General features: G+C 32.7%; 13 protein-coding genes, 1 non-coding gene and 2 pseudogenes across 16 annotated transcripts; 3 read left to right on the top strand and 13 right to left on the bottom strand.

Annotated features, from left to right (window-relative positions):
* Nucleotides 1–3,277: 3,277 nt before the first annotated feature.
* Nucleotides 3,278–5,907, bottom strand: LOC118057827 (UDP-D-xylose:L-fucose alpha-1,3-D-xylosyltransferase MGP4). Its single transcript, XM_035070545.2, has 4 exons — nt 5,236–5,907; nt 4,876–5,037; nt 4,035–4,250; nt 3,278–3,736 (listed from the first exon to the last, which is right to left on the bottom strand). The coding sequence occupies exons 1-4, from the start codon at nt 5,713–5,715 to the stop codon at nt 3,527–3,529; spliced, it is 1,068 nt and encodes a 355-aa protein (XP_034926436.1). The 5' UTR covers nt 5,716–5,907; the 3' UTR covers nt 3,278–3,526.
* A 2,934-nt stretch (nt 5,908–8,841) lies between these two features.
* Nucleotides 8,842–13,348, bottom strand: LOC118057828 (protein ABIL1). Of its 2 annotated transcripts, XM_035070546.2 has the most exons (10): nt 13,204–13,348; nt 12,856–12,965; nt 12,561–12,643; nt 11,820–11,970; nt 11,629–11,728; nt 11,443–11,535; nt 11,243–11,327; nt 11,074–11,126; nt 10,886–10,992; nt 8,842–9,244 (listed from the first exon to the last, which is right to left on the bottom strand). In XM_035070546.2, the coding sequence occupies exons 2-10, from the start codon at nt 12,949–12,951 to the stop codon at nt 9,089–9,091; spliced, it is 924 nt and encodes a 307-aa protein (XP_034926437.1). In that variant the 5' UTR covers nt 12,952–12,965; nt 13,204–13,348; the 3' UTR covers nt 8,842–9,088. The 2 variants fall into 2 exon arrangements, with proteins under 2 accessions (XP_034926437.1, XP_073263495.1); XM_073407394.1 differs by having other exon boundaries at nt 12,856–13,348.
* A 10,750-nt stretch (nt 13,349–24,098) lies between these two features.
* LOC118057834 (delta(8)-fatty-acid desaturase 2) lies at nt 24,099–25,748 on the top strand. Its single transcript, XM_035070555.1, has one exon. The coding sequence runs from the start codon at nt 24,262–24,264 to the stop codon at nt 25,603–25,605; it is 1,344 nt and encodes a 447-aa protein (XP_034926446.1). The 5' UTR covers nt 24,099–24,261; the 3' UTR covers nt 25,606–25,748.
* Nucleotides 25,749–31,286: 5,538 nt separating this feature from the next.
* LOC118057821 (hevamine-A-like) lies at nt 31,287–42,510 on the bottom strand (annotated as a pseudogene).
* LOC118057823 (delta(8)-fatty-acid desaturase 2) lies at nt 36,251–38,111 on the top strand. The gene has a single exon (XM_035070541.2). It carries the CDS (start codon nt 36,498–36,500, stop codon nt 37,839–37,841), a length of 1,344 nt encoding a protein of 447 aa, XP_034926432.1. The 5' UTR covers nt 36,251–36,497; the 3' UTR covers nt 37,842–38,111.
* A 778-nt stretch (nt 42,511–43,288) lies between the features above and the next one.
* On the bottom strand, nt 43,289–48,270 carry LOC118057820 (acidic endochitinase-like; annotated as a pseudogene).
* On the bottom strand, nt 47,059–47,142 carry TRNAL-CAA (transfer RNA leucine (anticodon CAA)). The gene has a single exon. It is a non-coding gene; the product is annotated as a tRNA-Leu (tRNA).
* A 3,112-nt stretch (nt 48,271–51,382) lies between the features above and the next one.
* Nucleotides 51,383–61,046, top strand: LOC118057677 (golgin candidate 4). Its single transcript, XM_035070316.2, has 15 exons — nt 51,383–51,899; nt 52,438–52,536; nt 53,004–53,132; nt 53,980–54,156; nt 54,526–54,664; nt 54,805–54,869; nt 55,612–55,779; nt 55,889–55,963; nt 56,212–56,358; nt 57,148–57,444; nt 57,545–57,610; nt 58,686–58,888; nt 59,069–59,123; nt 59,542–59,724; nt 60,522–61,046. Exons 1-15 carry the CDS (start codon nt 51,684–51,686, stop codon nt 60,849–60,851), a joined length of 2,349 nt encoding a protein of 782 aa, XP_034926207.1. The 5' UTR covers nt 51,383–51,683; the 3' UTR covers nt 60,852–61,046.
* A 1,026-nt stretch (nt 61,047–62,072) lies between these two features.
* LOC118057678 (reticulon-like protein B5) lies at nt 62,073–63,998 on the bottom strand. The gene is made up of 5 exons (XM_035070317.2): nt 63,687–63,998; nt 63,252–63,432; nt 63,012–63,153; nt 62,619–62,688; nt 62,073–62,532 (listed from the first exon to the last, which is right to left on the bottom strand). Exons 1-5 carry the CDS (start codon nt 63,880–63,882, stop codon nt 62,366–62,368), a joined length of 756 nt encoding a protein of 251 aa, XP_034926208.1. The 5' UTR covers nt 63,883–63,998; the 3' UTR covers nt 62,073–62,365.
* A 3,008-nt stretch (nt 63,999–67,006) lies between these two features.
* On the bottom strand, nt 67,007–69,109 carry LOC118057830 (probable methyltransferase At1g29790). The gene has a single exon (XM_035070550.2). The coding sequence runs from the start codon at nt 68,620–68,622 to the stop codon at nt 67,204–67,206; it is 1,419 nt and encodes a 472-aa protein (XP_034926441.1). The 5' UTR covers nt 68,623–69,109; the 3' UTR covers nt 67,007–67,203.
* Nucleotides 69,110–69,978: 869 nt separating this feature from the next.
* On the bottom strand, nt 69,979–70,879 carry LOC118057831 (RING-H2 finger protein ATL67). The gene has a single exon (XM_035070551.2). The coding sequence runs from the start codon at nt 70,767–70,769 to the stop codon at nt 70,176–70,178; it is 594 nt and encodes a 197-aa protein (XP_034926442.1). The 5' UTR covers nt 70,770–70,879; the 3' UTR covers nt 69,979–70,175.
* Nucleotides 70,880–80,401: 9,522 nt separating this feature from the next.
* LOC118057824 (late embryogenesis abundant protein At1g64065) lies at nt 80,402–81,344 on the bottom strand. The gene has a single exon (XM_035070542.2). It carries the CDS (start codon nt 81,186–81,188, stop codon nt 80,535–80,537), a length of 654 nt encoding a protein of 217 aa, XP_034926433.1. The 5' UTR covers nt 81,189–81,344; the 3' UTR covers nt 80,402–80,534.
* A 5,179-nt stretch (nt 81,345–86,523) lies between these two features.
* Nucleotides 86,524–87,486, bottom strand: LOC118057833 (late embryogenesis abundant protein Lea14-A). The gene is made up of 2 exons (XM_035070554.2): nt 87,195–87,486; nt 86,524–86,851 (listed from the first exon to the last, which is right to left on the bottom strand). Exons 1-2 carry the CDS (start codon nt 87,398–87,400, stop codon nt 86,602–86,604), a joined length of 456 nt encoding a protein of 151 aa, XP_034926445.1. The 5' UTR covers nt 87,401–87,486; the 3' UTR covers nt 86,524–86,601.
* Nucleotides 87,487–92,431: 4,945 nt separating this feature from the next.
* Nucleotides 92,432–93,875, bottom strand: LOC118057816 (probable WRKY transcription factor 43). The gene is made up of 2 exons (XM_035070537.2): nt 93,299–93,875; nt 92,432–92,709 (listed from the first exon to the last, which is right to left on the bottom strand). The coding sequence occupies exons 1-2, from the start codon at nt 93,697–93,699 to the stop codon at nt 92,532–92,534; spliced, it is 579 nt and encodes a 192-aa protein (XP_034926428.1). The 5' UTR covers nt 93,700–93,875; the 3' UTR covers nt 92,432–92,531.
* A 2,133-nt stretch (nt 93,876–96,008) lies between these two features.
* On the bottom strand, nt 96,009–99,984 carry LOC118057815 (uncharacterized). Of its 2 annotated transcripts, XM_035070535.2 has the most exons (8): nt 99,826–99,984; nt 99,567–99,731; nt 99,276–99,341; nt 99,075–99,149; nt 98,002–98,131; nt 97,801–97,923; nt 96,795–96,954; nt 96,009–96,320 (listed from the first exon to the last, which is right to left on the bottom strand). In XM_035070535.2, the coding sequence occupies exons 2-7, from the start codon at nt 99,722–99,724 to the stop codon at nt 96,811–96,813; spliced, it is 696 nt and encodes a 231-aa protein (XP_034926426.1). In that variant the 5' UTR covers nt 99,725–99,731; nt 99,826–99,984; the 3' UTR covers nt 96,009–96,320; nt 96,795–96,810. The 2 variants fall into 2 exon arrangements, with proteins under 2 accessions (XP_034926426.1, XP_034926423.1); XM_035070532.2 differs by lacking the exon at nt 96,009–96,320 and having other exon boundaries at nt 96,567–96,954.
* A 3,856-nt stretch (nt 99,985–103,840) lies between these two features.
* LOC118057814 (uncharacterized) lies at nt 103,841–108,347 on the bottom strand. The gene is made up of 10 exons (XM_035070531.2): nt 107,775–108,347; nt 107,128–107,264; nt 106,865–107,038; nt 106,446–106,682; nt 106,240–106,340; nt 105,993–106,065; nt 105,835–105,903; nt 105,481–105,588; nt 104,437–104,562; nt 103,841–104,228 (listed from the first exon to the last, which is right to left on the bottom strand). Exons 1-10 carry the CDS (start codon nt 107,944–107,946, stop codon nt 104,034–104,036), a joined length of 1,392 nt encoding a protein of 463 aa, XP_034926422.1. The 5' UTR covers nt 107,947–108,347; the 3' UTR covers nt 103,841–104,033.
* Between the last annotated feature and the right edge of the window lie 846 nt (nt 108,348–109,193).

The raw sequence follows: 109,193 nt of genomic DNA, 5'->3' as shown, positions 1-109,193 counted from the left end.
TCTTATTATTACCAACTGCTTAAACTTTTCCCTCCCAAAATTATGTCTTTGCTCTCATCTTTTTGCATCATAATCCCAAAAAAATGTCAAACCTAATGGAAAGACACCAAAATCTTGGTTACAAAGAGGCCTTAACATGAACCCACCATTACCCTGTAACTTGTAAAGAGCATAACTTTATTTTATGAGAGAATCCTATAACAAGCAACCCAATAATCTTCATTCTCTTATCTTTCAAGACATTTTTATGCCTTCAAACTCCTTCATCAGTAAGTTTTTATGGGTTATTTCAATTCCTTGTTTACTTTTAATCCTTCTTTTTATTTTTTTGAATCGTTAAGAGGACCCGGTTACGTGGATGGGTTTGATTAAGCTCCTATTTGGTATTACGTTCCAAACAAAGGTTGGGAAAATTTTTAAAAAAAATTATTTAAAATTATTTTATTATGTTTTGAATCTTTTTGATGTACTGATTTTAAAAATAATTTTTAAAAATAAAAAAATATATATTATTTTAATACATTTCTAAATAAAAAATACTTTAAAAAGCAACCATTACACATTCTTAAACATCCTTTGAATCAATAATAAGTTAAAGATACTTGTTTCTCTTTATTATAATCAATCTCTCATTCAAGTTTTATAGCTATTGTAATTGGGATTAGATGGTTTGTTGAAAAATCAAGGAAATTACAGCAAAAGTGAAAGTGTAAACTTAGAGGTCTAGAAGAAATTGAGGTTGATTTTATATTGTAGATAAATATTTGATGAAATACCAAGTTCTAGTTCTTTTCTATTTTGGCAAAGTTATAATATTAATTTGATAATAAAGTTGTAATATTAATATTGCAATGGTTATTTAGTTACTAAATGGAAAATAATGCAATCATGTAAATAATTAGATATTTTTTGTTGATTTTTTTTTATGAAAATGTTAAGTGGTAACATGCATACAAAGTCTAGCATGTAAATAGTAATTTTTTATTTTAATATACTAATATAAAAATAAATTTATATATATGTGTATATATATATATATTTATTAAAAGTAATCATCATTATATTCTCAAATACGAATCTAATGCTGCCAATTAAAATAGTTGAATTTATAGACTTAGTTGCTTTTGTATGGTGTTTGACATCTATAGTAAATAATTCAACTTCTTGTGTGCACAATGATACAAATGTCTATTCAAATTAATGTCATATTCACCGTTGACAATTAAAAACCAGTAAATTTGCTGTGGCCAGGAATGAAAAGTGTTGGCAATGACATCAAGCATAGATTTTAGAACTAACTCGGTGGACAACATGATCTAAGATTTAAGTCTTGGGTTTTAATTTAATTATTTTTTAAAAAAATTAAAATAACGTTATTTTAGTAAAAAAAAAGTCAACAGGTCACATTAATTTTATTTTTTTTCAATCTGGCCCGGTTTCAGTCCCGTGTTGACTAGCCGGGCTAAATTTCAAAACTATAACACTGCACATAAAACATTTAATGTCAAAATCACCAATAACCGCAATAAAATTGTGTTTGTTTATTAAGGTTTTTAGTTATACACAAAACTTAACTATAAAAAGTTAATTTTTTTTGTATTTTTAATGAGCTGTAAACACAAACCTCAATTTTAACTGCAAAAACAAACAAAACCCGAACTGCAGTGATAGGTAATTTTGACATTAAATGTTTTATGCTCAATGTCATTGCCAATATGGGCTTTGTTGTTATATGATTTCAGAAAAGGAAGCGTGATGGAGATGAAGATCTCAATGATGTGCACAAGCACAAAAAAAGCAAGGTAATATATATTTGCTTAAAGTTACTGTGATTTTGCAGTATATTCAGTCTCATCCCTCTCATTTTTGGCTGCTTTCCGTTTCAGTGTGTTGCTTGATGTGCATATATAAACCGATTTTGTCCGATTTTAATTTCATTTGATTCTTCTTGTCGAAAAAAAGTACTAATAATTATTACTGCCGAAGAAGCTCACACTAGAAACCTCTCAATCAGAAGCAAATTATGTAGAAACCAAGTTTTTTTCTTTACATGCTAATCAATAATTAATATACATAAAATTAATATATATATATATATATATAACTAGTATCTACTTGTATTTATTTTTATTTTTATTAAATAGTTTTCTTCGCTACCACTTCACAATTTTTATTTTTATTTTAATGCCAAAGATCCATTTGCTTGCCCAAATCAAAATAAAAAATTTGTTTATGAGTTAAAAAAAAAATTTAAATAGAAAAAACTGAAATAAAAAATAATTGAAAAAATTAAATCATGAAAAAAAATTGATTATTTTTTTTAAAAAACTGACCGGTTCGGTTTCATAAACCTAAAATCAAAAAAAAATAAACCGAACAAAAAAAACCGAGTTAAACCAAAAAAAACCAAGTTAAATTAGTTTGAATTGATTTTTGTTTAAAAAACTAAATCAAACTAAAATTAATCAGTTTAAATTAATTTTAATTTTTAAAAAATTTAATTTAATAAATTTTTTTAATAAAAAATAAACCAAACTGAAAATCATCTTTTTCAAATTGCTCAGAATGCCTGCCTGATGTCAATCCAATGAGGGGCCACACCCAGGTTTCAATAATTGCACGCTTATTATACGCAGTGTATTCCTCGCCGACACTTCTTTGCTACTGCCTCCTCCTCTAAGCTGTAGCTAGTTTGACTCCAAATTTCTATGCAAAGAAAAAGAAAGAAATCAATTATTAGCAGTACGCTCTCGAGGGAGGAAACATTTTGCTACCACTTGTTTAACTCCTTGACACGTGGCAGCTCTCACCACTTAATACCCGATTAAGTTGTTAAGTAATGCGTCATCTACTCTATTAATGCAAGTTATTAGCTCGACTTCATTTGGCATTACCTTGTTGCGCAAGACAGTTAAAAACCTGAGAAAGTTGGTACATTAATGCCCTAAACCACTAATCGGAGCATCACCAATGCTTTCATTCACAGAAACGGGAGGGAGCACATGAGACTGCGAACTTCACAGATGATAACAATAATTTCATTGGTGAAGATTTCTGAAGACATGATTGATTTTGTAATGCAGGGAAAATTGTGTTTGCATAAAATTTTAAGCAAATAGTTCCTTGGCTTGACCACAAAATGGTGGGTCAAATATGAAACAGAAATCCAATTGATTCAACAGACTACTCGTGGGCTTCTGCACTTCCTGTGTGAAAGGAATTCCATCCATGGGAGAAAGGATATGAACAAAGCCATTTCCTTTGCTTTTGCACTGTCTATGTGAATTGAATTCAATCTGTTAGAAAGGATATCAAACAAGCCATTTCCAAAGCAATCCACCCTTGAGTTAATGCACTGCTATTGTCAGGAAATAAAGCACGAGGAAAAGAAAAGGAAAAAAACTAGAGTTTCTAATCATCCATATTCTATATGTGATTCCATGAACAATAGCTGACATTTCATCCAGGGTTCTTAAAGAATGTGATTAGCCACGCAGACGACAAAACTAACATGGTCTTTGATTCATTATAATTTACCAAGTGGGGATTCACTAGCATGACCATCCACCAACCAGAGACCATAATCATGGAAACGCTTTATCTTCTTCTCAAAACCTGTGATGTAATTGTTGTGAATGATAACATGCTTTCCCTTAGTTTCTTGCACCCATGTCTGATTCTTGAAGTATAACCCTCCTGTTGGGAATGCTGCCTGCGGCAGAAGATACAGATCCACCTGTGGACATGTCATGAATATACATACATCACAACTCAATTGATGCACCATGAAACGTATGGAAAACCTAGGGGGAATAAATCTACTATTTGTCTTCTGGGTACAAATTTGAACTCATTTTACATTTTTAGTTCATAAATTTAAAATGTTCTCCTTCAGACTCGAGCCTCAATAGCTAAAGCACTGTCCACATGTTTTCAATACCCTAAGCAGAATTAATTATATCAGAAAAAAGGAAAAGTGAAATCCAATAATCCAATTTGTGGAATGTGGATGCACTAAAAAGGTCAGCACAAACCTGTCCAGCTGTTTTGTTCAATGCCCAATTAAAAGCAGGCTGATCATTGGATTTCTTTGTTTTGGACCAAGGCTGAGCTTGAAGTTCCTCAATCCATTTCTTCAAAACTAGTTTTGCTCCATCAGTGGGGTGCATGAAAATCATGCAGCTACATATATAAGTGCGCCCCTTTTTTCCCGGGGGTGGTAAATCATGGGAATGGCCCAGCGGCTTCAACTGGTAAAGCAAACGAAAAGGGCATCACATATAGTATTTATTCCAAAGATTGCTGAAACCACCCCACCGCGTAAAAACAAGCTTACAGTCTAAGGACAGGTTTCATTTACTTGATTTTAGGTTTTCACTAACCATATAAATATCGAATTACTTATGATCGAGTGGATTGGTGCAAAGGGATGCATAAAGCTGACACCAAAATAGTAAAAAGAAAAATGACATCCGCCACCAATTTCACTAGAAATGGAGTTAAACTTAGTAGGGAAATGATCCATAGACAGCCAGTTCATGGCCACAAAAAGATATCGAATGGTGAAGTTTTAGCTTAAATACCAAGTATTAACAAGCTCTTGACGAGCCAAAATGCAAGAGATCGAGATATCAGGATTCGAGAGTTCTAAGGCAAGGTAAAATAAGGTTACTGCATGGTGTGATTTTCAGCCACGACACGCCAAACTCACTCGAAACAAAAACTAGAATTTGATATGAAAATCAAGACATTTGACACAAAACACAAGTTAATCAACAATGTTTCAAAGAGTGAGATGCAGCAATCATGTCCCAGAATAGGGTAGGAGTTCATTCATACCACACATCAAAGGTACAAGCAGGTTAGTATACATACCGCAGCCATGTCATCGGTGAAGTAGACATCGTGGTTTCCCTCCAAATACGGGAAAGGATCTTGCAACCAGACCATATCCACATCATTGTACATCACATTATATCCAAGTTCCAAAATGTGCAGCAAGTGCCTAGGCCTCCGGGATGTGAAATTGAAAAACCCCTATCCAACGAAACCAATCAGAATCGTCTTTTCAGATTATCAAAATAAAGTAAACTATTAGCAAGCAAAATCAATCAGAATCCTTAAAATAGCAGTTTCGTTTGCCGCAAACGATGATTGTCAATTCAACAACGGCGACAAAAAAAATAAGAATTAATTGAAGATAAAATGCATTAAAGAATTAAAAGTAGCAAGTACCTGAGAACCAAACTTATGTGCAGTCTGTGAATCAGGAGCAGGAGGTACGAGAACAGCATGACCAGGCCATTTCTCATTAACCTTATAAAGAGTAGCATAATCCTCAGCAATAACAAGAACCTTATCTTGATGCTTTTGTCTCGAAATACTAATCAACCAGTTACTTAAAAATGGCAAGTAAGGCTGGCTAACTGCACAAACAATCACTGTCTTGTTTTTCGCAACAAACGACACCGCTTGGGATAGAGTGTACTGTTGCCATTTTGTTAGTGAGGCAGGTTTTGTTGCTGAGAAAATTGAGGGCGTGCCTGTCCAGGGTAAAATTACGCCAAGAATCAGGAGGAGGGACAGTAAGGCTATTAGGCCTGTGCGGCTGAAGAGGGATATCTGTCTTTGGGAGGAGAAAGATTGGCGTGGTGATAGCGGGTCGGGATCTGAGAGCGGGCTGTAGAGAGGTCTTTGGTGCAAAAATGTTGACATTTTCTTAGCTTCTGTGTCATATAATTGTGATAAATTAATGGGATTGGGAGTTGATAGGGAAGAAAAGGCGAGGAGATGAGCTTGGGAGTTTGGTTTTGCTGGGTTTTTTGAGATTGGATCTGTGATTTTGGCGGTGACATGTGAGAAGCAGAGGATGATTGGGTTTTTTTTTTTTCCTCTTTTTGTTAAAAGGGTCGGGTTATTTTCGAGCACAAGGGTAAAAGAAACAGGTTCGGGTTTGACGGTATTGAACACGTTAAATCGTATGTTTGAAATTGTATTTTAAAAAAAAATTTATGAAAATTTTTTAAAAATATATATTTAAAAATATATTTTTATATTATTTTATTATGTTGATATAAAAAATAAATTTTAAAAATAAAAATAAAATTATTTTAATATATTTTTAAACAAAAATTACTTTAAAAAACAACACTCTCAAACACTTCTTGAATTTAAAAAATTTCAAACTCCTTACACTCAAGTGTTTATTAAAAGGAAAGAAGACTGTCCAGAACTATTGGAATTCTAGTTATAAGACCTGTTCAACCTATCTAGTTGATTAAAGTATGGTATAATCTAGGTCGAGTTAATAAAAAAATTTATTTTTTTAAAATAATATTATTTCATGTTACTTACAAAAGAAAAAAAGAAAAAAGAAATTGATTCTGGTAATCTTATAATTCATGATTCTAGTCTTGAAACGAGTGGAGCCAAACTGTTTCTATTCAGCATCCACAAATCAATCAATGAGACCTTTTTTCTCTTAATTAATGTATCTTGTCAAGTTTTTCGCAGCACTCCAAGTTCCAGTTGGTGATACACAGCTAGCAGCCTGCCATGTTGAAGAATTTGCAAAAATCGAGAAGTCTGATGTTTAATTTGAAGGTTGTTTAAGAGTATTGTTGTTTTTCAAAATTTAAAAATATATTAAAATTTTTTAATATTACTATATTATATTAAAACATCTGAAAACACAAATATAAAATTATAAAGGGCAATACAAACTTTTCTCTTAAAAATCAAAATATATTAAACAAAGCTGGGAAAGATTATTTTTAATTCGGTTTAGTTTTTATAAATAAAAAAATAATTAAATCAAAATTTATTTTTTAAAAAATCAAAATTGATTCAAACTGATCAGTTTTAGTTCAGTTTTTTAGAAAAAAAAAAACCTGGTTTAAATTGATTTAGTTTGATTTTTTTATTTGCCTTGGTTTTTTCAGTTTCGTGCTTATAAAATCGAACCGATCAGTTTTTTAAAAATTTTAATCAATTTTTTTTTATGATTGATTTTTTTAATTATTTTTTTAATTTAATTAATTTTTCAGTTTTTTTTCTAAGGCAAAGCTGTAGGCTACTAGGCTGTTGACCCTAGACAGTCGCGAAATTCACTAGGGCCAAGCCTTCTTGGGCCTCACAAGTCTCTATGGACTGCGAATTGCAAGTGCATGAGGTCCTTCCTGGCTTTGCAGTCCGAGTTCCTCGTGCCATGACGAGCCTCTATGCTTTATGACTTCTCACCGCACGGCGCGGAATTATCAGCAGATTCACAATGGCTGGCATACACGCATATCGTGGCAGTATATTTATCTTCGCTAGCATCCACTACTTGTGGCCACCAAATGCCTTCACACTTCACAGCCTCATTTTCTCACGTCACTAAACTAACAGATGACCCACAGTAATTTAAAAAATTTAGGAGAATAATACATTTTGAAAAAGTTTGGGAAATACTTACGGTCGAAAAACATAATATTTCAATAATATCATGTTTTATATCTATAACATTTTAATTGATATTATAATTAAAAAACATTTTAAAGTTTTAATTGATATTGCAGTTCACAATTATATTTTTGCTTTGAATTTTTCTGATGCGGTATCTTTGCTTTCTCATATAAATTCTCAACTTTATCTTCGTCCCCTGCAATATCTCTTTCTATTTCCTTTCATGTACAAATCCTCAACTTTAAATTTGCCTTCTCTCTCATTTCCGACCCATCCCTCATTATTCTAATTCCGAGTCTACTTTTTTTGGATGACGATGACGCTTATCACAACAATGACATCGATGATGATGATGGGTATCATTCTTATGGAGGTGAGGATGATATGTTAAAAGACAGTGATGGAATGGCAAAATATGAAGGGTAGATCAAGCCTAAAAAAGGCAAACCATGTGAAAGCAAAAGGAAAGCAAAGACCGAGTTCTCACGTTGCATCTCTAGTCGATGTTGCTTCATCATCAAGAAGCGTTCCACGCTTATCCTTGTAAATACACTCAACTTCTTCTTCCATGCTTTGCGAAGCCTCATCAACTTAAAAATATAGAGAAATGAAGTAAATGGAACCATTCAATAAAAAATCACGTTCAGATTTATGCTTTGCACGCTCTGGTTAGAAACACAAATAGCAGGGTCTAATATAAATTGACAGACAAAACAAACTAGTACTAAGCACAAATTTATGCATTGTCCAAAGTATACTATTTCCCTATATTATTAATTCAAACATGATTTTTAATAAATATTATGATTCTAAACCGCGATATCCAAAACTATACTATTTTCCTATATTCTTAATTCATCATTTCTTGCTAATTTGCTAATTGCACAATTTATCCGATATTCTCGGTATCTCTTTCTAAAATTTACGGTATCTTTTTCTAAAATTTAAGGTTTTCGACAATAACTGCTACAACCACAACTTTGATATACAAAAATGACAACCATGGCACTTGAGGTCTTGGCCCAGCGGTTGAAGGGACTTGTTCCCTTCCTCTGCATCCTGGGTTCAAACCTCACCGTGCACGCCTGTCACCCCCGCGGTGCCTTACATGCTCACTAGATTTGCAGGATCTTCAGTGAGCCGTGGGATTAGTCGTGGTGCGCGCAAGCTGGCCCGAACACCCACATAAATAAATAAATAAAAATGACAACTCGGCATAACTTGCTAAGTGACATTATCGAAAAGACAGCAGTAAATAAGTTAATCCTATGGACAAAACGCATACAAACTAACTCGCAATTTCAAATGACATGATTTTCCAAAAATCAGTGTTAGTACAACACCAATCTGACATCATGTAAATTTGTGTTATCAATATGCACTTTGAATCGACCATCATCAGAACCCAACTTTATTAACATAGGCCAGGGGCAAAAAATTCAGGCAGTAGACAATCTCGATTATATTCATCACTGGATCTTTATGCACAGCATGCCCGTTATCAGAGTCAAGCTAGGGGAATTATTGGAGTGGAAGAGAATATAATTTTGACAAATTGACTAAATAGTGAGCTGAGAAGAACTCATTATCAACAACAATTGGAGACATTTACTGGTACCATTCAATTTGCTCCACCTAGGATTCACGAAGCAGAGCCAGCCTTCAACTTCGGGGTTTTCTGTTTTACAAAGAAAGCTGATAGCATGCTTTTACTGCGAACAGGAGCACGCACAATCTCATGCCTTGGGTTGTCAAATGACCTGAATGCTGTCAAAGGCTTAGAAGCATCCAACAATTCCTGCAAATTGAAATTCTTATGTTAGCAATGTCTCGACTATCAGGGCAGGTTTCAAAACTGGAATAAGCATATGCTTAACAGTAAAGCATACTGTAAGCAAACACAACAGAATGCTCGGATGAGCCGACCAAACCTCGAGATTTGAAATCACATCCATTTGGAGAGGACATGCAGAAAATAAACTGATGACAATAATCCTCACCAAAATTTGTCAAGCAAAGAAAGTTATATGACTGGCCAGAAAGATAGGCAGTTTTCAATCTATGATATAGCCCAGAAGTGTCTTCGGTGATGATTAGAAAAATAAGTAGTCAATAATAAGCTAACAAGAACCCCTTCATCTAATATTTAACCATAGTTCACTCACCCACAAATGGACTCCTAAACCGGATGGTCCCAAAACATTTATTTGTCTACTTGTAAAACCCAATCTTTCGAAGAAAAAAAAATAAAATCAAACTAGCATATATGAAATATCCAATCGATAACTGGGTGATGATGCTTTGGTTTGCTTGATATAAATGAATTCTTAAAGTGAATCATAAGAACAACTAGTTCCCAGCTGCTAGGCCATTTTAGGTGAATTTTGATCTGTACTCAAAAGTTCAAAAGTCTGTACTGTTACATATTCCCACTTCTTTGAAAGGCAAAAGGAGAGTTCATATGGTGAACAGCTCTACTGTGCAAAATTTTATCCCTGCACCTTCTTTTCAAGGCATGTGGTGTCAACCAGAATTTCCAGACTTGAGAGAAGCAACTGCTTTCTTTGTTTCTTCATTAAAGCAAGCATAACAAGGTTGCAATAGACACTACTTTCACTCAAAATCAGTAGATTCTTTCTACAAAGAGAAAATTTGAGCGTTGACAGCCCATCAAGGTACATAAGGTGAACACCACAAGGCATGTTCAGTCTCATAACCACAATCATGACCATTTCTAGATTGCACCTAAGAACTTTCAATACAAGTCATTAAACTATTATGCAAACCCAAACAAAGCATAGCCTTTTCCTGCACTATCATTGAATATCAAAAGGACGGCACTAGAGCAAGGACAAGAAACCATCCACAATAATGCCTATGGATCCAAACAGCTTAAAAGCTTGAAGTATTTTGCAGCACTATTTAAATAATGCAGCAGCTTGTCATGATTTCCCAATAATAGCAATTGGAACCTCTAGACCTCAGAGAGTGGCACATCGATGTTCCTCAGGCAACTTACCTGGCATTAGATTAAGACTCATACCATTTATGTTTATGATTAATTTGAAAGATTTTTCGGAGCAGCCTATCACAAACCACTTTAAATTGCAGTACTTTCCCCCATCAAAGCCAAGAAGACACGCACTTTCAGAAGCAGCCAAAAAGAGGTGATGAGAAAAATATAATACAGAAAAATTAAGGGACTTAATAGCTGAGCATGAGCTCCTGAGGTATGGTTTTTCAGAAGAGATCATGGGAACATGAAATGAAAATATGATAGAAAAGCTTTCCAAACGAATTTGGCATGAATGTTTAAGAAATTATATGAATCTCATGCAAGGAGATGCTGAGAAAATTTAATATACTCTTTGTTAAATAATCAAGCATGCACTTGGAAGAATATCGGGCATATCTATGTTCTAGCTGATTTTGGCATTACCCTGCGTGGGACATCAGATGTTGGCATGATTGCACCAGCTGCAGGACCTCTGCTTGATAGTTGAGCAAGTCCTCCTGAGGATCTTGTTTTTCTACTCTCTTCTTCATCTGCATGCATAGAATCCAAAGCATAACATGTTACTATTTCTAGACTGATTTGGAGTTGCAACATTCTGCTTTTATACATACCCAAGAGTTGAAAAACTGCAGAAGATTTTCCAGAAGCTTTTGCATCTTCATTACTGGATGATAAGCACATGTAAAACGCCTCAATGTCATATTCAGCAAGAGAGATGCAAATAGAAAAGTTCTTGGCAGACATGGTTGAAAAACCAAGAAAGAGTTTTTATAGGGTAACCTTGTCATAGCATGCAGAGTCCCTTTCAGTGTAGACTTGGTCTCAGAAACTAAGTGCCAGGAAAGAGTTTTTGATGCTGGGGAACCTGACGCAATGTTTTAACAAGTAATTTGATCCTTCCCATCAACATTGAGAGAAACAAAGGCAAAAACAGTATCAAATCCACCAAGAGTAAATGTCTCACTGAGAAAACTTAATACCTGAAAGCTGAAGACGAGATCTAGCTTGAAAATGATTTTGTCTTGCATCAGTCTGTATTTGTGGGCTAAAATGTACCTTCTTATTGACAGAGTCTAGCACAAACAGGGGGAAACAGAAAGTAATGGAGTGAGAAATTGATAACATCGCCCTAAATAGACTAGCACTTCTAAAGAAATTAATATTACTTGGCAAAATGTAGTGCTTGTGATGTCTTGGGATGAATGCCAGCAGCTGCTGTTGTCGAAGACCTCCCTTAACTGTATATGTTTGGCATGTAAGAAATTGCTGATATCAAAAAACTAAATGGGTTAAAGTCCATCCATTTCATATGATTTCAAATGCTAAGACATCCAGTCAGACGAATGTTAAGAATTACCTGATTCAGACAAGAAACCTTAACCTCCATGGTTGAGACATCTAATGTTTGTTGCTCAAGAAGGTCAGTTAACTTGTAAGCCACAGTACCAAGGTGATCGACAGCATTAACAAGAGCTCGCACGGCATAATCTTTCAGGTTGTCCAGTACCCTATTCCATGGCAATAAGAGTATATGTGAACATGAGCAGAGAATGGATGCATTTGATTTTTTTAACTTTGACCTAATTCACACAGCATTAAATGTCAATGCCTTGACCATGCACTGTCAGACGCAATCAATGGTTAATTGCTCCAGAAATGCAGACCTATGTTACTTTCTGGTTGTTAATTCTGAAGAAACAATTCCATATTCCTTCAAAATATAAGGTTCACTAAATCCTTACGTTCTGTACCCTAAAAATGTGATTCGTGGCTGGCTACATAAATTCTTCACCTCACATTCAACAGCAAACGTAGTCTTCAAAACATTCTGCTCTAAAATAATTTATGCATCAAATTCTACAATTTCATAAACTCTGCAACATACACAACACAATCAAATCAAGCTTTCATACTCAATAGTCCACGCAGAACTAAAATCTAAATCTAGTAAAGAATAGATATCGACTGTCGTCTCTCCAAATAAATCTCAAGTCGGAAAAATTAGGTTTCATAATACCTTGCAGAAGGAGCTAAGTCATGCAACGAGTAGCGAGAACATCAATTAAATCAAGAAAGCACGAAATACATAAATCCTTACGTCTGTTTCTGCTCGCTATGAAGATAAGACTTCTCACAGTATTCGGCAGCAGAATACAATTGAGGCCTTAAGTTCTTCAGCTCCTGCAAAAATCACCCATCGTATAATTTTGCGCACTTCAAAAACACTCAATCCACCAAAAGCAATAGCGGACTTAAAAAAAAGTTCTACAGAAGAGAAACGCATCACCGGAGAACACAAACCAATGAAACAATATTAAAGAATTGGTAACAGATCTGGTAACAAAGATTCCTCACTTGTGGCACTTATTCTGATACAAGAAAGCAGTTAGTACCTGCAAGGCTTTGATGAAGCTCTTGCTACGCTCCATGGACACCTCATCGAAAGTCATGGCCGAGTTCTCCGGCCTCGTTTGGTCCAGTTCCATCATCTCTCTCTCTTCTCCTTCAAAAATTTCAGCTATAAGTTTCCTTTAAGTATTGAATGACTATAAGAAAATAAATGACTACTTAACGCGCAAACCCTGGACTATAATAAAATAAATGTTGAATGACTACTTTATTATTATTATAAGATTGTATATTAGTATATGCTTATAAATGGTTAGATTTGGGGTTAGGTTATGGTGGGCGAAAAGATGAAGGTTAGTAGAAAGAATGAGACAGAGAGAGAGATTATTAACAGAGTGAGTGAAGCAGAAGCGATTCCGAGCAGTGGGAATTTGTAATATTTGGAGTTCATGGCCAGCGAAAATGACTTGAGAGTTTTTTAGAACTGCTGCGTTTATTTTTTAGAATTGACAGGCTTTCACTTGACGGGGGGGGGGGGGGGGGGGGGGGGGGGGGGGGGACTCGTGCTCAGTTCCAGCAAAATATTTTTTAAAATTAATGGCAATGCTTGAAAAGACTGTATTGGCCCTGCATTAAAGGGCCTTGTCGTTCGATCCTGGTGACCTGGTCTGGTCTAGTCAGCTGGAGGGCCAAGTGAATCTGGTCACTCTCACGTGATCAGGCCCATTGCTAATCACGTTCATGGTGTGGTGGTTAAAAAAAGTTAAAACCGCACCAGAAAGGAAAATTCCTGCTTTGTAGCCTTGTCCGTGATTGTAAAAGCTGGAAGTCGTGGGGCTTTATCTAAAAAAATGTAAATGTGCCTGCTTGTTAATAAAGGATAATAATAAAAAGTTAAGAAAATAATAATAAAAAAAAAGATTAAGTGACTGTTTGGTAGTCAGAATGTGATATATATTATTTTTTAAAGTATTTTTTATTTGATTATATATTAAAAAATATATAATTTTTATTTTTTAAAATTTAATTTTAATATTAACATATGAAAACAATTCAAAAATAAAAATAAATAATTTAAAGTTAAAACTAAATAAAATTTAAAAATAGTTTGGCTTTACCTTACTTCCTATCTCTCCTTTAACATCAAAGATTTCAATGTAGTGATCTTTAAAATTTAAATTTAAATGAGATAGCAACAAAAATTAATCTCATCTCATGCGTGCAAAATTAATGCCCCTTTTCCCTCTCAGTTATGCATACAAGTGCTTTGTAAATTCAAGTCCCCATAAAACATCCGCGTAAAAATAAAGAATTTGAGATTTACATAGTAGGTCTCGAGCTCGAATCAAGACGTATATTTTTTTATAAAAATCTAGGATAATTAGAATTTTACTTGCTCATCTAAATCCAAGTATAATTTCTAGAAAATAAAGTTTTCTTGAATTAAAAAAAAAAAGAAAAAAAACTTTGTAAATTCAGGGTTAAAAGGATGATATCATTTTACATATGATTTACTTTGATCATCGGAAGCCCGAAAGAAAGGTTGTCATAGAGCGCAAGATCTTTGAAATCATAGAGCGCAGGATCTTTTTAATAACAGTAACATCAGTCATCGTTTCACTATTAAAGCGCATTTTATTTGCAATAGTGAGAATACGAGCAAAGTCGTCAGAGACAGTCTCAAGTCAACTCCCTTAAATAAGAAATTCCCTGTTCCTCTTCTTCGAACCCTTCCTGGTACACTTTAATTACTAATTCTACCTTTTTTTGAATTTTTTGGATTTGTTAAATTTCACTCAATTTCCTTTCCCCTCCCAAGCCCTAACAAGGCCGGCCAAAATAACCAATTCTTCACTCCCCAGTAGTTTAAATATTTACGAGTTTTTCTTCTTCTTCTTTTTTATTTAAGAACTGCCTTATTTTGTTTGAAACAATTAAGCCTAAGTTTGATTTATTTAATTTTATCCTTGTTCAACATTAATTTCTTTAGATAATAATTTCTACACTATCAATTACTACTACTACTATTATTATTTTAATCCTTTTTATATTTTTCCTCTTCTCTTTTTTTTTTTTAAAAAAAAATTAAACAAAAAATTAAAAAAATTACCGGAAAGTTACAAAGTATCTTATAATTCTTACTAGGGACATGCAGTTATGCACGTTTAAGCCTTGCATTTCCTTGAAACTTTTTCTTTAAAGAATCCCAGATTCCCTTCGAAGTCTTCTTATCCAAGATAGTTTCAAGAATTATGGCTTAAAAGAGATAATTATTTGCTCGTAAGTCTTTCAACCTCTGATTTGCCACTTTTTTTTTTTATCCGTTCGCGAGATCAGCATCCTTAATTGTAGTAGAAATTCTCCTTTCAACTACGTGTCGATATTCTTTGAAGCGAAGAAAACTCAAATGATGGTGGTGCCTAACATATCATTAAATTTCTGGTTGAACAAAACTTCCTTCAGTTGTCATCTTTAGTTGAGGCTACAAGATTTGAAAAAGTTGGGCACAGGTCCGGAAAGACTTTGATACCAAAAATCAAAGCTAGTTCTCTTTAGGAGAAAAGCTTATATTATTTAACGTGCAAGGTGACTTTATATATAAGCATACAGAAGGTAACAGAAAAATAAATACAATGTTATTCCATATAAATATGGATCATAACAAAAAAAAAAACATGTTTATTTTCTACCCAGTAGAATGTTTATTCACTTATGCATGTGATTGGAAGAGAGATTTCTTGCTTCTTCCTCTGAGGCCGAGCTATATAATTGCTCCAATCATCCTAGGTAGTTTTTTTGGCTAAGGTTTTACTGCAAGTGAGAATAAAAACCAGACACCTCGGCTAATAAAATGACGGCCCCATGGTTATTTTTTTCTAAGAGTAGGCTTTTTATTTTTAATTGAATTAAATGATATGCACTAAATCTTAATTAATACATAAATTAATCTAAAAATATTTTAATTTAATTTTTATAATAATACAAGTATAAAAATCTGACATAATTACATAGAAATAATAGGTATTAAATAGGACTTTCACATCCAAATATATTTGATAGAATTTGAAAGATTAATTTATGTTGGAGATAGAGCTTAGAATATTAGTAAATAGAACTAATTAAATGCATTTATATCATCTCTAAGAAGAAAAAAAACTATAGAGAAAAAAAAATCAACTTCGTTTTGTCTCTCCTTGGGATCGCAGAAAAGGCTCGTTGCATCGAATGAAGCCCATTGCCCAGAGTTTCGTATTTTCGTGGTTAGGCACCTTTAGCTCCCCTTTCCACTCATGAACTCCTTCGCGGAAAAAAAAATAAAATGAAACGCCATGTGATCCACGAGAATGTTGATGTTATTAGTACTAAATAAGTATCTGAAAGCTGTGGTGGGTTTGATATTATATTTTAAAAGGGTTTTTGAAAAAAAAAATTATTTTATAAATTTTATATTAGTATTTTTTTATGTTTTTAAAATCAATGTCAAAAATAATTTTTTAAAAATAAAAAAAAATTATTTTAATATATTTTAAAATAAAAAAAAACCACTACCACTCTCAAACATACTTTGGAGCCGTTTGGCTCTGCATTTCAACCAGCGTTTTCATGAATTTTAATTTTTTTTTTTTTGTTAAAATTGAGTGCGGTTTGTACCTGTTGGATCGTTTTGATGTGCTGATATCAAAAATGATTTTTAAAAAATAAAAAAAAATCATTGACATGTATTTCGGCACGAAAAGCTATTTGAAAAGCAACCGTTACAACACTGCCAAACATGCTCAAATTAACTGATTCTTCTACGTGAAGCTATTAATGTCTCGACATCAATACCGAGTAAAGACATGTAAATATTATCGTGTAATTTCATTAATTTGTGTGATTATTTTTTAATTCAAAGGTTCTTACATGAACTCATTTCAACTCAGGTAGAAATGGAGTTTCCATCATGGAAAAACAGGGGATTTAATTATGAATTGCTCTGGCACAATCAATTTGTTTCTTCCTGTTGATAATATCGTTAAATATCCACGAGTAATTAAGATTTGATTCATTAGAGTAGAAAGTTGTGAAATTCATTCAAGTTAGTAGGAACACATAACCGAGATTTTGATAAGCGATGAGGCAACATAGGCCGACCGATGACTGCCAGAACAGAACGAGATAGTTGTCTAATTAATAGCATCCCGTGGACATTTAAATTAAGGGAATATATAATAATTCAGATAAAAAAAAATAAAGGAGGCCTCCTGAAGTGAGCCATCAGCCACGAAATCGTTAATATATAACTGAGCTATCTTTTTACTGTATAAAAAAAAATAATTTTAGAATTCATGAGATTGATTGAAGCATGCATAAGTAACTACATTAATAAAAAAATAAAAATAAAATAAAAACTCAATAACCAAACCAGTCAAAACCAGTCAGAATATATATCAATGATGGCACCATCAACCAGCTAACTCATTCAAGAGAAAACAATTGTACCTCCTAAGGCCTCTAGAAGGGTCATTAAAGATATCCCCCACCTACTTTTATGATCCACTTACTTACTTAATGCTGAATATAGAATTTTAAGTTAATTTTTAATATAAAAATAAATATGTTAATATTATATATGTATTTCAAAATATTATGACTTTTTTTCTAATTTATAAACATAAATATTTACATTGCGACCATGATCACTAAGAAATATATGAACTCATAAAAAAAAAATTGTTAACATTAGTTAAATACTAAAGAGAAAAAATTTAATTTTCATAATAGAAATAAAAAATAGTTATACATACAATGATTATCCTTTTTATTTTCAATATTTTTATTTATTTTATCTTAGCGGCTAAATGTTATTGCTAATAACAAGTGATTTCTATTTTTATATATATAAAAAACTTCATACAAATATAATTAATTCATATAAAATATAAAAAGAAAAAAATTCAATACAAATCATATTATACTTTTGAAGTATCACGCAACTAATAAAATGTAAAAAGATTGATATTTAAATAGAAATAATTTATAAAAAACTCAAAATAATAATAAAAAAATACCAAGTGTTGATGGGTCAAGCCCACATACCCAACCTTAATGAAAAACCTAGGTGTGGCTAAGCCTAGAAACCTAGACTTGTGTCTTGGTCACTATAATTAAATTTTGTTTTCTTGACCTAAAATTCCAAAATTCAGCACATTTTTACTCCAAAACATCTTATAAACCTTAAAAAATCACTTAACAATCTTAAAACCACTATAAAAAAATAAAAATCAACTTAATCAAAATAACTCAAACAAGACTAGTTAATTTTTTACACTATGTTTAGAAATGAAACCATCTTCATTAAACTTCTTTCGAGAAAAAAAAAATTCATTGATACAAAGATCTTTCATTTGATGGCTGGAATTTGGCCAACTGATTACTTCTCTCTTATTTATTGTTTTTCAATGAGTTTTCATGTTCTTTCTTAAATTTATGGACTAAGAAATGAAAGAAACAAGCTTTTGAGCCAAAACTTTGAAATTGGCTATATATTTTCTTTGTGTTTTAAATTGCAATCACTTGTCTTTAATTTTGTCTCTCTTATATAATTTAAAACTTTACCTCGTAAAATTATACCACAAAAAGATCAAATAAAAAATTTTCAAGGAAATTTTTTTAGAAAAAAAGTTGTGAAAAGCATAATTTTTTAAAAGGTTGATAGGGGACAATTCAATATTTTTATCTCTTACATGCATAATGTAAGAACTATATTATTTTTTGACACAAAATTTGTTATAAGGTTGATACGGGGTAATTCAGTTTTCTTACATTTTAAAAGCATAGTGTAAAGACCATGTTATCCTTTTAAAAATCTATAAAGTTTGCATTTAGGTTTTTTTTTTTGTTTTGTATTTTCAATCCGTTCTTTTAGCTATTAATAAATTTACCGAGGGGCAAGTTGGTGATGCCAGGTCCCTTTAGGTGGTGCATGCGATGTCATTCCACATCCAAATGCTTTTTTTCAATGCAACATTGAAAACATGTCATCGCTATCTTTTTGTTGGTTACTCGTGTACATGGTGAAGTATGGTTGATTTCCGATGAGCTTTGTTTTCTCCTCCTTTTTTTTCTCGTTAGGTGGTGCATGCAATGTCATTCCACATCCAAATATTTTTTTTCAATGCAACATTGGAAACATACCGTGATGATCTTTTTGTTGGTTATGCTCATGTACATGGTGAAGTATGGTTGATTTCCAATTAGCTTTATTTTTCTCCTCCTTTTTTTTCTCTTTCTTCTCCTTGCCAAAATATAAAGATGTCATTTCATTTATTTTTTGTATTCAATTTGGTTCTCATTTTTTTTATAGTTATTATTTTTTTTTCTTTAATTTCATCACTCATCATTTGGTTTCATTAAATTCTTTTTATATATCACATTTGATCCTCATTTTTTTTTATTGTTTTTTGGTTTTTTCTTTTTTCTAATTGAATTTTATTTTTTATTTCATCTCTCAATATTTTATTTTAAATCAATTTTATATTAAATTTAGTCTCTATCTTTTTATTGTCATTTCTTATATATATATATATATATATATATATATATATATATATATTATATATTTTTTCAATTTCACTAATCAACATTTTATTGACTTGGAATTCTCCAGTGTTATATTTTAGGGTTTGTCTTTTACGGGGATGGTCTCAGGCGCATGACCAAGGTCATTAATTTCAAAAGTTAACACGAGATGGTTTTGATCTTTTTTAGTTTCTTTTGATTTATTGTTTTTAATTTTATCATTTAACATTTAATTTACTAGGGATTGATCTTCGTGTTTTTTTCTCTTTGCTTTCTATGGGGTTATTCTTATCTTAAGCCCAGTGTCACGGTGTTATTAGGTTAACCCAAGTTTATTCATATATTTTATATTATTTTTTTAGTTAATTATTAAACATTGAGTTGTTTAATAATTTAGCTTCATAATTTTATTCAATTTGCTTTTGAAGAACTTCATGAGTTTTTTTACATTGTCAATTTTTCTTGTTGTTATATTTATTATCATTGTATTTTTTTTATTTGTATTATTTAAATTAGTTGATTTTATTAAACTTAGTTAAGTCAATAACCCAAATCTTATTTAAAAAAAAAAAATACTTGCATTACCTTGATATTTTTTTATATTAAAAAAGTTTCAAGTCAGTCAAGAGCCTTTGTAGAGTAATAACAATAATAAATACTTAATATGTTTTTTTTTAACTTAGGTATCTGGGCTAGCTTGCGCGCACCTCCATTAATCCCACGGGCCCTAAAGTTAACAACCATATAAGCCTCTAAATTTTTTTGTTTTTTTCTTTAATTTCATCATTCATCATTTGGTTTCATTAATTTTTTTTTATATATCACATCTTATCCTTATTTTTTTTAATTGTTGTTTGGTTTTTTCTTTTTTCCAATTGAATTTTATTTTTTATTTCATCTCTCAATATTTTATTTTAAATCATTTTTATATCAAATTTAGTCTCTATTTTATTGTCATTTCTTATATATATTTTGTATTTTTTTTCAATTTCACTAATCAACATTTTATTGACTTGGAATTCTGCAGTGTTATTTTTCAGTGTTTGTCTTTTATGGAGATGGTCTCAGGCGCATGGCCAAGGTCATTGATTTCGAAAGTTAACACGAGATGATTTTGATCTTTTTTAGTTTCTTTTGATTTATTTTTTTAATTTTATCATTCAATAATTAATTTACTAGGGATTGATCTTTGTGTTTTTTCCTCTTTTTTTGTATGGGGTTATCCCAATCTCGACCTAGTGTCACGGTGTTATCAGGTTAACTCAAGTTGATTCAACTATTTTATATATTTTTTTAGTTAATTATTAAACATTGAGTTGTTTAATAATTTAGCTTCATAATTTTATTCAGTTTGCTTTTGAAGAACTTCATGAGTTTTTTTACATTGTCAATTTTTCTTGTTGTTATATTTATTATCATTGTATTTTTTTATTTGTATTATTTAAATTAGTTGATTTTATTAAACTTAGTTAAGTCAATAACTCAAATCTTATTTTAAAAAAATACTTGCATTACCTTGATATTTTTTTATATTAAAAAAGTTTCAAGTCAATTAAGAGCCTTTGTAGAGTAATAACAATAATAAATACTTAACATGTTTTTTTTTTTTTAACTTGAATGTCCGGGCCAACTTGCGCACATCTCGATTAATCCCACGAGCCCTAAAATTAACGACAATGTAAGTCTCTAAATGTTTTGGTTTTTTTCTTTAATGTCATCACTCATCATTTGGTTTCATTAAATTTATTTTATATATCACATTTGATCCTCATTTTTTTTTTATTGTTTGGTTTTTTCTTTTTTTTTTTCTAATTGAATTTTATTTTTTATTTCATCCCTTAATATTTTATTTTAAATCATTTTGATATCAAATTTAATCTCTATTTTTTTATTTTCATTTCTTATATATATATATATGTTTATTTTGTATTTTTTTTTAATTTCACTAATCAACATTTTATTGACTTGGAATTCTGCAGTGTTTTTTTTAGTGTTTGTCTTTTATGGGGATGGTCTCAGGCTAATGACCAAGGTCATCCATTTCGAAAGTTAACATGAGATGATTTTGATCTTTTTTAGTTTCTTTTGATTTATTTTTTTAATTTTATCATTCAACATTTAATTTACTAGGGGTTGATCTTCGTGTTTTTTTCTTTTTTTTTTCTACGAGGTTATTGCAATCTCAAGCCCAGTGTCACGATATTATCAGGTTAACTCGAGTTGATTCAGCTATTTTATATTATTTGTTTAGTTAATTATTAAACATTGAGTTGTTTAATAATTTAGCTTCATAATTTTATTCAGTTTGCTTTTGAAGAACTTCATGAGTTTTTTTACATTGTCAATTTTTCTTGTTGTTATATTTATTATCATTGTATTTTTTTATTTGTATTATTTAAATTAGTTGATTTTATTAAACTTAGTTAAGTCAATAACCCCAATCTTATTTTTTTTTTAAAAAATCTTGCATTACCTTGATATTTTTTTATATTAAGAAAGTTTCAAGTCAGTCAAGAGCCTTTGTAGAGTAATAACAATAATAAATACTCAGCATGTTTTTTTTTTAACTTGAATGTTCGGGTCAACTTGCGCGTACCTCAATTAATCCCACGGGCCTTGAAGTTAACGACCATGTAAGCCTCTAGTTGTCATCATATGAGCAATCACAGGGTTCGAACCTGAAACCATAGAAAGAGCAAAGCTCTTAGTTCCAATCTCTTACCATGTTGTGTGAGTATATGTTTGGCTTTAATAGTAATCCTGTCAAGGGTGATTTGTTTTTTATGCTATAATATTGTGCTCCTTTCGATACTATCAGGTTAACCCAAGTTGATTCATGTATTTTATATTATTTTTTTAGTTAATTATTAAACATTGAGTTGTTTAATAATTTATCTTTATAATTTTATTCAATTTGCTTTTGAAAAACTTCATGAGTTTTTTTACATTGTCAATTTTTCTTGTTGTTATATTTATTATTATTGTATTTTTTATTTGTATTATTTAAATTAGTTGATTTTATTAAACTTAGTTAAGTCAATAACCCAAATCTTATTTTTTTTTAAAAAATACTTGCATTACCTTGATATTTTTTTATATTAAAAAAGTTTCAAGTCAGTCAATATTAAAAACAGATTTGAAAATGAATAATACTATTTAATTGTCCAGGCTCGGTTTACCAATAAGATTATATTAGATTATTGTAGCGCATTTATATTATTAGTGTTTGGTTACAAGAAAAAAACCATCCTTGTGACTGGCCTTCACCTAACGGCGCTTGTATCACTCACTGTCTCTGCCCCTCCCATAACCCTCGATTGACGCAGTCACCGCTCCCCAAAATATCGTTGAGATAATAATTAAAAAGAAAACAATTAAATCTACCCTGTAAGGGCGTCCACGTAACATTCTCTCAGCCGTCGATTGCGATTACCAAACCCGAATTCTTCAAAACCAACGGTTGCTAGATATTTGATTATTCGTGTTTAGCAGATTTTTACCTGCTGAGCTAATTAAAGTTACCGTTTCACCGCTAGTTTCGTTGTAAGAAAAGAAAAGGAAAAAAAAAAAAAAAATCTAAACCTCTCCTCGTTGTTGCGCAGAAACTGATATAAAAACATCTCTAGAGGACTGTTTGTTTGTTGAAAAATAGTTTTTTTTGAAAAGTAAATTTCAAGAAAAGTAAATTTTGAGAAAGAATTTTTCGATGTTTAGTAGTGTAATGAAAAATAAGTTGAAAAACAATTTTCAGTGTTTGGTTATATCATGGAAAATGAGCTGGAAAATAACTTATTAATATTTTATTTTTTTCAAGTTTATTAAAATAACGAGGAACAAATCTTACAAATTAAAAGGTTGAATGAGAATGAAATTGAAAAAAAAATATAGTTTCATAAATTATCTCAAATAAAATAAATAATAATCAAAATAATAGAGATCAAATCTAAAAAATTAAAAAAAAATGAAAGATGAAGAAATTCAAATAATAATAATCAACATTTCATAAATTATTTCAAATAAAATAAGTAACAATCAAAATAATAAGGATCAAATTTGATAAATAAAAAATTTCAATAAAAAAATGATAAGAAAAAAGTAAATAACAATTATAAAAATAAAAACCAAAGTGAATATAAAAATAAAATTTTAAAAGATAAAATTGAAAAATAAATATTCAAAACAAAATATAAAAAGTAATCAAAAGTTTAAGAATCAAATTTGATATAATCAGCAAATAATGACATTTCTAAATTTTTCATAACTTCTGAAAAGTGTTTTCCTTCCAAATTTTTCAGGAAAACACTTTCCTGAGCTAAATTTTTCTTTTACTGAAAAGTGTTTTCCGTTGACCATCTTTCCTACTAGCAAACAAATACAAGAAAGTTTGGAAATTGATTTTTCAGAAACTACTTTTCGGAAAACAAACACAGCAAAGGGAAAACACTTTCCTGAAAAGCAAGCCAAATTTTTCTTTGTCTAAAAAGTGTTTTCCGTTGACCGGAAAATATTTTTAGTTGACCAGAAAATGTTTTCCGTTGACTGGAAAGTGTTTTTCGTTAATCAGAAAGTATTTTTTGTTAATCAACTTTTTTAATGGCAAATAAACATAAAAAAATTTTTAAAAATAATTTTTCATAAATTACTTTTCAAAAAACATACATGCATCGTGAAACCAGAAACTGATATAAAACCACCCCCAGAGGCCACATAGCTAAGAAGTAATTAAAGAAGAGAGCGGCAGCCCAAAAAAGAGAGAGATCAAATACAGATCGAATTCCCTGTTAACGGGATTGTTTCCCTAAACGGAAACAGGCATTCTTTGATTTGTTTTGGTTTCTTTTTATGCATCCATATCAAACTCCCTTTAAGCTTCTTGTTTCCTGAGCTCAATGGAGGGCGACGAAAAGTACATTACAGGCGTAGACCTGAAGCAACACAACAAGGAGGGAGACTTGTGGATCTCTATCCAGGGAAAGGTTTATAATGTCTCTGATTGGGCTCATGAGCATCCAGGTGGAGATGTACCTCTCCTGAATCAGGCAGGCCAAGACGTTACTGATGCATTTATTGCCTACCATCCTGGAACAGCATGGCAATATCTTGACAAGTTCTTTACAGGGTATTATCTCAAAGATTTAAAGGTGTCAGAGACGTCCAAGGATTACAGGAGGCTTGCTTCAGAGTTTGCGAAACTGGGTTTGTTTGAAAAGAAAGGACATATTACCATGTATGCCCTCGCATCTATTGCATTGATGTTTTGCGTTGTTCTTTATGGTGTTTTGTGTTGCCAGAGTGTTTGGGCTCATTTAGGATCTGCTTTGGTGTTGGGTTTTCTTTGGATTCAAAGTTCCTATATTGGTCATGATTCGGGGCATTACCAAGTAATGAAGAGTCGTGGTTATAACAAATTTGCTCAATTTGTTTCTGGGAATTGCCTCACAGGCATTAGCATGGCTTGGTGGAAATGGACCCACAATGCACACCATCTTGCCTGCAACAGCCTTGATTATGATCCTGATCTTCAACACATACCATTCTTTGCGGTAAATTCGACTTTTTTTAATTCGATAAAGTCTTGCTTTTATGGAACGTACTTGGATTTTGATCCTGTGGCAAGGTTTTTTGTGAGTTACCAACATTGGACTTTTTATCCAGTAATGTTTGTTGCCAGGGTCAATTTGTATTTACAAACATTCTTGCTACTGTTTTCAAAGAGAAAATTCCCAGACAGGGCTTCGAACATCTTGGGAATCCTCATCTTTTGGACTTGGTTCCCTCTACTTGTTTCTTGTCTCCCCAATTGGCCTGAGATGGTGATGTACGTGCTTGCAAGCTTTGCTGTTACCGCAATTCAACACGTTCAGTTGTGTTTGAGTCATTTTGCGGCCGATGTTTACACTGGACCTCCAAAAGGGAATGATTGGTTTGAGAAACAGACAGGGGGTACTTTGGATATTTCGTGCTCATCTTGGATGGATTGGTTTTACGGTGGTTTGCAGTTTCAGCTTGAGCATCACTTGTTTCCAAGGATGCCAAGAGGCCAACTGAGAAGGGTTTCACCGTTGGTACAGGATCTATGCAAGAAGCACAATTTGTCTTACCGGAGCTTGTCCTTCTGGGAAGCCAATGTGTGGACAATCAGGAGACTCAGGAACGTTGCCCAGCAGGCTAGGGATCTGTCCAACCCCGTCCCTAAAAATATGTTGTGGGAAGCTGTTAATACTCATGGATGAAAGTCTACATTTCTTGAAGGCTTGTCAAGATTCAATAATGATGAAAGCCCACCCATCTTGAAGGCTTATCATCAGCAATCATTTTATTTTCTTATTTAATTTTGATTGCTCTGGTCTTTTACTTATTTTGCTTCGTCGTTTAATTTGGACCTCCATTGACAGAGGTTGTATGTGGTATCGGCGTGTTTGATCACGCTTTTATAAAAGTCATTGCAATGGGATTATACGATGAGAGTATTTGTTTGCGTTGTCACGTCTATGTTTTATTTAAAACACAGATATAACAATGTTTGATAAAAAAAAAAAACATAAGTTATTATTTATGAGTCTCACCAAATTACATGTTTGACATGCTCGAAAACGAAAGCAGGTCCTACCTGCTTCTTGCGGCCGCACCATGCTGCACTGTTTGATGAACAGTGCATCATCCCTTCACAATAGCACTGTTCATTAAAGTGAACAATGCGAGTGAATTTTAATTCACTTAACGTGAACAATGTTTTTTTTTTAATGTCTTTTTTTTTGAAAAAATAGTTAACATATATATATTTTTTAAATTGTAATTTTTATTTAAAAAAAAATTAGTTTAAGGTAAATTAAATTTATTCATAGTATAATCTCAATTTTATTCCTGATAATATTTTATCTAATTTTTTTTATATATAAAGTATGATTTATTTCACGATGTAGTAACAATAGTTAAATTTACAATATTTAAATTAAAAACAGAAATATTAATATATATTTTTTAAAATTATTTTATAACCTCAATTTCAAAAGCATTCTTAACCAAACACATTAAATTATTTTTTATTTAACCTCAATTTCAATCACAGTTTTAATCAAATACTTATTTTTTTTTCAAACCAATCTCAACTAAAAGTATTTTTTATAAAATAATTTTTTTCAAATCACAACTATAATAACTAAAACTGATGCAAACGATATATATATTGTTGAGATTCAATATATATATATATATATATATATATATATATATATATATATATTTAAATTCAACTGCTTGATGCAAAATTTAAATTAAATTCAACGTGTCCTTAGGTCTATTTATATTACTGCAATCTTGTCCATGAAAAAATGACTGCTAAATTACTCAATAGAATTTATCTGAAATGTAAATGAGAGCTTCTGCTTCAAAAGAATTTACAAGTAACTATTCCAAATTTTTTCCAGAGGAACGTGCAAATCATTCATCCAGATTAATTTTGAGAGGCAGATCATTTAACATAGCAGAACAGGAGAGGGATATAGAAGAGACATAATTTCCTTGCAATCTGATACTATTTACTTGCATCTTGTGCAATGCTTCTCCAGATTCTCTCAAAACCAAAATATGGAGGTCACAAATTCTCACCTCCTGTATATTTAATTTGATTTGATTTCTTTGTTTTTACATATTCCGCCTGAAGAAAACTCAACAGGCATATATGACAGTGTCTTGTCTCAATAAATTATACTGTTTTGAAGCTGGCTCTACAGTAAAGAATGATCGGTGAACTTTGACAATGGTTTCAGAATTTTGTTATTAATTAACTAGAGAATAATTGATTCTTGTTTTTCTAAATAACAATGAAGGTGGGGCACAATGCAATGGTTTGAAATTTGCAAGTAAATTTTCTTCCTTTTGTTATACTTTTAAAGAGAAAAATAGACGTTGGCTAATGGATACAAAAAAAAAAAAAAAAAGACAATGGTCAAAAGATACAAAACAAAAAAAAAACATTGGCCAACTAAAAAACATATTTTATTCACTTTTAGTTTTTTCTACAGGAAAATATAGAAATGACACTTCAAAACAAGAATAGCTATTTTAACTATTCATATAATTTACTTGTTGGAATGGTTAAAAGCAAAAACTATAAAAGATAAAAGTATAGTTTTTTAACTATTTTTTTTTTTTTTTTTAACTTTTTCATTGGATATGCTATTACAAATATAAAATTCCATGCAAGCTAAAACAGACACTTAATTTGAAGTTTATTGAGTTTTCGAATTATGATATTCCTATATTTCAACTTGTATTTAATTTGAAACTAGAAGTTAGATTTTCCTTCAGTCTCTTAGATTTTCCTTCACAATCTCCTATCTTGCTTGCTTAGGGGTACTTGAAGATCAAAAGCTTCATATCCTATATCATAACCGCACAGAATCCAATGCTGTCCATCGTGTTAAAAGGGGCCTTGGATTGTGCTGTGAGAATACCTATATATCATTCCTTAATCTCCCAATTCTTTGTCCTAATCCTTAACATTAAACTGTCAGGGCGCGCTAATTGCTTCCGTTGTTTACTGAAGGCGTCCCATTGGCATTTTATTTCCATTACAATTAACGCAAGAAATATATTCATTTCAATGCTAGATTACTAATGACCACACAGAAGACGAGGTTGGCTCCAAGAAGTTTCCGAACAAAGATTTTTTTTTTTAATATTTTTACCAAATTCACATCCAAATCTTTGTCAAATCATCACGTTACACCAACACCATAGCGTTGCTTCTTTGGCATTTACGATGTTCCGATGTTTGGTTGAGGCTTCTCACATTATCACCGTGTCACAGTGAAAAGAAAGCAAAAGCGGGGTGTGGAAGCAGGGTATGGGCATCGAGGAGCTGCAGTTGAGGACACCTTCTTACCTTGCATGCTGTATGCTGAAAGGAACCTTACAAGATCATCCCATGGTAGGTTTGTTCCTCCTTCGATGTCAGAGTCAATCCCATCAAGAACGGTAGGGCCAAGTGGGATGAGTGTTTGGTATTGTTGTTATGTTTGTGGTTGGGATTTTAAGAAAATAATTTAATAAAAATCATTTTTAATTCAAGTTAGTTTAATAAATTTAAGTGTTTGGTTAAAATAATAATTAAAATTGAGATTGAACAAAAAATAATTTCATATGTTTGGTTAATATTTTTTTATATTTAGATTTGATTGTGAAATTACTTAAAAGAATATATATATATATATATATATATATATATATATATATATATATATATGATTGCAAAATATTGTAGTTTTATAATTATAATTACATAACAAAATGAATAATTTTTGTACATTATGTTTTTTTTTTATTATCTCATCAAACTATTTGTAATTTCATTGCGTACAAAATCCATACGTGAAGGCCTTTGCGATCTTTGACTATCTAAGTGAACTACAATATCTTGTAAAAAAATCATTCGGAATAAAATTAGGATTGCGAACATATTTAACAAAAACCACATCATCTTGCGATCTCTTTCTAAAATAGTTATGTAGTGCCATTGATGCAACTATGATCTCAACTTGCGTTTTATATGGATAAGTAGACATGTTTTGCAAAATTCTTCATCTCTTCTTCCATACTCCAAAAAAACACTCTATGACATTACATAGTGATGAGTGTGTATGATTAAACACTTCTTCCTGACCACTTGGTTGTCCACGAAGCCTAAAATCTTGTAAGTGACACCTCTCGTCTTTATAGGGATCTAAATACTCATACTTATTGGGATATCCAATATCAACCAAATAGTATTTTCCTACAAATAAGAACAACATGCTAATTTTTTTCAATAACTATAAAAGAATATTATCTAACTTCAATTATCAGCTCTTTAATTTATATCAAATCACAACATTCCGGTAGTTTTGGAAACTTTATACTATTACTGTCAATAGCCTTAGAAAAATACGTATATCGTGTGCGCTACCTTTCCATCCTACCCACATAATATGAATTGCATGTCAAAACTATAAGCAATCACGATGTTTTGTGTTGGTACACATTTTCTTTCAATAAATGAAATTTGATTATCAGATGATATGCAGACACGAACATGTGTGCCATCAATTGCACCGACACAATTCTACAAAAAAAATAAATAATGTAAGTAATTAGGAAAATTAATAAAATAATTGATATTCATTTAAACAACATAAAAAAAAATTAGGTCTTACCTTGAAATATTGCATATATCTTAGATTCATTGCAATTTCTCTTGGGGTGTTGGTAAATTATCGATTTACTGGTTTTATGACTTCTACAACAAACAAACATAATGATTTAAGGACTTCTTTTATACATCTACTAAAAGTTTCATCTAAATGTTGAAATCTCTGCTGCACTTCTCTATTTGACGCCCCTACTACTATTATATATAGAAACATTATCACCTTTTTAATAACGCTCATTCTTCTTGAAGGTTTTAAGCCATAATGTGTTTCTAAATCATTACACAGACTTAACAGAGTCCATCCTAAACATGTTAACATATTGTTTCCAATAATCTCTTAAAATTTCATTCAACCAACGCATCCATGTATTATATGAAACAATACATGGTTTTTTATGCATAAAATTAATATAATACATGTTTACAGCTCTAGTCGTGCATATAATTAATTTATTCATATCAAATTGTCTCCTTCAAAAAAATTCACCATCATCATCACTTTTATCGTTACCATCATCATCATCATCATTACTGTCACCATCGTTGTCGTTGTCGTCGCCATTGTCGTTTCCATCATCGATTTATATCCAACCAAATACTATAAAATCACTTTCATCGTCATCTCATTTGTCATTGTCATGGTTTATATCTAACCAAATACTATAAAATCGTGTTCTAACATAACCTCACCGGTAGCCGTAACGCCAAACATCTTTGAAGAGTGCCCCCTAAGAAATTGTTCTAAGGGTAAGCTGTTACTTGCTTTGTTTTCTCTTTTGAGGTAAGATAGTTTTAATTTGAAATTTGAACATACCTCTATAATTTTATATTAGTCGTAGCCATTTATCAATAATGCTCTAATATCATATTAAAAAATCATTTCAATTCAAACATTTAAATTTTTAGATGATACTCGAATAATAATTTTATATTACTATTTAACATCCTCCTACGAAAAGCACCACCTTGATGCCTTATGCTTGACATGATTTTATGTTGGAGCTTAATTTTGTGCATCCATTATTGTATGGATAGCAATGGCCAGCAAGGTTAATCATGGGAGTCTGACCGTTCCAAAAGTCAACAGGAAAGATAGGTTCACATAGTCGTAGTTTCCTGTGGCAAAAGTCTCCGCCAAGGTGCCCTCGTTTCCTTTCTGACCCCATTAGATTGCTATCCACCAGCTTCTGAGCCAACCAGTATTGTCAGAATTAAACGATAAGAGGAATGTTAATGAGATTGCTGACCTTTGATGCCATCTACTTATCAAGAATGCAAGTGTTTGGCGAGTCACTCACTAGTCACTACAGTACTTTTTCAAGATTTGCCGTGTTGGTGCTTAAACTGTTCTCAAAAAAGCTTATCGTTTATAGTGGAAATTAACCGAATCCAACACGATGGCCACAAACTTGTTCTACTGTGGAAGAGTGCGTAGCTTAGCAGTCACTTTGTTGCTTCCAGTACGCTGTTGAACGGAGCTGGATGGAGGCATGTAGCTTATTTGAAGACAACAGGTTTTCTCATGTTCAAATATCAATCGTAATGGTCGATGAACTCTCCTTATGCGTTGTCTGCTGTTTTGTGGTCGTATGTACTTGTCTTCTTAACCTTTTGCACATTGTGACCATAAAATAATGACTAGCCAGGCCCCATTTGTACGAATGAGTTCGGTAGCTGAATCATCTTTAATGAATTTCATTGGCTACCACTACTATGGTCTTTGACAGAATATGTGATGGATAAACCAGCAAACTTCAGAGACTATTTTCACATCTGCCGACAAGTAAAAATAACTAGTGGGTTCTTATTTTTCAAAAGATGTTTGTCAGCTCCTTAAGGAATTGGGATTGAAGCTTGTTCCTGCCACATCGGTATCGATATTTAATTTGAGCATTATGTGATAAATCAGCTAATAACCGGAAGGTTAAGTGAACAAATAAGGAAAACTCGAGAAGTTAAAAGAAAAATCAGTAACATAGATATCTAATTTGAGCGACAAGGGTCGTCCATTTTTGTGATCTTGATCTTCTTTTACAATTTCAGTTTTTTCTGCAATGGTGTCAATATTTGGATCCAAAGCATAATGCCTTCTTGTATATTCTGCTTCAGTTTGAACGTTATCAAAGGAATTGTTAAGAATTATGAAACCATGAAGAGAGATGCTTCAAAGAAACTAGATACATATGTAGAAGATAGATCAGCATATATGGAAATACAACTCATACCCATCACACAAAACGGCCACGCAGAATTGACAGAAATTTGAGATCAGACATCATTTTTAATCGAAGAACTGTATCCACTTTGATCATCGTAGTACTTGGACCACAGCATCACGCCTCCATACCTGGAAGAGTCCTTAATGGATGGAAGCACGTTTGATGTGAGATCAGGGACAGGAATAAAGCCACTGCCTGCTGCCTCGGGAGATGCAGGTAAGCCCAAGAAAATCTTGCTGGCTGGAATGGCTGAAGTCCGTTGTTTCCATGCGTCCTGAAGATTGGTGACCTCACCAGAAGCATATTGACAGGGAGGGTTGTTGTAGAATTGGACCCAGACATAATCGAAAAGACCGGTTTTGAGGGCATTTCCCACCCAAGCATCAGGGAATGGGCACCGCGGAGCTGCCGTTGGGTGCACCCTTTGACCTTTCTTGCTATATGCTGACAGGTACCTTGCAAGGTCATCCCAAATGTATTTTTTTATTTGTATTATTTAAATTAGTTGATTTTATTAAACTTAGTTAAGTCGATATCCCAAATCTTATTTTTTTTTAAAAAAGATACTTGCATTACCTTAATATTTTTTTATATTAAAAAAGTTTCAAGTCCATCAAGAGCTTTTGTAAAGTAATAACAATAATAAATACTTAACATGTTTTTTTTTTTTTTTTTAATTTGAATGTCCAGGCCAGTTTGGGCGCACCTCGATTAATCCCACGGGCCCTGAAGTTAACGACCATGTAAGCTTCTAATGACCATCATATGAGCAATCACAGGATTCGAACCCGAAATCACAAAAAGAGCAAACCTCTTAGTTCCAATCTCTTACCATGTTGTATGAGTATATGTTTGGCTTTAACGGTCATCCTGTCAAGGGTGGTTTGTTTTCGATGCTATGATGCTGTGCCCCTTTCGATGCTATCAGGTTAACTCGAGTTGATTCAAATGTTTTATATTATTGTTTTAGTTAATTATTAAACATTGAGTTGTTTAATAATTTAGCTTCGTAATTTTATTCAGTTTGCTTTTGAAGAACTTCATGAGTTTTTTTACATTGTCAATTTTTCTTGCTGTTATATTTATTATCATTGTATTTTTTTATTTGTATTATTTAAATTAGTTGATTTTATTAAACTTAGTTAAATCAATGACCCAAATCTTATTTTTTTTTTAAAAAAACACTTGCATTACCTTAATATTTTTTTATATTAAAAAAATTTCAAGTCAGTCAAGAGCCTCTATAGAGTAATAACAATAATAAACACTTAACATGTTGTGTGAGTGTGTGTTTGGCTTTAACGGTTATCCTGTCAAGGGTGATTTGTATTAGATGCGAACGTGTTTGGCACTGCATTTCAAAAATATTTTTGAAAAAATTTGAATTGTTTTTTACTTTAAATTAATATGTTTTTGATATTTTCAAATCATTTTGATATACTAATCTCAAAAATAATTTTTTAAAAATAAATAAAATATTATTAACATAGTTTTTTTTAAGTAAAAAACACTTTAAAAAAATCCACAACTATATTTACAAATATAAAAGATGCTGTGTCCCTTTTGCCTATCGTGGAGGGGTAATGAGCCGTGACGACGTGCATGATTTCTCACATGAACAGCAGAGGGTGGAAGGTTTGGAAGCCATGTTTTGTTTTCTAAAGAAGTAGGATGTTAGAATAAATTTAGAAAAAGCATGTGAAGCAAAATTTATTGAAATTAGTTACCCGTTTAATTAATTGGAAGTTGATTAAAAAGGCAGAAAAAAAAGGAAATGGAAAACAGTGCCTACAAGGAAAAACTTTACGTACAGTCAAAGCATTTTTGTTATGATTATATTCGCTGACATTGCCGGCTAGCTGAGCTGTTTTTACCTTTTTAAAGGCACCGTGTGATTTTTCGGTCTAATTTTAAAAACTTTTATTTTTTAAAAAAATTTAAATGAATTTTCTTATTATTTTAATATTCTAATATAAAAACAAAAAAAGTAATCAAAATCTCCCAAGGTTAGATCTTTTTTTCCATAAATGTTTTTCCTAGAATAAATCCCATCGATACAAAACATAATTTTTTTTATGGCTGTAATTGATGTGAATAAAAACTTTATTATTTTATTATTGAAATCCAACTATTTTTTTTATCTTTTTTTAATCGGGAATTTAAAAAACCAGAGAAATAAAGTGTTATATCAAAATTAGATTTTAAAAATTTAAAGGACTGAAAAGATAAATTAAAAAAGTAAAAGGATGAAAATAAACATTTCTACGCATACCTTGAAATCAATACCCATTTTACTTGTATTTTTCACTTCAATTTTTTATCTTTTAATTTTGTTATTCCTGAATAATTTAACTTAAATTGGCCTTAAATCAGTGTTTCATAGCGAGGGTGCTACGGGGGAAACACCACATTTTCTAAAATAATAATAAAATAACTGTGGTGTTAAGATTTACCTGTGATGTTCGGATGTTAACAACTTACGAATTACTAGTAATCAAGGCCTCCCCCTTGTGATGATTCCAAACCATCATGGTTTCCCCACCCTAAGCAGTAGGTTCGGGGGTAATCAGTAAGAAGGAGGGAGCCCTCTCCCGACATTCCCGAAGCCTACTATCATCTCACCCCTATATTCGAGCCTGAGGACTCAACTAGACAGCTAGGTGAAATAAATGTGGGCCTGTTTGTAATTATATTTCAAGATTTTTTTTAAAAAAAATATATTAAAATAATATTTTTTATTTTAAAATTTATTTTTAACATTACGACATCAAAACCATTCAAATTTAAAAACACAGCCCTCAACAGGCTTGAACTGAAATACGGGGGTTCATATCTGGCTTATATAAATTTTATGTTTATAAATGTAATTGTGATTATTTTTAAAAATATTTTTTATTTATAAATATATTAAAATATTATTTTTTATTTTTTAAAATTAGCAGGTAAAAATGATTTAAAAATAAAAAAAATATTAATTTAAAATAAAAAAATAAAAAAAATTTAATTTTTTTTAAAATATTTTTAAAACATTAAAACAAACATGAACCCTCCAAAAATATTTTAAAAAGAAACATGTAAAAAGATCTTAGTTTGAGGACTCAACTAGGTGAAATAGCCAAATAAATATCTTAATTTAGTATGTGGCTCGGCTTCAATGGGAATCTGGCGAGACTAGCTCATATCGCTTTTCAAAGGACATCCCTCCTTGGATTTTTTTGGAAGAAACATATAAAAGGATATTACAACATGATTAAACATTTTTGAGCCTTTTCGATTTATATTTTAAATTCTCTTACATTAGCCATTTAATCACGATCAACCTTATAAACATCATGATGACATTCGTGTCATCAATGATTATCTTCTTTTATTTGATTTTATATACCAAATCGGATATTAAATCTTTAAAGGTTTAGTTAATATATATATATATATATCAATAATAGGGATAAAATAAAAAAAATATTTGAAATTATATTACAATGAGATGGAAAACCACTATTCACTGTACAAGTGAAACCACCTCTAATTTTACAAGACCTCAAAATTTATGCTTTCATGATAAGTTGTTTTTTAAAAGATTTTTTTTATATATAAATATTTTAAAATAATATATATTTTTTTATTTTTTAAAATTTATTTTTTACATAACTATAGATTTTAACCCTTTATTTGTTGAAGGGGATGTTTTGTTTAAAAATACATAAAAATAATTACTTTTAATTATTTGTTTGTTGAAGGGGGTGTAAAGAAAATTATTTTCATGTATTTTTAAACCAAACATCCCCTTCAACAAATAAAGTGTTAAAATCAAGGGATAGAATTATTATTATTTTTTCAAAAAGAACTACTCTGGGATTTCTTAAAGCCTCCTTTAACCATTCATCTAACAACTTAAATTTCGCAAGTACTACCAGTCATAGCTAAATACTATCACAAAATCCAATTATTTATATATACATGACAACTAGCAAATTTAAAAGATTCTTTGCCATTAGACCCTTCAAAGTCTCGGAAATTATAAAAACAGATTTGAAAATGAATAATACTATTTAATTGTCCAGGCTCGGTTTACCAATAAGATTATATTAGATTATTATAGCGCATTTAATATTATTAGTTTTTGGTTACAAGAAAAAAATCATCCTTGTGACTGGCCTTCACCTAACGGCGCTTGTATCACTCACTGTCTCTGCCCCTCCCATAACCCACGATTGACGCAGTCACCGCTCCCCAAAATATCGTTGAGATAATAATTAAAAAGAAAACAATTAAATCTACCCTGTAAGGGCGTCCACGTAACATTCTCTCAGCCGTCGATTGCGACTACCAAACCCGAATTCTTCAAAACTAACGGTTGCTAGATATTTGATTATTCGTGTTTAGCAGATTTTTACCTGCTGAGCTAATTAAAGTTACCGTTTCACCGCTAGTTTCGTTGTAAGAAAAGAACAGAAAAAAAAATCTAAACCTCTCCTCTTTTTGCGCAGAAACTGAAAATAAAACCACCCCCAGAGGCCACATAGCTAAGAAGTAAAGAAGAGAGCGGCAGCCCAAAAAAGAGCTAAAACTGAGAGAGAGAGAGATCAAATACAGATCGAAATCCCTGTTAATGGGATTGTTTCCCTAAACGGAAACAGGCGTTCTTTGATTTGTTTTGGTTTCTTTTTAGGCATCCATATCAAAGTCCCTTTAAGCTTCTTGTTTCCTGAGTTCAATGGACGGCGACAAAAAGTACATTACAGGCGAAGAGCTTAAGCAACACAACAAGGAGGGAGACTTGTGGATCTCTATCCAGGGAAAGGTTTATAATGTCTCTGATTGGGCTCATGAGCATCCAGGCGGAGATGTACCTCTCCTGAATCTGGCAGGCCAAGACGTTACCGATGCATTTATTGCCTACCATCCTGGAACAGCATGGCAATATCTTGACAAGTTCTTTACAGGGTATTATCTCAAAGATTTCAAGGTGTCAGAGACGTCCAAGGATTACAGGAGGCTTGCTTCAGAGTTTGCGAAACTGGGTTTGTTTGAAAAGAAAGGACATATTACCATGTATGCCCTCGCATCTATTGCATTGATGTTTTGCGTTGTTCTTTATGGTGTTTTGTGTTGCCAGAGTGTTTGGGCTCATTTAGGATCTGCTTTGGTGTTGGGTTTTCTTTGGATTCAAAGTGCCTATATTGGTCATGATTCGGGGCATTACCAGGTAATGAAGAGTCGTGGTTATAACAAATTTGCTCAATTTGTTGCTGGGAATTCCCTCACAGGCATTAGCATTGCTTGGTGGAAATGGACCCACAATGCACACCATCTTGCCTGCAACAGTCTTGATTATGATCCTGATCTTCAACACATACCAGTCTTTGCGGTAAATTCGACTTTTTTTAATTCGATAAAGTCTTGCTTTTATGGAAGGTACTTGGATTTTGATCCTGTGGCAAGGTTTTTTGTGAGTTACCAACATTGGACTTTTTATCCAGTAATGTGTGTTGCCAGGGTCAATTTGTATTTACAAACATTCTTGCTATTGTTTTCAAAGAGAAAATTCCCAGATAGAGCTTTGAACATCTTGGGAATCCTCATCTTTTGGACTTGGTTCCCTCTACTTGTTTCTTGTCTCCCTAATTGGCCTGAGAGGGTGATGTTTGTGCTTGCAAGCTTTGCTGTTACTGCAATTCAACACGTTCAATTTTGTTTGAATCATTTTGCGGCCGATGTTTACACTGGACCTCCAAAAGGGAATGATTGGTTTGAGAAACAGACAGGTGGGACTTTGGATATTTCGTGCTCATCTTGGATGGATTGGTTTTACGGTGGTTTGCAGTTTCAGCTTGAGCACCACTTGTTTCCAAGGATGCCAAGAGGCCAACTGAGAAGGGTTTCACCGTTGGTACAGGATCTATGCAAGAAGCACAATTTGTCTTACCGGAGCTTGTCCTTCTGGGAAGCCAATGTGTGGACAATCAGGAGACTCAGGAACGTTGCCCAGCAGGCTAGGGATCTGTCCAACCCCGTCCCTAAAAATATGTTGTGGGAAGCTGTTAATACTCATGGATGAAAGTCTACATTTCTTGAAGGCTTGTCAAGATTCAATAATGATGAAAGCCCACCTATCTTGGAGGCTTATCATCAGCAATCATTTTATTTACTTATTTAATTTTGATTTCTCTGGTCTTTTACTTATTTTGCTTCGTCGTTTAATTGGGAATTTTCTTTTCTTTTTTTCTCCTGAATTTTGACCTCCATTGACAGAGGTTGTATTTGGTATCGGCGTATTTGATCACGCTTATTATAAAAGTCATTGCAATGGGATTATTTTTCTTGTTTAGCTGCTGTATAAATTTTACATATTCATTAGTCAGAAGGAAATGCTTTCCCTTCTCTTCTTTCTTTGTTTCTTATAGGGTTGCATGATTCTATGATGAAGTGAAAGAATATAACAAAATAGAAAGTCTCAATATGATGAATATTTTACAAGCTTAACTCGTTCAAACTGATGCAAACGATATATATACTGTTGAGATTCAATATATATATATATTTTTAAATTCAACTGCTTAATGCAAAATTTAAATTAAATTCAACGTGTCCTTAGGTCTATTTATATTACTGCAATCTTGTCCATGAAAAAATGACTGCTAAATTACTCAATAGAATTTATCTGAAATGTAAATGAGAGCTTCTGCTTCAGAAGAATTTACAAGTAACTATTCCAAATTTTTTCCAGAGGAACGTGCAAATCATTCATCCAGATTAATTTTTATAGGCAGATCATTTAACATAGCAGAACAGGAGAGGGATATAGAAGAGACATAATTTCCTTGCAATCTGATACTATTTACTTGCATCTTGTGCAATGCTTCTCCAGATTCTCTCAAAACCAAAATATGGAGGTCACAAATTCTCACCTCCTGTATATTTAGGCTGTGTTTGATTGCAGGAAAGTGAATTCCTGGAATTCACTTTCCTGCTTTTCCAGTGTTTGGCAACAACAAGAAAAAAAGTCAATGGAAAATGAATTCAGTCAATGGAAAATAAATCAGTGTTGCCAAAGGAAAGTGTTTTCCTTTATTAAACAAAGGAAAACACTTTCCGACAGTGGCCAGTGCTGAAAAACAGCCATTTTCTCTTAATTGTTCATGTTAATTGCACTGTTCAATGAATAGTGCAATTAACATGAACAGTGTATTGCGTACACTGTTTGCTGAAAAATAGTGAACAGTGCAGTTCTCTTGCACTGTTCACTTGCCTGTAGGATTCTTTTTTTTTTTTTTTTTTTAAGTGTGCTATTTTTTTTAACATTAAAAATAAATAGTTTAGAGTAAATTTTAAACTTTAATATTTTATCCAATTTTATTACATGCTAAAAATATTATTAAAACTATAGTTTTTGTCAGATATATTTCGTACTTAATGGAATTATAAATAGTTTCATGGAATAGTAAAAAACATTTCACAAGCTTATTTCTCTATAATATGATATGATATATATAATTATATTTTATAAAATAAGCTATGTATGAATATAGAATATAATAAAAAAAATTCATCATTATACATTTTAGATTTCATTTTTTTTTATTGTAAGTGATTAAATATTTTATATTAGATATTATATATATATATATATATATTAGATAAATTTGAAAAAAAAATTAATTCATTAATAAATTATTTTCCAGTTCATTTTCCATAATACAACCAAACACTGGAAAGTGTTTTCCAGTTCATTTTCCATAACACTACCAAACATCGGAAAATACTTTCCCAGAATTCACTTTCCAGGAATTCACTTTCCCCGGAATTCACTTTCCAAAAGGAATTCACTTTCCTGCAAACAAACGGAGCCTTAATTTGATTTGATTTCTTTGTTTTTACATATTCCGCCTGGAGAAAACTGAACAGGCATATGACAGTGTCTTGTCTCAATAAATTAATACTGTTTTGAATCTGGCTTTACAGTCCAGAATGATTGGTGAACTTTGACAATGGTTTCAAACTTGAGATGACTTCATTTCAATGCTAGATTACTAATGACCACACATAAGACGAGGTTGGCTCCAAGAAGTTTCCGAAAAAAGATTTTTTTTTTTATTACCAAATTCACATCCAAATCTTTGTCAAATCATCACGTTTCATCAACACCATAGCGTTGCTTCTTTGGCATTTACGATGTTCCGATGTTTGGTTGAGGCTTCTCACATTATCACCGTGTCACAGTGAAAAGAAAGCAAAAGCGGAGTGTGGAAGCAGGATATGCTGGAAGGAACCTTACAAGATCATCCCATGGTAGGTTGGTTCCTCCTTCGATGTCAGAGTCAATCCCATCAAGAACAGTAGGGCCAGGTGGGATGAGTGTTTGGTATTGTTGTTAAGTTTGTGGTCTTGATTTCAAAAAAAAAAAAAAATTTAATAAAAATTATTTTTAGTTAAAGTTTGTTTAATAAATTTAAGTGTTTGATTAAAATTATGATTGAAATTGAGGTTGAATAAAAAATAATTTCATGTTTGATTAATATGCTTTTTATATTGAGATTTGATTGTGAAATTACTTAAAAGGACATGCATCCATATATATATGATTGCAAAATATTGTAGATTTATAATTATGATTACATAATGAAATGAATAATTTTTGTTCATTATGTTTTTCTTTTATTATCCCATCAAACTATTTGTAATTTTATCATGTATAAAATCCATATGTTAAGGCCTTTGTGATCTTTGATTATCTGAGTGAACTATGATATCTTGTAAAAAATCATTTGAAATAAAATTGGGATTGCGATCATATTCAACAAAAACCACATCATCTTGCGATTCCCTTTTAATATAGTTATGTAGTGTCATTGATGCAATTATAATCTCAACTTGCATTTTATATGGATAATCAAACATGTTTTGCAAAAATCTTCATCTCTTCTTCCATACTCTAAAAAAACACTCTATCACATTACGTAATGATGACTGTGTATGATTAAACACTTCTTCATGACCACTTGATTGTCCACGAAGCCTAAAATCTTGTAAGTGATACCTCTTGTCTTTATTGAGATCTAAATACTCATATTCATTGGGATATCTAACAATAACCAAATAGTATTTTCCTACAAATAAGAACAACATGCTAATTTTTTTCAATAACTATAAAAGAATATTATCTAACTTTAATTATTAGCTCTTCAATTTATATCAAATCACAACCTTCCAGTAGTTTTGGAAACTTTATACTATTACTGTCAATGGCCTTAGAAAAATACGTGTATCGTGTGCGTTGTCTTCCCATCCAGCCCACATAAACATGAACTGCATGTCAAAACTATAAGCAGTTATGATGTTTTGTGTTGGTACACATTTTCTTTCAATAAATGAAATTTGATTATTAGATTATATGTAGGCACGAACATGTGTGCCATCAATTGCACTGACACAATTCTACAAAAAAAATAATAATGTAAGTAATTAGGAAAATTAATAAAATAATTGATATTCATTTAAACAACATAAAAAAAATTAGGTCTTACCTTGTAATATGACATATATCTTAGATTCATTGCAATTTCTCTTGGGGTGTTGGTAAATTATCGATTTACTAGTTTTATGACTTCTACAACAAACAAACATAATGATTTAAGGACTTTTTTTATACATCTACTAACAGTTTCATCTAAATGTTGAAATCTCTGTTGCACTTCCCAATTTGACTCCCCTGCTACTATTATATATAGAAACATTATCACCTTTTTAATAACGCTCATTCTTCTTGAAGGTTTTAAGCCATAATGTGTTCCTAAATCATTACATAGACTTAACATAGTCCATCCTAAACATGTTAACATATTGTTTCTAATAACCTCTTAAAATTTCTTTCAACCAACGCATTCATGTATTGTATGACACAATACATTGTTTTTTATGCACATAATTAATATAATACATGTTTACAGCTCTAGTCGTGTATATAATTAATTTATTCATATCAAATTGTCTCCTTTAAAAAAATTCATCATCGTCACTTTTATCGTTACCATCATCATCATCATTACTGTCACTATCATTGTCGTCGTCGTCGCCATTGTCGTTTCCATCATCGGTTTATATCTAACCAAATACTATAAAATCACTTTCATCGTCGTCTCATTAGTTATTGTCATGGTTTATATCTAACCAAATATTATAAAATTGTGTTTTAACATAACCTCACCGACAACCACAACGCCTAACATCTTTGAAGAGTGCCCCTTAAGAAGTTGTTCTAAGGGTAAACTGCTACTTGCTTTACTTCCTCTTTTGAGGTAAGATAGTTTTAATTTGAAATTTGAACATACCTCTATAATTTTATATTACTCGTGGCCACTTATCAATAATGTTCTAATATCATATTAAAAAATCATTTTAATTCAAACATTTAAATTTTTAGATGATACTCTAATAATAATCTTATATTACTATTTAACATCGTCCTACGAGAAGCACCACCTTGATACCTTATGCTTGACATGATTTTATGTTGGAGCATAATTTTGTGCATCCATTATTGTATGGATAGCAATGGCCAGCAAGGTTAATCATGGGAGTCTGACCGTTTCCAAAAGGCAATAGGAAAGATAGGTTCACATAGTCGTAGTTTCCTGTGGCAAAAGTCTCCGCCAAGGTGCCCTCGTTTCCTTTCTGACCCCATTAGATTGCTATCCACCAGCTTCTGAACCAACCAGTATTGTCAGAATTAAACGATAAGAGGAATGTTAATGAGATTGCTGACCTTTGATGCCATCTACTCATCAAGAATGCTGGTGTTTGGTGAGTCACTCACTATTCATTACAGTACCTTTTCAAGATTTGCCGTGTTGTTGCTTAAACTGTACTCAAAAGCTTATCGTTTATAGTGGAAATTAACCGAATCCAACACGATGGCCACAAACTTGTTCTATTGTGGAAGAGTGCGTGGCTTAGCAGTCACTTTGTTGCTTCCAGCACGCTGTTGAACGGAGCTGGATGGAGGCATGTAGCTTATTTGAAGACAACAGGTTTTCTCATGTTCAAATATCAATCGTAATGGTCGATGAACTCTCCTTATGCGTTGTCTTCTTCACTTTTTGCACATTGTGGCCATAAAATAATGACTAGCCAGGCCCCATTTGTACGAATGAGTTGGGTAGCTGAATCATCTTTAATGAATTTCATTGGCTACCACTACTGTGGTCTTTGACAGAATATGTGATGGATAAACCAGCAAACTTCAGAGACTTCATTTTCACATCTGCCGACAAGACACAAGTAAAAATAACTAGTGGGTTCTTATTTTTCAAAAGATGTTTGTCAGCTCCTTAAGGAATTGGGATTGAAGCTTGTTCCTGCCACATCGGTACTATCAATATTTAATTTGAGTTATGTGATAAATCAGCTAATAACCGGAAGGTTAAGTGAACAAATAAGGAAAACTCGAGAAGTTAAAAGAAAAATCAGTAGCATAGAGAAATAGTTTGAGCGACAAGGGTCGTCCTTTTCTGTGATCTTGATCTTCGTTTACAATTTCAGTTTTTTCTGCAATGGTAACAATATTTGCTTCAGTTTGAACGTTATCAAAGGAATTGTTAAGAATTATGAAACCATGAAGAGAGATGCTTCAAAGAAACTAGATACATATGTAGAAGATAGATCAGCATATATGGAAATACAACTCATACCCATCACACAAAACGGCCACGCAGAATTGACAGAAATTTGAGATCAGACATCATTTTTAATCGAAGAACTGTATCCACTTTGATCATCGTAGTACTTGGACCACAGCATCACGCCTCCATACATGGAAGAGTCCTAAATGGATGGAAGCACGTTTGATGTGAGATCAGGGACAGGAATGAAGCCACTGCCTGCTGCCTCGGGAGATGCAGGTAAGCCCAAGAAAATCTTGCTGGCTGGAATGGCTGAAGTCCGTTGTTTCCATGCGTCCTGAAGATTGGTGACCTCACCAGAAGCATATTGACAGGGAGGGCTGTTGTAGAATTGGACCCAAATATAATCGAAAAGACCGGTTCTGAGGGCATTCCGACCCGAGCATCAGGGAATGTGCACCGCGGAGCTGCCGTTAGGTGCACCCTTTGACCTTTCTTGCTATATGCTGACAGGTACCTTGCAAGATCATCCCAGTAGAGGTTTTGTTCCTCCTTCAATGTCGAAGTCAACCCCATCTAGAACAGCAGGCCCCAGGGGGCGGGATGAAGTGTAGCCCCCCAAGAAATTGTTCCACAGATAAACTGCGACTTGCCTCGCATCCTCTGAGGAGGCAAGGTAGTAGCTACCAGCAGCTCCTCCAATAGAAAGCATGACCTTGACACCTTTTGCTTGACATGATTTTATTTCAGAACTTAAGCCGGTACAACCATTGCTGTATGGATCACAATGGCCAGCAAGATTAATCATGGGAGTCTGACCATTTCCGAAAGTTGACAGGAAAGCTAGATTTACATATTCATAATTTCCGGTTGTGCAAGTCTGTGTCAGGGTGCCCTCATTTCCATTCTGACCCCAGTAAATTGCTATCCCTCCAGCATCAGAATCTGTTGCCAGTATTAGTAATACGAAGGTCCTCAAGGGATGTAGCGTGAAATCTGCACAGTAAATTTTGAGTTCGAGTCAGGGTGTGTACTTTTTATAAGAGTCTGGAACAGCCAGAATTTTACTCGATCACCTAAATCCACAAAGTGTGTTTTTTGAGGGATGGAGTTTTCTTGAATCTAAAAAAAAAATTACTACGGCAAAAACTGAAAACTTGATTGCTGAATGTAATGCCATCTTAAGTACTAATGAGGGATAAACTAACTCCCCTACATTGTGTTTGAGGAGCTTGGCTTTTATAGTATAGGGATGTGATTACGCTAACAACAACAGGTTGTATTCTAATGATGCCTTGCCTTAACAGTTACTTTTTCCCAATTCCTTGCCTCTTAATATCACGCAGACTAAATTTTTGAAGTTAAATAGAAATCATCCATTCCAAAAGTTGGCTTGTGTGTTAACCTTTAGCCCACTGCCTCTAATTTGTCTTACACTGTTAATCTCTTCTGAAATGAATTTTTAAACTGTAGTGAACAACAGATCACATCTTGTTCATCAGTTCTATGCTCCTGTTCGTATCAGATCTCTTGACAAACTCATTCCACAATCATCATTTATAATTTATATGTTCATTGAAAGTTGAAATTCTCGAAGCACAACGTCACCTATAAACTTTCCGAAACAAAAACAGTAGAACATGTTAAGAGGAAGACCTCAAATGATGCAGGAGTCCGAAGATAACTTCTTTAACGATAGTCTACGGGACAAAAAATGTCGAAACACAACTAGTTAAGATTAACTCTCTCTCTCTCTCACGAGCGCGAGCGCGCGTGCACGCACACAAGGCTGACTCTGCCAAACTGACCAATCTTTGCAGAACAGATGGCGATTGTTAGAATTTTATTTTAAAAATCATGATTTACACGTTAAAGCTTATAAGAAATTCTTTTTCAACAAAATTTTTTAAAATAAAATATTAATATAATTGACATAGATGGTGAGTGAATAAAAAATTAATTTTAAAAATTCTTGATTAAAATGTTCTTGTAAAATCTAATAGTTATACAATGAAAAATTAAAAAGTCATAAAAGAGTAATCAAAAGGGATTTGAGAAGCCACATGGGAGCATTTGACTTAGCTCTGGCATGGCCACAAGCCTCATGTTTGAGTTTACTTTTTTTTTTTTTTAATCTTTTAAGTCTATTTTGAACCTGAGTAATTTGTTAAAAAATAATTATTTGATTCATAAAGAATAAATTTTATCAGTTCCTATAAATGAACATTATAAATACTAACCTTCTATTTCTTGGACAATTTATTTTCAAAAAAAAATCTCTAGTTTTTAAGGTAAGAAATCACCAATTTTTTTATTTTTTCTATTGCCAGTAAGTAAGACAAAAAAAAAAATAAATTAATTTTGCATTATTTTTTTGTTCTAAAAATTAATATAAAAGGAGGTTAAGGAGGAGATGTTATACACACTGAACAGTTCCTAATCTAACTTGATTAACATGTTTTTGTAAAATCTAAAATCTTCTATCCTATATTAAAAAAATATATTATTTTTTAATAGTTATACAATAAAAAATTAAAAAGTCATAAAGAAATCTAATCAAAGTAAATTTGAGATTAAGCCACATGGGAGCATTTGACTTAGCTCGCATGGCCCAGGCCTTAGGTGGGAGTTTACTTTTTTGTTTATTTTAAACTTGGATTTAAATTTGTAAGAAAATAATTTTTTGATCTATAAAAAAATATTTTTAATCAGCTCCTAAATAATATGAATAGTAACCTTCCATTTCTTGAACAATTTATTATTATTATTTTTTAAAATCTAGTTTTTAAGGTAAGAAATCACTAATTTTTTATTCTTTCTATGGCGAGTAATTAAAATAAAAAGATAAAAATTAATTTTGCATTATTTTTTTTAAAATCAATATAAAAAGAGGTTAAAGGAGATGTTATACATACGTTTAGTTCCTAATCTAACTTATTTCCAGTTTTTTATGCTCTGTTTTGTTCATTCATTCTAGAGTTTAGGTTTAAATTTCGTAGAGTTTTTGAGTTTATTTATTTATTTTATTTTTGTTTGTGGACATAGATAAGTACTATAACTAATTAAAATAGATATTTATTCATTTTTTTTTGGTGTGTTTGAGAACATGGTATTTGTTGTTTTTTAAAATATTTTTCATTCTAAAACATATTAAAATAATATTTTTAATTTTTAAAAAATTATTTTTGATATTATCATATGAAAATATTATGAAAAATATAAAAAAATATTAATTTAAAAAAAATTTAAATTTTTTCAAAAATATTTCTAAAATGGAATGCCAAACACAAGCTTGTCGAACTTTCAAATTTTGGTACTCGTAGTTTATGGCGGCGACGTAAGTATGCACTAAAAACTTGTTTGTAAGTGTGGTAATAGTTGTTTTTTAAAATGTTTTTCATTTAAAAATACATTAAAATATTATTATTTTTATTTATTTTATATATCAGCATATGAAAATAATTTAAAAATATCAAAAAATATTAATTTAAAAAAATATATTTTTATAACACAAAAATAAACGAAATCTAGGTAAATTAGAAATAATGTTAGAAATCTTGTTAATATGGAAACTTGGGATATGGAGAAAATCATTGTCCCAGCAATGACAGCGCAGACCAACAAAAGTGTAGAAAGATTCAAAATCTTAGAAAAGATTGTCAGAAGTGGGATTTGAACCCACGCCCTCTCACGAGGACCAGAACTTGAGTCTGGCGCCTTAGACCACTCGGCCATCCTGACCTTATTGTTTCCATGTACAATTGTTTATTATACATATATTTTTATTTCTTTTTCCTTGTGTTTTGATTGCTTTTCCCTTTTCTTCTCCAAAGGATTGTAATTCAATTGCATGATTTTGTTTTCGTATTTAACCAGCAATGTGGAATTCATTTCACAATTTGGGACTTGGGAGTGACCTCGGATTTGTGGCATTTGAAAGAGGCACGTACAGATTACTTGTTCTCTTTCAATTTTATTTGCCTACCAAAAATACATAATTCATATGTTCTTGTTCTTGCTAAAACATTAAAGATGCTGCTATGTTTGTATGTGACCCAGTGGCCAAACAATTGATTCTGAATCGCTTGCTTGATACAATACCTCTGTGGCACTCGTGATCACAGTGCTTGCTTGAATTGAAGGAGTGAAGAATATGATAACAATTTCTTTTTTCCATGAAATCTTTAACTCGTCAATCCTCTCTTTGTAGCAAGTTATGAAATTGTAAGCAAGAAGCAATGGTTGTTGGGTTAAAACAATTTTTTTCCGCAATTAGTTTCTTGCTTGATAACTCTCGCCATCTCTCTCTCTCTCTCTCTCTCTCTCTCTATAGATATCGACAATTCCTTATACGGCAATGAATCCATCTCTCTCTATACTCTCGTAATGTCATAGCATCTATCTGTACCTTTTATTATGGTTGGTTGTACGCAGGACATTTTCTCCCAGAGGAGGACGACAAGTTTCTTGAGAGAGTTCGAGCTGTGGTTGAGGAAGAAGAGCACAAAAGCAATGGCTGCAGCTGAAATAGATGCTGCCAAGGGTGCCATTGCAACCGCTGGGGAATCTAGGAAAGCAATCCAGAGTAGTGGGTTGCACTCAAAAGTACAAGTGATGATGGAGATGGAATGAGTGGAAGTAACGAAATTGAGAGCAAGGAGAATTTAGGCTCTGCTGCAGTGCGTGGTCCATCTGAAGAATGAGGACTTGAAGGTCAAATCTATGGCGGAGCATATGATTCTGTAGCAAATTTACCAGTTGAATTCTACCACTATACATTATCATGGCAGGAATAATGATATGTGCACACTTATCGAGGTGATTTTCAGCTCCTTCTTCAACTGATTTCTTACACTTTGCAGGATACATCGTTTCTTATAGAATGTAAGATGAGAAAATGACCCGTATGAAGATATCAGCATCTGGATGTCGTGATGCGTCAATTTTTCTTTTAATCCTATTACATATTAACAGTTTCCTCCAATCTAAGCTTCCTTTGGAGAAAAATTCCTCTCCAACCTTTTTCTGTCCATGATCCAGGGTCCTCTTAGCTTTCACAAGAATGCAGTTATGCTGCATGTTAGAATTTGTTTATCAGTGTGATTATTTGTTTTTTAAATAATTTTTCATGTTAAAATATATATTAATGATATTTTTTATTTTTAAAAAATTATTTTTGATATAAACATATTAAAATAATTTAAAAACATTAAAAATAAATTAATTTAAAATAAATAAAAATATAAAAAAAATTTAATTTTTTTTAAAATATTTTTAAAACAACATGAGATGGTTTTCTAATTAGACAACACCTCAACACAAATATATGTTACCAATATCACTAAATGAGCCACTAGTTCAATATGAATCGACACAAAAAATAATTATTACATTACTTGTATTAGATAGTCATGACATGGCATAGTTAGGTAAATCTTGGGTGGCAGGTGTATAAATATCCTTACCGCGCATAAAATAAAATGACATAAAAAAACTAAGATTTTTTTTTTTTTTTTATCACTCATTTGTTTATTAACTTAGATATCGAAGAGTTATTTTATTATACGAGGAAAATAAAACAAAGTTTTTTGGTTTAACTAGTAGCGTGTTAATTGAATAAAAAGCTGCATCATTTCTCGTCCATACATTTTCTTGAAAAAAGTATCTTCATAAATGATAACATGGAAACCTCACGAGGAAGAGTGACTAATTTTCTACCGTCCTTATCCACCTATGTTCATCTTCGTTAATTTACTCAACAAATGAGAACACAAGGGATTATTTGTTTTTATATTTTAAAAATATTTTTGAAAAAATTTAAAATTTTTTGATTTTTTTATTAACTTCAAATTAATATGTTTTTAAATTATTTTAAAATGCTAATATCAAAAATAATTTTTTAAAAATAAAAAAATATATTATTAACATATATTTTAATATAAAAAATTATTTAAAAAATAACTGTAATTAAACTATCAAATTCCTAATGAGATTATCATGGCCACCCAGGAGCAACTCAGATCTATCCCACTACACACAACATAGGTGGAATACCTATGATACATGATATAATAATGAACACCCGTATTCCAAAAGTTTATGTTGGAGTACCTCAATACCTATGATACATGCTTTACATCAATTATACCAACGTTATTTTATTTCCATAACCATGGCTCGGAATTCTCATCAACCATATTCAATCACCCATTTCAATATCTGAGACTAGTACTTTATGCGTATTAAGTAATCATTAATTTATCTCAACACTTATTAATTTTAGTTCATGTTTTAAAGCATTTATATTCATCAATTATTCTTTTTTTATTATTATTTATTTAAAGTATTCGGATTAGATTATACGCATCTCTACTAAGTTTTTGAGACTCTAAAGTTAATTATTATATAAATTTTTAGTAATTATTAATATTAGTAATTTTAGGATTCAAATGTGAGACATGCAACTTGTGTGTTTTAATACTTTTTAGCTTCTATGATTATGGCTAATTTCAATTTCAATTAAAACGTACTACTACGAAAGTGTATCTTTATTCATAGCATTTTTCCACCTCTTAGACATAATTCATCTGATATTATTCCTACCCTGAAGCATAATTCATCTGCTATCATTCCCACCTCGAAGACATAATTCATTTATTATCATTTCTGTTCTGAAGACATAATTCATCTGCTATCATTTTTTCTATTAAGGCATAATTCATTTTCCATACATCGCATTGTTTTTTATTTATTTATTTGGAATACGCTTGTGATAGCTAGACATCATTTTTCACGGAAGAAATAGACTCGCAGGATAGTGCGGCCGATATAGCTGAAGATTATTTTAATGAATAAAATCAGTTTTTTGTCGGTTTTTTTTAAAGGAATGTCAATGAGGCCGTTTGACACTTGGTCTGCGGTCTAAACTGTTTTTTACAAAATTTTAATTTTTTTTTAAATTAAATACGGTTTATATTTTCTAGATCATTTTATGTGCTGATATTAAAAATAATTTTTAAAAAATAAAAAAAATTATTGATATACTTTTCAGCACAAAAAGCTATTTAAAAAGCAACCATTACCAAACTCTCAAACACTCAAGCTCCTTAAAGAACTAGTTTTAAGAATAAAAACAATTACATTAATAATTTTTCCGACCTTTCGTAGTTAATCTACGCATTTAAATTTCAAAGTCAAAACTGCAGCTGAAAAAAATATTAGATGCTATGACATATATGAGAAACTGTTATTTTATTTTATAACCCATAGGTTGTTGAAATCTTTCACCCATTATATGGTAAAAAATCAACCAATTTTATACCCCATCCTATATGATGAATATATAACATTTAAAATTATTTAATAGGTAATCTAATTGTAAAAATTTAAAATTAAAAGATTTATTTTTTTTATGATCTCAAATTTGAACCTTAATTTTAGCTATAAAAAAAACACCATCGATATCTTTAAATTTACTTATTAATTCTACTTTCTACTCCTCTCTTTTTTATTTTCTTTAAGGGATAACACATAATTTCCCATAAATATATATGATAATGCTAATTAAACATTTTATTTGGAATCTTTACTATACATGGATTTAAATATAATATATAATTTAAATTCAATTCAATTTTTTTTTATGTTATCCTTACCACCTTCATCTTATTTATTTACAGAACTGAAGAGAAAGATAAATAATATTTTGGAGAAGGCAGTTTTAACATTAATTCTTGATTTTTAGTATAGTAATTTATTTTTATACTAATTTTTTAAAAAATTAAAATTTAGTTCTTTATACTTAAGATATTTTCAAATATAAAATCTCAAATAAATTCAATACAGAGGATACAAAGAAACTGTGTTTCTCAAAAGAAGAAGAAAATGCAACCATTTTTTTTTCCTTTGCAAATAAACAAATTTAAGTCTTTAATTACTGGAGAGGTAAAAAATTAAACTGTATTACTCGAAGACCTTCACCCCGTCGCCATTCCAATGGCCAGTAAGAATTACAAGAGACAAGGGACCATACCAGCGCCTCAAAATCAAAATCACCTTAACTAACAAGAGATTCACTGCCTTTCTCACGCAACGCAGTTTTTAGTAAATTAATCTTTTTCATTAAAAATCTTCCTCTTCTTCCTCTTCCTCTTCTTCTTCTATTTTGCATGCACCTTTCCATTTCAGATCTACCTGCAAAATCCCCCATTCTTCTCTCTCTCTAAAATCACTACTCCTCCATTTGTATCATTACTACTATAATTTTATTTTTCAATTACTCAATGATGTGGAGCTCGATTGAGAATTTGAAGCAAAACCTAAATAAGATTGCACTTGATGTGCATGACGACGACGACGACGAGCTCGAGATCCATGCCTCCAGCAATGGCTACGATTCTCCGGTCTCTGACCGGAGGAACTCGCACCGTTTCGCTCATTCGAAGTCGGTTTCACGGGCTCTAGGTGCGAATGGGAATGGCTCACCGTACAATTTTGAGGTATTTGTTGTTTAATGTGTTTCCGTGATTGGGTTTTTGATAGCTGTTTATGATTGGCTCCAAAACAACACGAACTTGATATTGATTTTCATTGTTTTGAATTTTGATTAAGAAACAAGGAAATCTAAGAATTATCGTGTTTCCGAATTAATTAGGGATTATGCGATCCTCACTTCAGTTATGTATAAAAAGTGCACTGCAATATAGTTTATCTTTTAATTGAATCACCATGAGATATTAATCTTGTCGTATTCTCCAAATCATTGGCCACATTAATAACCTGCTAGAAAGCAGGCAAGCTTAGGTTTTGCTCAAGGCTTGTGGTTGATTAGCTTAGAAGTATTTGGATCAGTGATAGTTGTAAATGGAAGTAATTTAGGTTGAAAATGTTTATTTGCGGAGCAAGGTTAAATGAGTTGATTTTCTTGACAATTTGATGCTAGTAGCGATCTAGTTGTGACTTAGGGTGGGGTTTTATGTAATGAGGAATACTTGGTTAGTTGATTTGGTGTTTGCTATTGTTTTTTGCTTCTTGTAGATTGAACAATACAAAGCACAAATCAAAAGGCTTCAGGAATCTGAGGGGGAGATTAAAGCACTATCTATTAATTATGCAGCTATATTAAAAGAGAAGGAGGTACATGGTCAATGCCCCTTTGTTTGATAATCATTTTTTTTTTGGTGCAGAAAATAAATTGATTTCTTGGTTAGTTGTTGCCTTTTCTCATTACTAATGAAATACCAAAAATGAAAATTATTTACTGAGGAACAATGAGAAGATCTAAGTCTGTTCTGCACATTGAAATGCTATGTCCTTTTTTATTTATGCTGTACCTTCACATTTCATTGAAGGAAAATTATTTACTGGCAAGACATGGCATGTCCAGAATTAATATCCAATACTTTTCATTTCATAGTTATTGACCCTGTTTCTGTTTACTCTGTGGGCATTCATTATAAACAAATGCTTATCAGGATCATTCTCTAGGATTCTAGTATATAGTTTTGGCTCACTAGCTCTCATTTCATCCCCTAGTTCTGTTAGTTCTATCTTGAAGGGCTTTTGAAAACTAAACCTGCTGCTCTTCTATCCCAATTTCACAGGACCAGATTTCTAGATTGAACCAAGAAAATGGTTCACTGAAGCAAAATTTGGATGCAACAAAGGAGCCTCTCAATGTGTCTAGAACTGAGCATCTAAGAATATCAGCAAGTAGCATCAATGCTTTGAAGGTGGTTATTCAAATCTCAATTAAAACTCATTATTTGAATTGAAAGTTTGATCTATCTGGTCTGTGCTGATTATGTCTGATAATTTGCTTCCATCATATATAAGTAAACTTAACAGTGTGATACTGTTTGATGTTATTTTTGCTGCAGGTATTGTGCATGACTTATGACCTGAGTAAAAATACACCCCTCTGTCAAGTTTATGTACTAAGTCTTGGTACATGGTTATCTGACCAGTGTAATACACCCCTCTTTATCGAGTTGTTCCGCAGTTGGCCACTAAGTTTACCCAATTAATATTTGTAGAAACCCGGGACCAACCAATTCTGTGGGATTTAACACATTGCAGTTTTGACCACCTTAACATTTGAATAGAAACAATGTATAATGCTGATTTTCATTCTTCGTTGTTACGATCTGGTTGAGGTACTAGTTAGGAGTGAACATATAATCACATCACTTGCAACACGACTCTTGACAGAAAATATCTAAAATCATATTACTTGATTTCTTTACTGTTTTTATCTAGATACAAGTAAATCATAGATGTGAAGCATGGGTTAAGCTTGCAATTGATTTTTTCATCTTACTAAATACCTATTTCAGAATTATGCCAGCCTCATGTATTTCCTTTGCCCATCATGCAATAAGCTGTCTTGGATGACATCCTTTTAATCTGGAACTTGACCTGCCTCTCTCTCTCTATTCAGTTTTTGGCTTTATTGTTTTGTGAAAAATATATGTTTCTGAGCATGATTCTCCTGCTATGGGATTGAAATACCATGGTATATGTTCTGTATTGTTTTTCCTTCCAACAAGCTACGAAGCATAGGCTGATATTGTTTTACAGGGCAGTGGTGACCAGTCACCCAAACGACCACATAAATCTGCAAATCAAGCAAAGAACCGTGGTGGTAATCAAATACAAAACGGGCTCTTTCCAAAATATGATGGAACAGGCAATGGAATATTACATGATGTTCAACCTGATGTGATTCAGAGTAAGATGGAAGCCAAGAAGGACAAGGTAATGACACATTGCACCCTGCTCTGTTCTTTAAGAATATGCCACTTGGGAGGTTTGTAAGAGGATTGTTATTGTCAGTTGTATAGCCTTGCCTGCTCTACGTGCTGGTTTTGTTTATAAAGTTCATTCCCAATTTCAAATTTGTGGGCGTACCCCTCGCCCCCTTTCTTTTCCATTTTTTTCTATTTGCTACATGTATTGCAATACAAATATGTTTTTTTCCGATTGTTTTGTCGTGTTCTGATTGATGAACGAACTCAGCAGTAGATCCACCCATTTTGTACTTGTCTACTAGCCAATCATGTTTTTCATTTTGTATTTGTGTTTTAAATGAATGAACTTGACAACAGATATATGAATGCCTTCTAGGAGCTTGTAGATTTACTGGAGGAGAAAAATAGGTCCCTGGCAGCAATGCAAGCTACTCATGAGTTGCAAATAATAGAGCTTAGAACTGAACTTGAAAAGGAACAAGACAAATTAGCAAATATAGAGCTAAAATTGCAAGGTGTGACTCTTCACTTTAAATAACTAGTGTGATGTTCTCCTTTTTTTCTTTTTGAATTCTTCTTGATTTTGCATGAATTACTAACCAAAAATTTACACTCGATTCTGCCTTTTTGGTTGCTGTCTCCAACACTCATTCAGAGGAACAAAGTTTGAACAAATCTTTTCAGGAGGAGCTCAGGGTTCTAAAAATGGACAGGCACAAAGTGAGTGCAATTTTATTTGATGATTCTGTGGCTCTAGTGAACATTTTCTCAACTGTTGCTTATGGACCATGTCTTAAGGTTCAAGCTTATTGCACCGGTCACTGTTAGTGAGATATTGTTGATACTTAGATCTTTTCTTGCCCATCTTGAGGGTAATGAGATTGAACTTGGTGATTGTACTTTATATAGGTAGTTTAATTGCTCCAATTTTCCTGACTTGGAGGTACCAGGGATTTCTGATGGCTCTTGAGAAGGCTGAGTGCATTAGTTTACAGGAACAGCCTGTTTATTGCTATTTTTTTTTATGGGAAAACAGACATGGATAGTTGGAATGCCTTACTATATTAGATGCTCATAATTTCAACAGAATATGATGCCATGCCTACATTCACGTTTATTCTTATTCTACTTTGGTTTCTTTCTTCTTTCTTTGTCCTTTTTATTAAGCACTCGTGGAATTTAGGAGTTTCTAGAAATATGGATGTTCTGGATTGCATATTTATAATCTCTGTACTTTTATAGAATATAGTCATGTACATGTTTATTGAATATCCCATTACTTCCTGTCAGTTAGGACGACCTCATGTTTGTTTTCTTTATGCTATTGTATGCTTTTGGAAATCCTGCTTGTGTTACATCTTCTTTTTCTTACCATGCATTAATATTCATTACTTTTTATATTTTCCTTTTGATTTGAGCTCTGACTTGTGTTCTTTATTTGGCATGTTTTCTCCATTTACAGACCTCAATGGATGTGAACAAAATTCATGATGAATTGAATGAAAAAACATCAGAGATAAGACGGTTGCAGATGGAGTTGAGTAGGTGGGAAGATGCAGATCCCGATGACAGTGTTAAGAATTTGAAAAGAGTCATTGCGACCCTGGAGAAGGAGAATGCTAATCTCAGGGTTAGTTTCATTTCAAAATGTTATCCATGCAAGCAGTGTGCCATGTATGTCACATAATTCATAATGCTTTTGCCATGGTGAGTTCCTTAACTTCTCATCTATATTGTAGATGGCGAAGAATGAACTTGAGGGTACTTTGCAAAGGAGCAGGAACTCTTCTCCTGACAAAACTTCTCCAGATGAGGTGATTTTACTGACTCTCTCTCTCTCTCTCACTGCACGCACTTGTATGGGTGCACGCCCTCAAGTGCCCACACACGGGCATCTATCTATTTCTCACACGCATGTGAGGTTAGTTGAGAGAGAAAGCTATAACATCAGCAATTCTCACTGCCCATGCTACCACACTTCTTTTGTTTATTCGAGTACACAAATCTTTACTATTGGTATCATAATCATCCTCATCCTGTCTGTCATTAATGTTTTTCCCAGAAAATGGATTCAACCACAACTTCTCCTAGAAAGGAGGAAGTGGAGCTATTGTTGCAAAAATTGGAAAGAGATTTGCAGGAAACATGCCATGAAAAGGACAAAGCATTGCGAGAATTGGCCCGTCTCAAGCAGCATTTGTTGGAAAAGGTTGCTATCCTAAAATTTCCATTTCCTATTTTAATATCATATGGCTCCATTACTTTATTTTATTGTTCCAATCAGTCATTGACCTTTGCTTATATTTCAAGTTTCATTTTACAGTTCTGATATGCTGCATCATAAAGTGCTCTCTCTTCTATAAAACTGACATGGCCTTAGAGATGTAAATGACCAACTGTGCTACATTAATTAAAAATGATGAGAAATGATGGCCAGCTGATATAATTGCAATCACTGGTATACTTTTACAATTATGGTTAATATTACAGGAAATCTCTGGACAGAGAATTTAACTAGCGCATACATTCATTATGATTTGATTGTTGCACTTCAAGAGTTCTAGAGCTATTTTGATATGTTAGTTCAATAATAAATTCAACTTCATTTCCATAATCTGGGAACATTTCAAACCCTTGTGTCAAAGTTCTGAACTATTATATGTGGCAAACATGATTCAATGGTTTCTCATCTGGAATCTTTTGAAGATGCATTGATATTTTAGTAAATTCAGTTTCCTGTGCCAAAATTGACTCTCCAAATATTCATGCCGAAGCTTATACCATGTACTCATGTCTGCTGTGTCAATTCTCTTATGTTGACATATAGTGTTCTTGAACATGTGTTGAATTAGCGGCTCCATATAAAGATAATGAAATGTATGATGTTTGTCTTGGTATTATTTGTGTTTTTTTTTTGGATCTTGTGATCCTTTGCATATTATAAAAGTAAATGCAGGCTATCAAGTTTTCTGTCCTTAAAACTTCTTCTGCTGTCTAGGAATCTGAAGAATCAGAAAAAATGGATGAAGACATTAAGATCGTTGAAGAACTTCGTCAGAGTAATGAATATCAAAAGGCTCAAATATTACATTTGGAGAAAGCTCTAAAGCAGGCAATTGCAGGCCAGGAGGAAGTCAGAATGATGAGCAACAATGAAATCCAGAAGTCCAAAGAAAAGATTGAAGATTTGAATAAAAGACTTGCAAACTGTATGAGCACAATAGAATCAAAAAATGTTGAACTTCTAAATCTTCAAACTGCTCTTGGGCAGTATTTTGCTGAAGTTGAAGCAAAGGTAATCTTCGCTTCTGTTTCCTTCATGTTCTGGTCTTGTTGTCTCTAAATTGTTTTGTTTTTAACTATTCTTCTTATTGTTGTTATTATTACTTTGTCAGGAATATTTGGAGCGGCAGTTTGCTTTGACAAGAGAAGAATCAGCTAAGCATTTTCAACTTTTGAAAGTATGCCCTTACCTTCCTTCTCCTTCCAAGTATTATTTGGTTGTTTAAACCTTTAAATTTTAAAGTTGTCAAACTGCTCATATTACTTCAGATCGTATAGTTCATAAAGGTTACTGAAAATCCTTAATTTTTTTTATGTATGATATTTTTAGTTTTCTAAATGTCTCATGATATGAATTAGATGTCTTCATACTTGCGTAACTGGAATTTGATGTCTGTATTATGAGCAACGTCAGATTATTCTTTTAGAGGGATGTTCTTACACGAATATACAAAGTCTATTGGCTTCTGCAAGGTTTTGTAGCATTGGACTAATGTTATAAGCCACATGCACAACCTTATCCACTGATGTTGCAATTGAATTTTGTCTTTGATTTCCTTGATAAGATTTTTCTTTTATTTTGAGAAGAGAATCTTCTTATGCTGTTGAAAGGTCAAAGCATTTTACCCATTGAATGTTTAAATCCTTATCAAGGTATTTTTGTTATCATATCCATTTCGAAGTATCATTATGAGTTCCTAATTTTTCTTCATGAATTAAGTTTCTGTTCTGATAAGGTTTTGAAGTCTTGGCTAATGAGATACTCTCATGTGCACAGCATTATCTATAGGCCGTACATTCAAATTTTGTCATTGAATTTGTTCTCCTGGAATTTACTTGACTATTTTTGGACTCAAATTTTGTCATTTAATTTATCTGATTAATTTTGAAAAGAGGTACCTTACCCCTTTTTGTTTTCAAGTGCTTGTAGTATGTCTATAGGCTGTGCATTCAAATTGTGTCATTGAATTTATCTGATTAATTTTGAAAAGAGAATCTAATTTAAAGTGTGTGCTTTACCCCCATTTGTTTTCAAGTGCTTGTAGTGTATTTTTGTTTTTGTATGCATTTTACAGCAACATTACAGGTTCCTGAGTTTTGTTAAGAATGAAGTTGCTGTTGCATTTGGCCTTTGAATATTGCTTGAAGCTAATGCATGTTCCACTGCCAACCTGGAAACTAATGGTTTACTTTATTCTGTAAAAGTTATTGTTTACCCATTTTCTGGAGAGTAATATGCCTTTATCCGTTCAGGAAGCAGAGAGAGGGACAGAGGAAGCAAAGAGGGAGAAAGAAGTAGTTTTGGCTAAGCTTTCAGATACCGAAAGAAAGTTTGCAGAAGGGAAGAGCAGAGTGAATAAGCTCGAGGAAGACAATGAAAAGCTCCGTCGTGCTGTTGAACAGAGCATGACCAGACTTAATAGGATGTCCATGGATTCTGATTTTCTGGTGGACAGGTTAGCCTGTTTCTTTTGTGATTTGGATTTTTTATTATATTTTTGTATCCCAGTCTGCTACTTAGTTATAAATGGGTTACATCACAGCCACAGCTGCAAGTTATTGAGATAGCTTATACATGTATCCATCATTGGGATTGGAAATATCAAACTATAACGTAGGACTGGCTTTTGTTGCAGGCGCATTGTGATTAAATTACTAGTGACCTTCTTCCAGAGAAACCACAGCAAAGAGGTATGGATTTCTGAGTACAGCCGAACAGGATAGAAGATTAAACAAAAAAAGATACTCAATTTTCAATGTTATGTTTGTCAGCAATATTTATTCCCTGCTATACCATGCCAGTAGTTTGTTGTTATATTTTCATTTAGTAGCTTATCCACTGATACATCTAGGCATTCTTATCCATCTCTTCAAGAAGGAAATTGTTACCCTAAGTAAATGTCTTTTTTTTCCCTGGTTTGCTGGGGAACCTTTTGGTTAAAAGACATATCAAGTTCAACAAATCTTTATTTGGAAAGAATCGATATTTTATTGCTGATCTCACGTAGCATTGCTATTGTAATTGCTTGAAAGATTATTGCTTAGGATTCTCATCACTTTAGACACCCATATCCAATTTGACATGGTTTATGCTTGTGGTGGGTTCTAGGTTTTAGATCTTATGGTTCGAATGCTTGGGTTCTCCGATGAAGACAAGCAAAGAATAGGTGCAGCTCAACAAGGTGGCAAAGGTGTTGTTCGTGGAGTTTTGGGGCTACCTGGTCGCCTAGTTGGTGGAATCTTGGGAGGAAGTGCAGCTGATAGTCAGACAAATTTGACATCTGATAACCAGGTAGGTTGTTGTACCTCGTTCCTGATGTTTAATTACTGACCTGTGATTAAGTGCGTGATAATTTTATAAGCCTTGTGATCTTCTTGTACAAGTAGCTTTATTTTCACTCCTCTTTCTAGGGTCTCATACAGAGTGTGTTCTTCAGAACATAATAATCTGGGGCACCATTGAGACAAGTGGCGGGTTACTGAAGCTCTGCCCAGTTATTGATTGATTTTATAGCTCATCATTGAGCTTATGTTAGTGAAACTTGAATAGAATAGAGTCTGTTAGCATTTGCTTGAGCCTGAGCTTGAGCCTGAGCCATCAATCCTCTTATTACAAATTTGCTGCAAGAACCTAGTATACTCCCCTGGAGGATATGTTCTGATCTGAATCTGAATTCACTATGAGTTGAAGATTTGATTTTTTTATTTTCTGTGCATCTTGCTGTGTACTGTCCAATGAGTGAAGACAGCCCCATTCACTAGAATGATTGAGTTAAAGAAAATAGTCTTTAGGTGTGGTCACTGTGACTCGGGATGCTTTGCAGTCAAGACTTGACAGTAAAGTGAACACCCTTTTCGCTTTTGGTGGTGGTGTGCGGGTTGTTTTTCTCTAGCGAATGCCTTTTTGGCACATAACATTCGACAGCCTCTAGTCAGGCATCGATAGTGCATACATGAATTTAGCTGTTAGGAAAGGATGTGTCCTTCCCATCCTTAAAAGATAACCAGCTTTCTCACTATCATTTTTTCACGTGTATATTTTGCTTGGTGAGAAGTGCAAATTTTCATCTCAAGTATACGTCTTTACAGTCCTTTGCAGATATGTGGGTTGATTTTCTACTCAAGGAAACTGAAGAAAGGGAAAAGAGGGGATCTGGGCAAGAAGATACAGGCAAATCCTATGAAGATTTGCAAGGAAGGAGTCCAAATGCTGCTGGGGTCGGTTCGCTGGTGCCCGATCATGGAACTAGCATATCTGGTATTGCTGGACCAACATTTTCTCCAGCGCAAAATTATGGTCCTATAGCCCCTCGAGGAAATTTACCACCATTTGCGCAGCCTGATTCCGAGTTCTCAACAGTTCCTTTATCATCCTCGGACAACAGTTCTCGGATTTCAAGACTATTCACAAAACACTGAGAAATACGTGGAATCATGAAATTAAATCAAATGTATAGATTGTTCATTGATGTTGTATCATGCCATCCGGTTCAGCCAATTCTTTCACAGTAACGAAAAGTTTTCATTTTGACTCCGATGGCTATCTTGTGTTCATTCACCAATTAACCATGTTAGCGTTCTGCCAGTTTACATAATAAACTCAAAATTCATTCACTCCATCTTAGTGGCAGAATGCAATATACCCCCGCCCCTGTTTTCATCTAGTGTAAATGTACGTTGTTGTCTAAACAACTCCAGTTGAAATGTTCAAAATCCACCTAATCTATCTCTGATCTTGCAGGTGCGGCGGTGCTGATCTTAAGCATTGCCATATTAATTGAACTTTAAAGTTTCGGCTGAGCCGAGATGACGGTCAGCGCCAGATTAAAATCTCGTAGACGATTCCCGTTTTCAACCCGCGGCTAATATGAGCTCAAAGTTTCCTGCCTTCACAATCTTCGTGCCATATCTCATTTCACAGGGAACTTAAAATGACTGATTTATTATTATTCCATCTCATTTGTCGTTTTGCCGCCTTCTTTTCTATCCCTTTCTTGTTTTTTCTTCTCCGTAGAATTTGAAAAAACAAACTCTTCATTTTATATAACCAATTTGTAAACATTATTGCGTCAAAATGTTTACAAAAAAAGAAAAACGTCTATTCTGTCATGGTTTAACTTGAGCAGCACCTGTAAAACCACCCATGAAAGGAACCGGATGCTCGATCAGTGGCTGCCAAAAGCATACCTCATCCAACCTCAGTTGCCTCAGGTTTGATTCCAGAAGAGCAGTCAGGGGCCCCGCATCTTAGGTTAGATTCTGATTTAAACTAATTTTACGAATAAGCCTACGAGAGTGAGTGCGCAGACTCTGGCCGCTCACCTATCCTGGTGCTCCCCAACTTGAGCTGGCACTCCCATACAGAGGTTTACACGTTACATCACAAGAAAAACTTGATGGCTAGAAAACTTAGACGTCGGATTATCCTCACACACAAACAGCAATCACAACACAAAGCCAAGTTTGATTGCATCCCTTCACAAACACACTCCCACATTGAAATAGTGTTTACAGCCTTGCACATAAACATGCCGACCTTACCCAGTTAGCCACTGAGGACGTGTTTCTTTGTTTTATGTTTGGTCAGTTCAGGTAGATCATTGCCGCAATCACGAGCCAAAAACATCGACACAAACCAGGAGCACAAAGGTTCAAAATTTATATTATAAACCAATGTACATTTAGTCATCAAAAACCACCATTATAAGGCGCCATCTGCAAACTGACCATAGGACATAGGAATACAAATTAAACCTAAAACTCCAAAAGTAACACCCCTGAAAGACAATTCATTCAAAATGCAACCCAAACACTTTAAAGCAATTAGTAGGGTGAAGAACAAAAGAAGCCCTGGCAAATTATGGGTAAAGCAATCACAAGCTGCAAACCCAGGTTTACCCAGTGTTTGCTGGAAGCACAACAAGGAGCCAAATCTAAACTCTCTTGGCTTTCAAAGAAGCCACTGGGATCTTGCTCAGAACCTTAGCATCGAACACTGCATATTGCTTTTTTATCTCAACCATTGCCTTCTCTGCCAAGGGATCAACTTTGTCCTCGTACTTCTCATAGAGAACAGGTACAGTGTGCAGCAAAACAAAGCCTGTTAAAATCATTGAAAATATTCAGTGCATAAATATCTAGCACACGATTGAACAAACAGCATAAATCAGTTTCCAAGGTCATTACATATATAAAACAAGGTCAGGAAATGGCACGAACTCCCCACAATTGACAGGACCCACAATCCGGCAATAATCTGCCATAAAAACAGACGAGCAATTTTAGTAAACCACAATGAGAACCAAAAGCAATTATCCAGCTCAATTTATAATTTGTCAAGGTCAGGGATATACAAATGGCAAATGATCAGCGAAGTAGAGTAGAACTTGAAAACTAGCAAAAACACATTCATGAACAAATAATGTAGAACTTGACAGCAGTAAATTCCAGATCCATATGTAGCAGGAATAAGGTTGCAAAAATAAATAAATAAGAAATATTAAATGATCATCTTCAATTACAAGTTGAACCTCTAGAAACGTAACTAATGAGAATGTGAGAGATATTCAAGAAACATACCATGAGAAACTTCTTATAGTCTTTTCCTGCCGCAACACTGCGTAAGCCAGCAAATGCACTATTGATCTCGACACATAGTGCTGAAGCAACCTGCAGGACCAGTTTTTCCGGAAGATGAACTTCTGGGATGCGAGGTGGACTCCTACAAAACATCGGAAAGAAAATTACAACCACCCAGCCTCTAACAGTTGTTGATACACCTCCCAATCCACCAAAACACATGAAAGAGAATATTATTACTTGTTGATGAGAGTACAAGCATTAGACCAGAGGAACAAGAGTGCAGCAGCGAGTATCAAAATGTGACACACTAGAGTAAGCAGGTGGTATTCGATCAACTCGAAAAGGACCCACATTGCGGTGACAAATCCAAGTACACCAGCTGAAACTTTCTTGTTCCTCCACAGAAACACATCGGCAGCTGCACAACAAATTTACCACAAAATCCACTGTCATTTTCTTCCCCTTTAATTTTCATACAGCAAAGGAAAAGGACAGCGACGACTAAATCTAAATCATATGCAAGTAACAATCTCTCTCTCTCTCTCTCTCTCTCTATATATATATATATATATATATATATATACATATATAATAGATCGCAGCATGATTTAAAAATATATATGTAACAAAAATGAAAGTTTACTGAATGAAGTAGGTTTTAAATGACCGTACGTTTTCCACCGCCGAGTACATGATGGACAGGCTTTTCTCTACCAAACAAGCGCCAAATTTTGGCCTTCACCGACTCCAAAGGATCCGGTTTATCTGAATCCAACTCCGAATCCGACGACGAAGATTCGTGATGGTGAACCTTCTCGATGATCTTCTCCATGACTGACTTAGTCGGACTCTCTGATTGCTCCGCCATTCTAATCTGGATCTTCCGAAATTAAGCTGCTTCTTTTTTTAATAATAATAATAATGTGAATTTGGGTGCGAGAACACAGAGGGGAGTGATGAAAAAGTGCGAGAGTAAAAAAGTACGTGAGGTATATTTAAATCGTAGGTGTGGGTCCGAGCCTCAAGTTTGGAGTTTACGAAGCTGTGGTTTGGTTGAATTTGAAAAGAAAAAGGTTGGGTTGACGATCTCGTAACTTTTATTAGATGTGAGATTGAGGGGATGAGGGATCGATGAGTTGACGGCGTTAACTGATAGATTTGCTTTCATACGGTTGAGACAATGAAGGACGGTGGTGGATTGGATGGTTGTAAAGGCATCGAGACGTGGCATTGGTGGAATGGACGGCTACTACTGTTTTGCTGGCCAGACAAATTTCAGGGAAAAAAAGAGAGATTATATTTAAGATTTGAATTTTTTTTTTGAATGAGGAAAAAAAAAAAAGGATTTTAGGATGCCACTTGGCAGCATCTCCTTCAAAGGAAAATAAATCTCTTTTCTTCTTGAAAAAAAAATGGTGAAGTTTTAGCTTTTGCCGACAGCTGCAAATTCTTTTTCTGTGAGCATGAAACTGATGACATTTATTGTTGTTTACCGGTTCATAGTAAGGGGTTTGATTTAAAACACACACACACACAGAGTTTTGATAAAACAAAAGATACGTGTACTTGTTTTGTAGTTTAGAAATTATTTTGAAAAAATGTATTTTTTTTATTTTTTTAATTTTAGATGGTTTTGATGTCATAATGTTAAAAATAAAATTTTTAAAATAAAAAAAAATATTTTAATATATTTTCAAATAAAATAAACTTTAAATAAAAAACCATCCAAAATATTATTTAAAGAAAGATATATAAATAAACTTTAATATTTAATCTGATAATATTCACAAACAATCATAAATGATAAATATATCAGCATGTCATGAGTCATGAGTCATGAGTCATGAGTCATGAGTCATGAGTGGTGCTATATATTTTATTTTACAAGGACCAATATAAAATATCTACGTATATTTGTAGATATTTTGTGACATTGGGCTAGCTCTAATAATTAGACTATGGAACGATAGAAATGTATATAGAGCAAATGAGAGAATATCAGGGCTCGCGAGCGCTGCTAGTCCGCACCTTTTTCTTTCGGTACAGTTGCCGAAGGCCCAAATTAAAAAGGAGAGTTAGGGCACAAAAAGGGGCCCCGGGGAGGGCACAGGCTGGAGAAGTAGTACTGAGGAAAAAAGGAAAGAAAAAAAGAGAGCATAAAGAAGGGTCATTGTAGCTGTAAAGACGAGGATTTCGGCCCCCGCACTTGTACTGCCGGTAGCTGAGCAACTTCTCAGGTCCAAATCAGAGAATATTGAGGCTTGTCAATCACCTCACCTCACAGGAAAGTCCTGGAGACAAGTGGGGATATTTTCTCAATAAACAAGCCTTGCAGATTTGTTCAAAGTGAAAAAGCGAGAAAGTAATCAATCCCGTGGTGAGGAGAATATTAAGTGTGTTTGGTATGTTGTAATGAAAGTGTTTTTAAAAAGATTTAATTTTTTTATTTAAAATTAATATTTTGTTATATTTTTAAATCATTTTGATATGTTGATATCAAAAATTATTTTTAAAAAATAAAAAAAATATTATTTTGATATATTTTGAAATGAAAAACATTTAAAAAAATAATCGTTAACACACTCACAATTCTCAATTTCATAATTTTTATGGCCGTTGCTGCGGTTAAACTGTTATTTTATTAAAAAAATTTAAAAATTCTTTGAATTAATTTTTTTAATATTTTTAAATAGTTTTATTACGCTATGTCAAAAAATAATTTTAAAAAAAAATATTATTTTAATATATTTTTAAATAAGAAACATTTTAAAAACAATCTCAATCACACCCACCAATAATCACTTAATCTATGAAAATAAGATTAAGAGAAAATCTTTAAATGCTTCCAACTGATAAAAAATATATTATGGTAATGTTTTTAATAAAATAATAAAAAAATATATAAGGAAATAAAAAATAAAATCATCACATCTTGGGCCATCAAGAGTATACCATAATTTTAGGGTCATTAAAAATTTATATAATTATTAATTTTAAAATCTATAAAATTAATTAAAATAAATAGAAACTAACTCGGATATTTAATATATATAAAGCATACCATAACTCAACAGACCCACGTATCTTTTTGAGATTTTCTTTTCAGTATTGTGCAAACAGAACTGTGGACAGTCCCCTTCTTCTTTGCTCAAGATTTTATTGGTTAAGCAGTCAGAGTAGTCTGGCCCATTGTATATATAAAAAAAGAAATTCAAGTATTTTAGATTGAGATGTTTGCATCACATCAGATAGCTAAAGTAAAGTCCACAAATAACAAGGTCACGTGGCGTTTTTACTATAAAATAATTTTCATTTTTAATAAAAAAAATTTATAAAAAATAGATTCATGAAAAACAAGTTATTTTTTAAAATTTAATAGTGTCATGAAAAAATAAATTTAAAAATATTTTTTTAATATTTCACTATTATGGAAATGAGTTCAAAAAGAATTTTTTAAATATATATTTTTTAATTTTATTGAAAGGATAACAATCAAATTTAAAAAAAAAAAATTGAAGGGAAATGAGATTGAAAAAAAATAATCTAATCTAAAAAATGATGAAAATAAAAAAAAAATCTTATTTCATAAATTATTTCATATAAAATAAATAGAAGTCAAAAAACATAAAAACTAAATACGATAAATAAATAAAATTCAATTGAGAAAAAAAAAAAACAAATAACAATAAAAACTAAAAACTAAAATTGATATAAAAATCAAATTATAATGAATGAAATTGAAAAAAAACAAAATAAAATACATACCAATTAAAAATTTTAATATAATAAATAAATAACAAGATTTTTATAATTTTTTTATAATTTTTAAAAAGTATTTTTTTACTAGAAAAAACATTTTGGATAGATATAAATCAAACTAAATTTTAATTTGAGCGGAAAGTATATTTTTTTGTTGACTCGTGAAACAAACAGGTCTCAACTCTCAAGTGGTAAAATCGTTTACAGGGTTTTCAACTGTCTATAACCAATCATAAAATGTGAAGATAACTAAATTAACAGGAAAAGCATGGATGTAATATCCTAATATATCATCAATTATTTAAAGCCAACGAGGCACTGATTTTTGAGCAAGGACTCGAGGTTAAAGCCAGGGAGAGTGGAAGAACCGAGCCCCAAAAACTAAGAAATCTCGGCTTTGTCATGTATGCACACGCGCCTGCGCGTGTTATTAACGAAATGGTCTTGGCGGCTTCTCTAGCACAGCAGAGAAGAAAACCTCTCGATCATCCTTGTCCAGCTTCGGAACAACAATCCATTTATGCCTCCTGTACCTCAGCATCTTGAAGGCTTCCAAATAATCATCCAAGTCCTCTCTCAAACAGAAAAAGCTGTCGATCCAAAGCAAACCTCCTGGCCTCAAGACCCTATCCCAATCGTACAGTATAAAATCCAGGAGCACAAAATCTATCCATCCATCAAGAAACCTCGTGGTGTGTAACAAATCCAGGGTATTGTCAAAGAATGGAAGCCGTTGATTTATGGTCAAGTACAGAGGTACAAGTCCCCGAAGCGCAATCATTTCGTTAAAAGGGGCACCAAGATTAATGGTTGCTGAGACTATTGTGACATTAAACTCTCTCATTCTTGCTGCAAAAGTCCCAGTTCCTACACTGAAATCCAATCCGATTCTGATCTCTCCTAGTTTGATGTTTAGCACTTCAGGTATCAGAAAATCTGCTGTAAGATTCATCTCCGGGTCAGAAATCACTTGTTCGATCCATCTTGGCGATTCATGGTCCGACAGATTGAAGCAATCTGCACACTTGAAAAATCCCTTGCGAGTCGTATTGCTAGCTAGGCAAGTGAAGTTTTTGCATCTGTACTGGCTCCACCGGACATTTCGATTGTCAGGGAGCTTCCACATGGACTCGTTGATGGGGAATGGCTTGCTGTATAGCTGTGGGGCCCTTGCAAAGCACCTCCTCCTCGGTAACGGATCGCATCCATGAACCATCAGCTTTTGAGCTAGCTTCCAATCATCTTTGCAGATTTCACCTACATCATAATCCATATATTCCTCAATATCTTTCTTCATTGCAAAACAAGCATGGCCAATGCTCGTGAACGTTCCGTTAGCTCCCATGAAGTTCTGTTTGCCTAAACGGTTGGGTTTGATCCTTACATACTTGCGGATCTCTTCTATCAGAAAGAACTTTGCAGGTTCATCCGACTGTTGTTTTCGTTCTGCTAGAGGATGGACAGCTCTGATTTCACTGTTTTCCTGGGGATTTCCGGTTGTCTGTAACGACTCAATAAGTCCCAAAATATCAGCAAGAAAAGCACTGTATCTTGACACTATTGTTTCTGCAGATGAAGAGTCTATTGGCTTATCTCTCATCTCATCCATTTCTTTCTGGATCTTGCTAACAATAGTTTCGACAGCTATGCCTGGTTCACTCTGAAATCCTCTTCGACACTCAATACTAACATGACTGCAGAACGTATCAGAAATAAAAAGAGATCTAATAGAGTAGAATTTGGACAAAGTAGCAATAGAGACCAAGAGAGCTAAAACACCAAGAATAAAGATTGGCCTGCGAACCCCACCCCATCTTCCTAGCTTCACTGAAATGTTAGGTTTGGTCATCTGTCTAAATGAGACCTCGAAATCGGAAACTAGATCACTGCCAAGAAAAACAGCAGAAGCTACTCTAACAAAACACGTGTCTGATCATGAACAACATCCTAATAGAAATCAGATGCGAGGATACCAAAATTGCTCTCAAGCAATGATATCAGTATCGATAGTTCATCAAACAAAGACTTCGAAGCAGCAATGAAATAGGAAAGAAAAGGAAAAGAACGAGGGATATATCAAGGATACCTGAAACTTTGAAGCCGGATGAAAACTATTGGCTTGGAGAGGCAAGGGGGAGGGTGGTGGGGAGATGAGTTTGACTAGACGCCATATATTTTAATTGGTTAAAAATCTGCTAAACGATTAAGATTGGAAGATTTTGAGATCTGAGTCAGAAGTTGTATTTTCTTATCTTATTGAGTTCTGGGCTTCTTGGTATTATTTCCTGAGGTAGTCTACTTTATTTTATATGTGCTCAGTGTATTTTAATATATCCATCATACTCAGAGATAGCTTGCATCCTAGGATTTGCTCATGGACATTGCACATTACTTGATCAATCTCGTTCCCTTAAAGCTTCCAGTTTTCTTGCAATAACGTCTTCACTGTAACGCTTGCAGGATAAAACAAGCTTCTGAGGAGAAATGGGCCACTGCCCAATAGTACAGTTAGTTACAGTTGGCTAGCCTCAAATTAAAAAAAAAAAACAAAAGAAGCAGCAAGTCAAGCAGGTAGAAGTGGAGACCAAAGAAAAGGTTTGATATGTAATTGAAAAACATACTGATTATTTTTATGTTTTAAAAATATTTTTTATTTAAAATTAAACTAAAATGAATGCGGGATAGTAGTGGTAGTGGCAATCATTTAATATTATAAAAATAGTTATTTTTTAAAATTCTTTCCATTTAAAAATATATTAAAAAAATATTTTTTATTTTTAAAATTAATTTAGCATCAACCGTCGAAACAATCTAAAAATAATAATTTTAAATAATTTAGCCCAAACCGCCTTAGTCATTATACGTTATTTAAGTCAGTAATTGCGTTGGATGGACTTCACTTTCTTATCTGTATATCGTGAGAATGACGTTTTCTTCATATGGCCACACGATCATACAAGGAACTAATACATCTATCCTACAAGTTAACCTCTTTTATATATTTTTTTTCTTGTGAGACTTCTCCATGCTTTATGGTTACCAAATTCTTGCACATCTATGACTCATGAATCTTCAAGAAAAAGAAAATTGAAGTGAAAGCTCCAAGGCAAATCTGTGATTAGCAAAAACAAGAAATTGAGGTTGATGGTGTCTGAAACTGCCCAGGCAATGGTTTGTCGGTGAGATTATCTTCGAGGTGGAATGCTAGCAGAACAACCAAACAGCAGTTGGATTTAACATGAATATATAACACTACAGAGAAAGAAAATAATACAACACCAATTCTGACAATTTTTTTAACAATCAAAAATCAGTAAATCCAACAAAACCCCCTATACCTACACCAAGAATTTACAATTTCCGTTTCCCACCACCCCACATCCAAATCAGATCAAGCCAAAATCACCTCCTCCTCCGATCTTCTGCATACTGCGATAAGGGCACAACCTCCGACAATGGTGTAGAGAGCGGAGTAGGCAACGGTGAGTTCCGACAGACCGGGCACGACCCGTTAAGCTTAAGCCAGGCATCAAGACAGAGCGAGTGAAAGTAATGCCTGCACTCAGGCATCATTCTTAACATCTCCATATCTTTATACTCGCACAAACAGATCGAGCAAGTATTGTTAAGATTATCGGTTCTTTCGCTGAACCCACCATCTCTACTAAACTGGAATTTCGGGTACGAGTTTATAACAGCTTGGTCGAGTCCAACAGCAGCACCTTCCAAATCACGTTCGTGTTCTTCATCGTCTTCAGCGACGAAAATAATGCGAGGAAGCATTATTCCATCAGCTGTAGAGTTTGAATAATTGTTGTTGTTGGAGTTACGAGAGCGATTTCGGGTGGCGCGACAACATATGTAGGAAGCAAGGAGAATAGTGGAGGCAAGGACGAGAAAGCCAAGGGCTATGGCTATAGAATAGCCAAGGCCAAGGTTGGTGAGATAATTAGAGGAGGGAGGGGAAGTGGAGGTGGTGACGGTGGCGGGGGACATTTGGGTTTAAAGAGGAATTGGGAGTCCATTTGGGGGGTGAGAGAAAAGAAGGGTCTGGGGATTAGGGTAGATTTTTTGGGGGGGAAGGTGGGTGGATTTTCCAGCTGCTGCATTTAATACAGGGTTTGGAAACAGAGAGGGGCATTTAATTTGCTTGTAAGTAGGAAAATCATATCTTGGGCTTTGGGCCTTCTTTATGCTTTGGAATTTTAAGGGTTTCATTGGTGTTTGAACATTCTGGTGTTGGTGGTTTTTTAAAATAAAATTTTTAATTTAAAAATATATTAAAATAATATATTTTTAAAAAATATATTTTATATTATTAAAATAAATTTAAAATACTAATATATATATATATATAATATATAAAATAATTCAATTTTCAAAATTTACTTTCCATATAAGTAACTTTACAGCAACTAAAAGGAACTAACACTATGTTTGAGATCGTGGTTCAATCTCCGTTCCTAAAAATTTCATTTTAAAAAAAAAAAATTGAGTGTGTTTGTATTTTTTGAATCGTTTTGATGTGCTGATGTTAAAAATAATTTTTAAAAAATAAAAAAAATCTTTAACATATATTTTAGCATGAAAAATTATTTAAAAAATAATTGTTATTATATTGCCAAACACGCTGGTAACTACGGACAGTTGTTTATCTTTTATGATTCCTCCTGTAAGTGGGAGTCATATTTTAACTCGATTCGTGTGAGATGACGTCAAGCAGCTCTACTTGTCGAACTAACAGCGCCAAGGTGTTTTGTTTTTTTCTCCTGTCATGAAGCTGAACATTTAATGTTGTCCCAATAATTACCAGTTATTTTTTAGCATTGAACTATCAGTTACAATTGATTTTAAAGCGAGCATCAGGAGATGTTTCTCTCTTTTGTTCATTTTAAAAAACAAAAAAAACTTTTTTCCTTTTTCCTTTGTTTTATATTCTTAAATATACCATCCATTTCCAAACTTCGATATGATGAAAGTCTCCCTTCTCCAACCATTTGTGAGAGGTGATATGAGAAGTTACCAAAGAACTTGTTAGGTTTGTTAGGTGTGTTGCCATTTAATGTGCCTAACATTGACTTTGACCATCCACCTTTGTTGAAAATAAGGTTGGAGTTGGTGGCACCATCATGCTATATATAGGCACCATCTTGAGAGCTAAATGAGAGAGAGTTGAGAGAAAGAAAGATGTGAGAAATGTAGGAGAGAGTGGGCTGCCAAGGCAGCCAGCAGTAGCTGCCATTGCAGCACTGAGAAGAGAGAAATAGAGTGAGGTTGAGAGTTGCCAAAGAGGAGATGATTCCTCCTCCTCTATTGTTGTAAATCTTGTTCTCTCCCTATATAATCAAATGGCTTCTCCCGTGGATGTAGGCGGTTTGCCGAACCACGTTAAATATTGTGTCAGTGTGCTTGCCCTCCGATGAGCAATTATCAGTACATCACCGGTCGGAATTCCCTTCAATTGGTATCAGAGCTTATGGTTTGAAGTGGTGTTTGATTTTTGCTCAAAAATGAAAGTTGTCAAAATTATATTTTGACCATACCATCGTGTAGAGGAGGACGATACGAAGCCACTGGTGAAAACGGCGTCAAAATCGAACGTCGGACATGGCCGCACTCTCCATCACTCTCCGGTGAGGTGGCGGGCCACGCGCGCAGACGCGCCCACGCGTCTTCTTCACCCAGATGAGTTGACCCGACCCGAATACCAGTTGACCCGACCCATGTGAACAGTAGACATGAACAGTGACGTGACATGCAAAGGATGACATCAGCATGATGCAAGGATGACATCAGCATACACAGTCAGCAAAAGCATTGACTAGTCAACGGACATGTCAGTATAGGGGGCCCACCTGCCACGTCATCAGCCACGAGCCGAGCCAAATTGGAGCCGAGCCGAGCCGTGAGCCGAGGGATAGGATCCAGTGTAGCTGATCCTACGTGCAACCGGATCTAAGATTGAATCTGAGCCGTTAATTAGGCCAAAGTTGTTTTGATCAAATCGTAGCCGTCTGATGTGCGATTTGGACGATTCAAGACATGTTTCCAGCTAATTTGATCATTCCGGATGCAATGGTACGGTCCGATCGTTGAGATTCGAGACCAAAATGGCGGTGGTGAATTATTAAAGAGAGATTGCCCGATTATGAGGCATCTGAAGGTCATCATGGTGGTCGATGGAGATGAAGAAGAAGAAGGTGCACATGTTTACCCAATTATATGTGCTGAACTATTAAGTGGGAAAATGTAATGCCTTTATGGAAGGTAAAATTGGGACACTCTGGACACCCGGTTATGTGGACATTTAGAGGTGTAGAGTGAAAACTGATGAAGACCAATCTTGACGAATCTAAGCACTGGTAGTCTCGCCAGATGTTGAGAAATCAGGTATAAAACCAGGATACCCCAGATCACTTGTAAAGGAAAGCCGCAACAAAGCTAGCAAATGGTTGTATATACAAAAAGACAGTACGGTGGATAGATACGTTCTAAGAAGTTCTGTCTAGGAGATTGGGTTTTAAGCGGGACCAGTGTGACCCCTCCAAATCTTTCCTGGGAACTTGCTTAGTTGAAGGATCATCCACACAGTACTATTTTTGTATATGTGACAGTTTGTTATGAAACTGTTGAAGACTAGCAGGATGACGACACAAGGGGAACAATTGGGTTCCGTATGATCAAGGATCTGATGGAGTGGTGATTTCTCCAAAGAAGTTAGATTTGGTGACTGTGATTTCTTGAAGGGAGAATTGATGAAGACCCTGATAATGGAAGAGAAATACAGCAAGGGGATAAAGATTGGCACCCTATTTTGACTTGGACAGATGTTGTGACGGGATGAGCTGCTGTCAAACATAAAAGCAAAGAATAGGGAGAAATCTGGAGAACTGAAATTGCACGAGAGCACACGGAGATTGTGCAGAAGTACCCGGAGGATCCAACGAGGTACTGTTATGAGACAATAGGTGCAAGGAGAAGAAGAGTTCCCAGATGAAGCTCAGAGCAGAGACTATGAGAAAAAGTTGTACAACAGGAAGTCTCCTGTGCTCTTGATAAAGGCAACAAGCGAGGACCTTTCCAATGCATGCAAGGATGGAAAGATGAGCTGTTGCAAAGGCACCTAATTGAGGGGGTGCAAACACCTGTGACAAAAGGCGACCGCCTATGATGAAAGGCGAAGACACCAAAGAGAGTTGGTGTGGGTGGAGCTATCAAACAGAAAGGCATAGAAGCTCCAAACATAGAAAATGAGATGGAAGATTGCGTAGAGTGCACCGCAACTCTCTCTTTCTATGTGATCAGTGGTAGTGATCTCTCCCAAGTCCACATGGTGGTAGAGAATCTTGGAGCCACTAGAGACATCCCCTATGAAGGAGGATGTGGCCGTTTCATGATGACGAGTATAGACACCTCAGATGGAAGGTGTGTGGGCCAAGATTAGAGACTTGGTTCAGACCGCCCCATGACGACAGACAGAGACACCTTAGATAGAAGGTGTGAGGACCATGGTATGAGTCCATGTTCAGGCCATCTCATGACGACAGGCGAAGACACCTCAGACAGAAGGTGTGAGGACCATGATATGAGTCCAAGATCAGGTCGTTTCATGATGACAGGCAGAGACACCTCAGATGAAAGGTGTGAGGACCATGATATGAGTCCATGTTCAGACCGTCTCATGACGACAAGCGAAGACACCTTAGACAGAAGGTGTGAGGACCATGATATGAGTCCAAGATCAGGTCGTCTCATGATGACAGACGGAGACACCTCAGATGAAAGGTGTGAGGACCATGATATGAGTCCAAGATCAGGTCGTCTCATTACGACAGGCAGAGACACCTCAGATGAAAGGTGTGAGGGCCATGATATGAGCCCAGATTTCAGACCGCTGCATGACGATGAGCGGAGACACCTTAGACAGAAGGTGTGAGGACCATGATATGAGTCCATGTTCAGACCGTCTCATGACGACAGGCGAAGACACCTTAGACAGAAGGTGTGAGGACCATGATATGAGTCCAAGATCAGGTCGTCTCATGATGACAGGCGGAGACACCTCAGATGAAAGGTGTGAGGACCTTGATATGAGTCCATGTTCAGGCCGTCTCATGACGAGCAGAAACACCTCGGATGGATGGTGTGAGGGCCGTAATGTGAGCCTATTTCAGACCGCCGCATGACAACGGGCGGAGACACCTCAGAGGAAGGTGTGGGCCACGATGTGAGCCCAGATTCAAACCGTCGCATGATGACGAGCGGAGACACCTCAGAAGAGGTGTGTGGGCCATGATAGGAGCCCCAGATTTAGAACGCCACATGACGACGAGCGGAGACACCTGAGGAGAAGGTGTGAGGGCCAGGATAGGAGCCCCAATTCAGAACGCCCCAGAGCCGATGTGATGGCTAGATATGAGTGGACAAGTGTATAGCCAATGAAGTGGCTATGATGAGTATGAAGACAAATGCAGGATTGACTTTCATGGATATTGCCCCCATGCTAAAGATCAATGAGCTAGAAGACATTTGCCTTGGACAATAAGTGGGTGACTTGTGGAGCATTAAGACGCGACTGCTATGAAGGAGCAGAGGGCATGCGCAGGTTCCAGGAACAAGTTGACTCTTGTCAAGGTGGTGAGCTCGGTGAAGGCATTGTAATACTCAGAGTATGAAGACAAATATAGATCAACCTTTAATGGGCTGCCCCCATGGTTAAATGTGGATAGCTACCCGGACTCTTGAGACTAAGAGTGGGAGACTCATGGAGAAGTAAGGCGTGGTTCCTAAGGAGGAACAGAGGGCAGACGCAACTCCTGGATGAGTAGACTCTTGGAAGAGTGGTGAGCTAGTGATCATATTGAGATACTCAGATAATGACTGTCGCACTTGGAAATGGAAATTTCCGTTTGAGGGGGTGTTGTAAGCCTTGATGTAAGGCTTGATAAATCATTCCGGGCCAAGCATGGTTGATATGCTTGAAGGGAATGTTGTTCCAGAGACAAACATTAAACACTCTTCAGATGAGATGTAACAAACCATCTGGTTGAAGTGATCCTTTGGAGTGAGCAAAGGGGTGCTTAGTTGACTCTGGTGATTGAAAGGTTTGGCGAGTACCTGTAAACTTGGCCGGAGACGCTCTGGAATGGTAAGCTTGGAAGAGCTGCAGGATGCAAGATTGTGCTGAAGAAGCAAGAGGACAATTGCCCATATAAATGTCAAAGGGGGTGATTGTTAGGTTTGTTAGGTGTGTTGCCATTTAATGTGCCTAACATTGACTTTGACCATCCACCTTTGTTGAAAATAAGGTTGGAGTTGGTGGCACCATCATGCTATATATAGGCACCATCTTGAGAGCTAAATGAGAGAGAGTTGAGAGAAAGAAAGATGTGAGAAATGTAGGAGAGAGTGGGCTGCCAAGGCAGCCAGCAGTAGCTGCCATTGCAGCACTGAGAAGAGAGAAATAGAGTGAGGTTGAGAGTTGCCAAAGAGGAGATGATTCCTCCTCCTCTATTGTTGTAAATCTTGTTCTCTCCCTATATAATCAAATGGCTTCTCCCGTGGATGTAGGCGGTTTGCCGAACCACGTTAAATATTGTGTCAGTGTGCTTGCCCTCCGATGAGCAATTATCAGTACATCACCGGTCGGAATTCCCTTCAGAACTTAGGAGGATCCTCCGACTACCTTTTAGCAATTTGAAAAATTAGAACGGTCTCGGAATTTTCCTCTACCCACCTTTTGGGTTTGCTATCTATCTAAACGAGAAAGAAGGGATTTAATTGTTCAGCCTTTGACCCGCCCAGCATGGCAACTTATTTATTTATAAACTAGTTTGCATTGTCGCACTATATTCTCACTATATCAGGCATAGTTTTATGACTTGGTCTGATGATCGGTTTAATTTAAAGTTTAGATTTTAAATTTTAATCAGGTTACCGGGTCGGCCGAGTTTATTTTTTTAATCAAAACGATGTTATTTTAATAATAATAAAAATCAACGAATTTGCAGCCAGGTCTTGACCGAGTCTTGCCAGATTACACCAGGTTTTTCATTCATTTGTTTTTTCTTCAACCCGGCCAGGGTCAGTTGGGTCGCCCAGGACAGGTTTCAAAATTATGATACCAAAGCTTGAATTAAAAAACAATATCTAAGTTATACAAAATTATTTAGTATTATTATTAAACACCACATAACAAGTTATCTTGAAATATCTAAATTTAACTTCTTGCCTAGTGAATGGTTTAAAATTAAAGTTAAAGTTGTCAACCTTATGGAAAAAAATAAGAATTATATCAAGTCTAGTCAATCTATATAATTTATAATCGGGTTATGGAGTTTATTGGATTAAATTTTTTTTTTTGTTATACAATAAAAAAAACATGAAATTTATTTATTTTTTATTTATTATTAAATTATAAAATATAATAAAAATTTTATATTAAAAAATAAAATTTGAAAAAATAAAATGAAAAGTATAAACAAAGAGCCAAATAACCCAACGGGTCAATAAAAAAAAGTCACTGAGTTCCCGATTTTGTCCATGGTCATATCCCCACGGGTTTCCAAGTAAAGCTCATCGGACAACAAACAGAGTATGCACAAACCATGCCACTGAGTTCCCGATTTTGTCTTTTGTTTAAAAATGCTCACATACAATTTAAAAATAAAGTAGGATTTTTCATATAAGAAAGGACTAACTATATGGATCCAATCAAGTTCTTTTTCCAAACCAAAACTTCTCTATATCCATTCTCTAGTATAGTTAGATTAATAAAAATCAAATTGATGGAGCCAAGACAACTTCAAATATGAAAGAGTTTTTTTTAATGACTGTATCACATATTGTGGTGGCTGGAATTTCCTACAAAACAAGTTTTGTATTGAAACATGAGATCTTTTGATGTTTAAGTTGGTAAATATATAGAAAGAAATAATGCACATAAAATAAGAAAATAGTAAGAGAGTGTAAGAGGAATAGTGAGTTCTATCTATAAATAAGCTTGGGTGACTTGAATTTGTTATGGTCTTGAATGGTTTGAATTGGCTTACATTAGCATCTAAAAATAACATCTCAAGATTTTTAAATAATCATGTTTAGAAGACTTTCACCGGCTAAAATAGAGGAAAAAAATACTTATTATTTTATATAGTGATATTACCTTTCATTAGCTTTTGTTAATGCGCTTCTAAGAGAGTTGAGTGTTTTTCTAAAGAAGAAGTAAGAGTTTGATCAATTTATTTGATGGAGAAGTGTTGGTAGAAAATAAACATTGGTATATAAGAAAGATTTTACGTGTGCCCTAATGGTGAATCAATTTATTGGATGGCTGAAACACCTGCCTTTTCAATACATGGACATAAAAGGATTGTGTATCTCAAGTTTAAGATTCGAGACGTGCTCATTAAAACCGATTAAGATATGAAATAACTTTGGAAAAAATATTAAAATTTATAATGTTAGAGAAATTTGCCTACTTAATGCACTGAGCAGTCCGTTAATTGTTCCATTACTAAGGGTATTAGTGCCGTAATTTGCTAGCTAGCTTCTAATGCATTTTATAAGGATTTTTTTTTAATAAATGATATATCTATATCAATTTATATTTCAATCAAAATTAACTAGCAATGTTGAGAAAGTATTATGTAGTGCATTAAAAAACTCTCAGCATTCAAGTTCAAAATGTCAAAAAAGATTAAAAAAAAAAAGTATTTTGACCACCAAACCCATCTTAAAAATATATTAAAATAATATATATTTTTATTTTTTAAAATTTATTTTGATATCAACATATTAAAATAACTTAAAAATATAAAATACAAATTAAATTTTTTATAACTCTAATTCAAACGTTGTTATAAAAACCCTATTAATTAATACCCCCGATCGGCCGTAACTGCACTTGCGTAACAAAGGATGAAGGCCCTCCAAAAAGGTTTAAGGGCTAGAAAGATAAAAAGCGATTTTATTTAAGAGCACAAATATTTCCATCGTCATCGTCCAAAAAATGGTCCCCTTCTTTAAATGACATGAAATGGATTCTTCGCACTCTTTCAATTTTGTGATTTGATGGTGTGCATAAGCTGGACAAAGCAACAAATTCTATTGGTCACGGGAGAACGGACAAATGTCCTCCCTCTATTGCAAATTTCTTGCTTCCACTCTCCTTGAAGCCCTCATCGTTTCCAAACTTTGCATGCTTAATGCTAACCTCTACTAACCAAAGTGATTTTTTTTTGGTCATCTTAGTTTTTTCTTTTTCATTATGGCCCTCGAGTTAGATCAATGTCCAATATGCATAAACAAAAATAAAACGAGCAACGTGTTCAATTAGCAATTTTAGTGCCTTTTGCCCTCTTTCAAAAACAAAAGAGTAATTAATACAGGTTATGGGTAAGAGGCCTCACCACCACTCTTGCAGCTCTGTGGTCCAATATCTGCCAAACATGGTCATATTCAATTTAGTCAACACATAACCAACTTAGTTTAGCGATTGAAACGCTGTGTTTTTAGTGCCTTTTACCTCTACAAAAGTTGTCGGCCACAGGTCACGCTGTCACAGGGTTGGCTTGTTCTTCCCATGCTGTATAGTGTATACGAAGGGGAATAAAAAGGAAAGAAAGAAAAACACTTTGCCATGTTTGATCAGTGCCCAAGTCCACGCAATTAAGGGTTCTTTTGCAACTATGTAAGAGGGGAAAAAAAGAATAATTTTTTTGTATATAGTGAAATAATTACTCAATCTCCCCTCCAACATATAAAATTAAAAAATACATTTAAAAAGGGTAATTTAGAAATCTTAAAAAGAATTTACAGAAAACTTTGGCTTTTTCTCATAAACCACAAGGAATAACTAACAATATATATATATATATATATATATATATATAAACAATGGAACTAAATTATAATTTTAAAAAAAATTACAACCTTTTCGCATTTCTTACATGTTAGCATCATTTAGAATTACTCCAATAAAACGGCGCCAATTTTCAAAGTTTATGTAGGAATGTTTAAAATAACCGAGTAATATGTAATATTTGTATTATTTTATTCGATTTAATTTTTAAAATTAATTATGTGAATATTACAAATATTTTAATTAATAACTCATTTAAATAGTAAGTAATTCTAATACTCAGTATAAATATATATTTTTTTTTGTCCTTCTCTCTTTTCATTTTATATATATCATTTTTTTAATATCATGTTTAAATATATCAAATTTTTTATGTTTAATGCTAACTATATGTTTGAGATACTGTAAAACACATTGCAATATCAATTGTGATTAAATACAAATAATTATATGCTTTTGAAAGTATATTTTTTTAGAATCATCGATGAACAAAAGAATTTATATGCTCAACCCACGAATATTTATAATAACAACAAAAAAGTTTACCTTAACTTGATACATGTAACCGTACTTGGGTCCAAATTTTTCATAAAATAGTCAGGTCTATATATAATTTATAAAATATTAAAAATTAAATTGGATATATACCAACCAAATCCGTAGTTTTCTGTTAATAAGTTTCTTCCCGTGAGTAGATGATGGTTTGATATTAAAGACCTCAAAAATCACTTCAAACCCATTTGACTGAATCGTTTTTTGGAGAAAGGGGAAAAAAAAATAGAGCTCATATTTCACTTAGGAAGATAAAGATGTATGGATCACAGTCCACTCAGTCTCCTACAACCAAACATCTGCACTAGGTATTAAAATACAAGAAGCTACAATTACTGGTATGCCATGCTCTAAAAATCAACTTTCCGCTTGCACTTCTGTGTCTGAATTTGCTGACTCGTAATATTAAGTGTGATGCTGCAGTTCATTTTCACAACAATATTCCTCTTGACAATCGCTATTTTCATCCTCCCTGGAACCCTTGTGTAGGTGGTCATGGACAATATCCCAGAGCTCATATCAGCGTTCAGATTTGGGTTTGCCATCATCCTGTCTGGGATGATATCCACAGTAACATTCATCCTCATGGTCCGTCTGGCCCTAGCATGGCCCGGTCCGTTTCTGGCCTCCCCAACTATCTGCCTGTCGTAGTAGAGGGTTGTGGTGGTGTTGAAATACTTGAATGATGCTACGTTGGGATTTTTAACTGATACATCTGCAATTAGGGTTATGTTCACCCCCGGCTTCGGAGTTGTGCCGTTGCTTAGCTCCAACTTAGTGATCGTGACACCGTTCATCTTGATGACAGGGCCTTTGACACGAAAGACAGTGAAACGTAAAACTATGATCGCTGTGACTAGAATGACAAGTATGGCTGTGACGAGCACACAGTATTTGACGCATTTTCTGCTTCGTTTCTTATGGTGTTTAGAAGCCCCTTCTTCGTCGCTGCATCGGCGCTCCGCAGCCGGGGCCAGTGGTCTTACCTGCTCGCGTTTCGCCATATGGCTAGAGGTTGGAAGGGTACTATAGGAGATCAAGGATGCTTACAGGAGGATTAGGTGGTCTGAACTCCGGTGGATTTTGGAAGTATTGTGTTGTGGTTTTATATTGTAATAGGAGTCAGTGGTGAAGTAATCGAACTTTGAATTTTGTTCAGATCGGTGACATTATTTGATTAGAAATTTGGTTTCTGTCCTGATCAAAGCTTCAAGGTGTTGACTCCTGCCTCAAATGTATATGACTTACACTAAAAACATTTATTTTAACATTTTTTTTTCTTGGTCAGATTCATCAAGCACGTCCATCATAATTGCAGGAGAAGAAAATAATTAAAAAATATATCTTTTTTATAAAACAGTTCCAATTTCAAACGGAGCCTAAATCTTCAACTCACGAGGCAAAGAGAAGAAAAAATTGTTGTAGTGCTCGAATAGAAATAAACAATAATAATAAAATGTTTGTCATACAGAGAAAAGGTAGAAAGTGATGGCTATCAGTTATTCATTAAAAAAAAAACAACTTAGACTATATAAAATTGAAACTAATATATTGTAGTTTTATGTTCAAACTTTGTAATTATCAATATTAATTATTATTATTAAAAATTTATTTAGTTGTTAATTTTAAGATTTATAAAGATTAATTGAGATATGCTCAAGTTGGTTCAGATATCCCATCTATATTAATTAAAAAAAAAAAAAACTAAATTCAAAGATTATTAGCTCGGGGCATTGACAGTTGCTGCGGGTCAATTTGGCTAAAAATCAGCACTAGTAATTAGGCCAAGTGTGACGCCAACTGCTAACCACCTCCTTTCTCGAAGAGATTATCAATAAATCGAAGAGCCTTCTTTCGCCCGCCATCTCATCAGAATTTATGTAATCTGTTCAAATGAATTAAGATCCTTTTGAGATCGATTTTATAATGATTTGAAATTGAGAAGAGTCTGCTTAATGATGTAAGGAATTAATTAAATAATTTCCTGAAATTTATTTTTCAAAATTTACCGTGTATTTATTAATTACTATTAAAAAATATTAATAAAAAATACTTTTTATAGAGAAAATTTTGTCTTTATTTTTAGAAAAGTATTTTTATTTTTATTTTAAGCAAAAACACTTTCAAAGAGTTGTGAAAAAATTAAAAATATCTTTTATTTTGTTAATTATATCAAATTTAAATTTTTTTTTATTTCAATATATTTTGTTTTGAATTTTTTTTAATTTTATCTCTTAGATTTTTATACCAACTTTGGTGTTTGTTATTTTGATTGTTACTTGTTTTTCTTTTATTATTATTTTTAATTGAAATTTTTTATCTATTAGATTTGGTTCTAGTTCTTTTTATTATTATTTATTTTTTAAAAAATTATTTTTTTTAATTTCATCCTCTTTCAATTTATTTATCTATTAGATATGGTCTTATTTTTTTTTAATAAACTTAAAAAAAAATAAAACATTAATGAATTATTTTTTAACTCATTTTTCATAATATAGTTAAATAATAGAAAATATTTTCCAACTTATTTTTTTATAACACTATCAAATATCAATAAATAAATCAATTTTTAGAAATTTATATTTCATAAAAACTATTTTTTTAAAATGAAACTAGTTTCTAGTAAACAAGCAGACAAAAAGGACAATCTCTAAAAATATACAAACCCTTATTTAAATTAAAACTTTAATTATGGCAATATGAGTGATTTTTTAAACAATCAGATACAAATATAACACTCACGTGCAAATGTGGATCATGAACCAATTTGCAATTTGCAAGCATATTTATAAATCCAAGACAACCTTAAGGCACTTTGTTTTATTTTTAAATGGTTACTAGATCTTTTACCTGTGTTTTGCTATTGTTAGATAATTGTTTGTTCGACAAAATAAAATGAATACACAAGCTTTTCCAACATGTTTTTTTTAAAAAAAATTAATCATAAATTAAAAGAATTACACACGCATTTAATTAAATAAACCAAGAAACATATGTGTCCCTAAGTGTAAGAACAAATATTGACGCGTCTATTCTACTCACTTTGTTGTAAATTGGATAAGTTATTTTTCTAACGCAAAAGAATGAATTTATAGGTGTTGTTAACATATTTTTTGAAATAAAGAAAAAAATATAACTATGAATCAAAAAGTCAATGCTTATATATAATAAAATAAAGCAATGATCATATGCGTTAATAAATATATATAAAAAAATTGTTAACATAACATTGCATATAAGACTCTCAAGATAATTTTTAACATGAAAAAAAAAATGGGACAATATTATGATCATGCTTAAGTGTATCATGACTCTTTTAATTGAGAAATGTAAAGATATTGTTTATGCCAAAGGAATTAAACTTCAGAATGTATGAACCAGTAAATTGAGAAAGAGGTTCTAATACAATCAAATTCTAAAATAAAATCATAATCATTTCTTTAAGAGTAAAAGATAAGTAAGTGTAATACTTAAGCCTAACGTTTCCTTTAATGCAATGTTTTTTTTTTTTATCTTAAAGATTATTTTTTCTTACAAAGAACAAATAATTTTTATTTTTAGAAATACATCATGAAAAAAAATTATTTATATCAAACATAAAACAATTATAGATGAATTAAAATAATCTCTTCAAAATATTAAATACATACAAAATATTAAAAAATAACTGTTATTTATAAAAGATTAAGCAAATGATCTAAAAAATTAAAGAGAATGGTATTAATTTAGATATAAATTTAAAAAATACATATAAAAAACTATAAATTGAAAAACTAATTAGAAAAATAAATAAATAAATAAATAAAGAGGTTGAGTGTTGTTAGGCTAGCAAGCCATGCCCATCACATTTTGAGAAGGGCCAACATGCTTAGGTCCTTATATTTCTTATTTGAAAATAGCTCTATTTTTTTGAAAAAAAAATATAGGTGACACATTGAATAAAAATTTAAATTTTAAAAATCAAAAGGATCAAAAAAGAAATTGAAAAGTAGAAGTACTAAATTGAACTCTTTTTTTTTTTTTGCAAACTATGGATGTTGTCATCTATTTTCTTTATCTTTTTTATTCTAGTTCTCTATCTTTTAATTTTGTCATTAGTTAATAATTTAACTTTAATTGGTATTCAATTTTTTTTTTAATGATGAAATTAAAAATAATAAAAAGACACTGAATGTATAATCAGTCTGCAGTGTACTAAGTGTGAGTTCCCAACACAACATAATATCAATTTGTTGTAGGGAAAACATCCTAATGTTTAGAGTTTTGTTAATTGGTAATAGCATCATCTCAAGTCAGTATTTAAATTTGGATTTGGCATGATATCCACAATAACATTAAACTACGTGATCCATGGAGCTCAATAAAATATTTTGGTATTGTAATTGGTAAAATATTAGATTTGTTAAGTAATTAGGAATTTTATTATGTATATATGTATAATTACATTTTCCTCATTAAACAATATCATTTATAATGGTGTAAAAATTTGGTTGATGAAAATAGTAGATGATTGTGGCTGTGTGGTATGTCTAAGGCTACCAGCGATTATGAATTTTATAATGCTATTATGTTTGAGTTATTATTGTTATTTATAGAATTTTAAAGCAGGATGAGATTTTGAATGGAGTTCCCTGGAGAAACTCTACTGAAATGTTATTAAAATTGAATAATTCTTTAAAAAAAAAAATCCTATTTACACGTATAATTAAGACTGATAAATGAAAAAAGAAGCATATGAAATTATGGGTTGTTTTGGTTTACATAGAGACAAAGGTGGAGAGTGCATCCTCCAACCTCGTTTAGAAATAACAATATTGATGAGCTCTAATTTGTTAAAAAAAAAATTCTCAGATGTTTTCTAAATTTTTGGGATAATAACGATTTTGTCCTTGAACTATTTTTATATCAATTTTAACTTTAAGCTATTTTGATTTCTCAATTAAAGGTTTTTCCTAGAACTACTTAAAAGGTCTGTATAATGGATGAAAGTCTCTAATTAAAATTTTAAAAATAAAATTGATACAAAAACTTATTTTAAAAAATCAAAATTGTATTTTTATAGTTTGCCTTATTATCTTTAATTGTGTGGTGGTGATTCTGCTCACTTTTGATGACTTTTGATGATAGAATTCTTGATGTCTTGACATCTCGATATTAAAAACAATTATACAATATAATTAAAAGTTGTGGGTTTTTAATATTTAGCATTGTTTATCCTTTATTTTAAAATTTTCACTTTACTGTTCATAGCTTTTTTTCTATTTTTTATTTTTTTCTGTTTATATTTTATTTATTTTCAATTTCATCATTGCTACAAGTTATTTTATGCGGTACTATTTTATGTGTTGAGATTGGTTTTGATTTGTATGCTTTTACTTAATCAACTTGTTATAAAATATTTTGATGTTAAATTAAAAATTAAATTTATAAAATTAAATTTTATGTTAATTGTGAAAAAAAATAAAAGGCAAATGACTAGTTTTTTTTCTCATAAGACGTTAGAAACTTCAATTATGTCTCTCAAGGCAACTCCGAATGTCTGGAAGGGAAACGAGAAGGACTTCAAAAGCTATTCCTTATGCTGGAAATTGTTTTTTTAATAAATATGATTTTACTTTTTAAACACGTTGAAAAAGTAAACCGACAGTCCGACACCATGAATCTTGTTTTGATTTAAGATTTTTGAAAAAAAAAAATTAATAAATATGATTTTAATTTTAAAACATGTTGAAAAAGTAGACCGACAAATCTTGTTTTGATTTAATTTTTGAATTGAATAAAGTGTTCAGGATTGAAAATTTGAAGGGTTTTTTGTGTTTTTAAATAAAAATAAGTTGAAAAATAATTATTTTTTTATCTAAAAACTCAAATCTCGATTTTTGAATCATGGGACCAAAAATATTCTAGTAGATAAGATGACTTGACTTTTCAATCATGAGACCTGAAAATGTTCTAGTAGATGAGGTGACATATCATATATCAAAGATGGCTACTTGTCGCTTCTTCTTTTTTCGTTTTTGCCTGGACGCTGTTAATTGTTTTTTTAATTCTAATCAATATCTTCTTTTTTTATTTTTTAAATTGTCTAGATTAACATTTCTATCTTGCAAGTAATTAGATTTACCCACTTAAAATAGCCAGAATAGCCAGAATAAAATAGCCAGAATAAAATATTTACCCACTTAAAACTGTAATTAGATTTTTCTTTCGATTGTGATAAACAGAAAACGCTTTCTGCGGGTGCACTGACCAGCGAAAACTAAAGCTAAAATCACTAAAAATACAAAAAAGAGGACAAATATGAGAAAAGCAAGGCAGGCAAAATCAAGAACTTGTACGGGACAAAAACACCCTTCCATTTTATTTATCCCTTAGCATACTAGAAAAAAACAGATCCAGATCCAACCTAAGAGAGAATTAAAACATATCAGAGAGGGTAGGCAGCTTGAGTTCACCCTTCCTGGTCAGAGGAATGGTGAAATTGCCAAAGATAGGAAGATCAATTGTGAGACCCAGCACCAACTCATAGTCTATATCACCGTCTCCAACAACGTCCTTCACCAGGCTCACAAGCACACTGTGTGGCACCTTCATCGGCACGTCTAAGATCGTGGTGTCGTCCCCTTTCAACGAGCCAGGGTCTGGCACTGTCCCTGATGCAATCATCCTGCTCAGAACATGCAAATCATGTCAAGAAAAATCCACGCCTTGGGAAACTAACCATATAAAAATCTAAAAAAATTATCCATCACAAGTTCTTAAGCTTTCGGCTTTCCTAAATACTTGCAAATTGGATTAAGAGCCCCCTTTATACTCCGCATTACCATCTCGAGTTGATCAACGACATAAAACATTTGGCAATAATTAATCTTAATTCGAAACCATACAGAGCAGGCAATCCAACAGTTTCGGACAAATCTCGCAAGTTCTTTGAACAATATTGTACACGTTTTAGATAAAAAGAAGTAAAAACAAAGAAGTGAAACGGGACGGCGAGTGTATTGAGTTACCTGCCACCGCTCTTGAAAGCGTAGGAGATCTCGCAAATAGGGATCGTAGTTCCATATGGGTTCTTGACAGACACCTTGGCACCATAGTCTATGCTGTCAGGGTGCACGCTTTCCAGATTCATGTCGGTGATGGTAGCCTCTGGGGTCTTGACATTAACCACCTTCTCTGCCACAAAGTGTTTGGCCTTGCCTAGCAACTGCGACATTTTTGTAATTGCAAGATAAAAACTTAATTAGTCAGGGGCTTTGCTAGTTCCTTAATTTCCCACAGAAATGATGTTTATCTCTTCTCTAGCTTCTCTCCTGTTTATATTGAAGGAAATGGTAGCGTGTCTTGTCGTCGACATCGCTGAAGATACGTGTGTAAGTCGTGGGTCTCCTCGTGTCTCAAGATATTTTCACTACAAAGGTACGATCGATGGAAGTCTCCAATTAGCTACTGAAATATTATATAAATAATTGTCAGTTGAGTACTTAAACAAAATGATTTATTAATTACATCCAGGGATGTTTTTAAAAGTTTTTAATTCGATACGTCTGTCACTCTGTGCCTTCTTTTCTAATTTTATGTCAAATTTTATTTATAATGACGCTTTATAATGACGATAAATGTCACTAAACCTCGACAAAATTACCTATTCATTTAATGCATTGTGTCGGGACTCAAATCAATAATAGATACGTACTAGATAGGCTTACAGAGCTTCGCCGTGAGCAGGATTTATTTTTGAATGAATATTTTTTTATTTTTTTTAAATGATATTATTCTAATTTTTTTATAAAATAAAAAAATTATTTAAATTAAATTAACTCGAGTGAAATATAATATCTATTCTAAATTGACTTTCAGATTGGGCCTAGAAACAATAAGAAAACGAAGAACAACAAATCTCAATAAAAATAAAAATAAAAATTCAAGGATAAATTAGCAATTAGCTAAAATGCAGAGCTCCTCTCTGGATTTTAATTCTAATACCACACAAATTTAATACAAAATTTTAAAAACATTTAATTTTGAAAAATACTCGTTCTTATCGTCACCTATACACGACTGAACGAATTTAAGTGTTCGTGTTTTTTTATATACAGGTATCGCTGTGCCATTAAGTCCTTCGAATCTAATTTAATGACAATCTTTCTACTGGATATATTTTCCAGCATCGTCACCTTTCCTTTAATTTTTTGACACGTCTCTTACCACCATTTCAAAGCAGACAGTTTGCGGCACGGGCTTAGATGCGCACTAATTATGGGCTGAACACCCTCGACTCGGGTGAATTTTGAGCAATAGTTCTGATTCCACTTGTTGAATTTTTAGAACTCTTAACAGGGGGAAAACAAATCACACTGGACTTTTATTAAGTGTTTATTTAATATTATAAGATTATTTTTTAAAATATTATTTGATTGAAAATATATTTTAAAAATATTTTTTTAAAAAAAATATTTATTTAACAAACAAGCATGTCATAAGTTGATGATCAATGTGCGTTTTAGTAGTTGTTTGATAATGTGGTTGTGTATGGAGTTGAGAATGAGCCACAAAAATAAGTGTTTGTTTAAGTGAAAACTTGATTTTGTTTTTGTGGGATCCACCATAAATTAAGGTTGCACCTAGGTTTAACAAAAACAAAAAAAATTGAGCTTTACAAATAGCAACTCGCCTCAGTTTTTTAATTATCCATCGACAAACAAGTTTGGCCACAAAACATATATTTATAAAAAGAAAAAAAAACATGTTTGAGGAATATCAAACTTCCCAGAACCTGCTATTCATTGACCAAACCACCGCCCTCAGCTGTTTTAATCGCCAGCCAGACATCATTGTCGCGCATGGTAGCCTACTCTTTCCCTTCTTATTTTTCCTTCTCCTTCTTCTTATGTTGTATTTTCTCCATCTCCACTGTTCTATAAAATGAACGATGGAGAATGAATTAATTCATTCTCCACTGATCATGGGATGGATTGGGTCTGGTCCAAACCTATATGCATTAGACTGGGTCCAACTTAATAAAATAAAATAAAAATAAAAAAACAATTCGCAGATATTGTGTTTTATTTGAAAAACTAGTGTTTAATATTATTCAATGGTACTACATAATTACAATAGAAGGAGATCGTATAATAACATAAAATTTGCAGAATTTGATCGCAATCATAATTTTGTTCCTAATGATATTTTACATGGGGTTATTGCGCGCTCAAGAAGCCATGGAAACTACAGTCTTTGTCGGGTAGATTTTATATGTGATGAAATTGCAAATAGTTTAATAAAACAATAAAAAATACTTTATATAAATTATTGTTTATTTCATGATATAATAGCAGTAGTTAAATCTACATTATCTCAATTAAAAACTATAATTATTTTATAACCTTAATTTGAAAAATATTATTAACCAAACACATTTAATTCTTTTTTAATCAACTTCAATTTCAATCACAGTTTTAACCAAATATATATTTTATCAAACCAACTTCAACTAAAAGTATTTTTTATAAAACAGTTCGTTTCAAACCACAACCACAAAAGTTACCACAATACCAAACATGTATTATTTGTCACGACACACACTCACACTTAAAATAATATATATTTTTTAATTTTTTATATCAATATATCAAAACATAATATATATATATATATATATATATATTTTAAACAAGAAAAATTTTAAATTTTACCAAACCTCTATTTGAAACACAATACCAAATAAAACTTTAACTTAAACACAGTTTGTTTTTGTATTTTAAAAATCCCTTTAAGAGATTTGATTTTTTTTTTTCTTTACTTGAAATTAATTTATTTTATATTTTTAAATTATTTTTATGTGTTGTTATAAAAAAAAATTTAAATAAAAAAATATATATTATTTAAATATATTTTCAGAAAAAAAAAATTCAAATAATCATCACACCAGTCTTTACTTTCCGCAGAGCGCGCCAGCACACAAAACTCTTGGCTACAAATTCCTTTTCTTCTCACTTACTGCACACCACACACAACGCAGGCACCACAGACACTCGCACACATATATATACACGCACTTTATTTTATATCTTGCAGCCTACTAGATACTTCTGGAGCTAAGATATTTTCTGGCTTGAGCTAGATATTTAATGGAAACAGTCTAGATAACTCGATAATGGGAGGCGGTGAGAAAATTTGAGACTGATCTTTAATATGTGCATGGTGATACAAGGTTTAAGCATAATAATTCCAAGTTCAAATTTTAATTGAGGGTCATTTCTTTTCTTATTAAATAAGAGATCTAAATCTTAAATCTAGAGAATAAATTAATGGAAAATGAATTTACCGTTAGATTAAAATCGTATCTCTTTAAAATATACAGCAATATAAAGAGGAAGAAAACCATTTATAATAAGTTTGTTTTCAGTTTGAGTTGGTTATAAGAAATTAATTTTTTTTGTTTAATTTTTAAATTATTTTGATATGTTAATATTAAAAATAATTTTAAAAAATTAAAAATAAATATTATTTTAATGTATTTTTAAATAAAAAATATTTTAAAAATATTAAACTAGAAAACATAACATGAGCTCTTGATTTGAAGAGATATATTTCGTGTGAGAAGTTAAAGATCACCCTGACTTAAATGGATTTATTCTGGAGAGAATAATTGAAGGATGTTTTATATTTTAACCATGCTGGAAAAAAAAATTAGGGTTTGTTAAGCTTTTTTATTTTATTTGATTTTAATATCTAGATTTATAAATAGTATTTTGGAGTTGAAAATAAAATAATTGAGGTTATTGAAATATTTTTGGGTGTAAACAGTGTAAGGATTTGTTTTGGTCTGAATTGCCCATAACTTAATTTCCAAGTATCAGAGATAGTCAAAATTTATTGGAGTGGATGTCGCGTTCTACTTATGTCGACAAGGTGTTATCCTATCTATCTATTATTTTATTTTTTTTAAATAACTCAGGCAGAGGACGTGAAGTGTTTTGACTCTTTTTTTAAAACATGTGAGCGGGCTTGGTTTTTCCAAACCTAGAAGAGTTAGGCTTTTTTTAAAAGCCCTGGCATGCCTGGGCCTGCCATTGCAAGCCTGGGCTTTATTATGTAGGCTCTTCACATTTTTTTATTTAACTATTTTATTTTATATAAAATTCTCTTTAAATAAAATTATAAAAATAATATATATAAAAAAACTTGATTAAGCTATATATTCAAATAATATTAGTGTTTTTATGGTAATTTTAACCATTACTTTATGAATAATTATATATATATATATAAACTAATATGTATAGTTTTTTTAAAAAAAAACAATTCTCATGAATATTCAATAAAAATAAAATGCCTATTTTTGTTATTTTTATATAATTTTATCAATTTATTTTTTCAACTGTCAATTGAAAATTATAAAGGCATGATTTTTTTTATTAAAAATTTATTTTCAGATCATTATGAGGTTTTATTTTAAGAATCAATCATCTAATAAAAAAGACCAGTTTTCATATAAAAATGTTTTTTTTTAATATAAATAATTGAAATGATTAAAAATAATTATTTTAATTATTTTAAGTTTTATTGAAAACAATATGATGATAAAAAAGACATACTTTTATAAATAAGAAAAGGTGGAGGGAAACTTGAATGATAATAAAATAATTTTGAATAAAAATATATATAAATATTCTTTTCTAGAATTTAATTGATTGATTTCTTATAAATATTTATTTTAATTATGATTTTTTTATATAAAAACAGATTTAAAAAAAAGAAAAGAAAGAGAGAAAGAGAGCGGCCCGCGGCATACCGCGAGCCGCAGCGACCTCGCCGGCTAGTCCACACCTGAAGTAACAATTCAGGATGTGGTGAGGGGATCATTAATAAATGATTTCGCTCTCTTAGCCGAAATGAATGGCCCAATCTGCACCTCAAGCCCCAAATTGAGAGAATGGGCTGCACAACGCAACCTTCGGCTCTCTAATCTCGACGCCTCTCTTTCTCCATAAAACGTGGACCATTTTCACAAGGCCAGCACTTGAAAAACTAAGAAGCTTGCACAGCTCTGTTTCATGTCAAGAAAAGACGCTCGTATTCTATTCTGATCAACTAAATTTTAATTTTAATTAGACGAGGCTAAATTCTCGTTAATGTTTTGTTTTGATGTGGATAGCTTGTTCTGGATGGATTTGGAAAAGTTCCAATATATTCATATAAAAACTCTATCGATCTTTCTAGTTGTAAAATTAAAAGAAAAAGAAGATGGAAAAGTATAATTTATAAGTTTTCACTATATACAAAGACTGGTATAAGATGGCCAAGAACAACAAGGTCTGCTTGTGCAGAAGTGAGCTTAATAATTAGAACCTAGCAAGGAATTGCATCTGTTTGAGAAGAGGAGTTAGGGTTTCCATCAGTTTCTCACATGGATGATCATGAACTCCTTCATAAGTCGTGACGACTATGCTTGTGTCCTTAGATAGCCTCTGCACTTGTTTCTTCACGCTGCATGTATGATGCGTGCACCGGTAGTAACTCCTTTGGCAAAATAAAATAAAATCAACGCAAAACATTTCACAAAATTATTAAATAATATATACTTGAATATTTAAAAGCAATTCATTAATTAATGTTTTGTGTAGATATGAAAAACAGTAATTAAGGGTAATTAGAAAAGGTGGGTGAAATTGTATAATTGTCATGATTTGGATTTGAAAATAAACACACTTAATATGGAGACCGCAAGAAATAGGACGAGCTTGGGCTGTGATCCACACAATTCAGACAACTCAATACATAAAATATTCTTTCGTACAATTCCTGCTGCTGCTGTCATGCATGGTGGTTGCTCTTGCCGAACCCTAACCCTAGCCTTTAATGTGTGAGGCCTAGCTAGCTAGATTTTTATGGAAATATCTTTGATCTTTTCTCGGGAGAGGTTCGTTATATACATATTTGATCTTACACAATGAGAAACTTTAGTTCGCTCACATAAATTATTAATCGGAATAATTAGTAATTGGGTTGCATGTAAAATCTAAAATGCATAACATGCAACGTTATATGATGCAAGGATTCTTTTCTTTTTGTTTAGAATAGCTTAATATTAAGTTAATTTCTAGCAAACCTGGGATATTTGCTGTTCTTCACGGCTTTTTGCCCATATTTCCTCCACCTATATCCATCATCAAGAATATCGTCTGCACTTCTAGTTTGGAAAGCAAATCTTGGCCGGGTCGCCTTTTTCATCCTTCCGCCTTTCTTCTCATCTTTATTGCCCTTTTCTTCCTCTGCTCCATTTTCAGCCACCATAGAAGCACTTTCCGTTACTGGCCTCTTCTCGCCGAGCTGGGATTGGCCAGAGAGAAGGCCAACCCAATCAATATCCGGAAGGACTTGAGGTTCAATTATAGAAGGGTACTGCAATGAGGAGGATGGCAGTAGTAAGGGTGTAAGGAGATAGGAAGGGTTTGGGGATGGCGCCAGTTGTGGCAGTTGTGGTGGTGGTGGGGCTTCATGGCCTTCCATTAGTTGTGGGGCTACAAAGAGAATGATCAGAGGGGAACTGAGAATGTTAAAGATGAATACATAGAAGAGGTCAAGAAAAAGGTAGTGGGAAACTGGGAAGGTGAGAAGAGGTTGGACAGACCTACAAATAGAGCGATGAAGATGGTTTGCTTGATTTTGAAAGGAGAGTCTGTTTCAGTCTCCATTTCCCTCTCTTGTAGCCAAGGGTAAAGCCAACTACATCTCACCTACTTCTGTTTACCTGCCCTTAAGTGAAAAGGGAGACGTGCCCAACTTATGCATATCGTTATCTCCAATGCACTATACCATGCATGGCATGCATAGACTACTACTATATATGCATCATTAGGCTTTAATCTCTTCCATACTAAGAAGACCTCAATTGAAACAACCAAGCCTTTAAACACCGTTTGGCATTGCGTTTCAAACGGTGTTGTGCCTAAATTAAATTTTTTTTTTTTTGCTAAAATTGAGTTCGGTTTGTACCTTTTGGATCGTTTTGATGTGTTGATGTTAAAAATAATTTTTAAAAAATGAAAAAAACATCATTGACATGTATTTCGACACGAAAAGTTATTTGAAAAGCAACCGCTACCACATTGCCAAACACGCGAAAGTTGTGATATGTTGCGGATCGGTCTATTTTTTAAAATACATTTTTTACAAAAATATTAAGATATAGTAAGCATTACAAAAGAAAAATAAAAAAAATTCGAGACTCGAGTCATTAACTCGATTGAGTTTAATAAAATCGACTAATTTAAATAACACAGATTAAAAAATACAACAACATAAATAAATTAATAAAAATAATAAAAATAACTCAAGCCCATCTGAGTTAATTTATTAAGCTCAATTATAAAAAAACTCAATGTTCATAGTGAAATTGGAAAAACAATTACGCAAAAAAACAACAACAAAAAGATTTGTGTCAACATGGGTTAATCTGCTAGCTAGCCTTGTAACCATGAGTATGAAATTTGGATAACTTCATATAAAGAAAAGAAAGAGAGAAGTACGAAGTCCAATTCCCAATAAATTAAATATTAAAGGATAAAACTGAAAAAAAACATCATTCTTATAAAGGACCTAAAAACAAACCAAAGTCAACTAGCATTTAACCTTTGAAACATGTGATCCTGTGAGTCCAGTTTTAATCCCATGGAAGACAAATCGTACAAAATAATGAAGCAAAATTATAAATCAATAAAATATTAGGGGATAAAATTTAAAAAAAAGAAAAGAAATGAAAAGGCTCCAAAACAAAAGAGAGCAATAAAAAGAATGAAGACTAAATTTGATATAAAAATAATTTAAAATCAAATATTAAGATGTGAAAATGAAAATAAAATTCAATTAGAAAAATGATAAAAATATAGATAAAAATCAAAAGAATAAAAACTAAATTTGATATAAATTAAATGAAATAAGATAATAAGAGGTGAAATTGAAGAAAATAAAAAATATTAAAAAAAACAAATAGAAATAAAAAACTAAGTACTAAATTGGATAAAAAATACTATTGAATTTTAAGATATAAAAAATTAAAAAAAATAATGAAAGCCTAAAGAATCAAGCCTAGGCATACCTAGGCTGAAAGGGTGGTCAACGTTCTTTTAGACTTTCAATATAGGCCCACATGCCCGGGTTTTGGAACTAAGATTAGTTTTTTTTGTTTAGATAGTTGATAGCACGTTTGCTTGCAACCATTGTCGGCCACCGAAAATGCCTTCAATAACAGGAAATAGAGAATTCAAATTTTTGGATCCAAAAGACCCAAATTTCAAACCTTTTTCACCAAAAGACATGGAAAAGAAATTCATATGGATCTCTAAAAACCCAATTTCCAATCAAAACCAAATTAAATCAAAAATATTTTTGATTTATATTTTCCAGCATAATTAAAATTTGAAACCACTTTCATCGAGTTCCTTTCTAAAGAAAATTCATAAACATCAAAATGCGAGTTATTGAAATTTTGTTACCTAATATCTATCTCTCCACTATTTTGACAACTTTCTCTCTCTTCCCTTGGCCTTGAGAGACTAAAACATGACTAAAGCAAAATTTTAGACCAAATTATAATAATATAAAAGAACAAGAACCAAATAATAAAAACATTGAAACTAGAGGAACCAAATGAAAGTTTTGGGAACCTTTTATGAAAAATGCTATGTTTCTTATGTTAATTTCGATCCCTTATATCTCAATTTGTTTTTTAACAATAAGCTAAAACTATATTTTATAAAATTGATAGTTGATTTAATGTCACAACTCATCCAGTAAGTGAGAGAAACCAATCCAAAATAGATGTCAACACATAAAATCATAGTAATAATATTATTTTGCCCTTTAATATAATTTTAAAGGGCTAAATTGAAAAACAGAGGTATAAAACAATAAAAAATTCAAAGACCTAAAAAAGAAAAGAAAAGAAAAAAAAAGACAACAAATAATGGCCCTGCAGCCTCAGCCCATTTAAACAAAGAGATATATTTGACCCCGGAGCTTCGGAGGCCCCAATTTTACACGCGTGACACTCTTAATCAGTCCGAATCCAAGAAGAAGAAGAAAGCACACCCACGCACACCCCTGCAACGAGTCCGTCCTGATTAGCTCACCTGCAAGGACTCGCCAATTTCCTTACTTGTACTTTGAGAATTAATCAGTTCAGCTGAAAAACAGCATAATTCCACTTAATGACTGATAAAACTAAAAGTCATGCCAAGAATAACCGTTTATGAAGGTGTTCTCCACAAAGAGACAATTACTCGTTGAAAGTGAACTACCATGTATAGATGACGTGGAGAACTCTTATTGCAGAAGAGCAGGGCATCATCATCATCTAAAAGTAATGGGCACATGGATTTGATAATTTATTTAGAATAGATGGCATTTAAAATCCCAGAAAAACACCAAAATTTGGAACACTGGACGGGAATTCACGGGAATTGGGCAGCCTATGCTAAAAATCAAGTCAATTGACCATTCCTGAGGGATATCAAAATTCCTTCTGCTAAGTGAATGGCAAGTGTTGAATGCAAAACAGAATCATAAGCAATCCATCCGGTTTCTGAAACAAAGTGCATTTGGACCTCACTGTCTTCCAAATCAGCTGATGATCATCTTGTTGAGATATTCAGTTTGCTCAGGAAAATAGCCCAGTAGTTCATCCTTTGTCACCCAAACAAAGTCTTCACACTTTCCAATTTTAAATTTGTCCGTTGCAGTCGCCTGGGTCTTGAAAAAGAATCGCTGGAAAAAAAAAAGTTGCGAGCAAATAATATGGGCAATTATTAATCAGCAATTTAAATGAAGGCCAAATATCATACCACTATATAAATTATCTCTGCCTACCATCGGCAAATCACATGAAGGCAGATTTACATGTTGGCTAAAAGTGGCAAAAGGAACACACATAGTGGTATGTGATATCCTTAGGTGTGTTTTGTTTCATTATTATAAGGAAAAGCTACAGTTTGATGCACAAAATTCACACTATTTGAGATATATACATGGTGAGAAATGATGATTCTTTATTTTAAAAAAGCTTAAGTTATATATTAAACATGAAAAACATGCTCTCTACTGCATTCACATTGCAACAATCCTACCTTGACTTGTTTCTTGAAATCTCTAATCCAGGGCAAGAATACATTCCATTGATGCACATATAGATAGTTAAAAAATTAACAGCAAAATGTCTTAGAATTTATCTTTAACCCTGATATCAGGCAGTATATCTCCTAGTTTGATATTTTAAAAACCAAAGTTCCTTCTATATTTGCAAATAACTGTGTATTTTGATGCAACTAAGATGATTGTATCTTAATTCAGCTACATTAAGAAAGTCGATCCTTTTTTAACAATAAGTAGTGTCAAAATTAATTTTTTGTTCTCTATATTCAATTAACTAATAGTAGGACAAGATAAAAGCTAAATGAAAAAAATCTTCCATTGCCTTTATTTTTTCCTTTCTGTTTTCCAGATGAACTTCCACCATCTTAAAGAAAAGAAGAATTAAATAATGGCAGACTACATTTTGGGCACAACATATTTTTCATCCATACTTACTGCATGTTTAATTCCCCAGAAACATACCTTGTAGCCAGACTCTTGTGCATCATCTGTTGGCTGAATGACCATATGACCCATAGGAGCATTGCCAACAAAATATGTGTGAGAAAGTTCACCTAAGACAGACTGTAATGCAGATTCTGCACACTGCAAAGATTTGGAATTTATTGAGAAAAGGATAAAACAGGGAGAGGAGGAAATGACTAATCACATAGCAATATTCACCTTCCGCAATGTTTCCTCAGATTCATAAACTTTTTCAGGAAAATGCCAGACAGGCTTGTCACTAGGAGACCCATATGCTTTTCCATAAAGAAGAAGATAAAGTTTTCTGTCAAGTGCCCTCTGTAATGACCTATGTGAAACAAATTTAGAGGTCATTATCATTACAATCCTGATTGTTCCTTAGAAATGAGTATCAATGTAGAGCCCAGAAAGGCAACATTCAAATGGGTTAACCCTTTTAGCCAACAAAGAAAAGAAATCTACTTACACAATTGGAACAAATGTGAAATATACAAGCTAATACACTACAGCAAGAACATGCAACTATGGCATTCAGCAAACAATCAGCAATAAGAAGCTACTGCTGCTTCACTCATGCCCCATCTTTGCAACTTTGGATAATTAAATCAAATAGAAGTATAAGAACAAATGAGCAAGCCTGCTGTAGCAAGGCTAATTAAATGCTGAAATTTGATAGGTCATGTTAAGAGCATAAGAACATAAAAGCCTTTCAGAAGAAACGTTGGCACAACTCAAGAAAAGGATATATAATCGGGGGGGAAAAAAAAGCATCCATTGCCAAACTTTGAGTCGGATATGCACGCTTTTGTACACATACCACATATCAAGTATTTGTTGCAAGACTAGCATGCCTCATGAACAAGAAAACATTTTAGAAACAAAATTACCATCAGATTATACCTTTTGTTAACGTAAAAATAGCATACCAATGAAAATTTGGCGGAATAACTCCTGATTGAAAAACACGAGTTTTCCACTTATATAAATATTTCAGGAAAAAGTTCCTCCACCAATTCCAAAGCTTGTTCCAATCCAATTTCTAAATAATTTCCTTCATAACCTAAAAAAATTGTCTCCTTTGACCCACACCCACAAAAGATTGCCACTACTTCTAACAATTACACACACGCACACAAGAACTCCATGATGCAATCTCTATAAAACACAATGTTTGAGAATTATAGCAAGAGAAGCCTATCTAACAAATATAAACACCCGAGCAAATTCATGTGAGAATTGGAAGAAACAGTATCCACTTATCTATTTCATACCTTTTATCATTTGTCTTGTCAGCTTCCGTGATGCGGGGAGCTGGTTCATACTCAATTTGATAGTCACCTTTTCCACTAGTTACAACAGTACAAAAACGCAATTAGTTAGAAACAGCTAATTAATTCATCTGGCATCTTGTCAAGGTGATTTTGTTGGCTTCCAAGGATTCATAAAATGTCAAAAGGTTAAATTTCACTAACCTAGAATTAGACTTGTCTAAAAACTCATCTGGATATCTGCGTCGAAACTGCTGCCTCCAACGAAATCTACACCCAGCCCCAAAAATAATTTGCTTAAACAGCGCAAATTCGCAAAACAAATATTGATGAACTAGTAACATATTGAAAAATAAACGGCAGATTTAAATCCTATCCTAAACTGAGAAAATAAAAGCACTGAATTTATATAAAAAAAAATTAAAACAAAAACTAGCTTAAAATTTTAACAGCAGCAACAAACAGAAGAAATAAAATGAAAAGAGAGAAACTCACGAGAACTCGGTAAATGCATAGACCACAGGGTCGATTTTGGGAATAACAACTGGCAATCTCTCGAACAGTACAGAAGCTACGATTTTCTCTGGTTTGGTACAAAATCCTCGCTTTGTTATCAGAGATAGAGCCATTGATGTGAATAACGATCTTCGCATTTTGGATCTACAGAAAGAAACACAATGATTTTTGCATGTAAGAGTTGAAGTTCAAGAAGAAAAATGAGGAAAAGCCCTTTCTTAAACCCTAAAATAGTCACCGGAAAAAAATAGAGAGATGAAAATAGACTTCGATGGGAGGAGGACTGCACTGGTGACGGGGAATGGAGGTTTAGTGAACCGGGAAGTTTTATTTATTTTTAGTAACAGGAAAACCGGGCTGCTAGGTTATCATTGAATTGATTATCGATCGTTTAATCCCAATTCAATGTCGCTCAACTCTAAGTACAACAGACGACCTGTCAAGCATATACACGACCTTTTTTTTTTCTTTTCTTTTCTTATTAATAAAGTCTAGTCTAGTATTCGTTTTTTTTTTCTCTCTTTCCCACATGGAAGAAGTATCTTTATACCATTTTATACATCAACAGAGAGATCAAAATTTATCTTGGAGATGCTATTCTAATATTTAAATTTAAAAAATTCAAGTAAAATAGCATATCTTTGTATTTATCAAACTATTTAGTTTTTTAACTTGTTGATACCCAATTCATATTGAGACAAGTATTTAAATGTCAATATTATAAACTAAAAAAAAATTAGTTTATTTATAATATTCTATAAACTTGATTAACTCAATCCAACTTATATATCTTATACATACTTGTAATAGTAAAAATTTATTTCAAAAACTTTTTGATATAAATACTTTCTTTCTCTTTGTTTAGATTTTTTCCTCTCTCGCCTTCTAGCCTACCATTCTCATATCTCCATATCTCGTTAATGAAAATAGTCTACTTTGACCAACATTTTAACAAAATTAAAACCACCAATACCTTCATCTCATTCTTTAACCAAAAACCTCAACTTGATTTCAACAAACCTTAAGTGAAATAAATATCTTTTTAACCCTAATTTAAACTTTGTAAATTTGAGAATGGTGTGAATGATATATAATTTTCTTTGTATCCATATTATATATTTGATGTCTCTGTTGATTTTTTTATTACTATTATTATTATGTTATGGAGAAAGAAATTTGTATAAATATTAAACTAAAATTGATTAAATTTTATTGCTTAAGATGAAGAATACAAGACCTTATATTCAAGAAATCAATGTTGATTTGTCAAGTTTTCCTCTAGTGCATGATGATGTTACTCCCCTAGCGAATGATGTTTTTGTTCTAATAGAGATCAAACCTATTTTAGCTACTTTTGTAAATGCTACTTGCAACAAAGATAACAAAAAAAGGAATGTGGCCTTTAGAACTATACCTTAATCTTGGCACAATTTAATATACTAAAGGGTTTTAATCCATCATTGAGGAGAGCTACATGTAAGTATTGTCAATAAAATTATGTGTAGGTTTCGAAGATCCATGACACTAGTAATTTGTGTACACACTTAAATAACTTGTGTACACAGTTTATTGGTAGGTTTAATTTTGATGACAAAAAAATAAAAGACATTGACTTAAACCTTTAATAGGGTTAAAGATGGAACTAAAGGTATTTCTAAAGCTGTTAGTTTTAGTTAAGAAGCTTGTAAAAAGACATTTGGTAAGATGAATATTTGTGATGATTTTCTTTTTAGGATAGTAAAATATTTATGATTTATATAGTTTTGTTAAGCCATGTGACCTATATTTTTTGTCCCCTCACAAGTCATTACCGCAATGGATTGTATGAACCTTTATACTCAAAAGAAGAAAAACTTAAACAAATACATTAAGAATAAACATGTGTGTCTTACAAGTGACATTTGAATTTCTGTCCAAAATATCAATTGCATGTTTATCACAGCTCATTAGATAGATAGTGATTGAAACTTGCATAAAAAGATTTTAAACTTTTATCAAGTTTCTAATAAAAAGTGTGAGACCATTGGAAAAATATTAAAGAGTTGTATGAGTGGTTAGAGAATTGATATAATTTTGATTATCATAATAGATAATAAAAGTCTTAATGAGAATGTCATTACTTCTTTGAAAATAAGGTTCAAGGATTGAAAGTTCACATTTTCAAATAATAATTTTATTCATGTTATGTGTCATGTTCATATTGTCAATCTTATTGTGAATGATGGGTTAAATGAAATGAATAACTTAATTATTAAAATTAGAATTGTTGTTAAGTTTGTAAGAATTTTTTCTACAAAGCTTATGTATTTTAAGAAATGTATGGAGAAATTAAAGGTTGAAAGTAAGATTGAATTTTTTTAGAAGTCCTAACTCATTAGAACTCTACTTATTTAATATTAGATACAACTGAAAAATTAAAGAAAATGTTTTATAAATTAGAGCACAATGATCCTATGTATTTGATGTTATTTTTAGAGGTAGATTCAAAGAATAAGAAGAAACATATAAAGCCTCCTAGTAATGTAGATTGACAAAATACAAGAATTCTTATAAAGTTTTTGAAATTGTTCTATAAGATAACTTTGAAAATGTTCTATAGGGTAACTTTGAAATTTTTAGGGTATCTGTATATCATATACAATTCTTTCTTTCTTGAACTAGTCTTTATGCGCACACACACAATTTTAAGTTGTCTAAAAGTGAAGATATCTTGACATGCGGAATGGTATCAAATATTATATTTAAGTTTGATAAATGTTAAGGAAGGGTTGAGGATATAAATTCACTTTTGTTTGTTGAAATTATTTTAGATCCTTATTACAAGTTATAATATGTAAAGTTTTGTTTAAGTCAAATGTACAAGTCTGATGCTATGGTAAAGGGGTTGATAAAAAAAAATGAAAGATACACTTGTGATGGTTTTTTACTACTATTCTAGCCAAGAAATTAAAGTTTATGGAAGAAACTTCTATTAGAAGTAATCATTCTCAAGATTTGAATGCTAATAAGATGGAAGAAAATACATGTCAAGCATTAGCCTTCCAATTCAAGAAGCATTTAATGGAGGAGAATAACAAGAAAAGTAAATTTGAATTGGAGAAATATTTGGTGAATGGATGTGGATATCCAAGTGATGCTTCTTTCCATATTTTTAAGTTGATGGAAAGCTAACAACTCTAAATATTCAATACTCTCTAAGGTTGCAAGAGATATCCTAGTTATTCTTATGTCTAAATTTGCCTCTAAATCAACATTTTGCTTGGGGGTCATATATTAGATCCCTTTATAAATTTATTGAATCCAACAACTATTAAAGTTTTTATTTGCTGCTAAAACTGGATTTGCTCTTCTTTAGTATTAATAGGTCTTTCACAAATGATAAATGATCCTGAAAAGTTTGGAAAACTATAATCATGTATGTTTTAAATTTTGTAGCTTTTATTTATATCATAAATATTTTAAATTAAGTTATAATTAACTAAGCTTTTTTTTTTTCTTCTTTCCAGAAAGTCATTGATGTTGAAAAGTGATTAGTCATTATTAACAATATAAGAAGGGAGTAATTGTTAAACAATTATCTTTTGAATTTTCATTATTAAGTAATTGTTATAAACTTAATTTTATATATATGGTAGCTTTTTGGCTACTTGGATTAGCTAGAGAAGATGTTGTTTATTGTTATTTTATTGTTGTTTTTAAATAGTTGATATTCTCATAAAAAATTATAGAGGTGCAACAGTTCAAATCTTATCATACTTTGTTGTGACTAAGTTTTTTTATTGTTTAAAACCTAATTAGTTGTTTAATATTTTATCTTTTTCACAATTAATTCTTTTATTTTAATCTATTAACTCAATTGATATATTAAACATAAATTGTTTGTTACAACTTATAATAGATTTTGGGCTAATTATTAAACTCAAATTTTAGTTTTAATTAAACTCAACCAATGCAAATTAGCAATATAAATCCTATCCATTAATATTTATATCCAATTCACTTGAGTCAAACAAAAATTAAATCAGTCTAACATTATATATCCAATTCGCTTGAGTCAAACAAAAATTGAATTAGTCACGTAACAATTTATAAAACATTTGAAATTAAGTTAAATATAATTATGAATCAAAACAACTCAACTATATCAACGAATACTCCTAGAATTGATCTATGGCATGCTAAATGTTCTTTCCATGTATTAATCTGCTAAGCTAATCAAAATAAAATAAAATAAAGAAGATTTGACTCGTCTCTATTATAAATTGAAAGTGGCAAATTCCTCCTCCGCTGTAAATAAAATTCACATGATAAAATAGAAGTCTTGTTGAGGCTCTATAAATATTTTCCAGGAAAAGCTGCTTTGAAGCCATCAAATGAAAGCACATTATAAGTAATTCTAAACTGTAAGCTCAAAGAGAAACAATTTGAGTACAAATTACAAAGTTATCAGAACAACGGCTTTCTTCCATTTAACATCCCCAACAAATGATCAAGAACCTGCCCCCCTCCGTCTCGCAGACCAGAATGCATGTATTCGTTGGTTATCCATAGCCTAATTCCAGCTACCTGAGAAGCTGTCTCCATTGCCAACTTGAAATTAACATACATATCTTCATAATAAACAGCAGCTGCAACAGGTACCTGCCAGCATTCAAGAAATTAGTAGCCCCCAAGGAATAAAACTGAAGCTAATTTCCATAAAAAAAAAAAAAAAAAAACAGGCTAAAAGCAGGAGCTGAAGCTTCAAGATTGCATTCTCATTTTGAGCTCAATACAACTTGTATGCATTCCAGGCCAATGATAAATCATAATTATATGGAAGATTAACCAGAACATAAAGGCAGGGCACCTTGTTATTATTCAGCACAGCAATGTCATATAGAGGAGGCCAATCTTTCTTCTCAGCCAATAAATGAGCAGCATCTTTAAATTTGCTCAAGGCATGAAATTCTTCGAACATCCATGGGAACACCATCTGCAGAAGCAATCCTTAAAATAATGCAAGCAAAACAACAAAAGATGCTGGATCTAATTAATATCAGTAAACAGGGATATCCCTGTATGTTTTATATAAGGATCAACTTTTAGAACTTAATTCATAGGCCACAAAAGCCTTTTCAAAAGACAAAGTCTCCAAAGTTTTTAATTGCTGAACAACATCCATGAGCCTGGTTGAGAACTCATTGAGTTAGCAGATGAGGACATGTACAAAGAGAGCTCTCAGGAAAAAAAATTATGTAACAGAGGTCAACCAATCCAGTTTTTCAGCCTTGCATGGACTGTCATGAGGATTCATTACCTTGATATAACCTTTTCCTTATAAAAAAAAAAAATCATAAATCCTTTCTCTCCATCACATTCTTTGCTTTATTTATACATGCAACTAAAAAAGAACATGATACAAAGCCACATCCATACTAGGTTTGAACTAACATCAATAGGCTTCCTTAAAGGACAACTGCAAGCAAAGCTTTCAATTGGTGAAAGTGAAATCTGTAATCAAGCTTTGCGATGAAACAAAACCTGCAGTTCTGAGGACTTTTGGGGGCACAACCTTGACAATTGAAATGAGGCAATAAAGAATAGCATGGAGCATGAAGGAAACAAACTAAAATGTCTCTCCTACAATGACGTAGTAGTGTTGACTAACATGAACATGCAAATGCAAATATATGTTTCTAGGGGAGAAGACCAAAACAAAAGAAACAAGCATGGCCTCTTACGAATATGTAAAAGAGGTTATCATTAAAAAAATGATGAATATGCAAAAGAGCTATTCTATATTGTACCCCAAAAGATCATGCACTTAATATGCTAAACAGGATCAATAAGTCATTGTAAATACTGTGGAAGTTTGTTATCTTTAAAGCTCAATGTCATAGCTTGTTCGCACCTCTCCTGTGAAAAATACAGGGCGACCTTCTTTGACAGCCCTGATTGCATCAAATTTACCATCATCCTCAGTCCGTATTCTGTGAGCAGACCACAGCGATGAATCACCCTTGAACCAAAATAAAAGAGAATTTAGAAACTTGATAGAAAATTTAAAATATCAAACTATGCATGAGCGCATCTGTGCACTTTTGAAAGAGTAAATCTACCCAGCAAAGAACCATTAACTACTTGTGCTTTTGACATTGCATGACTTGTTCCATCATTGCGACTCTTCCACTATCATCATGCAAAAGTACAGTAAAATTTTCCTACAATGAAAAGTAACTGCAAGAAGAGGATTGAGTAAATCTACCTGACAATATATGGACTCATGCAGGAGAGCGTAGAGTGGGTTTGTATCAAAATCTAGCCAATTCTCAAACTGCAAATAGAAATAACTTGGATCGATTTAATTTTTTTAAAAAAAAAGTCCTGGAATAGTGATCAACAGAAGTTCAGTAATTTTCTCACGGCTTTCAAGAAGTAATAGCTGATTTGCTTACGAGATCCTGGAACTATTACAGGATCCCATGCCCTTTCAAACCTGCAGGTTGCGGAGAAAATGAATGCAAGAGAAGATACAATAAACAAAGGAAGAAGAAAAGGAGAAAGGAAACCTGAAGAATATAAAGTTGCAAGTGCTTGTGGGATTAGATAGTGTTTGCCTGTCCTTCTCAAAAGCAAAAAAAAAAAAAAAAAGGTATTTGCCATGCCTTACATGTAGTGCAAACGCTCAAAACCTGAACTGGATCCTAAACCAGAGAGACCAAGAATTTGCAGTCCTCTTGGGGTTAAGAATCCTCCTGATGGAAGAGGTACCTGTACAAATAGGAAAAGAGAAACAAGGGGGTATCACTGCATGATCAACATTTTTTTTTCTTTCCATAAAAAAAAGTTACAAAATTGTATCTGCCAGATCATCACCCCGCCTCCTTCAGATTCTGCCAAATATTTCACAACTTCACGAACAATTTCAACATCCTGAGGAAACCTCTTGTAGTACTTTTCATTCTGGTGAATAACCTGAGGATAGCATGCTCTATAGACAGCATCTGCAGTGGATCCATTTCCTACAGGAGGGATTCCTCCAGTTAGAAGGACCTGTTTTAGCCCTTGTGGTGCAAAGCTCAAATAAGTTACTGAACAAAAGCCACCATAGCTCTACACCAGTAAAATGAACAAGAAGTCAACAATTCAAGCCACTTTGGTTTGTAAATGGAATATGAAAGAAGTAAAAAGATTGAAAGCAGTATCATTCCCGTTAAACAAAAAGGCACAACAAAAGATGATCAAGTCCACAGAAAAAGAAAAAGGAAAACATTAATGGCTAATATCCTTCATACCTGACCCAAAACTGTCCACGGTCCAGCTTCAGGCACAAGACGAACTCGGATAAACTCAGCATCATTCACTATATTGTCAGCTCTAAAGTATTTCAAATATTCAGCAATCTCCTCCGCAGAACCCAATTGTGACATGGATGATGGTGTCAAAGGAGTTGATAAGCCTGTTCCTCGCTGCAAGAAAAATACACAGCAGCATCGAAGATAGGATGAATACAGGAAGTAAAACACCAGTAAAGTACAGGATGTCCTAGAATTCATGCCTGGTCCATCAAAATAACACGGAATTCTTCACATGTTTTATGTATCCATCCACTCGCCTCAGTCGGCCTTGGGCACTCGAAACCCGGCCCCCCTTGTAGATATAATAGGTATGGCAGCAGTTGTTCTTCTTTCCCAACTACAGCAAACATTTTGAATGCATAACTGAAAGTAATTTATGGTACATGGAGTAAAAAAGAAAACAAGATGGTACATAATCTAATAAGAAAGAAACAACTCGTAAACGATTCAAGAAAGCCGAAAGTTCATGTATCGAGGTCATCGGACACAGTTTAAGTGCTGGCATAAACTGATCTCAGATTAAAAGATCAGTTTTGCGGTTGAAACTGACAGCAAGGCTGTCTAGATTTTCTAACAAGAAGATGCAAGTCAATTAATATTAAGCGTCTGAACAAGAACAACAACAACATATGCACTTCCATTTTTACAAAATACCCCATTCCGGTTTTCTTGCAGAGAAAATGCATGCAACATGATTAAATCCTCTAATCCTATAAAAAAGTGTTATATGGTTCGGTTGACTTCAGTGCTTTAGTACTTGTATAAATTATAAATGCATCTCAAATAAATCAAACTCATGATCAACCATCAATCAGTAGTTTTTCTAATTGAGATAAGTCTTAAGTACCGGAAACCACTTCGCGAGCGAAAACGGAGATTTTAGGAGAAGCATTGCGATCGATGGAATAATCGAGAGGGACAGTGAATCGGTGGTCGCGAAGGCGGAGGTCCGGCACCGAGTACCATGTTCCGGCGACGTGATCCGGCGTAGAGTCGGCGAGGGAGCAAGTTTCATACATGGCGGGGAAAACACGGAATGAGGTCGGGCTAATTTTAGAGACTGGAAGTGGCGGAATAGCACGAGGAGATAAGGCAAAGGAGGTAAAATGGTTTTATCAAGGAGGTGGCGCGTGAGTAAGCATTTTGCAGGGGAGGCGATTCATCTTTTAAGTACACGTGTGATGAGATGCGTCAAAGGAGATATTTTGGATGATCTGAGACGTTGGATAGGGAGACTTTAGTTAAGGTCAAAACTTCATCTGTCCTGGTTTTGCACATGTGTGTAGATTGTAGAAAACACGCTCGACGATGAGAACTGACAAGGGATGGAATAATATATAATACTTGAAGTTCGGTTACTGCTGTTTTCTTTTTTTGGCCAAAACGTGTAGTGATAGCTCCCTGCCTTGATTTTTTAACGAAACAGATAGCTAAGTGTTTTGAATGACACTTACCACTTCTAGATGTCATTATTCACCGATAAATACCATTGTACTAGCCAACAACTTAATAATTTGATGTCAAAAGTCATTTTCAAACTTAAATCAAATACAAATAGTTGGATTCAAGTTCTTATTACACCTAAACTTTACAGTAACCAGGTCAGAGACCAGTGTGAACTAGTATATAGTCGTACAGCGGGCTGGATTAATTCTTTTAAATAAAAAAATATTAAAAAATACAAAGAATTTTTAAATTGTTTTATTAAACTTGATTAAATATAATAATTTTAAAATATTTCAATTCAACTTTTTACTTAACTCAAGTTTTTAATTAAATCATATAGAAATTAACTCAGTTTAAATAAATCAATTTTATAAATTTAAATATAATCTTGATGATCAATAAAAATATTACTTAGCTTGTAAAAAACCTTTAAGAATATATTTTTTAAAAATATATATATTAAAACAATAAAAGATTAGATTGGTTTCGGTTTCCCGCGATTCAGGTCATAGACTCTATTAAGTTTAATAAAAAAATTATAATTTTTTATATAATTATATAATAAAAATAGATACTCTTAAAATTAAACATCAGCCTATATATATATATATATATATATATATATATATATATATATATATATATATATATAAAGCTAACAAAAATACAGAATACAGTCTATTTCTCAACCAATTTAATATTAAAGGATAAAATAAAAAAAATTAAAAGACTAAAAACAAAAAAAAATAATCCTATCAATAAGTAAATTCATCAAACCTGTAAAACAAGTAACTCAGACATGCATATTAAACTTGTTAAT

This window comes from Populus alba, chromosome 2 (assembly GCF_005239225.2).
Source record: "Populus alba chromosome 2, ASM523922v2, whole genome shotgun sequence".
In the NCBI taxonomy this organism is placed as follows: domain Eukaryota; kingdom Viridiplantae; phylum Streptophyta; class Magnoliopsida; order Malpighiales; family Salicaceae; genus Populus; species Populus alba.
Note: the sequence above shows the minus strand (reverse complement) of the source record. Positions and strands in the feature narration are given on the sequence as shown.

Coding starts and splice junctions, on each gene's coding strand:
- LOC118057677 (XM_035070316.2), top strand. CDS start 51,684: ATGATGTGGAGCTCGATTGAGAATTTGAAGCAAAACCTAAATAAGATT. Junction 54,157..54,525: donor TGGAAGCCAAGAAGGACAAG/GTAATGACACAT, acceptor AATGCCTTCTAG/GAGCTTGTAGATTTACTGGA. Junction 56,359..57,147: donor AGCAGCATTTGTTGGAAAAG/GTTGCTATCCTA, acceptor TCTGCTGTCTAG/GAATCTGAAGAATCAGAAAA.
- LOC118057678 (XM_035070317.2), bottom strand. CDS start 63,882: ATGGCGGAGCAATCAGAGAGTCCGACTAAGTCAGTCATGGAGAAGATC. Junction 63,154..63,251: donor GCTTGTACTCTCATCAACAA/GTAATAATATTC, acceptor GATGTTTTGTAG/GAGTCCACCTCGCATCCCAG. Junction 62,533..62,618: donor CCTGACCTTGTTTTATATAT/GTAATGACCTTG, acceptor TGATTTTAACAG/GCTTTGTTTTGCTGCACACT.
- LOC118057827 (XM_035070545.2), bottom strand. CDS start 5,715: ATGTCAACATTTTTGCACCAAAGACCTCTCTACAGCCCGCTCTCAGAT. Junction 4,251..4,875: donor TCACCGATGACATGGCTGCG/GTATGTATACTA, acceptor TTGCTTTACCAG/TTGAAGCCGCTGGGCCATTC. Junction 3,737..4,034: donor TGAACAAAACAGCTGGACAG/GTTTGTGCTGAC, acceptor ACATGTCCACAG/GTGGATCTGTATCTTCTGCC.
- LOC118057814 (XM_035070531.2), bottom strand. CDS start 107,946: ATGTATGAAACTTGCTCCCTCGCCGACTCTACGCCGGATCACGTCGCC. Junction 107,039..107,127: donor GTGTTATTTTGATGGACCAG/GCATGAATTCTA, acceptor TTTTTCTTGCAG/CGAGGAACAGGCTTATCAAC. Junction 105,589..105,834: donor ATGAGTCCATATATTGTCAG/GTAGATTTACTC, acceptor TTTTGGTTCAAG/GGTGATTCATCGCTGTGGTC.
- LOC118057831 (XM_035070551.2), bottom strand. CDS start 70,769: ATGTCCCCCGCCACCGTCACCACCTCCACTTCCCCTCCCTCCTCTAAT.
- LOC118057828 (XM_073407394.1), bottom strand. CDS start 12,951: ATGATGGAACTGGACCAAACGAGGCCGGAGAACTCGGCCATGACTTTC. Junction 12,644..12,855: donor GCTTCATCAAAGCCTTGCAG/GTACTAACTGCT, acceptor TGATTTTTGCAG/GAGCTGAAGAACTTAAGGCC. Junction 11,127..11,242: donor ACTCTGCATGCTATGACAAG/GTTACCCTATAA, acceptor CTTATCATCCAG/TAATGAAGATGCAAAAGCTT.
- LOC118057824 (XM_035070542.2), bottom strand. CDS start 81,188: ATGGCGAAACGCGAGCAGGTAAGACCACTGGCCCCGGCTGCGGAGCGC.
- LOC118057830 (XM_035070550.2), bottom strand. CDS start 68,622: ATGACCAAACCTAACATTTCAGTGAAGCTAGGAAGATGGGGTGGGGTT.
- LOC118057815 (XM_035070535.2), bottom strand. CDS start 99,724: ATGCGAAGATCGTTATTCACATCAATGGCTCTATCTCTGATAACAAAG. Junction 99,150..99,275: donor TTAGACAAGTCTAATTCTAG/GTTAGTGAAATT, acceptor TGTTGTAACTAG/TGGAAAAGGTGACTATCAAA. Junction 96,955..97,800: donor CACAAGAGTCTGGCTACAAG/GTATGTTTCTGG, acceptor TTTTTTTTCCAG/CGATTCTTTTTCAAGACCCA.
- LOC118057833 (XM_035070554.2), bottom strand. CDS start 87,400: ATGTCGCAGTTGCTAGGCAAGGCCAAACACTTTGTGGCAGAGAAGGTG. Junction 86,852..87,194: donor GCTTTCAAGAGCGGTGGCAG/GTAACTCAATAC, acceptor TGTTCTGAGCAG/GATGATTGCATCAGGGACAG.
- LOC118057816 (XM_035070537.2), bottom strand. CDS start 93,699: ATGGAAGGCCATGAAGCCCCACCACCACCACAACTGCCACAACTGGCG. Junction 92,710..93,298: donor AAGAACAGCAAATATCCCAG/GTTTGCTAGAAA, acceptor ATTTTGCCAAAG/GAGTTACTACCGGTGCACGC.
- LOC118057834 (XM_035070555.1), top strand. CDS start 24,262: ATGGAGGGCGACGAAAAGTACATTACAGGCGTAGACCTGAAGCAACAC.
- LOC118057823 (XM_035070541.2), top strand. CDS start 36,498: ATGGACGGCGACAAAAAGTACATTACAGGCGAAGAGCTTAAGCAACAC.